The following is a 144179-nucleotide window of genomic DNA, read 5'->3' on the forward strand; positions in this document are numbered from 1 at the left end:
AATATGATTACAAACAGAAATAGAAATAAACTAGCTAGGATGATGGTAGCTTATCTCTGAGAAGAGATGTGGCAGCTATATGCTCTGAACCATGTTACAATGAGGTTCAAAGGCCTATTTATTTTTGAGAAATAATGGAAAACCCTAAACATCCAAAAACCTAACCCGAGAAGATGAAAAGCCAAACTGTGGGCCCTGTTTGGGTAAATTGGTACATCAACTTCTCGAGGTTGTAACTTTGGCATACGATCTTCGTTTGACACACACAATATCTCGTTAGAAATATCTATCTGAGAACTACAACTTTGGGAAGAGAAACGTCTCTCCATAGACCCATGCTTCTCCCAGTTTTCCCAAGAAACATCAGCTAGGGCCTCAAAACAGCTCCGGAAGATTAGGACCCAAAAAACTGCTAAAAATAGTAATGTGTGTTACAATTAGGGAAACTGAAAAGTTGAAAGAAACAATGGTCAGGGTCCAAGTGCACTTGGTGGGTGGCCACCAATATCGACCTCGATCAATTTGCGAGGAACCTGATGAAATGAATGCAAACATTGTAAGTTTCTTCCTTATCCTTGAATTAATAAAAATTAATCCTTTTTCCCATTATATTGTCTTATTGAAATGATAAATGGTTTAATATTATTTTGATATTTGGTAAGATAATATCAATTTCTAATCTCCTTGATCATTAGATTAAGCTTGTTTGAATTGTTATGATTGCATATGCCTTTGATCTCTTTTATGTCTATGATTGCAGGTCTTTTTGAGCACCGGGAAGCTTCGTCATGTTAGAGCAGAGATCTTCATTAGGAATTTCACAAATAGGTAAGAGGCTTACCCTTCTACTATTGTATTTACAATTAGAATGAAATAATATTAGGGAAAAAGTCATTTAATTGTCCGTTTGTTTCTAGTTTCCTTTAGGATCTAGGGAGATCATTCTTGTCAGCAAGAGGGTTTTATCTGCCATAACAAATTGGTGACTACAATAGGTAATGTTCTCTTTTCTCTCCTTGGTTTTGCATTCTGTTTTTTGGTGTTTATTTGGACTCGAGCCTTGGTAAATTTATGATCTTTCAGATCTTCTAGGTTGATTTCTTTCTTTTTTATTTGTTCTTGGACTTCCCAGACATGCATTGTTTTTGTTCACCCACAGAGTGCATGTATGTGCAGTGGTTGCCTCAGCAGCTAGGTGCATCCACACTAAATTAAACTATTTTCTTGCACACTTCCTAGATATTTTTGAAAAAATAGGTTTTCTCTCAACCAAAGTTTGAATTTTGGTTTCTAAAGGTGTCATCATATTTGTTTTGACTATCCAATAGCTTTTCTGAACTTTTTTGAGTGCTTTGGTGAGGTCTTTTTGGGAATTAATCCCTTTTGAAAAATTGATTAGGGTTTTGTCTCCCTTATTTACTAATTGATAAAAATATAGTAGGTTGTCTTCAACACCACTATATTCCTCTCTTTTTCTGTTATATATACAAAATCCGTTATCAATCTTGCTTATTTGTGATGAAATTCTCTGTTTAATCACAAATTAGGGTTTCTCAGAAATTGTTATGTTTTGTGAAGAATTATTTTCACTACTGCATGATAAAAGGAAATCATCCCTTTCCCATTTTGAAATCTTTCATAATTACATTTTGGCATCATTAAGTGAAAGAATTCATTATAGAAATTGCATTTTTTCAAAACTCTTGTTTGATTTCTGTGTGTTTCAAAATTTTGGGTGATAAATGATAAAAGACATTTTGGTTTTGTTTGATCTCTTAGAAAAATTTGAAATCTTAGTTTTCTTCTGCAACTAAATTACATTAAAGTGAAATTGACTATCTTATGAAAAGAATTTTGTTGAAATTGTGATTTTTACACTTTATTCAAAGAAAAGAAAAGAAACTCCTACTTTCCCTTAATTAGGATTTCGTTGAACGATAGATTACAAATTGCATGTTCAATTGCATTAGAATTTCGATTCGAGTCATAATATCATAGGCTTCACTCCCATTATCTATTGAGTAAATAAGAACTTAATAACACAATGTTAATTAAAATCAATTGGAATTTATATTTCTGGCGACTCTAACCACCTACAGTAGCTTATGTGTGGGGCTTTGGAATAGCAAAGTGAGTAAACTTTCCAAATGTACAGACAAACAATAGAATCATGCGTTAGGGAGAGAAATCCAATTATTTCAGTTTTTCTCTATAGATCTCTACTTATGCATGAGCTAAGAATGAGATCATTTCAGATTCGGTGAAGTGATCAACGATAGAGTAATTTTCACGTATTACGATGACGCCAAAAGGTACTTGGGGCCAATTGAAAGTAAACCTCCAATTAACTATGTTTAGGAGCTTTCAAGGCAATTGAGCATTGTTACTTTTCCCTTGTGTGTACATCCGATTTACGACTGTCCCCCCACGTAAAAATTTATAGTTGGTAAACTTAGTTACCATAATCTAAGGGCTCTACCTAAGGTGAAGGCAAAGGGAATGATCCAGGTGGATATCTAGACACAAATGGCATGGAGAAGGCTCAGAATTCAAAGTGGTTGAAAGTTGATTAAGTTGACATCAGACCGAATTTCTCGTCGCCCTGATTCTAATGGTGTGAACGACACTCTAATCGAAGTCCGGATGAGGAAAATAGAGGCAGTAAAAGTTTCAGTTGACTTTTGCTGACTACACAGGCTTAATGGAGACACAATTTGGAAGTTTTCACATGGATAGAATCCAGCCAGATTCTGGGGAAAATTTTTGCCTCCTTAAAATGTATCCTTTGGTCCAAATTTCGATTTTTCAAAATGGGCCATATTAATATAATAAAACAAAAATGATTAAAAAAAGGGGTGGCAGGCCATTAATCCCACCACCCCTATCCTTATCACATATAAATTATGGAGGGGCGGGCCACCACCCTCGGCCCCTCCCTCCACATTTAGTGGAACTTATGATTATGGGCAGGCCATTATAGTTTCACGTGGAGGAATCTGTGGGTCAGCCCTTAGGGCACGACCCAACCACAAACAACAACCACGTTGATAGGGATACGGACCTCGTTGGAGCCAGTGATAGGTGAGGTGGGTGGGTTTCCCAAGGTGGGCCCAATCTAACCTCCCTTTTAAAATAGTATTTCATTATGTAAAATGGTAAGGGGTAGGGTTTGACTGCTTGACCCCCTCCACAACAGTCGGATCTCTAACCACTCTACCCAACGGAGTTTTGTAAAATCTGCACCTTTTTTACATTTAAACTCAGTCATCATTGCACCCTGGCAGAAGAGGAGTGTGCACATAGTTCGAGGCACATTAATTTTGCAGATGGTGGAACCATGAGCAGTGCAGAGAGGGGGATAGAACCATGATCTAAGCAATTTCTCTAGTGGGGCATATTTTCACTTCATCATATTTTCACAAATTTTATATGGTTTCAACATTTCTCGATGCCACAAATGCAATGTTGTTGTCCATTTCTCCAACAGAGTTCTGCATTTTTTGGCCTTTTTCCATAATGGAGGTATAAGCCTCCTTTTTGTAAATGATGATTGTACTGTTCTTTCTCATGCCACTTAATGAATCAAGGCCTCTGCATTGATCGAGCAAGGCCCAGAGATGTAGTCCAAATCGGATGAACTCCGTTATCAATTCTCTTGTCTTCTTTCATGCTTTATGTGTTTCTCCTCTTCTCTCATGTGCACATTAAATTTCTATGTTTAAGCTACAATTTATGCATATAATTCTCTGATACATATATAAGAAAAAGATCTTGGATCAAGTGGTATCATAGCAAGTCTTTGTAGGTGTGAATTACATGTTTGTATGCTAATAAGAAATAGGCTTTGAAGAGGCGAAGCGGAACTAATGTCTTTTGATCCTGAAGCAGGGTATGCACATTGAAGTAGAAACATGGTAGATGAAGAGGCTCGTTATGAAGAGGAGCTCAATTTCTGCAAAACCTTCTATACAATGGCAGAAAATGTCGGTCAATTTCTTTCAAGGTTGGAGAAAGCAGAAGGGAAAAATGCAGAAGAACAAGGTTCAGTGCATGGAAATGGTGAAGAATAACCCCATCCTACTCCTTCCACAAGTGAGAGTTCTTCTTCCTCTCATCGCCATCATCATAGAAATTCACGGTATGCATCTAAGGAACCTTTCTTTAAGTTAGATGTAAAATTTGATCTTCCCATGTTTAACGATGAAAGTAATGTGGAAAAGATTAATAACTAGATTAGGCGCATCAAAATCTACTACAAGATTCAGCAGATTGAAGAGGATGAGCCAATGATTCAGCTAGCCTCTCTTCGTATGAGTAGCACAGCTATCGTCTAGTGGGAGAGAAAATTGTGAAGCAGTAAGAGTGTGGGTAATCTTCTTTCCTCATGGCCTAGTTTTATTTCTCCAATAAAGGAACAATTTTACCCCTTGGGTTATAAGCAAAAAGCCTTAATGGATTTGCAATACTTAAGGTAAGGCAGAGGTCAAGATGTTCAAAGCTTTACAAAGGAGTTTAGAAAACAAACACATAATTTGGGCATTGCACTTGACTCACTTGAAGTAGTAACTAAGTATATTGGATCATTACATAATTACCTTAGGCATTCATTATTATTATTTGAACCAACTACTATTGACTTGGCCAGTGTAAAGGCCATTCATCTTCAGAATAGAGGCAATAATGAAAGAGATGATCATTTCAAGAAACCATCTTTCAAACCACCCAATGGAAAACCCAAAGTGAAAGGAAAAGGAAAGGATAAGAGGATGAAATCAACAAAGAAAGATGAAGGAGAAAGACCTTATTGCACTCAATGCAAAAAGGAAGTTCATGACGACGATCATTGTTGGAAACTATACCCAGAAAAGAGACCAAATAATTATGGAGGAAAAGGCACACAGAAGATAGTGGCAACTGTACAACAAGACCTTGGATCCAACTCTAGAGATGAAGCATTGGTCACAATAGTAGAAACAAAACGAAATCTTAGACCTCATGGTAATTTTGAATCACATGAGGGCACTAGTTCAATAAATGATTCTCTTCCTAATGAATGAAAGAGAATTGAGCTATTTCATATTACAGTTATAATAAATCATACAAAAGTGTAAACTCTATTTGATACCGAATCCCAAGAAAATCTAATTTCAGAGTCCTTGGTAAAGAAGCTAGGCTTAGAAACCAAACCACATCCAAAACCTTACCCATTTGGATGGATACATGATAAAGCAAAATTGAATGTACCTAAGTAGTGCAAGGTTAAATTTGTGATCGCTTCTAAGTTGGTGGATGAGGTAAAACTTGATGTGATACCATTGGATACCCATGGCATTGTGTTAGCGAGCCCATACCTATATGATAGAAAGGCAATCTTCTTCCATCATGAAAACAAATACCAAATCACAAAAGATGGAGTAGAATATATTGTAAGGGCTCATCAAAATAAAATCAACGAAAACCTCGTAAGTGTAGGACAAATGATGAGTTTGGAGAATTCCAGTAAGGGTTGCATGCATATGGTTGTAAGGGGGAAAGATGCAGAATTATCTGATGCTTTCCAGGGTTGTGATCATGTGCATAAAAAGAAATTATGTGAATTAATTTCTAACTATGATGAGATGTTTAATGAACCAAGGGGATTACCTCCGAAGAGGGAAATCCAACATGAGATCCATTTGTAGCATGACGCTCCTTTTCCAAATATTGGCTTGTATAGGATGTCGACCATTGAGATGAAGAAGACCAAAAAGCAGGTGTAGGAAATATTGAACCAAGGGGTCATTAGACCAAGCACTTCTCCATGCATCTCACCAATTGTCTTAGTGCCGAAGAAAGATGGCACATGGAGGATGTGCATGGATTACTGACCAATAAACAAAATCACGATCAAAAATCGTTACCCTCTTCTGCGCATAGATGATTTATTAGATCAGTTAAGGAATGTTATCTATTTCACCAAATTGGATTTGCGTAGTGGTTATCACCAAGTCTGAATTGCAGAGCAGGATGTGTGGAAAACTACCTTCAAGGCCAAACAAGGGTTGTTTGAATGGATGGTGATTCCATTTGGACTTTGCAATGCCCCAACCACTTTCATGAGGGTCATGAATGATCTCTTTAGGCCTTTCATTGATGAATTTGTTCTTGTATATCTGGATGATATTCTTGTCTTTAGCAAAAGTTGGAATGAACATGTACGCCATGTGAAGAAAGTGCTTGATGTATTGAAAAAAAAAACTCTATTTAAAAGTGTCAAAGTGTCAGTTTGGGAAAACCACTTTAGTTTACCTAGGTAATATTGTTGGTCATGGTTAGCTTAAAATTGATCCTTCTAAAGTTGAAGCAATTGTAAATTGGCATAAGCCTACTAGTGTAACCGAGGTTCGCAGCTTTTTGGGTGCAATACAATATTGGAGGAGATTTGTTGCCAATTTCTCTATTATTGCAACACCTTTACACACACTGAAAAGTGTAACGTAGGTCTTTCAATGGGGAGGAAAGTAGTATAAGTCCTTTGAAACATTCAAAGAAAATATTAGCATCGCACCAGTCTTAGCCTTACCATATCTCCAATAGCCATTTGATATCGAGATAGATGATAGTGGATATGCCATAGGAGTCGTACTGATGCAACAAAAGAAGTTGATATGTTACCATTCAGAGAAGTTCTCTTAGGATGTGATAAACTATCCCACTTGTGACAAGGAGTTATATTCCTTGGTCTAGAGTATGAAAAATTGGAAACACTACCTGATCGGGAAGGAGACCATCATCCATACGGATCATTGGCCCTTCCAATATCTTCAGTCACAAACCAAGTTGTAGCAATATCGTCATTTCAGGTGGATGGGTTTTCTTAGTAGTTTCATCTGGTAATAAAGTATAATAAGGGCACTAGCAACAAAGTGGTCGATCTGCTATCTCGTCCTCCTATTTTGTCTTCTGTTATTTTGCATAATTATTCATTACCTGTTAAAATTTATCCTGAACAATATGCTAACTATGATGACTTTAAGGAGATTTATGCAAAACTGACCCATGGTTCACAGGTGGAAAACTATCAGTTTCAAGGGAAACTATTGTATCACCTTGGTAAATTGTGCATACCCACAGGGGAAAGGGCACATGTAATCCAGGAGACCCACACCTCCCTTGTGTCTAGTCATTTTGGTGTTGAAAAAACTTTGTGTCAAGTACAAAGATTTTGATTTTGGCCTCATAAGAAGAACATTGTGACTCAATATGTAAAGGGAAGTGTGACGTGTTCTGTTTCAAAGCCCTCTAATAGAAAAATTAGGCTTTACACACCACTCCCTCTTCCAAGTCGTCCATGGGAAAGTGTGTCGATGGATTTTATAGGAGGTTTGCCTATGTCTAGAAAAAGTCATGACTATTTTTATGTCGTCATTGACCGTTTTAGAAGGATATGTATTTTAATGCCTTGTAAAAATCAGATCATTGTAGAGCAAACTTCTTATCTTTTCTTTCAGCATGTTTGGGTCCATTTTGGAGAGCCCAAATCGATTGTGTCAGATCAGGACTCTCTTTCTCAGAGAGTTTTGGACAAGCTTGTGGAAGATGATGGACACCAAGTTTGAAAGAAGCAAGACATTTCATCCATAGACTAATGGACAGACATAGGTTGTTAACCGCACCGTGGTACACTTGTTGCGACGCTATTTTGGGAAACATCCTATGTTGTGGGATGAGCATCTTCCATATGTGTAACATTCCTACAATCGAGTAGTGTACTCATTTACACATCATTCATCATTTGAGACATGTTTTAGCTACCTACCGAAAGATCCTCTAGATATGGTCTTTGGAAGGGAAGATGACTCCAGTGGACGTGACGATAGGGACAAAGCGTAGTAGTTGATTTAGCGGATCTAGTTGATTCACCAAGTAGTACAGGAGTAGTTGGAGAAAATTCAAGCCCAGTACAAGGCTCAACATGACAAACACTAAGCCGGCCATCAATTTCATATGGGTGACAAAGTTTGGTTCCATATCAGCAAGGACGGGATGAAGGGAGAAGTGAAGAAGTTGCGACCAATCTAGTATGGTCCATTCACCATATTGGAGAAGATTGGAAGCAATGCCTTCCATCTTGATTTTCTGACATATATGCAAATGTACTCCATAGTGAATGTGGAAAACTTAAAGTAGTATGAGCTACCATTGATTATGGACACAGAAGAGGTGGGCACAGTTCCTAAAGTTGATGACTTTGCACCAGAGTATCTCAATGAGTTACCTAAAGATATCATCCTTGATAGAAGAACCAAGACTTCATGACAGGGAGATGTGGAATACATTCTAGTTGGTTTGAAGTGGATGCACCCTAGCAGGGAAAAATGGCTAGAAAAATAAAGAATGAGAGAACAATTCCCTCACTTGACAACTGACTGATAAATCTTTTGGTGGTCCAAAAGCTCCTCAATGGGGAGGATTGATCTAGGTGGATCTCTAGACACTAGTGGCATGGAAAAGGCTCAAAATTTAAAGTGGAGGAAAGTCAATTAACCTGACATTAGATCGATGTTCTCGTCGCCTTCATTCGAACGATGCAAACGGTACTATGATCCGAGTCTGGATGAGGAAGATAGAGGTACTCAAAGTTTCAGTTGACTTTTGCTAACTAGGCACACTTAATGGAGACACAATTTGGATGTTTTTAGGTGGATGGAATCTGGCCAACTCCAGTCAGATTCCAGGTGAAATTTTCACCTCGTTAAAATGTCTCCTTTGGCCCAAATTCTGAATTTTCAGAATAGGCCATATTGTTAAAATAAAACAAAATTATTAAAAATAGGGATGGCGAGCCATCAACCCCAGCACCCCAATCCTTATCACATATAAATTATGGAGGGGCAGGCCAGTACCCCTGGCCCCTCCCCCCACACTTAGCGGAACCCATGATTATGGGCGGGCCACTACAGTTGCACATGGAGGAATGTGTGGGCTAACCCTTGGGGCACAGATCCAAGCACAAACAACCACCATGTTGATATGGATATAGACCCAGTTGGAGGCAGTGACAGGTGAGCAGGGTGGGCTGCCCAAGCCAGGCCCAGCCCAACCTCCCTTTTAAAATTAATATTTGGTTATGTAAAATGGGAGGGGGTGGGGTTTGACTACCCGATCCCCTCCAAAAAAATCAGATCTCTAACCACTCCACCCACCTTTTTTATATTTAAACTCAGTCATCATTGCACCCAGGCAGAGGAGGAGTGCATACGTAGTTTGAGGCACATTAATTTTGCAGGTGGAAGAACCATGAGCAGTGTAGAGACGAGGGTGGATCCATGATCTTAGCAATTTCTCCAGGGGGCTAGACTTTCATTTTGTTAGATTTCGACAAATTTTATATTGTTTCAACATTTATTGACACCAAGAATGCAATGGTGTTGTCCATTTCTCCAACAGAGTTCTGCATTTTTCGGCCATTTTCTAGAATGGAGGTATAAGACTCCTTTTTGTAAATGATCATTGTACTATTCTTTCTCATGCCACTTAATGAATAAAGGCCTCCGCATTGATTGAGCAGGGCTCGGAGACATAGTCCAAATCGAACAACTCCGTTATCAAGTCTCTTGTCTTCTTTCATGCTTTATGTGTTTCTCCTCTTCTCCCATGTGCACATTAAATTTCTATGTTTAAGCAATTTATGAATGTAATTCTTTAATACATCTATAAGCAAAAGATCTTGGATCAGGGAAGGTCCTGTGGTACCTGGAACAAACATTGCTTGACTCACTTGGAATATTTTGAGGGTAATCATTGCTCAATATGGCATAAACAAGTCAATTTGTGTGGTTTGAAATCCTAGATTTATTAGTGTGTGTTACCTTGTTTTCTTTTTACTTTTTATAGGATTTAGGCATTATTTTGATATTGTGTGAATAATTAATCTTTAAAAGAAAAAATATTTCATTGTGGCTAAATTACCGAGACAAGAACGTAGAATGCTAGGCCAACCTCCTGAATATATGCCAAGTTAGCTAGAAAATATTAAAACTAAAAAGTCAAAGTCAAAAGGATACGGGACTGGAGATGAACCTGAGACTTCTGATGTAATAGGAACTGAAGTAAATTAATGAGAAAAATAACTATTCTAAAACCTGAGGTAACAAAACCTGAATTTGATCAACCTCAAACACTAGAATTACACTTAGAAGTAACCGATCCAAAAATTACAGAACTTATTCAAACATAATCAAATATTTGAGAGTGTTTGGATTCACAATTAACCAAACCGGATATTGAAGAACATGAGTCACCTTTAGATGCTTTAGCCCCTACTACTTCATGTTCACCGCGACTAAAACTTCTTATTAACAATGGTCTACTTCCTGGTCTTATTAGTATTGAAGAAATTACTATGATGAAGAGGAAGAATCACCACATACACCAGTTTCTACCAATGATCGAGTAGATACTCTAGAACTTCTTTTTCCTACTTTTTGACCTGACCCTTGGTATTTTATGCCCTTGAACATTTTAGTTCAAGGAAATCCATGATACACTACTCCTTATTATACTATACTAGGCATTGATATGTCTAGAATAACTTCTAGGGAAATGTCATCAGATACTTCTATGTTTTTTAATTCTCCATAATTACTTTTATATGGTGGTCCATTAGTTCCTCTTGGATATCAGTCTCTTATGAGAACCTATTTAGGAGATTCTCATTCAAATCAACCTGCAACTATGTCAATCGGTTTAACTAATTCTAATGTCCAAGGCTTGACATATGATTAATATATAAATATGATTTCCCACAATGTAGGTAATATTCAAGTTAGCCTAATAGGAGGTTATTACCCACCTTGGTTGTAACCATCTTATCCTCCTCCTGGGGGCAATCTTTAGTCAGATGTTACCCTACAATTGGAGGGAAACAATTATCTAGGTTATGGTCAAATACCTCAAGCCAGTTTAGGTCAACATGTCATATCTTAACCCATTGTTGGTACTCTGTATCCCGAGATGAACACAATCTCGAATCCTTCATATAATTAATAGCCAATACCATTTTCCCCTGAAGTGTCAATTTATTGACCTAGTCAATCTGTTGGAAAACCTATTGGACAAGCTATTTAAGGTATTCCTATTCAAGTCCAACAACATATCTAGGGTAATTCATCAACACCTATTCAACAACCACAATTCAACATGGCTCATCCTGGATACCGAGGAGTTATGGAAATTCCAACTTCTTAGGTTATTCCAAGATATATTGGGTATCCTCCCCTAGGATCAGGACTCATCCCTAAGGTTTATCAATACACACAACAAGACTATGAAAGTAGAATAGCTATGCTATTACATTTTGAACCCTAACTCTACTGGTAACATTCCTTTTGATGGAAAATCGATCATAACATATAAGGATGTTGGTGTTGGTCTTCTTAAAGACTCATCTCTTATGGGAAATTTTGTGTTCCCTCCACCAACCTTACTCATAGCATTTCCTAGGTAAATATGATTATGTCAAGTACTTTTGAATCTTTGGATCATTGGAAAGTGTCTTCAGAGTTAGAATTAACCTTGTATGGTGATCAGATACCTCTTAGTCCTTTTGAATTCGCTTATGAGGTAATTCAATATTTTTCCAACCGATCACCATTTGATCCATGTGGATATTGGTGGCCACCCACATATCCCACCTAAACCTCCAATCAAGTTCATTTGTTTCCTTGTTTATTTTAGAATTTACTGTTTTTAGCAGTTTTTCACGTCCTAATGTTCTAGAGCAGATTTGACCCCGTAAACGACATTGTTTTAGGGTCTACTATAGGCCCATAGCCATAGGTGAGGTCTTATGACAAAACCTATAGTAATAGAAGAGACCTTTCCAACAAGCTATTGTACACGAAAAACAAAAATAATGTGACCAAGTTATGACCATGGGAAGTTGGCTGCCCAACTAACCCCAACGGGGCCCACAAAGTCTTGGCATTACATATCCTGGGTTAGGGTTTTGGTCTTTTAGGGTTTTCTCATGTTTTCTAATAACAAATAGGCCCTTGTGCCTCATTGTAACATAGTTCATAGGCATGTAGCTGCCAAATCTCTTCTCAGAGATAAGCTACCTTCACCCGAGGTAGTCTTATTTCCATTATGTTTGTAATCATGTCTTTGTATTTGATACTAATGAAATGAAGTGTTATTTCTATTGGATCTTTGTATTTATGATAATATCTATAATTTTTTGTGTTCCTATTTAAATTTGGGTTAGCGGTATCAGATAGGTCTTCTCTTTCTCTCTTTCTCTTTGCATGTCCCCAGCGGGGTCAGAATATAAGGATTTATGGCTTGAACTATTCGAACCTTTGCAAGACCAGCCTCACAAATTGCGACATCCTCCCATGGTAGAAGAAAAGAGAAATGAGGAGCCACGAGATAATATCAAAATCTTGGTCGAAGAAGCCCTCGAGCAATAGAGGAATGTGATGACAGATAACTTTTCCCAGATCCTTCAACAGCTACACAGGGGTGACACATCTACTTGTAGTGGCTACTTTGAAAGTGCCACACCCTTTAAAGTACACGTTAACTTTTACATTCCCATATTTGAGGGTCAGGTAGATGATGATGTCGTAGATAAATGGTTTAATCCGCTAGAAGGATAATCTTTCGTTGACGGTTTTTCCAGCTAGGAAAAGATTAATTTTTCTTCTCAAAGCCACCTCGCACGTCAAGGATAGGTGGGAAACCTAGTGTGAGTTGAAGGATGAAATTAGGCCCACAATATTTTTGGCCACACTCACTTGGGATTCATTTCAGGACGTCATCAAGGAGCAGTATTACCTTGAAAGAAGCTACGAGGATAAATACATAAAGTGGACCATGCTATGATAGGGAAGGGACCAAGATGTGTCAAATTTTACCAATGTTTTTCATACCCTTCGCATGAAGTTGGGTGTGAAGGATTCTGAGAAACATTTAGCACTCAAGTACCACAGCTACTTACACAGGTACATCTAGGATTAGATGGAGTTTCTAGACATCTCCTCATCCCACATGACGTACCAATACGCTATCAAGAGTGAGTAGAAGCTTAAATAGAAAAAGTAAGATTTTGGATCTACGAATTCGAATCAAGGGAAAGGTGCCTCCAGATCACAAAGCAAAGGGCAGAGCCAAGGCAGGGATACCTAGGATAACCCATCGAAGCTGCAAGAAAATAAAATGACCATGAAGACAAAGAAGGACATGGAAAAGTGATGTGAGTTCCATAATAGCTCCACTCACAACACAAGTGAGTGCCAGTCGAAGTAGTCACTCGTGGTTGAGCTGAAGGCTTCTAACTCTGACACATGTTTGGACTTCGAGTCAGAACCTAACAAGGGGAATGACAAATGGAACCATATCATTTATGCAGAGCCTAGCGCCATTGTGGCCGTCACCAAGATCTAGAAAAATGAACCTGAAGATCCTGAAGAGGGGGAGCGCCTATTCCACTCATAGATGTGGGTGAAGGGTTCTCTGCTGAAGTTCATTGTCGACAACATGAGCCTAAAGAAACTCATTTCAGAAAAGGTTTTGGAGCATTTGGGCCTACTGACTACAACACATCTATAGCCATACACCATCAGATGGCTTAACCAAGGACGAGAACTCTGTGTTAGCCAATAGTGTCTCCTTCCCTAAAACATCAAGCCCTTCATGGATGAGGTACTGTGTGAGTTTTCTCCTCTTGAAGTTTGTGATGCATTATTAACACAACCATACTTATGGAAGTGACATGCTATATATGATTCTAGACCTCACTCTATTATTATTTCTTTGGGTACTAAGTTATACAAGATACCGAAGGTAGCCCCACCTACAACCATCTCTTTGATCTCTTCTAAGAAATGTAGTAAGGTCATCTCCTAGACTGGGAAATTTCTTTTCTTTCTAATTAACTCTCAAAGTAAGGGAAGGTTGTAGCCACATTCATGGACCCTGGGAAGGGTTCCTCCTAGCAGAAAAAGTAGGTGGATATAGTCATGGAAGAATACATGGATATGTTCTCCTCACCTACAGGGGTACCCTTGCATTGTCAGGTCAATCATTCAACTGGTATGACTCCTGGAGCACCTCTACCCAACGGGCTGATATATCTCCTTTCCATTATTGAAAATGAAGAGGTTAGGAGCCAAATCCAGGAGTTGTTACAAAAAGGGCACATCTGACCAAGTACCTCGCCTTGAGGGAGTCTGATTATACTTGTATAGAAGAAGGATGGGACCTGGAGGCTCTGCATTGATTAACGTGCACTAAGCAATATCACTATCAGGAATAGGTAACCAATCCCACAGATTGATGATATATCATAGAAACTCTATTGAAAATGCAAGATCATAGAGATTAGTGAAAAGAAGTCACCTTCACTAAGTGGGCCTGCACGCTATTTTTGGCGCAAAGTCTACTTTTAGACTATGTCTATTTTTAGGTTGCATTTTCATAGAGATACCATGTAGAAATTTGAATAATATAACACTTATTCATAGAGATTATCCTGATTATACACTATTTTCAAAATGCATGCATAATACATAACCTCCTCGACCATTGATCATCAATTTGCGGTATTAAAAAACAATCGCATGCACACATTGAAACATCAATCACACATATCAACACAGTATGTAATGGGGAAAGCATACAGCTGGAAACCCCCAACTATCTATATATTATAATGATAGAGAACATGTAACAATACACAGTACAATACTCCTCACAAGTACTCAGTACTATCTCCACATGCTACACACAAAACTAGCTTAGATCTGAACAAGTCATGGGTTCAAATCTCCTCCACCGTTTGCCTGCCTCTACTGCACAATCCAAGCTAAGAATAGATTAGATCCAAGTTTGGATTCCCTTGGCTTGTGCTGCGAAATCCTCATTGGCAATCTCAATCAATGATTGTGCAAATCTCATGCACAGCTATAGTCACAACTGATAGTAGTCTCACCCTTTCACCCACCTATAACACTTGTCTCCACTGAACTTTCCATGCACTTAGTTAATTGATGTATTTTTTAGTTGATTTATGAGTTAATAATGAGTGAATTAATTAATAATTAATGCATATCACTCATCACTAGTGTATTTGGTAGTTAGATTAAATACAACTAGTTCAACTAAGCCAAACTGAACACAACTCCACTAAACTCAATCACTTGAGTTCTAACTGAAGTCCATCACGCAATAGCTCAACTAACCCATAGGAAAAGCATATTTCCTTCTAGCAGTTGCATGTCCCACATCCATAGCTCAAACTGAAGTGCTGCAAGAGGATAAGATAATGTTTATAGTCCAAATACTATTAAGAGCTAATAATATTCAATTGTTCTATTTTTTGACTGGCAGTCTAAAAATAGACTCCGACCATATGTCTAAAAATAGAGGTCCATCTATTTTTACCAACATGACTAATCATCCATAAATAGCATCCTGCAACTCATAGACCATGATCCATATGTCTAAAAATAGAAATAGTCTAAAAATAGACTTTGCGCCAAAAATAGCCTGCAGGCCCACTTTGTGAAGGTGACTTCTTTTCACTAAGCTCCATCATCTTGTTGCATTTTCAACACTCCCTCTCAACAAGATATGGATTATCTACAACCCCTATCCTGCCTCTGTGGTATTCAAATTTTCTCCTGGTGAGTGCCTTCATCAACATATCAACATCCTGATCCTCCGTGGGAATGTATGAAAGTAACATGATTCTCCGCTGCACACAATCTCTTATATGATGGTACCTGATGTCAATGTGCTTGGATCTATCATGAAATACTGGATTAGCCAAGAGTTTAACGCAACTCTGGTTATCACAATAAATCACAGTATGCTCCAAGTGTGACCCGAAAAACCTGACCAGGATCTTCCTCATCCATATAGCCTCGCATGCAGCCAAACTTGCTGCCATATACTCGGCCTCTGCTGAACTAAGTGCCACGGATCTCTGCTTCCTGTTGTACCAAAAAACTGTTTTCGACTTGGTACTAAAGATCCCTCCAGATGTGCTCTTTTTTTCCATTGTGCTCCCTCCCCAATCTGCATCAGTGAAGCCACATAGCTTCACCTCGTCCTCTTGTCTCTACCACAATCCATATCCTGATGTGCCTCTGAGATAATGCAATACATGCTAGCCTGTCTTCCAGAAGAGCTTGGTTGGCTTAGCCATAGCTTGTGAAAGCTGGTTAACAGCATAGCAAATATCTGGTCGTGTATTGACCAGGTACATAAGCGACCCCACCAACTGTCGATAAACAGTGGCATCCACTACCTCCGCAGAAGTAGCATCCTCCTTCCTCCAACCTCGAGGAAGAGGAGTATCAACAGGCTTGCAGCAATGCATGTTGAACTTCTCCAGTATCTCCTGGGCATACTTACCCTGAGAAACAAATATTCCATCACTACGCTGCCAAATTTCCAATCCCAGGAAATAATGAAGGAGGCCCAAGTCCTTCATCTCAAACACTCTAGCAAGATCCTCCTTGCATGAAAGTATCAACAACTCATCTCCCATCAAAATCAAATCATCTACATAAAGTACAATGATCAGCGACATACCCTCCACCACAATCTAGTATAGGTTAGGATCCGCCTCACTCTTGGAGAATCCAAGTCCGGTGAAATAACTATCTATCCGTGTGTACCAAACACGAGGTGCTTGTTTCAACCGATACAATGCTCTCTTGAGCCTGCACACATGCAACTCGTTGTTGAAGATCTCGAAACCTTCAGGCTACTCTATGTACACCTCCTCCTCAATGACTCTGTTGAGGAACGCAGTCTTCACATCCATCTGATGGATGTGCCACCCCATTTGCGCAGAGAGAGCAAGAATCGTCCGTATGGAAGAATACCTTGCGACAGGTGCAAAGGTCTCCTCATAATCGATCCCCTCTATCTGTGAGAAGCCTCAGGCAACAAATCTTGCCTTTTACTTCTCCACACTCCCGTCAGCTACCTGCTTCACTTTGTAGATCCATCTCGAACCCACCACAGATTTCCCCTCTGGTCTTGGGACAATCTCCCATGCACTGTTTCTGAAAATCGAATCATACTCTTCCACCATGGCATCTACCCATGCGGGATCCTCCACAGCTTCCTCGAAAGAGGATGGCTCAGCCACGCCACATTTTCTCACAAGAGCCATGTATCAAGTGTATCGATCAGATGATTGTCTCTGTCTGCGCTGTGCTGTAGGTAGTCCTACAACCTTCTCTGCATCTTGGGCCAGTCGCTCAGCTTCTGTAGTGCGCTTTTGCCCTCTGATGGTTGGTGCTGCATGAGTGGTCTCTTCCACTCCATGAACTTCATCTTGTGGCTGATCCACATCCTGAAGCTCATCCTTAGGAACTAATAGCTCCTCATCTGCATGCAAGTGTGGCACCCTCTCAAGGAAACACTTCATGGCTTTCTCCTCCCAAAATTTGATATCCCGTTGCACAACAGTCTTGCGACTGTCTGGAAAATATCAGGCCTATTACCAGACTGTCTGGTAAATACACACAATAGTTGTGCGCCGTATCAGTGTACCCCACCAATATCCCAACCTCTACGGTCGGCTCCAGCTTCTTCCTGGCATCCTTCGTCACATGCATGTAAACAGGAGAACCAAAAATCCTCAAATGGGAAATATCAGGTCTCTTACTAGAATAAGCCTCCTCGGGTGTACTCATGCCAAGTATCTTGTGAGGACAACAGTTCTGCACATATACTACAGTATTGCATGCCTCTGCCCACAAGTGAAGCGGTAGGCCCTGATCATGCAACATCGCCTATGCAGCACCCACGATCTTTCTGTTCTTCCGCTCAGAAACCCCGTTCTACTGTGGGTTATGGGGAGCAATGATCTCTCTTCGAATCCCTTCTGCGCTGCAGAAGTCCTTGAACTCACCAGAGATGAATTCACCACCATTGTCGCTCCTAAGACCCTTCACCTTCTTCCCTGATTCCTTCTCGACCAATGCTTTGAACTCACAGAACTTTGAGTATGTATCACTCTTCTTCTGCATGAAGATGATCCAACACTTTCGAGAGAAATCATCAACAAAGATCACATAGTACTTGTGCTTTTCTTTCTAGGCTACTGAGAAAGGTCCACACACATCTGTGTGAATTCTCTCAAGGATCAACGTGGCATGACTACCCTTCTCGTGAAAGATGGATTTCACAAGTTTTCTGAAAGTACACCCCTTGCACTAATCTGACTGCGAAAGAGTACCTTTAGGAAGCCCAGTAGAAATCTGCTGCAGTATCTTCAAGGCTCCATGGTGAAGGTTGCCCAATCTCCGGTGCCACAGCTCACCATCATCCTAGCTCACCAATGCTTCTACCTTGCATGCCATTATTGCGCAGTCATCTACATGCAATTGATAAAGGTTCTTGACTCGAACCCCTATCTTCCGGGTTTCTCCAGTTGTTTTACTGCACAGGAAATCCTTTCCCTCACTGAAGACAACATCATATCCCTTGTCTTCTAACATTGCCACAGAGATAAGATTCTTCTTCAATCCTGGAACATCCATCACTTCCTTCAATACAAATGGTTTAACAGACTCCCTCTCAAAGGAAATGGTACTGATACCGGTCGCACTGTATCTACCATCATCTCCCATCTCGATGTGCACTCCAAGATCTTTCTCATCTAGATCAGAAAACAAATCTCGATCTCATGTCATGTGAAAAGACGCACCACTTTCGAAGAACCATACAGATCCCATCACACTTGATACCAAGCATGCGAATAGTAAAAAATCCAGCTGAAACTGCCAGGCTAAGGCCTCTCCCGCTGCAGATCCAGTAGCTTGCTTATTTTTCTTCTTCTGTGGACAATTTCTGGCATAATGTCTATGCTGGTGACAGTGAAAGCACTTCACCTTGGACATTTCCTGCTTCTTGCCTTTCGCATCAGAATGAGAAGCTTTCTTGTTCTTCCCCTTCTTTTCTTTGGCAGCCAAAGCGCAATTTTCTTCATCAAATGCCTTTGATGAAGATCCGTCCCTGGTATTCCGCCTGATCTCCTCTTTCACAAGATCAGACCAAAGTCTCTCCCATCCTGGCAATTTCTCCCGACCATTGATAGAGTCCTGATAGGAATGCCAATTGTTCGGAAGACCAAGGAGAGCCAAGCTCACCAAGTCCTCATCATCGACAGTGACCCCCACTCTTCCCAGCTCATCGTGGCATTGGGAGAACATCATGAGATACTTGGGCATACTGTCTCCTTTCTCACACTTAATGTTTCTGAGTTTATCCTTGACTGCCAACTTCCTCTAGTCACTCTTGCTTTGGAATAAATCTCTCAATGGTTTCCACATCATTTATGGAGAAGCCTTTCCATGCAGGTTGGATACAATGCGATCCTTCATGCCCTCAAATAGAATCCTTCAACACTTTGTTGTCTTCTTTTTCCAAGCCTCAACTTGAGCAGCATCAATAGGCTTTGGGACCTCAGCATCTATGAAATCCTTCAACCCATTGTCATCTAACACCGCCTCCATCCTGTCTTTCCATGTAATATAATTCGAGATGCCTTCAAGGGCATACTCCAATCATGATCCGTTGAAAGACATTTCAACTTCGACACCAAGAAAACCCTACTGCAAATTCGAATTCCACCAGCTCAAAACTCAATCGCTTCTGATCTAAAATTTGTGAGAACAAAGTATTTCTCGTACAAAGATTGACTGTATTTGAATGTACCAGATATCTCACCTTCCAAAAGAAGGATGAATCCAGAGGCTACCTGGCCTGATTACAGACTCTGCCTGAAGAAATAAAATGTAATCACTTTCTGAATAATAGATCTGATGATCAACTTCACTCCGATACCATGTAGAAATTTGAATAATATAACACTTATTCACAGAGATTATCCTGATTATACACTATTTGTGGAATGCATGCATAACACATAACCTCCTCTACCATTGATCATCAATTTGCGGAATTAAAAAAACAATCGCATGTGCACATTGAAACACCAATCACACATTTCAACAGAGTATGTAATGGGGAAAGCATACAGATGAAAACCCCCAACTATATGTATATTATAATGATAGAGAACATGTAACAATACATAGTACAATACTCCTCACAAGTACTCAGTACTATCTCCACATGCTACACATAAAACTAGCTCAGATCTGAACAAGTCACGGGTTTAAATCTCCTCCACTATTTGCTTGCCTCTACTGTGCAATCCAAGTTGAGAATAGATTAGATCCAAGTTCGAATGCCCTTGGCTTGTGCTGCGCAATCCTCTTTGGCAATCTCAATCAATGATTGTGCAAATCTCATGCACATCTATAGTCACAATTGATAGTAGTCTCACCCTTTCACCCACCTCTAACACTTGTCTCCATTGAACTATCCATGCACTGAGTTAACTTATGTATTCTTTAGTTGATTTATGAGTTAATGATTAGTGAATTAATTAATAATTAATTAACATCACTCATCACTAGTGAATTTGGCAGTTATATTTAATACAACTAGTTAAACTAAGTCAAACTGAACACAACTCCATCAACTCCTCAATCGACTCCACGAAACTCACTCACTTGAGTTCTAGCTGAAGTCCATCAAGAAATAGATCAACTAAGCCGTAGGAAAAGCGTATTTCCTTCTGGCAGTTGCATGTGCCACATCCGTAGCTCGAACCAAAGTGCTGCAAGAGGATAAGATAATGTTTATAGTCCAAATATTATTAAGAGCTAATAATATTCGACTGTTCTATTTGTTGACTGGCAGTCTAAAAATAGACTCTGAACATATGTCTAAAAATAGAGGTCCATATATTTCTACCAACATGACCAATCATCCATAAGTAGCATTCAGAAACTCATAGACCATGATCCATATGTCTAAAAATAGACATAGTCTAAAAATAGACTTTGTGCCAAAAATAGCCTGCAGGCTCACTTAGTGAAGGCGAATTCACTTCACTAAGCTCCATCATCTTGTTGCATTCTCAATAGTGCTTTGATTTGTCATAAAATAATGGATTAGTCGAGAGTTTAATGCAACTCTGGTTATCACAATAAAACATAGTAGGCTTCAAGTGTGACCCGAACAACCCGGCCAAGATCTTCCACATCCATATAGCCTCGCATGCAGTCAAACTTGTTGCCATATACTCTGCCTCCATTGAATTGAGTGCCACAGATCTCTGCTTCCTGTTGTACCAAGAAACTGTTGTCGACCCAATACTGAATATCCCTGCAGATGTGATCTTTATGTCCATTGGGCTCCCTACCCAATCTACATCCATGAAGCCACATAGCTTCACCTCATCCTCCTGTCTGTACCACAATCCATATCCCGATGTGACTTTGAGAGAATGCAATACATGCTTGCCTTCCTTCCAGAAGAGCTTGGTTGGCTAAACCATAGGTTTTGAAAGCTGGTTAACAGCATAGCAAATATTGGGTCATGTATTGACCAGACACATAAGCGACCCCACCAACTGTCGATAAACAGTGGCATCCACTACCTCCACTGAAGTAGCATCCTCCTTCCTCCAACCTCCAGGAAGAGGAGTTTCAACAGGCGTGCAGCCATGCATGTTGAACTTCTCTAGTATCTCCTGGGCATACTTACCCTGAGAAACAAATAGTCCATCACTGCGCTGCCAAATTTCCAATCCCAGGAAATAATGAAGGAGGCCCAAGTCCTTCATCTTAAACTCTCTAGCAAGATCCTCCTTGCATGAAAGTATCAACAGCTCATCTCCCATCAAAATAGAATCATCTACATAAAGTACAATGATCAGCAACTTACCCTCCACCACAATCTGGTATAGGTTAGGATCCGCCTCACTCTTGGAGAATCCAAGTCCAGTGAAATAATTGTCTATCTGTGTGTACCAAGCACGAGGTGCTTGTTTCAACCCATATAGCGCTCTCTTGAGCCTGCACACATGCGACTCGCTGCTGAAGATCTCGAAACCTTCGGGCTGCTCTATGTACACCTCCTCCTCAATGACTCTATTGAGGAACACAGTAATCACATCCATCTGATGGATGTGCCACCCCATCTACGCTGAGAGAGCAAGAATCGTCTGTATGGAAGAATACCTTGCGACAGGTGAAAAGGTCTCCTCATAATTGATCCCCTCTATCTGTGAGAAACCTTGGGCAACAAATCTTGCCTTTCACTTCTCCACACTCTCGCCAGCTGCCTGCTTCACTTTGTAGATCCATCTCGAACCCACCACTGATTTCCCCTCCGGTCTTGGGACAATCTCCCATGCACCGTTTCTGACAATCGAATCATACTCTTCCACCAAGGCATCTACCGATGCGGGATCCTCCACAACTTCCTTAAAAGAGGATGGCTCATTCATGACACATTTGCTCACAAGAGCCCTGTATCCAGTGTACCGATCACGTGACAGTCTCTGTCTGCACTATGCTGTAGGTGGTCCTATGACCTTCTCTGCATCTTGAGCCAGTCACTCGGCTTTTGTAGTGCGCTTTCGCCCTCTGATGGTTGGTGTTGCATGAGTGGTCTCTTCCACTCCATGAACTTCATCTTGTGGTTGATCCACATCTTAAAGCTCATCCTTAGGAACTAATAGCTCCTCATTTGAATGCAAGTGTGGCTCCCTCTCAAGCGAACACTTCATGGCTTTCTCCTCCTGAAATTTGATATCCCGTCACACAATGATCTTGTGACTGTCTGGAAAATACACACAATAGTTGTGGGGCGTATTAGTGTACCCCAAAAATATCCCAACCTCTGCGATCGGCTCTAGCTTCTTGTTGGCATCCTTCGTCACATGCATGTGAACAGGAGAACCAAAAATCCTCAAATGGGAAATACCAGGCCTCTTACCAGAATAAGCCTCCTCGGGTGTACTCATGCCAACTATCTTCTGAGGACAACGGTTCTACATATATACTGCAATATTGCATGCCTATACTCACAAGTGAAGGGGTAGGCCCTGACCATGCAACATCGCCCGTGTAACACCCACGATCGTTCTGTTCTTCCGCTCAGCAACCCCGTTCTGTTGTGGGTTATGGGGAGCTATTAACTCTCTTCGAATCCCTTCTACACTGCAGAAGTCCTTGAACTCGCCAGAGATCAATTCACCACCATTGTCGCTCCTAAGACCCTTCACCTTCTTCCCCGATTCCTTCTCAACCAGTGCTTTGAACTCACAGAACTTTGAGTATGTCTCGCTCTTCTTCTACATGAAGAAGATCCAACACTTTCGAGAGAAATCATCAACAAAGATCACATAGTACTTGAGCTTTGCTGTCGAAGCTACTGAGAAAGGTCCACACACATCTGTGTGAACTCTCTCAAGGATCATTGTGGTGCAACTATCCTTCTCGTGAAAGGCGGCTCTCACAAATTTTCTCAAAGTACACCCCTTGCACTGATCTGACTGCGCAAGAGTGCCTTTAGGAAGCCGAATTGAAATCCACTGCAGTACCTTCAAGGCTCCATGGTGAAGGTGGCCCAATCTCTGATGCCACAGCTCGCTGTCATCCCGACTCACCAATCCTTCTACCTTGCATGCCATTGTTGCGCAGCCATCTACATGTAATTGATAAAGGTTCTTGACTCGAAACCCTATCTTCCGGGTTTCTCCAGTTGTCTCACTGCGTAGGAAAGCCTTTCCCTCGATGAAGACAACATCATATCCCTTGTCTTCTAACATCGCCACAGAGATAAGATTCTTCTTCAATCCTGGAATATGCATCACTTCCTCTAATACGAAGTGTTTACCAGACTCCCTCTCAAAGGAAATGGTATCGATACCAGTCGCACTGTATCTACCATCATCGCCCATCTCAAATGTGCACTCCAAGATCTTTCTCATCTAGATCAGAAAACAAATCTCGATCTCCTGTCATGTGAAAAGACACACCACTATCCAAGAACCATACTGATCCCATCACACTTGATAACAAGCATGTGATCAATGAAAAATCCAACTCAAACTACAAGGCTAAGGCCTCTCCCGCTGCAGATCCAACACCTTGCTTATTTTTCTTCTTCCACGGACAATTTGTGGCATAATGTCTGTGCTGGTGACAGTGAAAGCACTTCACCTTGGACATTTCCTACTTCTTGGCTTTCACATCAGAATGAGAAGCTTTCTTTTTCTTCCCCTTCTTTGCTTTGGCAGCCAAAGCGCAATTTTCTTCATCAGATGCCTTTGAAGAAGATCCGTCCTTGGTATTCTACCTGATCTCCTCTTGCACAAGATCATACCAAAGTCTCTCCCATCCTGGCAATTTCTCCCGACCATTGAGAGAGTCCTGATAGGAATGCCAACTCTTCGAAAGACCAAGGAGAGCGAAGCTGAACAATTCCTCATCATCAACAGTCACACTCACACTTCCCAGCTCATCCCGGCATTGGGTGGACTTCGTGAGATACTTGGGCATACTGTCTCCTTTCTCATACTTAATGTTTCTGAGTTTATCCTTGAGTGCCAACTTCCTCTGGTCACTCTTGCTTTGGAATAAATCTGTCAACACTTTCCACATCATGTATGGAGAAGCCTTTCCATCCAGGCTGGATACAATGTGATCCTTCACGCCATCCAACAGAATCCTTCGACACTTTGCTATCTTCTTTTGCCAAGCCTCAACTTGAGCAGCATCAGTAGGCTTTGGGATCTCAGCATCTATGAACTCCTTCAACCCATTGTCATCTAACACCGCCTCCATCCTGTCTTTCCATAAAATATAATTCGAGTTGCATTCAAGAGCATACTCCAATCACAATCCGTTGAAAGACATTTCAACTTCGACACCAAGAAAACACTGCTGCAAATTCGAATTCCACCAGCTCAAAACTCAACCGCTTCTGATCTAAAATTCGTGAGAAAAAAGTATTTCTCGTACAGAGATTGACTGTATGGGCATTTACCAGATATCTAACCTTCCAAAAGAAGGATGAATCCAGAGGTTATCTAGCCCGATTACAGACTCTTCCTGAAGAAATAAAATGTAATCACTTTCTGAATAATAGATCTGATGATCAACTTCGCTCCGATACCATGTATAAATTTGAATAATATAACACTTATTCGCAAAGATTATCCTGATTATACACTATTTTTAGAATTCATGCATAATACATAACCTCCTATACCATTGATCATCAATTTGCGGAATTAAAAAAATAATCACATGCGCACATTGAAACATCAATCAGACATATCAATGCAGTATGTAATGGGGAAAGCATACAACTGAAAACTCCCAACTATATATATATTATAATGATAGAGAACATGTAACAATACATTGTAAAATACTCCTCACAAGTACTCAGTACTATCTCCACATGCTACACACAAAACTAGCTCAGATCTGAACAAGTCACGGGTTCCAATCTACTCCACTGTTTTCTTACCTCTACTGCACAATCCAAGTTGAGAATAGATGAGATCCAAGTTTGAATTTCATTTTGATTGTACTGCGCAATCCTCATTGGCAATCTCAATCAATGATGTGAAAATCTCATGCACAACTATAGTCACAACTGATAGTAGTCTCACCCTTTCACCCACCTTTAACACTTGTCTCCACTGAACTGTCCATGCACTGAGTTAACATATGTATTATTTAGTTGATTGATGATTTAAGAATTAATTAATAATTAATTCTCATCACTCGTCACTACTTTATTTGACAGTTAGACTAAACACAACTAGTTCAACTAAGCCAAACTGAACACAACTCCACCAAACCCAATCACTTGAGTTCTAACTGAAGTCCATCATGCAATAGCTCAACTAACCCATAGTAAAATCTTATTTCCTTCTGGAAGTTGCATGTGTGCCTAAAAATATAGGTCCGTCTATTTTTACCAACATGACCAATAATCCATAAATGGGATCCTGCAACTCATAGACCATGATCCAACAAGATGATGGAGCTTAGTGAAAAGAAGTCGCCTCCACTAAGTGGGCCTGTAGGCTATTTTTGGCGCAAAGTCTATTTTTAGACTATGTCTATTTTTAGACTATATCTATTTTTAGACATATGGATCATGGTCTATGAGTTGCAGGATGCTATTTATGGATGATTGGTCATGTTGGTAAAAGTATATGGACCTCTATTTTTAGACATATGGGTGGAGTCTATTTTTAGACTGCTAGTCAAAAAACAAAACAGTCGAATATTATTGGCTCTTAATAATATTTGGACTATAAACATTATCTTATCCTCTTGCAGCACTTCAGTTCGAGCTATGGATGTGGCACATGCAACTGCCAAAAGGAAATACATTTTTCCTATGGGTTAGTTGAGCTATTGCATGATGGACTTTAGTTAGAACTCAAGTGATTGAGTTTGTTGGAGTTGATTGAGGAGTTGATGGAGTTGTGTTCGGTTTGACTTAGTTGAAATAGTTGTATTTAGTCTAACTGCGAAATACACTAGTGATGAGTGATGAGAATTAATTATTAATTAATTCACTAATTATTAACTCATCAATCAACTAAAGAATACATCAGTTAACTGAGTGCATGGATCGTTCAGTGGAGACAAGTGTTAGAGGTGGGTGAAAGGGTGAGACTACTGTCAGTTGTGACTATAGCTGTGCATGAGATTTGCACAATCATTGATTGGGATTGCCAATGAGGATTGCATAGTAAAAGAAAAAGGGAATTCGAACTTGCATCTCATCTATTCTCAAGTTGGATTGCACAGTAGAGGCAGCTAAACAGTGCAGGAGGTTTGAACCCGTGACTTGTTCAGATCTGAGCTAGTTTTGTGTGTAGCATGTGGAGATAGTACTGAGTACTTGTGAGGAGTATTGTACTATGTATTGTTACATGTTCTCTATCATTATAATATACAGATAGTTTTGGGTTTTCAGGTGTACTCTTTCCCCATTACATACTGTGTTGATATGTGTTATTGATGTTTCAATGTGCGCATGCGATTGTTTTTTAATTCCGCAAATTGATGATCAATGGTAGAGGAGTTACATATTATGCATGCATTCTGCAAATAGTGTATAATTAGGATAATCTCTGTGAATAAGTGTTATATTATTCAAATTTCTACATGGTATCAGAGCGAATTTGATCATCATATCTATTATTCAGAAAGTGATTACATTTTATTTCTTCAGGCAGAGTCTGTAATCGGGCCAGGTACCCTCTGGATTCATCCTTCTTTTGGAAGGTGAGATATCCGGTAAATTCCCATACAGTCAATCTCTGTACGAGAAATACTTTGTTCTCACGAATTTCAGTTCATAAGCGGTTTAGTTTTGTGCTACTGGAATTCGAGTTTGCAACAGTGTTTTCTTGGTGGCGAAGTAGAAAAGTCTTTCAAAGGATTGTGATTGGAGTATGCCCTTGAAGGTAGCTCGAATTATATTGCATGGAACGACAAGATGGAGGCGGTGTTAGATGACAATGGGTTGAAGGATTTCATAGATGTTGAGGTCCCAAAGCCTATTGATGCTACTGAAGTTGAGGCTTGGCAAAAGAAGACAGCAAAGTGTCGAAAGATTCTGTTGGAGGGCATGAAGGATCACAATGTATCTAGCTTGCATGGAAAGGCTTCTCCATACTTGATGTGGAAAGCATTGACAAATTTATTCCAAAGTAGGAGCAACGAGAGGAATTTGGCGCTCAAGGATAAACTCAGAAACATTAAGTGTGAGAAAGGAGATAGTATTCCCAAGTATCTCACGAAGTTCACCCAATGTCGGGATGAGCTGGGAAGTGTGGGGGTGACTGTCAATGATGAGGACTTGGTGAGCTTGGCTCTCCTTGGTCTTCCGAAGAGTTGGCATTCCTATTAAGACTTTGTGAATGGTTGGGAGAAATTGCCAGGATGGGAGAGACTTTGGTCTGATCTTGTTTAAGAGGAGATCAGGCGGAATACCAGGGACGGATCTTCATCAAAGGCATCTGATGAAGAAAATTGCGCTTTGGCTGCTAAAGCAAAGAAGGGGAACAACAAGAAAACTTCTCATTCCGGTGCGAAAGGCAAGAAGCAGGACATGTCCAAAGTGAAGTGCTTTCATTGTCACCAGCACAGACGTTATGCCACAAATTGTCCGTAGAAGAAGAAAAATAAGCAAGCTGTTGGATCTTTAGTGGGATAGGCCTTAGCCTCATAGTTTGAGCTAGATTTTTCGCTGATCGCATGCTTGGTATCAAGTGTGATGGGATCGGTATGGTTCTTGGAAAGTGGTGTGTCTTTTCACATGACAGGAGATCAAGATTTGTTTTATGATCTGGATGAGAAAGATCTTGGAGTGCACATCAAGATAGGCGATGACGGTAGATACGGTTCCACTAATATCAGTACCATTTCCTTTGAGAGGCAGTCTGGTAAACCCTTCGTATTGAAGGAAGTGATGCATGTTCCAGGATTGAAGAAGAATGGTATCTCTGTGGCGATGTTAGAAGACAAGGGATATGATGTTGTCCTCAGTGACGGAAAGGCTTTCTTGCACAGTAAGACAACTGGAGAAACCCGAAAGATAGGGGTTCGAGTCAAGAATCTTTATCAATTGCATATAGATGGCTGCGCAACAATGGCATGCAAGGTAGAAGTATTTGTGAGCGAGGATGATGGCGAGCTATGGCAACAGAGATTGCGCCACCTTCACCATGGAGCCTTGAAGATACCGCAGCAGATTTCTACTGGGCTTCCTAAAGGTACTCTTACGAAGTCAGATAAGTGCAAGGGGTGTACTTTGGGAAAATTTGTGAAAGCCACCTTTCACGAGAAGGATAGTCGTGCCACGACGATCCTTGAGAGAATTCACACCGATGTGTGTGGACCTTTCTTAGTAGCTTCGACAGCAAAGCACAAGTACTATGTGATCTTTGTTGATGATTTCTCTCAAAAGTGCTTGATCTTCTTCATGCAGAAGAAGAGCGAGACATACTCAAAGTTTTTTGAGTTCAAAGCACTAGTCGAGAAGGAATCAGGGAAGAAGGTGAACGCTCTTAGGAGTGACAATGGTGGTGAATTCATCTCTGGTGAGTTCAAGGACTTCTGAAGTGCAGAAGGGATTCGAGGAGAGCTAATAGCTCCCCACAACCCACAACAGAACGAGGTTGCTGAGCGGAAGAACAGAACGATCGTGGGTGCTGCACGGGCGATGTGGCATGATCAGGTCCTACCCCTTCACTTGTGGGCGGAGGCATGCAATACTGCAATATATGTGCAGAACCGTTGTCGTCACAAGATACCTAGCATGAGTACACCTGAGGAGGCTTATTCTAGTAAGAGGCCTCATATTTCCCATTTGAAGATTTTTGGTTCTCCTGTTTACAATCATGTGATGAAGGATGCCAGGAAGTAGCTAGAGCCGACCGCAGATTTTGGGATATTTGTGGGGTACACTGATATGCCCCACAACAATCGTGTGTATTTATTAGATAGTCGCAAGACTGTTGTGCGACGGGATATAAAATTTTAGGAGGAGAAAGCCATGAAGTGTTTGCTTAAGAGGGAGCCACACTTGAATGCAGATGAGGAGCTATTAGTTCCTAAGGATGAGCTTCAGGATGTGTATCAGCCACAAGATGAAGTTCATGGAGTGGAAGAGACCACTCATGCAGCGCCAACCATCAGAGGGCGAAAGCGCACTACACAAGCTGAGCGACTGCCTCAAGATGCAGAGAAGGTTGTAGGACCACCTACAACAAAGCGCAGATAGAGACAGTCTCCTGATCGATACACTGGATACATGTCTCTTGTGAGAAAATGTGTCATGACTAAGCCATCCTCTTTCGAGGAAGCTGTGCAAGATCCCACATGGGCAGATTCCATGGTGAAAGAGTATGATTTGATTGTCAGAAACAGTGCATGGGAGATTGTCCCAAGACTGGAGGGGAAATCAGTGGTGTGTTCGAGATGGATCTACAAAGTGAAGTAAGCAGCTGATGGGAGTGTGGAGAAGTACAAGGCAAGATTTGCTGCCCGAGGCTTCTCACAGATAGAGGGGATCGATTATGAGGATACCTTTGCACCTGTCGCAAGGTATTCTTCCATACGGATGATTCTTGATCTCTCAACGCAGATGGGGTGGCACATCCATCAGATGGATGTGAAGACTGTGTTCCTCAATGAAGTCATTGAGGAGGAGTTGTACATAGAGCAGCCCGAAGGTTTCGAGATCTTCAGCAGCGAGTCGCATGTGTGCAGGCTCAAGAGAGTGATGTATGGGTTGAAGCAAGCACCTCGTGCTTGGTACACACGGATAGACAGTCATTTCACTAGACTTGGATTCTCCAAGAGTGAGGTGGATCCTAACCTATAATAGATTGTGGCGGAGGGTAAGTTGCTGATCATTGTACTTTATGTAGATGATTTGATTTTGACGGGAGATGAGTTGTTGATACTTTCATGCAAGGAGGATCTTGCTAGAGAGTTTGAGATGAAGGACTTGGGCCTCCTTAATTATTTCCTGCGATTGGAAATTTGGCAGCGCGGTGATGGACTATTTTTTTCTCAGGGTAAGTATGCCCGGGAGATACTGGAGAAGTTCAACATGCATTGCTCCAAGCCCGTTGATACTCCTCTTCCTGGATGTTAGAGGAAGGAGTATGCTACTTGAGCGGAGGTAGTGGATGCCACTGTTTATCGAAAGTTGGTGGGCTCGCTTATGTATCTGGTCAATACACGACCCAATATTTGCTATGTTGTTAACCAGCTTTCAAAAGCTATGGTTAAGCCAACCAAGCTCTTCTGGAAGGCAGGCAAGCATGTATTGTGTTATCTCAAAGGCAGATCGGGATATGGATTGTGGTACAGATAGGAGGATGAGGTGAAGCTATGTGGCTTGACGGATGCAGATTGGGTAGGGGGCCCAACGGACAGAAAGAGCACATCTAGAGGGATCTTCACTATCGGGTCGACAGTGGTTCCTTCGTACAATAGGAAGCAGAGATCTGTGGCACTTAGTTCAACAGAGGCTGAGTATATGGCAGTAAGTTTGGCTGCATGCGAGGCTATATGGATGAGGAAGATCCTAGTCGGGTTGTTCGGATCACTCTTGGAGCCTACTGTGATTTATTGTGATAACCAGAGTTGCATTAAACTCTCGGCTAATCCAGTATTTCATGATAGATCCAAGCACTATTGAAAATGCAACATGATGATGGAGCTTAGTGAAAAGAAGTTGCCTTCAATAAGTGGGCCCGCTGGCTATTTTTGGTGCAAAGTCTATTTTTAGACTATTTCTATTTTTAGACATATGGATCATGGTCTATGAGGTGCAGGATGCTATTTATTGATGATTGGTCATGTTGGTAAATATAGATGGACCTATATTTTTAGACATATGGGCGAAGTCTATTTTTAGACTGCCAGTCAAAAAATAGAATAGTTGAATATTATTAGCTCTTAATAATATTTGGACTATAAACATTATCTTATCGTCTTGCAGCACTTCAGTTTGAGCTACGGATGTGGCACATGCAACTGCCAGAATGAAATACGCTTTTCCTATGGGTTAGATGAGCTATTGCATGATGGACTTCAGTTAGAACTCAAGTGATTGAGTTTGGTGGAGTTGATTGAGGAGTTGATGGAGTTGTGTTCAGTTTGACTTAGTTGAACTAGTTGTATTTAGTATAACTGCCAAATACACTAGTGATGACTGATGTGAATTAATTATTAATTAATTCACTAATTATTAACTCATAAATCAACTAAAGAATACATCAGTTAACACAGTGCATGGACAGTTCAGTGGAGACAAGTGTTAGAGGTGGGTGAAAGGGTGAGACTACTATCAGTTGTGGCTATTGTTGTGCATGAGATTTGCACAATCATTGATTGAGATTTCCAATGAGGATTGTGTAGCACAAGCCAAGGGAATTCGAACTTGGACTTGATATAATCTAAACTTGGATTGCACAATAGAGGCAGGCAAACAGTGGAGGAGATTTGAACCGTGACTTGTTCAGATCTGAGCTAGTTTTGTGTGTAGCATGTGGATATAGTACTGAGTACTTGTGAGGAGTATTGTATTATGTATTGATGCATGTTCTCTATCATTATAATATACAAATGGTTGAGGGTTTTCAGCTGTATGCTTTCCCATTACATACTGTGTTGATATGTGCGATTGATGATCAATCGTAGAGGAGGTTATATATTATGCATGCATTCTGCAAATAGTGTATAATCAGGATAATCTCTGTGAATAAGTGTTATATTATTCAAATTTCTACATGTTATCGGAGCGAAGTTGATCATCAGTTCTATTATTTAGAAGGTGATTACATCTTATTTCTTCAGGCAGAGTCTGTAATCGGGCCTGGTAGCCTCTGGATTCCTCCTTATTTTGGAAGGTGAGATATCTGGTAAATTCCCATATAGTCAATCTCTGTATGAGAAATAATTTGTTCTCACGAATTTTAGGTCAGAAGCAGTTGAGTTTTGAGCTGGTGGAATTCGAATTTGCAGCAGTGTTTTCTTGGTGTCGAAGTTGAAATGTCTTTCAAAGGATTGTGATTGGAGTATGCCCTTGAAGGCAGCTCAAATTATATTGCATGGAAAGACAGGATGGAGGCGGTGTTAGATGACAATGGGTAGAAGGAGTTCATAGATGCTGAGGTCCCAAAGCCTACTGATGCTGCTCAAGTTGAGGCTTGGCAAAAGAAGATAGCAAGGTGTCGAAGGATTCTGTCGGAGGGCGTGAAGGATCACATTGCATCCAGACTACATGGCAAGGCTTCTCCATACTTGATGTGGAAAGCGTTGACAGATTTATTCCAAAGCAAGAGCAACCACAGGAATTTGGCGCTCAAGCATAAACTTAGAAACATTAAGTGTGAGAAAGGAGACAGTATGCCCAAGTATGTCACGAAGTTCACCCAATGTTGGGATGAGCTGGGATGTGTGAGGGTGAATGTCGATGATGAGGACTTGGTGAGCTTGGCTCTCCTTGGTCTTCCGAAGAGTTGGCATTCCTATCAGGACTTTGTCAATGGTCAGGAGAAATTGCCAAGATGGGAGAGACTTTGGTCCAATCTTGTGCAAGAGGAGATCAGGCGAAATACCAGGGACGAATCTTCATCAAAGGCATCTGATGAAGAAAATTTCACTTTGGATGCCAAAGCAAAGAAGGGGAAGAACAAGAAAACTTCTCATTCTGGTGCGAAAATCAAGAATCAAGATATGTCCAAGGTGAAGTGCTTTCAATCTCACCAGCACGAATGTTGTGCCACAAATTGTCCGCAGAAGAAGAAAAATAAGCAAGCTGCTGGATCTGCAGTGGGAGAGGCCTTAGCCTCGTAGTTTGAGCTGGATTTTTGTTGATCACATGCTTGGCATCAAGTGTGATGGGATTAGTATGGTTCTTGGACAGTGGTGTGTCTTTTCACATGACAGGAGATCGAGATTTGTTTTCTGATCTGGATGAGAAAGATCTTGGAGTGCACATCGAGATGGGCGATGATGGTAGATGCAGTGCAATCTGTATCGGTAGCATTTCCTTTGAGAGGGAGTCTGGTAAACCCTTCGTATTGAAGGAAGTGATGCATGTTCCAGGATTGAAGAAGAATCTTATCTCTATGGCAATGTTAGAAGACAAGGGATATGATGTTGTCTTCAGCGAGGGAAAGGCTTTTTGGCACAGTAAGACAACTGGAGAAACCCAGAAGATAGGGGTTCAAGTCAAGAACCTTTATCAATTGCATGTAGATGATTGAGCAGTAATGGCATGCAAGGTAGAAGGATTGGTGGGTTGCAATGATGACGAGTTGTGGCACCGAAGATTGGGCAACCTTCACCATGGAGCCTTGAAGATACTGCAGCAGATTTCTACTGGGCTTCCTAAAGGCACTCTTGTGCAATTAGATCAGTGCAAGGGGTGTACTTTGGTAAAATTTGTGAAAGCCACCTTTCACGAGAAGGATAGTTGCGCCACGATGATCCTTGAGAGAATACACACAGACATGTGTGGACCTTTCTCAGTAGCTTCGACATCAAAGCACAAGTACTATGTGATCTTTGTTGATGATTTCTCTCAAAATTGTGGGATCTTCTTCATGCAGAAGAAGAGCGAGACATACTCAAAGTTTTGTGAGTTCAAAGCACTGGTCGAGAAGTAATCGGGGAAGAAGGTGAAGGCTCTTAGGAGTGACAATGGTGGTGAATTCATCTCTGGCAAGTTCAAGGACTTCTGCAGTGCAGAAGGGATTCGAAGAGAGCTCATAGCTCCCCATAACCCACAGTAGAACGGGGTTGCTCAGCAGAAGAACAGAACGATCGTGGGTGTTGCATGGGTGATGTTGCATGATCACAGCCTACCCCTTCACTTGTGGGCGAAGGCATGCAATACTGCAGTATATGTGCAGAACCGTTGTCCTCACAAGATAATTTGCATGAGTACACACGAGGAGGCTTATTCTGGTAAGAGGCCTGATATTTCCCATTTTGAGGATTTTTGGTTCTCCTGTTTACATGCATGTGCCAAAGTATGCTAGGAAAAAGATGGAGCCGACCGAATGGGTTGGGATATTTGTGGGGTACACTGATATGCCCCGCAACTATTGTGTGTATTTTCCAAACAGTTCCAAGACTATTGTGCGACAGGATATCACATTTCAGGAGGAGAAAGCCATGAAGTGTTCGCTTTAGAGGAAGCCACACTTGCATGCAGATGAGGAGCTATTAGTTCCTAAAGATGAGATTCATGATGTGGATCAGCCATAAGATGAAGTTCATGGAGTGGAAGAGACCACTCATGCAGCGCCAACCATCAAAGGGCGAAAGAGCACTACAGAAGCTGAGCGACTGGCTCAAGATGCAGAGAAGGTTGTAGGACAACCTACAGCACAACATAGATAGAGACAGTCACCTGATCGGTACATTGGATACATGGCTCTTATGAGCAAATGTGTCATGACTGAGCCATCCTCTTTCGAGGAAGCATGGAGGATCCTGCATGGGTAGATGCCATGGTGGAGGAGTATGATTCAATTGTCAAAAACATTGCATGGGAGATTGTCCCAAGACCGGAGGGGAAATTAGTGGTGGGCTTGAGATGGATCTACAAAATGAATTAGGCAGCTGACAGGAGTGTGGAGAAGTACAAGGCAAGATTTGTTACCTGAGGCTTCTCACAGATAGAGGGGATCAATTATGAGGAGACCTTTGCACTTGTCTCAAGGTATTCTTCCATACAGACGATTCTTGCTCTCTTAGCGTAGATTGGGTGGCACATCCATCAGATGGATGTGAAGACTACGTTCCTCAACAGAGTCAGTGAGGAGGAGGTGTACATAGAGCAGCATGAAGGTTTCGAGATCTTCAGCACCGAGTCGCATGTGTGCAGGCTCAAGAGAGCAATGTATGGGTTGAAACAAGCACCTCGTTCTTGGTACACACAGATAGATAGTTATTTCACCGGACTTGGATTCTCCAAGAGTGAGGCGGATCCTAACCTATACCAGATTGTGGTGGAGGGTAAGTTGCTGATCATTGTACTTTATGTAGATGATTTGATTTTGACGGGAGATGTGCTATTGATACTTTCATGCAAGGAGGATCTTGCTAGAGAGTTTGAGATGAAGGACTTGGGCCTCCTTAATTATTTCCTCGGATTGGAAATTTGGTAGCGCAGTGATGGACTATTTGTTTCTCAAGGTAAGTATGCCCGGGGGATACTGGAGAAGTTCAACATGCATGGCTGCAAGCGTGTTGATACCCCTCTTCCTGGAGGTTGGAGGAAGGAGGATGTTACTTCAGCGGAGGTAGTGGATGCCACTGTTTATCGACAGTTGGTGGGGTCGCATATGTATCCGGTCAATACACGACCCGATATTTGTTATGCTGTTAACCAGCTTTCACAAGCTATGGCTAAGCCAACCAAGCTCTTCTGGAAGGCAGGCAAGCATTTATTGTGTTATCTTAGAGGCACATCGAGATATGGATTGTCGTACAGACAGGAGGATGAGGTGAAGCTATGTGGCTTCACGGATGCAGATTGGGTGGGGAGCCCAATGGACAGAAAGAGCACATCTAGAGGGATCTTCAGTATCGGGTTCACAGCAGCTTCTTGGTACAGCAGGAAGGAGAGATTCGTGGCACTCAGTTCAGCAGAGGCTGAGTATATGGCAGCAAGTTTGGCTGCATGCGAGGCTATATGGATGAGGAAGATCTTGCTCGGGTTGTTCAGGTCACACTTGGAGCCTACTGTGATTTATTGTGATAACCAGAGTTGCATTAAAATCTCAGCTAGGCCAATATTTCATGATAGATCCGAGCACATAGACATCAGGTACCATCATATCAGAGATTGTGTGCAGTGGAGAATCATGTTACTTTCATACATTCCCATCGAGGATCAAGATGTTGATATCTTGACGAAGGCGCTCACCAGTCGCAAATTCAAATACCACAAAGGCAGGATAGGGGTTGCTGATAATCCATATCTTGTTGAGAGGGAGTGTTGAAAATGCAACAAGATGATGGACCTTAGTGAAAAGAAGTTGCCTTCACTAAGTGGGCCCGTAGGCTATTTTTGGCGCAAAGTGTATTTTTAGACTATGTCTATTTTTAGACATATGGATCATGGTCTATGAGTTGCAGGATGCTATTTATGGATGATTGGTCATGTTGGTAAAAATATATGGACCTCTATTTTTAGACATATGGGCAGAGTCTATTTTTAGACTGCCAGTCAAAAAATATAACAGTCGAATATTATTAGCTCTTAATAATATTTGGACTATAAACATTACCTTATCCTCTTGCAGCACTTCAGTTTGAGTTACGAATGGGGCACATGGAACTCCTAGAAGGAATTATGCTTTTCCTATGCGTTAGTTGAGCTATTGCATGATGGAATTCAGTTACAACTCAAGTGATTGTGTTTGGTGGATTTGATTGAGGAGTTGATGGAGTTGTGTTCAATTTGACTTAGTTGAACTAGTTGTATTTAGTCTAACTGCCAAATACACTAGTGATGAGTGATGAGAATTAATTATTAATTAATTCACTAATTATTATCTCATAAATCAACTAAATAATACATCAGTTAACTTAGTGCATGGACAGTTCAGTGGAGACAAGTGTTAGAGGTGGGTGAAAGGGTGAGACTACTATCAGTTGTGACTATAGTTGTGCATGGGATTTGCACAGTCATTGATTGAGATTTCTAATGAAGATTGTGCAATACAAGAAAAACAAAATTCGAACTTGGATTTGATCTATTCTCAACTTGGATTGTGCAGTAGAGGCAGGCAAATAGTGGAGGAGATTTGAACCTGTGACTTGTTCAAATCTGAGCTAGTTTTGTGTGTAGCATGTGAAGATAGTACTGAGTAGTTGTGAGGAGTATTGTAATATGTATTGTTACATGTTCTCTATCATTATAATATACAGATAGTTGGGGGTTTTCAGCTGTATGTTTTCGCCATTACATACTGTGTCGATATGTGTGATTGATGTTTCAATGTGCGCATGCGATTGTTTTTTTAATTCCGTAAATTGATGATCAATGGTAGAGGAGGTTATGTATAACGCATGCATTTTGCAAATAGTGTATAATCATGATAATCTCTGTGAATAAGTGTTATATTATTCAAATTTCTACAAACTCAAGGGGTCAAGTATTTCAGAAAGATCGATATGAAGTATGGTTATCACCAGGTTCCAATAGAGCATACAGATGTATGGAAGACTTCCTATAAATCCAAGGAAGGCCTTTTTAAATGGTTGGTTATGCCCTTTTGGTTGAAAAATTCCCCTGGTATTTTTATGAGGCTAATGGATGACATCTTGTGGTCGTTCACCAACTCCTTCGTGGTGGTTTATCTGGATGACATCCTCATCTTCAAAAAGAGTTGGGAAGAACACTTGAAACACATTCGACAGGTCCTTCAAACCCTTCGACATCACAAACTATGTGCCAACTTGGAGAAATGCACCCTTGGCATGAGCAAGGTCAAATAATTTGGTTACATCATAGATGAGTGCATCGTGCATGTGGACCCAACCAAGATCTAATTTATTCAGGATTGGTCAACACCAACCACTCTAATGGAGCTTCGCAACTTTTTGTTCCTTGAAAATTTCTATCCGAGGTTCATGTTAGGCTTATCCCATATCACTTGGCCTTTGATTCATATTACTAAGGGTGGGGAAAAAGAAAAGTTTTCTTCGTGCGAGTCCCAACAGAAGCCAGTCATTGAGTTGAAGCATCGCCTCTGATTTGCACTGGTACTCACATTGCCAGACCTACAATAGTGATTTGAAATCGAGATAGATGCCTCAGACTATGTTATGGTGCAATCCTCACCCAACACAACCATCCAATGGCTTATCATAGTGAGACACTTTCAGATACAATTTGGAGGTACCCCACCTATGATAAAGAGATGTATTCCATCATGCAAGCTTGCTAACAATGGAAGCACTACATTTTGAGGAAGGAGATGGTCATCCATTTCGATCACCAAACTCTTGAATTTAAACAGACACAAGGGAAGTTGCAAAATCATCGCCATTAGAAGTGGTGTACATATCTACAACAATTCCACTTCAACATTAAATAAAAAAATAGAAGCACCAATCATGTTGCAGACTGCCTTACCGAGCCCCCAGTTGCAGCACTGAATACTATTCTCAACTCTCGTGGTCGCGAGACCTATGAATGGCCACAACTATAAAAAATTGATCTAGAGTTGGCCTCGACATACCAGATGCTAGTAGCTAGCAAGAAAGTTCTTGATTTCCTCTTCTAGGACACATTATTATGCTACTTATGCCAACTTTATGTTGAAAATAGCAACAAGAAATGCTAAAAATAGAAGTGGTAAAAATAGCAATGTTATAAGTAGCAGCTTGGGTACCAGTGTTGGACATAGAAACAAGGAATGAAAAATGGAAGTCCTAAAAATAGCATTGTATAAATAGCATTTTGGATTATATTCCAATTTTAGTTAGTCCCTGAACTAAAATTGAGAAGTAAAATTAAAATTTGATCTTAGCAGTTGTTTGTAAAATAATTAATTAATTTCTCTTGAGTTAATTAGTTGTAGAAAATCAAACATGAAGTTTATGTGGGGACATGCAACAGTTTCTCCATTAATTGAGAAATTTATCCATCATTTAAAGAGATAAGGATGAGTTGAAATATTGAGTTGTAATTAGTTGGCTCAGTTAACTGAGTCAAGTCCAGTTAGATTAGTTCAAATAGTTTGTTGAACTAATTGTGAGTTCAGCTAGTTAATGCTTGCATGCATGTAATTGTTTCTCTCTAGATAACTAAATATTTTCTCATAAATAACTCATGCATGTCAGTTCAGTCAGACACCCAGTTGAGATCAAAGGAGGGACAGTGCAATATCAGTTAGATGAATTTTTCCTATAAAGGAAACTCATCAATGTAGAAGGATTTATCTCCTTCAGGTTTGTGCAGTTATTTCTAAGCCAAGTGAGCGTTGTGAGGTGGGAATTCACACAAGTGAAAGAACTGGACCACAGGAAAAATTGCGCAAGGAAATAGGAGGCTTGGAGTGCATGGGAGAAGGTTATGAGAGCCTTTGACTGTCTATGAGTAGTATTGTTTGATTGCAGAGAGAGAAGGATAGCTTGAGAACTGATTCTTTTTGTAACTTGAACAAGATTTCCACTTGTATGAAAATACAGAGATTTGGGTTTTATGCTGAGGCTTTCCCTAGGTTATTTCTTTTGTGTTATGTGTGTTTGATTTCCTGTTCATAGTTATATGTGTTCTCTTGATCTTGCTCAATTCAATTAAGCTTCCGCAAACTGTTCTGGAAGTAGACCTTATATTGTGTTTTAGTATATTGCATAATCTGTTGACCTACAGTGGGAATTTATACATGGTATCAGAGCTAGGTTGATTTGTAGAGATTTCTACATGGTATCAGAGTAAAGGTGATCAGAGTTGCGAACGGTATACAAAGAAGAGAATCTGAAGTAAAACAATTTGGGCTACAAGTTTGTAGAGCAGATCTGAAAATTTTTGTGCAAAATTTTTAGAAAAAAATAGTAGATCTAGATTCCCTACGAAAAAATACCCAAATTCAAAAAAAAAATTGTATCAATCAGAGTTCGGATGATGGAGCTATCACTGATTTAAAATCACCTCTTTTTCTAGAAAATTTCATCACGGTGGAAAAGATGAAACAGATTGGTGTGCTAGCCAAAAACTTGTATGATCTTGAGGTTCAAGATGCATGCAAAGACTTGAGGAGTAAGGAAAATGTTGGAGACTTGGTGGTTGACAGGGAGAGTAAATTACCTCTCAACATGTAGCGCCAATAGATGTCTCAGACAATTGTGAAGGAGCCACAATTGGTGAAGTAGCTTCAGGAGGTTGTGGAGCAACCACAACTGGAGAAGTCGAGAGGAGACAGAGTGGAGGCATCCACTCATGGGGAGACCTCTAGTAGGGGGAATTTCAAGCCAAGTGGGAAGAGGGATCACATGCATCCATAGCTCCAAGTCGGAGGTGGGGCGATGTGGACTGACAGTCCCAAGAATGTTGGAATGGGGGCATGATCATTGAGGTACCCAACCTCTTTGATTAGACCTTGCTACGGGAGCCCCAACAAGGAGTATCAGGATTGGATGAGTGGGTAGAGGCAGATGCAGATGGAGCAGTAGAGAGAGATACAGTGCAGGAATCCCAAGACAGTGCAGAGCCAGTAGGCTGCAACAATGCGAGAGGCACAAGAGTGTTGCACACGTGCAGGATGGCGCAGTGAGGTGTGCAATAGTGCAAGATGCATGGAGTGTTGCAGTAGCTCAGAGGTCACAGAGGGAGCACCTGTCAGCAGCAAAGAAATATTAAGCATTAGAGGATGTTTCTAACCCAACAGGGAGGTTAGTTGGGAGGTTTTTTGTTTCTAGAGTCGCTGGAGCAATAACTCTTGCGAGAAGTGTTGCATGCAGAACATTGCAAAGGTTCAAGATCGGGTTTGATTTGAATTCCTTTCATGTTGAGAGGGAGTGTTGAAAATAGCAATAAGAAATACTAAAAATAGAAGTGCTAAAAATAGCATTGCTACAAATAGCAATTCGAGTACCAGTGTTGGACATAGCAACAAGGAATGAAAAATAGAAGTCCTAAAAACGGCATTGCTATAAATAGAATTTCATATTAGATTCCAATTTTAGTTAGTCCCTGAACTAAAATTGAGAAGTAATATTAGAATTTGATCTTAGCAATCGTTTGTAAAATAATTAATTAATTCATCATGAGTTAATTAGTTGTAGAAAATCAAACATGAAGTCTATGTGGGGACATGCAATAGTTTCTCCACTAGCTGAGGAATTTATCCATCAATCAAAGAGATAAGGATGAGTTGTAATATTGACTTGTAATTAGTTGGCTCAGTTAACTGAGTCAAGTCTAGTTAGATTAGTTCAAATAGTATGTTGAACTAATTGTGAGTTCAGTTAGTTAATGCTTGTATGCATGTAATTGCTGCTGTCCAGATAACTGAATATTCTCTCATAAATAAATCATGCATGTCAGTTCAGTTAGAGACCCAATTGAGATCCAAGGAGGGAAAATGTACTATTAGTTGGATGAATTTTTCCTATGAATGAAACTCATCCATATAGAAGGATTTATCTCCTTCAGGTTTGTGCAATTATTTCTAAGCCAAGTGAGCTATGTGAGATTGGAATTCACACAAGTCGAAGCACTGGACCCAGGAAAAACTATGCAAGGAAATAGGAGGTTTGGAGGGTAGACGAGAGGGTTGTGAGAGCCTTTGCCTATCTATAAGTAGTATTGTTTGATTGCAGAGAGAGTAAGATAGCTTGAGAGCTAATTCTTTTTGTAACTTGAACAAGATTTCCACTTGTATGATAATACAAAGATTGAGGTTTTAGGCTGAGGTTTTCCCCGAGTTATTTCTTCTATGTTATGTGTGTTTGATTTCTCATTCTCAGTTAAATTTGTTCTCTTGATCTTTCTTAATTCGATTAAGCTTCTGTGAAATGTTGTAGAAGTAGATCTTGTATTGTGTTTTAGTATATTGCATAATTTGTTGACCTACAATGGGAATTTCTACACTTTATGTTCCTTGAAGTGAGTGTGCCAAGATGATTTGGGAGGTGCACTATAGTTGCTCACACGATGTTGGGAAATATATTAGATCCAACACTGCCTGCACCATCACCAAGCCAATCATCAAGAAGAAAGGCTTGTCCTCTCCTCTTCCTACTCCTAGCTAGCCATGGGAATCCATCTCCATGGACCATATGTATGGCCTCCTTTATACCAAGCATGGTAATGACTATCTATTTTTGGTCAAGGACTGTTGTGGGGAAAAGTATCCGATGCGGATGACCCTATCCCTACTCTAAAGGTGACAGTCTTTAGCAACAACTGAAAGTAAAGCTTTGATGTTTTCCTTTATGAAAGTACAGAGAGAAAGAAGAAATGATTAACCAACCTGGTGTCCTTCGCTTAGTCGATCTTGATCCTCTCTCTTTGTCTCTTGTTCCCAGCTCCTTACTCTCTTTGCCGGTCCAGCTACACACAGATCCTGCACAAAACAAGAGAGGAAACTACAAGATACATGTACTCATAACTGATGCATGGATTAGAGTGAATCAAATATACATGTAAATACAATACATCAATGCAATACAAGTATATAGGAGAACATGCAAAACTTTATTGATAGAAGTAACAGGGTTCTGAGAAGGTTACAACCAATGATGGCTCCAATCCAGCAGCACCTCCCCAGCAGCAAGAACTCTCCTCTTCACCTCTAGTAAAACAATCACCCAATAGCTCTAACTGTAATCCAACAGCACCTCCTTGCTTTACACAAAATTCCAGCCTCCTTAGACCTTATAGAAGAGCTCTATATATAGGATAGAAGAAGAGAGGATGAGTCAGCTTGAGACTGACATGAAGCTGCCTTGTGTCCTCTCCCTCTTCAGTTAATCTTCAGTTCTTGAGTCCACTTGGAGATCCTTGGTTACACATGGTGATCAAGTACCTCTTACTCATCATAGGGCGAATCTTATGAACCAAGTGTCAGTTTGGAAGCTTCCTGGGCAGTTGACACCTTGCAGGATGACTGTGCCACTTGGCCAATCTCGCCCAGCGCAGGTAGCCTTCATTACTTTTGACTTCCAGCGCAGGTACAGAGTGGGACAGTTGCATTACAGCGCAGAAGCTCAGTTAAGCAGCTGACATGATCCAAAATAAGCCTGTTTTGAAGTGTTTTCAGGTGGAGAACTGATTGGAAGTGCTGTTGTTTGATGATCTTGTTCTTTTAGGGGTAAGAACAACATGTTTAGGGACTGAGGATCCCTGTAATTATTGACATTCCATGCTCCATGATGCGAGGCACAAAAATGTCTATAACAGTTGCCCCCTAAAGTATGAGGCCGTTTATCGGGTGAAATGCTTTATCTAGAGGATCCAAAGTTCGTTCCAGTGCTGAGGAGAGTGCCCTGTAATACAATACAATACAATACATTATTTTTCATTCATCATTATTCTCATGATCTAGCTGAGGCGGGCATTCCCATGCTCAGCTTTTTATAAATACATTTTGGTACATATGACAGATGATCGTCTGAAGATAGACTGATAATTTTCTGCTGAAATTATCATCCTTTGAGTAGGATGATCATCTGCTTCAATGATGTACATGGCAAATGCTTTTATATTTCCTGAATATATATCGCAGCCCGGATGGATGAAACTAGATCCGGGGTCTTCAAACTCGTTCGATCTTCACTCTAAGTACAAGTCGATCCATGTGAGAATTGCGCTGAAGTCGAACATGGAAAGACATCGCTTGATTACCGGTCAATAATGAAAACCGTTAACAAGCGCGAGAGGAATCACCAATAATGACGATGACCCTCAAGGTACTGCAGTACAATTCACGTGGCGTGAATAAAGGACTTGGCGTCGAACGCCACGCAAAATCTTCTGGTCGAAGGTCATCGATGTATACCTGTCGCCGGAAGTGAGAAACTTGCCATTGAGGCATGCAAGCTTCAAAGTACTGATGGGGGTGTTCCTAGATCAACTTCTTGGATAATGAGCTGAAGTCGACAAGAAGCGATCCGTCAAAGGAGGGCCTTAATGAATCCCACATCAATGACACGGAACGGAGCTAATGACTTTAGTGGAGGTGAAAACAAACTGTGACATATGATTCAGGGTGGCGATCATGAATGGATGAAGGATAATGTATGGCAGTGGATGGGACACGGTTGACATTTTCAGAATGACCCCTCTTGAACATATAACGACACTGATGCGATGGATCGGTAGCATTACCCCAAACGTGGATGGTGTGGCGAGGACCATGGTGATGAGACCGGTGAATGAAACAACCCAACCCGATGTGATACGGAGGAAAAGTGTCATGTTCAAGAGTGACTCGCTACCATTAAACTTTGAATGTTCTCCCAATTTTTCCCCAGTCATTTCTGACCAGTACCTCTTTATTTTTGTCAAGCTTGAGGAGGATAACATATGCTTGCTCTATAACCTGCCCTTCGGGCAAGCCTATCGCTATGATTTAACGAGCCTAGCGATAGGGAAACTCGTTCTCGTCTAAAGACAAGTTTGTCGCTATTTAATCATTTTAACGAGTCTAACGACAAAGAAAACTCGGTCCTTTTCATTTTTAGAGAGTCTGAAAAGGTACAGAAAGTTAACTCCATGATTCCTTTTTCGTCAGCAAATCCCTTAAGTCCAAAAAAGTATAAAACAATACAGAAGGGATGGCTGTTCGGTACTTTTAACGAGCCGAACAAGACAAGCGCTCGATCCTTTTGTGCAATAATCCCTCAGGTCCAAAAAGATTAAAATTTAGAGGAGGGATAGCGTTCCGGTCATTTAACGAGCTGGAAGGCCAAAACTCGGCAAACTTTTCATATTTTACGAGTCAGTGAAAAGAGCTGAAAGAAGACTCGTCTTTTGAGGAACGAGTGATAAACAGGGATAGCTACAGATTCCAGGTACAGGTTGGAATTTTCCAATCACGGCAGTGTCACAAGGATGGCTAGGTGAAATCACTCTTCGCAGCTGTTTCTCAAAAGAGGTAAACACACAAATGGAAGTGAATGATCGGCCAAATGAACAGTGGAGGTGATGGATGAAAACACGATCAAGGTTCTTATGGCTGATGAATTTACGATCTCAAAAGGTTATTTACCGGTTCATTTTTTCCATGAGCTTGAACTCTGGGGGAAACTTTTGCTCACACTTTTCTATTTTTTAACGAGCATAAATTCAGTCCTAAAACTGCTCGGATTTGCGTTTATTTTTTAACGAGCATGAACTATATGCTAAAACTACTCGATATACCAGTCATATGAAGAACGCCTCTCGCAAGGACCAATTTTTATAGAGCTTATGCCTTACCACAGCTGTGCTCACTTTTGGCAAATTTTACTTTTGCCCCACAGGCTTTCTTTCATGCAAGTTTGGAAACGGCTAATCTTAAAACCAGATAAATAACCGCCCCTAGCTTGCACTCCAGAAAGTTTGCATGCCCCCAGGTATAGGATAGAATTTCGAGGCTGCCCCTCCTCTCCCCTACTTCTGCTTTTCTTTGGGTGTTCACATTTATTTGTCATCTTGCTAATCTAATGCTAACGATACTTGTCTTCTCGTTATTTTAAGGGGTCTCGCCCACTTTTAATAAACAGCTATTTGTGACAATAGAAGAACACTACTCAAAGACAAAACATTGGTATTATTGAGGGAGGCTTGCCTCTTTCTTATTATTCCAAAGACGGTTCGATTTGCTGCCGCAGATCAATCTCTTTCTTCGGCGGTGCCTATCATTGGGTTGTCCTAAGATGGTTACCCTCTGTCACAACAATACGGTCTCCTTCTTAGTAGACTGCCCCTGCTTATCCTTCAAAACATATGTTTCGATGGGCGAGGCTTGAATTTAAAGATGGTGACTACTTGTTGTAATAAGGGAATTCCTACTTGGGCATTGCCCACTTTTTTAGACAAAGGTGAATGATTCCCAAACACATAACTTTAACAAAAGATCATTATTCCAGAACAACCCCACTTCCTACGGATGGGGTACGGACTAGTCATGTTCTCCTGCGGAAATTCTGTCTTATACCCGGAGTTTCTTCTGCCCAAAGCAGACCAGGGTGCATGTCCCCTGGGTCCTAGTCTTTCTTTCCGAATCACTCGCGCTCATCGGGAAGGAGGACCGGGGGCGGAGGCGAATCTTGAGTGAACAGACCATTTAGGATTGGTATTTGACTATTTGCGATGCGAGATCCCGGAAATGAAAGTTGGTCTACGAGCTTGACCACCCTTCCTTCATGTGGAAAACACATTACTCTAAAGAGTGAGGAGACTATCGCTCCCATGCAATAAATATAGTCGCGTCCAAGGAGTAGGTTATAATCCAAGGGTCCTTGAACTACCAACACGTTCATCCTGACGGTCTTCCCCTTTAATGTAACAGGTACATCAGGGAGGATCCCTAATGGTCGACTGGTTCCTTTATCAAAACCTGAGAGATTTCTCAACTCAGGTAAAAGCGCCGGGGAACCCAGTGCTTTCCAAGCAACAGAGGAAAGGATACTCACAGACGCCCCTTCATCAATGATAGTACCAGCCATAATCATTCTATAGATCTGGACAATGATTCTGAATGGTACACTGGCTGGTAACCGGGGTCTGCCTAGTTGATTCCAATCAAAGGATACAACCAGGTTGCTTGGCGGTGGGACCGAATATACGGCCGGATACGACTTTGATGATGTTCCTTCATGCGATAAAGGAATGGGCGCATTGCCCTGATGCTCATCGGAGTCGGTGCTGATGAAAAGAACCTGGATGGTGTCATCCTTGTTCTCATCAGTGAGGGTGTCGCATGAAGATGACTCTTCGGCGACGGTGCCATTTGAAGACGGGTCTTCAATGACGGAGTCATTGGACGATAGAACCTCTGAAGGAAGAACTGGGCCAACTGCCATATCGACCTTTAGACTTTCGTCTAGTCTACATTCAGTAGGTTCATTCTCAATGACCGACACTTCAGCTGACCACTTGAGTGGTTCAACCAGATTTTCAACTATCGAGGGATTAGGCGCGAGTTTTTGATATCCAGGTGGAAGTCGCACCGGTGACACCGGGCGATCTTCCAAAACTCTCTTGGCCTCATCTAAGAATGGACATTTGTGGATGGCATGATGACCTTCACACAATAGACAGGGTGATCTTGGTCCCCTTCTTCGTCCTTCACTCTCGCTAGTTGACGGAATGCAATCAACTTGACAACCAGAGGTTGATGCTACCGGATTGTGCAACCTTGGGGACCAGTCCCTTAGTATCCGGGGAATACAAGGACAATCACGATGGAAATGGATCCCTTTGCAAATGACACATGGCGATTTAGGCCCGGTCGGTGCAGTGTGTGGGTTTTTGTCAGCTTTCTTCTGCTTGCCCCCAGTCGCCTTCGCCAGAGGCTCCTTCTGCTTCTTTTATTTCTTCTTCTTTTCCTTCTTCTCCTTGGGAGGCTGACTTTTGCCGGCTCTACCTTGCGAAGATGAAGGATCAGAGGAAGTATCATAAGAAGTGGAAGGCTGGTGGGTAGTTCTAGATTGTTCTGACTGTTGATTCGAATGCTCAGGATTAGTGGCGATCTGGACTACATTAGTTGAAAAGAGCCATACAGGGAGGCCGATTGTCAATCCTGGAAGCGACAATGTAGCCATATGAGGCGCACCAACATCTCCCCAAGAGGAGAAGGGATTTGGACTTCCGCCAAGGTTACTTCCTTGGTTGGTGGGCTCCATACTTTTCAACTGAAAGATCAACGTGGGAATAACAGGTGATTATGTTCCGCTTTAAAATAAATTTTATTAACGACGCTTTTAGACACAAACTTGCTTTTTCATGTTTTAAGAGTCGAGAAAAAGCTAAAGATGACTCTAGTCGCCTTCGATGTATTAACGAGCCCGAAGTGACAAATGCTCGGTTGGACTTTTTCAGTTATAGAGTTTGAAAAAGGCCAAAAGAATCTGCTATGGAGATCTAGGCAGAGGGTGTGCCAAACCTTTCGCGAAACCACAGAATACGTTTTACGGTACGGGTGGTCGATCTTCGTGAATGCTGTGTTCACTGCATCGCGATCAGTAGGGCGGCCGACACGGTTTCCTAAGGATAAAGGATAAAAGCCTATAGGGGTCTCCCAATATACGCGACGGTACGCGGGAGCTCAAGTCCGTGTTAGTGCCACCGACTCTCAGGAGGAATCACCCACCTTCGTAGAGATCGACAGTCATTATGTTTAATGACGTCGGAACACGTCTCTACCTAGACCTCTAGATGTTTGCGTTAAATTCCAAAGCGTTGTTATGTAAATTGAGTTTATTTTAATGTTGATCTTTCTTAACAGTTTGCCTTTCAGGTTCGCCACGAGATGTATATATACAACTTCCTATATGCAATCTAAGAATGAGAAGCAAATCTTTTCAATCTTTCAACTTTGAAAACCTTAATCTACTTGAGGGAAAAGAAGGACACAACTTTTTCCACAGATCAAAGAACACACACTAAAATGCACATCTTCCTAAATCGTCAAGCATACAGTCAAATGCAAAATGCACAATGCATGTATTTCTTTTCGTTATCCTTAATGTTGATGCTAGACAAAAAGGAAACTGTTGTATGATTTTGAATCTAATTTCAAGTAGAAATAAACAAGCTTGTCCACAATCAAAAAGACACCTTATGATAGACTTGTTTAAAAACACAGGAAATGTATAGATTCAAACCATGAAATGCAAATCGAACAAACTCAAACAGCTATGAACAGTAATAAAACTAGCTCTTAAGATCACAAAGACACTTTTACAGTTCAGGATCTAAGAGGTCACAGCTATACTGGTTCGCTTTTCACAATGGGAAACTGTAACTGCAACAAGAAATACTGAAAGAACATTCACAGTTTCATCACACAACTGAGGCAGAATAATGTCAAGGAGAAGTGGCTTACAGCAAGTACAATAACCAGCAAGCAATCAGCCAAAAACAAGTGCAAACAGGGCCAAGACACAATAGGAAGACTGAGCAAGACAAGGGCTAACTGGACCAGCGCAGGTTCTAGTCTGCCAATTTCACTCTCAGCGCAGTTCCCGAAGGGAGTACCTGCGCTGTAATGCAGGCTGCCTGTGTACAGCCTGCACTGACTCACGAGAGTTTCGTCTACAAAGTTTTCCGGGTCATAAAAAGCTCAAAAATGCATTGTTTTTGATGAAATAAAAAGCTATAGGTCAAGTACAGGCTAAGGTATGATCAAGAGGATGAAGATCTATCACAAAGAGTAAAGAGTCTTTTGTAGATAAGCTCTTCAAATCTTGAATTTGCTCAGCAAATGAGCAAGAGTAGCAGTCCCTCTACTTCGCTTTTGATATAGTCAAAAGCTTTTCGATTTGGTACTCTTTTCTTCAAGAAATGAATAGCAAAATACTACAAACACCAACAAGATACTAGGCTCCCCAGCGGAGTCGCCAGTTTGTTGTGGGGAAAAGTATCCGATGCGGATGACCCTATCCCTACTCTAAAGGTGACAGTCTTTAGCAACAACTGAAAGTAAAGCTTTGATGTTTTCCTTTATGAAAGTACAGAGAGAAAGAAGAAATGATTAACCAACCTGGTGTCCTTCGCTTAGTCGATCTTGATCCTCTCTCTTTGTCTCTTGTTCCCAGCTCCTTACTCTCTTTGCCGGTCCAGCTACACACAGATCCTGCACAAAACAAGAGAGGAAACTACAAGATACATGTACTCATAACTGATGCATGGATTAGAGTGAATCAAATATACATGTAAATACAATACATCAATGCAATACAGGTATATAGGAGAACATGCAAAACTTTATTGATAGAAGTAACAGGGTTCTGAGAAGGTTACAACCAATGATGGCTCCAATCCAGCAGCACCTCCCCAGCAGCAAGAACTCTCCTCTTCACCTCTTGTAAAACAATCACCCAATAGCTCTAACTGTAATCCAACAACACCTCCTTGCTTTACACAAAATTCCAGCCTCCTTAGACCTCATAGAAGAGCTCTATATATAGGATAGAAGAAGAGAGGATGAGTCAGCTTGAGACTGACATGAAGCTGCCTTGTGTCCTCTCCCTCTTCAGTTAATCTTCAGTTCTTGAGTCCACTTGGAGATCCTTGGTTACACATGGTGATCAAGTACCTCTTACTCATCATAGGGCGAATCTTATGAACCAAGTGTCAGTTTGGAAGCTTCCTGGGCAGTTGACACCTTGCAGGATGACTGTGCCACTTGGCCAATCTCGCCCAGCGCAGGTAGCCTTCATTACTTTTGACTTCCAGCGCAGGTACAGAGTGGGACAGTTGCATTACAGCGCAGAAGCTCAGTTAAGCAGCTGACATGATCCAAAATAAGCCTGTTTTGAAGTGTTTTCAGGTGGAGAACTGATTGGAAGTGCTGTTGTTTGATGACCTTGTTCTTTTAGGGGTAAGAACAACATGTTTAGGGACTGAGGATCCCTGTAATTATTGACATTCCATGCTCCATGATGCGAGGCACAAAAATGTCTATAACAAGGACATATCTTTTAAGATGGATATATTGGCAGCTTTCAATAAGAGTGTCACAGTAGAGGACACTGCCAAACCCTTCATTGAATGAGTATGGGTACATTTTGGGATCGTAAAGATCATTATATCATATCAGGATAGCAGGCTCTTGAGCAGATTCTGGTCAAGCCTGTGGACATTATTAGACACCAAGCTCACCAAATTGACTACCTTCCACCCTGAGACTAATGTCCACAGGAAGGTTGTCATTAGGATGATAGTGCACATACTCCTTATGTACAACTCCAAGAATCCTCAAACCTGGTATGAGAGTCTTCCATATGTGTAGCATAGTTATAATAGAGCTCTCCATAGCTCAACTAGTCAAAGTCCCTTTCAAGTGGGTCTAGGATTTTAACCATTTTTTCTGATTGATGTTGCCATGCCTCATGCGACTATGCAGACATAATCCACACATGTACTACTCGAGGCTGATAAAGTGCCCATATTTATTGAGCGCATCCAACACATCTTCCAGTAGGTTCATGACATCCTGGAGAAGTTAAATGCCAAGTATAAGTAGCAACATGATCAACATCAGGTGCCACACAAGTTTCAGGTGGGCGACAAATTTTTCATGCATTTACAAAGAAAATTCTTTACCAGTGCCCATCGGAAGCTCTATCCACTCTGTTATGGTCCTTACACCATTACCAAGGTTGTGGGAGATAATGCCTTTGAGCTCAACACTCCCCCATTTCTTGGCCTACACCTAGTGTTCAATGTGGACCACCTTCGACCATACATCCCACCATTGTTGGACACATCAGACATTTCATAACAACTCACACCAACAGAGTTAAACCCAAACTACATGGAACATGCCACAACTAGTTGCATTATGGACACACAAGCCAAGAACACTCGCTAGCAAAATATCCAACTATATTGGGTTGTCAAAGTTGGCCAACCCCTGCACCAAGCCAAGTGGCTCACTAGGGACTAGGTTCAACAGAAATCTCCTCGCCTCAAGGAGGCTCTGCACGTAATGGTGACCATTGCTTCCTAAGGGGGGAGGAATCATCCAGGTAGTTATTGGTTTCCATCCACCTATCCCACCTAGACCTCAAGTCAGCTTCATTTATTTCCTTCCTTATTTCAGCATTTATTATTTTTAGCAGTTTTTTGGGTCCTGAAATTTTGGAGCAGTTTCGACCCCCTAAAGGACATTTTTTAAAGTCCTTTGTAGGCCCATAACCATAGGAAGGGGCCTACAGAAAATCATGTAGTACTTAGGGAGACCTTTCTAGCAAGGTATCGTACGCACGAAATAGAGATAATATGAAAAAGTTATGACCCCAAGAAGTTAATTGCCTAACTAACCCCAAGAGTGCCCACAAACTATTGGAATTACATCTCCAAGGGTGTGATGGGAAAGGATGGATAAATTTCCAGGATAGTTTGCTAAGCGGATGCTCATGGAATCTTCTAGAAACTTCTCTTGTGCCACTTGCATCTTTGAATTCGCCCAAGGATGAATAAGGGATCTAAAACCATATTTTATCCCTTCTCTTATGGAACCAATTGTAACAAGTGGAATGACATTAATCAAACCCCATGGACGACTCACACCATTGCGCACATCTATAAAAGGATCCCTCATCCAAGAGATCTAGGGGCTGAAATGTTGTGAATTGCAAGGAAGTGCTGATAGTTTGTAAGTGAGGAGAGAGCATTGTATTCTTGTTGTAGTGATGTTGCTATTTCGTGAGGTGAAGAAGGATTGATGCTGCGAGGATGATTCTCAATCAGACAACTGGGTTATAATTCTCCCTTCTATCAATAAAGCTCTTTATGTTTTCTTCCATATGATTATGCAATTGTGAATGTTATCATTTGTGAATGCTATCATTTGTTCATTATATATCTAATTCAGTAATCTTTATGTTGTAATAGATCACGATGCTTTGACGGTTCTTTGTTGTTGTACTTCTGTAGGTACTCTGCAAGCGCGTTAAGTATGGGGAGGAGTTGCAGGATCTGTTGAAGGGGAGAGAGATCAAGCAAGGGATCAAGCGAAAGTTCCAGGTTGGTTCCATTATATTTCTCTTACCTGTTACACATAGAAGAAATCATTGAATTGCTTTAAACTGTTGTTTTTAGGGTAGCTTCCAAACCTAGAGGGATAGCATTCTTTAGGATACTAGTTTTCCAAGAAACATCTGGGCAACTTCAGAGGGCATTTCCTGAGGCAGTTTGCCATTCCCTAAGGCAAATTTGAAGCAATTTCTTTCTAGGTTCCTTGGAGACAGTTTGATTTATTGGATTTGTGGCCAATTTGGAAGATATTCTGAGGAATTTGGGGTTGCAAGGCTGCAGACCCATCTGGCTGAAATCTGAGACAACTGCGAAGGAATTCTTTGTGGTTACTCGACTAGTCAGCAACACTTCTTCCCCTTGGCCTCCTTTACCTACAACGCCTGAATCGTCAGTGCCCTAGGTCCCTGCGCAACCCTCCTGGTAGAAATGGGTGGCATTCCAGTAATGGTGACTTTGACGGTCGGGCTTATGGTCTCCTACATCCTTGATTCCTTGCAGCTCAAGCAAGGCACCTTCTTCGGCATCTGGTCAACCCTGCTAGTCTGATAGTTGGCATTCATGCTTGGGGGTTCGACTCTCTTTGCCATAGATTCCTGGATAATGTACATACTTGTCATGCTCGTGTGCTGCGAGGTGAATTTTCTGATAGGTGTGTGGGCTTCACTTCAATTCTAGTGGCTCCAGCTCGAGAATCCATCCATACTCATAACCCGAGTGGCTCCTGTTCGCCTGTATTCCATTCACAATGTCAGTAATCTAGACGTGGGGGGCGGTGGCGGTCGTGGGAATGTATCACGTGCTCTATTATTTTATGATGATTCTCTGCATCTTCTATTAGATGTATTCTCTACCACGACAGTTGTCTTTGAGGACCAAGGCTGAAAAACGATATGGTGGTGAGCTTGTAGACGAAACCCTGATTCTTGGTCCACTCGAATGCACACTTCATACCCTAACTTTGTTGTTTTTGCCTCTGTTTCTTTACATCAGATCTCATCATTTCCATCACTTTTTCTTCCATGGCCACTGTCTGCGACCTCTTCCTACTTTTTTTGGTGCCCCAGTTGTTTCAATTATATGCATCGCCTTTCGGTGCATTGCGGTACATTTCAAAGGATCCTCCTTTGCTTCAGCAGATTCAAATTGCCAATGGCACAATTGCACTGTTGGTTGTGATTGTGTGTCTGGAAATCAGTGTTGTCTTTTACTCCTTCAGGCGATATTTGCACGTTGCCCTCCCTGGAATTATGTGCTGGTGACAATTATCATGTTAAGAGCAGCATTGGAAGTAGGAGGTTATGGGATTGGTCTGGTTAACGATGCTTTTGGCTTGGCTGCATTTACTGGCTTGTCAATTTCGGTGGCTTCAACCGGGTTGATTGTCATCGACATACCACTCAAGTTCTTGCCCGCACTAATTATTGTTGGTTTTTATATATCACAGTTTTTCATCAAGAAGAACCTATCATCTTATTTGATATTTGTTGTCTCAGCAAGTGTTATCGGGAAAACTAGTGTCTATGCAGAGCCGCTAGTCCCACTAAGGCTGGTAGCTACCTTAGAAACAAACAAACTAAAAACTACTTTCATTTTCCTTTATGAGAAATAGATAAGAGAAGAATAAGGAGACCAACCTTTGTCTTGCGCTTGGTTCCTTGCTCGATTCCTCTCTCTTCTGGTAGGTCTTTGCCACTCGCTTCCTTGTCTACCCAGCTTCAAAGAGTACCTGTAGAATCAAAGCAGCATAGCACTATCCAAGAACATCAATCTATCATCATAAACAATATAGGACCAGATGTATATTGACCACACAAATGCATAAATCATCAATCATACAAGAATGTGGAGGAAAACTTGAATAGCTTTATTGATAATCAAGAAAGAGAAAATAGGATTACAACCAATTGTTCTGACCCAGCATCATCCTCTCAGCAAGAAAGCCCTTCTTCACCTCATGAAAAGCTTAGATCACCCAACACTATGATGTTGCACCAAGAAACCAACAACACTTCCTTACAAGATACAAAATTCCAGCCTCTGGATCTCTGAGATGAGGGATCCATATATAGATGTTTGCAAGGGGAATGAGTCAGCTTTTGAGATTTGATTAGTGTCCTCTCTTTGATAGTTCTTGATTCCACTTGGAGATTGATGATCTCTTACTTATCCCTCGTCGAATGCAGAGAGGCAAGTGTCACAGGAGAAGTTTCTAGAAGATTCCATGCTTCTCCACCTTGCGGATTGACCCTGCCATTTGTCCACTCTCACCCATCGCACCCCATAGAAGGGTTTTCCAACATGCATCACACCTACTGTGTGTATTTAGGTGGGATGCAACGCACTTTGACCATGGAGCAGGTGAAATGGTCCAGTTTTGACTAGTTCTGAGTAGTTTTTCATGGAGAACTTCTGGGAGATGCTGTAATCAGTTGACCTTGTTCTTTTAGGGGCTGGAACGAAACCTTTAGGGACTTAGGAGCCCTTAGTTTATGGAAATTTATGATTGGGGTTGTAGTGCCCAAAAACAGTTGACCCCTAAAGCATGAGGTCGTTAATCTTTTGATGTCGGGCGAAATGCTTTATCATGAGGATCCGAAGTTTTTTCAAGCTGGAAGGCGACCTGTAATAAGATACAATACAATACATTATCTTCATAATATTTTCATGATCTAGCTGAGGCGGGCATTCCCATGCTGAGCTTTATAAATTCATTTTCATGTACATAGGACAGACAATCGTCTGAGTGTAGACTTATGATTCTGGTAGAGCCATCATCCCTTGGATTGGATGATTATCTATGCAGAAATGATGGACATTTGATGTCTTTATTTTCCTAAATATATATCGCAACTCGGATGGATGAAACTAGATCCAGGGTCTTCAATCTCGTTCTATCTTCACTCAGAGTACAAGTCGATCCATATGAGAGATGTTCTGGAGTTGAACATGGAAAGACATCACCTGATTACCAGCCAATGATGTAAGCTGTTAACAGGCGTGAGAGGAATCACCGATAATGATGATGAACCTCAAGGTACTACAGTACAATTCATGTGGTGTGAATAAGGGACTTGGCATCAAACACCACGCAAAATCTTTCGGTCGAAGGCCATTGATGTAAACCTATCGCCGGAAGTGAGAAACTTGCCATTGAGGCATGCAAGCTTCAAAGTTCTGAAAGGGTTGTTCCTAGACCAAATTCTTGGATAATGAGCTGATGTCAACAAGAAGCGATCCATCATAGGAGGGCCTTAGTGAATCCCACATCAATGACACAGAACGGAGCAAATGATTTTAATGGAGGTGAAAACGATCTAGTGATATAAGGTTCAGGGTGGCGGTCATGAAAGAATGGAGTGTAAATGTATTGCAGTGGGTGAGACATAGGTGAATTCTCTGAGCAACTTCTCTTAAACATATCGGCGACACTAACATGATGGATTGGTAGCATTAACCCCAAATGTGGATGGTTTGATGGAACCATGGTGATGTGACCAATGAATGGAACAACCCAACCCGACTTAGATGCGGTGTGAAAATATCATGTTCAAGAGCGACTTGCTACCAACAAAGCTTCTTCAAGTCTTCTTCCGAATTTTTCCCCAGTCAATGCTGACCAGTACCTCTTTATTTTTTTCAAGCTTGAGGAGGATAACATATGCTTGTTCTATAATTTTCCCTTCGGGCAAACCCATCGCTATGTTTTAACGATATTAGCGATACTGAAACTCGTTCTTGTCTGTTATGGACAAGTTTGTCGCTACTCGGTTTTAACGAGTTTAACGACAAAGATAACTCGGTCCTTTTCAATTTTAGAGAGTCTGAAAAGGAACGTAAAGGAAACTCCAAAATTCCTTTTTCGTCACATAATCCCTTGAGTCCAAAAAAGTATAAAACAATACAAAAGGGATGAATTTTCGGTAATTTTAACAAGCCGAACGAACAAGCGCTCGATATTTTTGTGTAATAATCCCTCAGGTCCAAAAATATTAAAATCTAAAGGAGGGATAGCACTTACGGTCAATTTAACGAGCTGGAGAGGCCAATGGCTCGGCAATCTTTTCATATTTTATGAGTCAGTTGAAAAGAGCTTAAAGGAGACCTGTTTTTGAGGAACGAGTGATAGATTCGGGTAGCAGCTGATTCCAGGTAAGGTTTGGAATTTTCCAATCATGGCAGTGTCACAAGGATGGCTAACAAGATCACTCTTCATAGCTGTTCCTCGAAAGGGGTAAACAATCAAGTGGAGGTGAATGATCGGCCAATACAGGGTGGAGGTGATGATGAGAACATGACCAAGGCTTCAAAGGCTGAAGTAATACATTCACGATGGTTATTTACTAGGAATTGGTTCATTTTTTAATGAGCTTAAATGCTGGGGGAAACACTTGCTCATTGCTTATGTTTATTTTTTAACGAGCTTGAATTCCGCGTTAAAACTACTCTATCCAGTCGTATAATAAAGATGTCTTATCTAAGATGCCATTTTTCGGAAGCTTGCACCTTACAAAGCTTTGCTCCGCATCCTTTCTTTATGCAAGTTAGGAAACAACCAATCCTATGAGTTTAAAGGGTTAGAGGACCTATAAATTTAAAAAATAAATGGTCACTCTTCACTTGCATGCCAAAAGGTTTGCATGCCCCCAGGTATAGCGAAAAATTTCCAGGTTACCAAAGATTGTTCCGTCTGTGTCACAGACAAAACACTTCCTCGGCGATGCCTAGCGAAATAGACAAAGGTGAGTGGCACAGATGCCTCCACTCACATAACTTTGATGAAGGAATCTTAGTCGAGCATAATCCCATTTTCCTAAACTGACGGGTGTGTCATACTAGTCATATATCCTCCGTGGAAATCTACACTATACCCAAGGTTTTCCCGCTGAAGCAGACCAGGGTGCATGCCCCCTGGGTTTCAGTCACGTCCTTTGAATCACTCATGCTCATCAGGAGGACGGACTGGGAATTGATGAGACATTCCTTGAATGAAAATACCATTTAGGGTTGCTATATGACTATTTTCTATATGTGAACCGAGGAATTAAAGCTGGTCTACGAGCCTGACCACTCTTCCTTCCTGTGGAAAACACATTACTCTAAAGAGTGAGGAGACGACTGTTATAGACATTTTTGGGCACCGCAACCCCAAGCATAAATGTCCATAAAATAAGGACTCCTAAGTCCCTAAAAGTGTTTTTCCAACCCCTAAAAGAACAAGGTCAACTGATTACATCTTCTCCCAGAAGTTCTCCATGAAAAACTGCTCAGAACTGGTCAAAACTGGACCATTTCACCTCCTCCATAGGCAAAGTGCGTTGCATCTCACCTAAGTACACACAGTAGGTGCGTTGAATTTCAAAAATCCCTTCTATGGGGTGCGATGGGAGAGAAGGGACAAATGGCAGTGGCAATCCGCAAGGTGGAGAACCATGGAATCTTCTAGAAGCTTCTCCTGTGACATTTGCCTCTCTGAATTCGACCAGGGATGAGTAAGAGATCATCAATCTCCAAGTGGAATCAAGAACTATCAGAGGAAAGACACTAATCAAATCACAAGCTGACTCATCTCCCTTGCAGACATCTATATATGGATCCCTCATCCCAGAGATCCAGAGGCTGGAATTTTGCATCTTGTAAGGAATTGTTGTTGGTTTCTTGAGGCAACATCATAGTGTTGGTTGATCTAAGCTTTTCATGAGGTGAAGAAGGGCTCACCTGCTGAGAGGATGATGTTGGGTCAAAACGATTGGTTGTAACTCTCTTGGCTATTTCTTTATTATCAATAAAGCTATTCAAGTTTTCCTCCATACTCTTGTGTGATTTATGTTTTATGCATTTGTATGGTCAATTTACATCTGATCCTAGATTGTTTATGATAATAGATCCATGTTCTCGTATAGTGTTATGCTGCTTTGATTCGATAGGTACTCTGTGAAGCTGGGTATACAAGAAAGCAAATAGAAAAGGACTATTAGAAGAGAGAGGGATCAAGCAAGGAACCAAGCGCAAGAGAGAGGTTGGTCTCCTTTATTCTTCTCTCATCTATCTTTCATAAAGGAAAATGAAAGTAGTTTTACTTTGTTTGTTTCTAAGGTAGCTACCGGCCTTAGTGGGATTAGCAGTTCTGCATAGAAACTTTTCCCTGTAACAAAATGTCGACTCCGCTGGGGAGCAAATAGATTGATTGTTTATCTACATTTGTTTACTTTATAAACATACAGACGGAGCCTGAAGTCAAGCCAGCTAGCCTTCGAACTACATTTGCTATGTAAGTGCAAAGTATATCAATGCAGCTTCAGTCAATCTTCGGGTTTTGTTTATGAATTAAACAATTGATTTACAAGATTTCTAATTGCCCTCGTGGTGGCTCTAGTAACCTCCTTAGATCTACCCTTGTGATTGATTTACTGGTTACCACTTGCTCGGCCAAAATCCCTGAACCGAACTGCAAACTGTGACCCAGAACCCAATGAAAGTCTCGTCCCTGGTCCAACGCACTGTCTGTTCTATAAATCTCAAATTCAGCGCACTTCCTGAGTGTAGTAGGTGCATTGCATTTCAGTTTCACTGTGTTACAGGTGCGCTGATCAGACTAGGTTTCTGCGTTCACTCTTTTCAGATCTATTCAAGAGTTTTGCTACCTGTAGTCCGTACACCTCTGTTTGAAACCCCTTTTCTTGTTGTTATTCCACCTCCAGTGTGCAAAGAACTGTAAATGTTTTTAGGTATTTTTTGAGTCATTTTTCAGTTCTCCTTTACAAAGAAGTAACGTAATTGTACTGTCGTTTCTTGATTTGAAAGTGTTGCAAGTGTCGTTTTCAGTCATAGAAGAGAATTTGATTGTTCTTGATAGTCGATTACCCTGTTACTATTGTATTCGATCTGAATTAGTAGTCTTTCTAGTGTCGAAAGCAAGTTTTCATTTCCAAATCACAAAGTGTTGTCATTGTCTTCATTTTGATTTTGAAAAGAAACTTGTTAGTAATTGTCGCTTTGAAAAATAATTCAGATTTGTGCATTAGCTTTCGTTTTATCATTCACATATTAAGAAGGCTAAAAACAAATACATGCATGTGCATTTTCATTTAGACTGTTTGATTGGTTTGATTTAGGACAGTGCATATAGTGTGTGCTCTATGCTCTTTGCTGAAAGAATACTATCTCTCTTTCCTTAGTAGCTAGGATTTTCATTGCACAAAGAAGATAAAACGATTGTTTATCATCTTAGATTGCATTTTAGGAATTGTACATCTACATCATGCGGTGAACCTGTAAGGCAAATTTCTTTTTCTTAAGCAAGATCAACTATAAAATAAATTTAATGAATCTAACAACGCCTTGGAACCTAACGCACAACATCTAGAAGTCTAGGCTAGAGACGTATTCTGGCGTCATAAAGCCTGGTAACTGTTGTTTTCATTGTTGGTTGGGTGATTCCTCCACTTTGAGACGATAAGTGCCAGTACGAACTTGTGCTCCCATGCACCGTCGAGTATATTTTGGAAGACCAGAATAGGCTTAATCCTTTATCCATAGAAAGCCGTGTCTGCCACCCTATCGATCGCAATGCACTGAACACAACATTTAGGAAGATTGACTGTCGTACCGTAAAAAGTATTCTACAGTTTTGCGATTGGTTTGGTAATCCCTCTGCCTAGATTTCTAGAGCAGTCCCTTTTGTTCCTTTTCAGACGCCTTAATGGAAAAGGTCCATTTGAGCACTTGTCATTTCAGGCTCATTAAAAATCGAAGGTGACTAGAGTCATCTTTTGTTTTTTCAAAACTCTTAAAAATTGAAAAAACAAGTTGTGTCAAAGCGTCTAAAATTTATTTTAAACGGAATAATCATCACCTTTACTATGTTGGTCTCAGGTTGAGGAAAATGGAGTCCACCAACCAAGGATTTCCCCTTGGAGGAAATCCTAGTCCCTTCTCCTCTTGGGGAGATGTTGGTGCACCCCATATGGCCACATTGTCGCTTCCAGGATCGACAATCGGCTTGCCCGTATGGTTTTTCTCAACCTCCGTCGTTCAGAACAACGCGATTCCTGAACAATTGAGTCAGCAGCTAGACAATTCCAGAGTTAACCGCCAACCCTCTATTTCATCCAATTCTTCCTCTCCTCCTTCCTCTTCGCCTGATGGGGCTGGTAAAGCCAAATATCAAGTACCTGAGAAGAAAAGGAAAAGAAGAAGAAAGAGAAGAAGAAGAAGGAGCCAAAGGCGAAAAGGGGTAACCAAGCATCGTTTAACGAAAATCCACACACTGCACTGACCAGGCCTAAATCGCCATGTGTCATTTGCAAGGGAGACCACTTTCATAGAGATTTTCCTTGCATCCCTCGGATCTTAAGGGACTGGTCTCCTCGTTTGCACAACCGGTGTCGTCAACCTCTGATGATCATGTTGAAAATACATCGTCCACTAGTGAAAGTGAAGACCCTGGACAAAAAGGAAAAAGAAAATTTCCTTATAAACTGTGTTAAGGTGATCACGCCATACACCGTTGTCCCTTCTTAGATGAGGCTAAAAGAGTTTTGAACGATCGTCTGATTTCACCGTTACGACTTCCTCCTAGATATAAGAAACTCTTGCCGACTTCGTCACTAGTTGAAAATCCGGCTGACACGCCCAGGTGGTCGGCCGAAATATCTATCACTGAAGAAAAACCATCTGAATCCATACCAGACGAAAGTCAAATGGTCGAGGCGGAAATTGACCCGGTCTTGCCTTCAGAGGTTCCATCTTCAGATGATACAGTCACCGAAGAGAACAAGGATGACATCGTCCAAATTCTTTTCATAAGCACAGACTCTGATGAACATGGGGGAAGTTTACCCATTCCTTTACCGTAGGAAGGAAGTTCGTCAGAGTCGTACCCGGCCGTCTATTCTTTCCCCCCTCCAAGCAACCTAGTTGTTTCCTTTGACTGGAATCTACTAGGCAGACCCCGTTTACCAGCTAGTATACCATTCCGAATCATTACTCAAATATATAGAATGGTTATGGCTGGTACCATCATAGATGAAGGGGCTTCTGTGAGTATCCTTTCCTTGACTGCTTGGAAAGCTTTTGGTTCACCATCTCTTTTGCCTAAGATGAGAAATATAATAGGCTTTGACAAAGGAACTAGTCGACCATTAGGGATCCTTCCCAATGTGCCCATAACATTGAGAGGGAAAATCGTTCACATGAATGTAATGGTAGTCCAAGGACCCCTGGATTATAATCTACTCCTTGGGAGAGACTATATTTATTGCATGGGAGCCATTCTCTCATCACTCTTTAGAGTAATGTGTTTTCCACACGAAAGAAGAGTGGTCAAGCTCGTAGACCAGCTTTCATTCCCCGGTTCACGCATAGCAAATAGTCATATACGATCCCTGAATGGTCTTTTCACGCAAGGAATATCTCATCAATCCCCAGTCCGTCCACCTAATGAGTGCGAGTAATTCGGGGGACATGACTGAAACCCAGGGGGCATGCACCCTGGTCTGCTTCGGCAGGAAAACTTCAGGTATAGCATAGGTTTCCGCGAGAGATATATGACTAGTCTGACACTCCCGTCCGAAATTGGAAAAGGGGGTTGGACTAGAACAAGATTCCCTTGTCAAAGTTATGTGAGTGGAGGCATCTACGCAATTCACCTTTGTCTATTTTGGTAGACATCGCCGAAGAAGTGTTTTGTTTGTGGTACAAATAGAACAATCTTTGGTAACCTAAAAGAGGTAGGCCTTTTGGAAAAACAAATGTTTTGTCTGCGAAATTGCGAGGTAACCTTGAAACTCTATGTCTCTATACCTGGGGGCATGCAAACCTTTTGGCATGCAAGTGAAGAGCGACCATTTATTTTTTAAATTTGTAAGTCCTCTAACCCTTTAAACTCGTAGGATTGATTGTTTCCTAACTTGCATAAAGAAAGGATTTGGGCCAAAGCTTTGAAATAATGCCATTTTAATATATGAGACATTCTTATTATACGATTGGATTAATCGAGCAGTTTTAACGCGGACTTCGTGCTCGTTAAAAAATAAACATAAGCAATGAGCAAATGTTTCCCCCAGTGTTTAAGCTCATTCAAAAATGAACCAATTTCTGGTAAATAACCATTGTGAATGTAGTACTTCAGCCTTTGAAGCCTTGGTCATGTTCTCATCATCACCTCCACTTTATATTGGCCGATCATTCACCTCCACTTGATTGTTTACCCCTTTTGAGGAACAGCTGCGAAGAGTGATTCTATTAGCCATCCTTGTAACACTGTCGTGATTGGGAAATTCCAAACCTTACCTACAATCAGCTGCTACCCAAATTTATCACTCGTTCCTCAAAAAACGAGCCTCCTTTAAGCTCTTTTCAGTTGACTCGTAAAATATGAAAAGATTGCCGAGCCATCGGCCTCTCCAGCTTTTTAAAGTGACCGGAAGTGCTATCCCTCCTCTAGATTTTAATCTTTTTGGACCTGAGGGATTATTACACAAAAAGATCGATCGGTTGTTTTGTTCGGGTCGTTAAAAGTATCGAAAATTCATCCCTTCTGTATTATTTTATACTTCTTCAGACCTAAGGGATTAGATGATGAAAAAGGGTTTTTGGAGTTTCCTTTACGTCCCTTTTCAGACTCTCTAAAATTGAAAAGGACCGAGTTATCTTTGTCGTTAAACTCGTTAAAACCTAATAGCGGCAAACTTGTCCATAACAGACAAGAACAAGTTTCACTATTGATAGGTTCGTTAAAACATAGCGATGGGTTTGCCCGAAGGGAAAATTATAGAACAAGCATATGTTATCCTCCTCAAGCTTGACAAAAATAAAGAGGTACTAGTCAACAATGACTAGGAAAAATTGGGAAGAAAACTTGAAGAAACTTTGTTGGTAGCAAGTCGCTCTTGAACATGACACTTTCACTTCGCTTCCAAGTTGGGTTGGGTTGTTTCATTCACCGGTCACATCACCATGGTCACATCACACCATCCACATTTTGGGTTAATGCTACCAATCCATCATGTCAGTGTCGCTGATATGTTTAAGAGAAGTCACTCAAAGAATTCACCTGTGTCTCACCCGCCGCAATACATTTACGCTCCATTCTTTCATGACTGCCCCCCTGAACCTTATATCACCAGATCATTTTCACCTCCATTAAAATCATTTTCTCCGTTCCATGTCATTGATGTGGGATTCATTAAGGCCCTCCTATGACGGACGGCTTCTTGTCGACATCAGCTCATTATCCAAGAAGTTTATCTAGGAACAACCCTTTCAGTACTTTGAAGCTTGCATGCCTCAATGGCAAGTTTGTCACTTCTAGGGACAGGTTCACATCAATGGCCTTTGACCGAAAGATTTTTGTGTGGTGTTCAACGCTAAGTCCCTTATTCACACCATGTGAATTGTACTACCGTACCTTGAGGATCATTATCATTATCGGTGATTCCTCTCGCGCCTGTTAACAGCTTACATCATTGGCTGGTAATCAGGCGATGTCTTTCCATGTTCGACTCTAGAACATCTATCACATGGATTGACTTCTACTTTGAGTGAAGATCGAATGAGATTGAAGAAACCAGATCTAGTTTCATCCATCCGGGCTGTGATATATATTCTGGAAAATAAATACATCAAATGTACATCATTGTTGCACAGATAATCATCCAATCTAAGCGATGATGGTGTCACACGGAATCAGTCAAGGGTGCGGACACAACTGACCTTCCTAGAAGTCTAAGACATTCTAATCACAAACAAAACAAACTGGAGCTATCCTTCTCTAAACATACATTATGATATGAGAAATCAAGTGTTTCGTTCTTACCTTTGTCCAAACGCTGTTGTAGAAGTCCAAGCTTTGTTAATCTGGATGAGCTCCTCCTTTTCTCCAAAACCTGTAATCACCAACAGTCAAACAATTAAATAGCACCTGATTATAACATAAAACAAAGCATATTCAACACATAGACCAAGGAGTACATGAAATAGCCCATTAACAACAAGTTATTGAGAGGAATGGACCAATTTGCATTAAAGGTAATCAAAAGGAACCATTACAACCTGAGCCTTGGTGTTGTGCAAGCTCCTTCCAGGGTCCACAAGGGTCTTCCTCTACTTTGAAAAAGCTCACCCACTTCCAAATAGAACAAGTAAAGATGACAATCTCTCCTCACAATCTTCTAAATGGGAGTCCTAATTCCTGCAGCATTTACCCTTAGAAATCTATAGCTTTCAACCTTCTTCCTTCTGGCTCAATGCCTCTTTTTATAGTGCTCAAGAGGAAGTTAATCAGGTCCACCATCAATGGGATAGTCCCCTCTTTGGATGGGATCACTCCCTTATTGATGGGATAAGTTCCTCTTTGATAGGAGTGCATGAACCATCTGGAGGCGCTCAATACACATCAAACAACCTTCTAGAATGCTCTAGAAATGACCACAAGTAAGTTTTTGAAGATAAAACTTGCGCATTTTAACCTTTTCAGAGGGACGCACCTGCCCCTTTAGATACAGAGCGTCCTTGGACGCAGACCTTATGAACAAAAGGTGCGTACCCGCAGGCAAGGCTTGAGAGAACCTGCGTACCCAGAGATAAACATGTTTATAAAGACTTTCTCTCTTTCTTGGAGTTTGACATGAATAGTAGAGGCATAAGACTTGCTCAAGAGGGTAGTATGACTGTTGATAGAGCCATACCAACTGTAAATAGCCATGGTGACATTTTTTAGTGTAACAGATGGCTCTACCAGAATCATCAGTCTACACTCAGACGATTGTCTGTCCTATGTACATGAAAATGAATTTATAAAGCTGAGCATGGGAATGCCCATCTCAGCTAGATCATGAAAATATTATGAAGATAATGTATTGTATTGTATCTTATTACAGGTCTCCTTCCAGCTTGAAAGAACTTCGGATCCTCATGATAAATCATTTCACCCGACATCAAAAAAAAATTAATGACCTCATGCTTTAGGGGGCAACTGTTATAGACATTTTTGGGCACTGCAACCCCAAGCATAAATGTCCATAAACTAAGGGCTCCTAAGTCCCTAAAAGTGTTTTTCCAACCCCTAAAAGAACAAGGTCAATTGATTACAACTTCTCCCAGAAGTTCTCCATGGAAAACTGCTCAGAACTAGTCAAAACTGGACCATTTCACCTGCTCCATAGGCAAAGTGTGTTGCATCTCACCTAAATACACAAAGTAGGTGCGTTACATTTCAAAAATCCCTTCTATCGGGTGTGATGGGCGAGAAGGGATAAATGGCAGTGTCAATCCACAAGGTGGTGAAGCATGGAATCTTCCATAAACTTCTCCTGTGACACTTGCGTCTCTAAATTCGACCAGGGATGAGTAAGAGATCATCAATCTCCAAGTGGAATCAAGAACTATCAGAGGGAAGACACTAATCAAATCACAAGCTGACTCATCTCCCTTGCAGACATCTATATATTGATCCCTCATCCCAGAGATCCAGAGGCTGGAATTTTGCATCTTGTAATGAATTGATATTGGTTTCTTGAGGCAACATCATAGTGTTGGGTGATCTAAGCCTTTCATGAGATGAAGAAGGGCTCACTTGCTGAGAGGATGATGCTGGGTCAGAACGATTGGTTGTAACTTTCTTGGCTCTTTCTTGATTATCAATAAAGCTATTCAAGTTTTCCTCCATACTCTTGTGTGATTTATGTTTTATGTATTTGTATGGTCAATTTACATCTGATCCTAGACTGTTCATGATAATAGATCCATGTTCTCGTATAGTGTTATGCTACTTTGATTCTACAGGTACTTTGTGAAGCTGATATACAAGAAAGCAAGTAGCAAAGGACTATCAAAAGAGACAGGGATCGATCAAGGAACCAAGTGCAAGACAGAGGTTGGTCTCCTTTATTCTTCTCTCAACTATCTTTCATAAAGGAAAACGAAAGTAGTTTTACTTTGTTTGTTTCTAAGGTAGCTACCAGCCTTAGAGGGATTAGCAGTTATGCATAGACACTTTTCCTTGTAACAATGACGGCTCCCATGCAATAAATATAGTCTCGTACAAGGAGTAGATTATAATCCAAGGGTCCTTGGACTACCATTACGTTCATGTGAACGGTTTTCCTTCTCAATGTTATCGGCACATCGAGAAGGATCCCTAACGGTCGACTGGTTCCTTTGTCAAAGCCTGTTATATTTCTCATCTCAGGCAAAAGCGATGGTGAACCAAGCGCTTTCCAAGAAGTTGAGGAAAGGATACTCACAGAAGCCCCGTCATCTATGATGGTACCAGCCATGACCATTCTATATATCTGAGCAATGATTCGAAACGGTACACTAGCCGGTAAACGGGGTCTGCCTAGTAGATTCAAGTCAAAAGCAACAACCAGGTTGCTTGGAGGTGGGACCGAATAGACGGCTGGATACGACTCTGACGAACTTCCTTCCTGCGGTAAAGGAATGGGTAGACTGCTCCCATGTTCATCAGAGTCTGTGCTTATGAAGAAAATTTGAACGGTGTCATTCTTGTTCTCTTCGATGACTGTATCCTCTGAGGATTGATCCTCTGAAGGCATGACCGGGTCAATTGCTGCCTCGACCTTTTTATTTTCATCTGCTGTGGATTCAGATGGTTTATCTTCAATGATAGATGCTTCGGCCGACCACAAGGGCGTGTCAGCTGAATTTTCAACTAGTGACGGACTCGACAAGAGTTTCTTATATCCGAGAGGAAGCTGTAATGGTGAAACCGGAAAGTCGTCCAAAACTCTTTTAGCTTCATCTAAGAAGGGACAACGGTGGACGGCATTATCGCCTTCACACAATTTACAAGGAAATTTATATTTTCATTTTTGTCTAGGGGCTTCACTTTCACTAGTTGACGGTGTATGCTCAACATGATCGTCAGAGGTTGATGACACCGGATTGTGCAAACGAGGAGACCAGTCCCTTAAGATCCGACGGATGCAAGGACAATCTCGATGATAGTGGTCTCCTTTACAAATGACACATGGCGATTTAGGCCTGGTCAGTGCATTGTGTGGATTTTCTCTAGACGATGCTCGGGTTCCCCTTTTCGCCTTTGGCTCTTTCTTCTTCTTCTCTTTCTTCTTCTTCTCCTTCTTCTCAGCTACTTGATTTTGGGCTTTACCAGCTTCATCAAGCGAAGAAGAAGGAGGAGAGGAAGAATGGGACGAAGTAGAGGGTTGGGGGGTAACTCTGGTATCGTTTAGTTGCTAACTTGATTGCTCAAGAATTGCGGTGTTCTGAATGATAGCAGTTGAGAAGAGCCATACAGGCAAGCCGATTGTCAATCCTGGGAGAGACAATGTGGCCATATGGGGTGCACCAACATCTCCCCAAGAGGAGAAAGGACTAGGATTTCCTCCAAGGGGAACTCCTTGGTTGGTGAACTCCATTTTTCTCAACGTAAGACCAACGCAGGAAAGGTGATGTTTATTCCATTTAACATAAATTTTAGAGGCTTTGACACAACTTGTTTTTCAATTTTTAAGAGTCGAGAAAAAACAAAAGATGACTCTAGTCGCCTTTGATTTTTAATGAGCCTGAAGTGACAAGTGCTCAGATGGACCTTTTCCGTTAAGGAGTCTAAAAAGGAATGAAAGGGACTACTATGGAAATCTAGACAGAGGGATTACCAAACCAATTGCAAAACTGCAGAATACTTTTTATGGTACGGCAGTCAATCTTCCCGAATGCTGTGTTCAGTGCACTGCAATCGATAGGGCGACAGACACAACTTGCTATGGATAAAGGATTAAGCCTATTGTGGTCTCCCAAAATATACTCGACGGTACGTGGGAGAACAAGTCCGTACTGGCACTTATCGTCTCAAAGTGGAGGAATCACCCAACCAACAGTGAAAACAACAGTTACCAGGCTTTACAACGCCGGAATACATCTCTAGCCTAGACTTCTAGATGTTGTGCGTTAGGTTCCAAAGCGTTTTTAGATTCATTAAATTTATTTTATAGTTGATCTTGCTTAAGAAATTTTCCTTTCAGGTTCGCCGTGTGATGTATATGTACAATTCATAAAATGCAACCTAAGATGATAAACAGTCGTTTAATCTTCTTTTTGCAATGAAAATCCTAGCTACTAAGGAAAGAGAGATGATTTTCTTTCAACAAAGAGCATAGAGAACACACTATATGCATTGTCCTAAATCAAACCAACAAACAGTCTAAATGCAAATGCACGTGAATGTATTTGTTTTTATCCTTCTTAATGTGTGAATCATAAAAAGAAATCTAAGCACAAATTTGAATTGTTTTTCAAAGTGACAATTACTAACAAGCTTCTTTTCAAAACAAAATGAGGACAATGACAACAGTTTGTTATTTGGAATTGAAAACTTGCTTTCGACACTTGAAAAACTACCAACTCAAATCAAATACAAGAGTAACAGTGTAATTGACTATCAAGAACAATCAGATTCTCTTCTATGACTGAAAACGACACTTGCAACACTTTCAATTCAAGAAATGATAGTACAATTACGCTACTCCTTTGTAAAGGAGAACTGAAAATGACTCAAAAATCATAAAAACATTTACAGTTCTTTGCACAATGGAGGCAGAATAACAACAAGGAAAGGGGTTTCAAACAGGGGTGTACTGACTACAGGCAGCAAAATTCTTGAATAGAGCTGAAAAGAGTGAACATAGAAACCAAAATTTAGGAACAAGGCCTTGTCTGATCAACGCACCTGTAACACAGTGAAACTAAAATGCAATGCACCTACTACACTCGGGAAGTGCGATGCATTTGGAGTTCACAGAATAAACAGTGCGCTAGACCAGGGATGAGACTTTGACTGGGTTCTGGGTCACAGTTTGTAGTTCAGTTCAGGGATTTAGGCCGAGCAAGTGGTAATCAGTAAATCAATCATGGGGGTAGATCTAAGGAGGTTACTAGAGCCACCACAATGGCAATTAGAGAGCTTGTAAATCAATTGTTTAATTCATAAACAAAACCCAGAGATAGACTAAAGCAGCATTGATCTACTTTGCACTTGCATAGAAAATGCAGTTCGAAGGCTAGCTGGCTTGACTTCAGGCTCCATTTGTAAGTTTATAAAGTAAACAAATGTAGATAAACAATCAATCTATTCGCTCCCCAACGGAGTTGCCATTTTGTTATCAAGAAAACTAGTGTCTATGCAGAGCTGCTAGTCCCACTAAGGCTAGTAGCTACCTTAGAAACAAACAAACTAAAAACTACTTTCGTTTTCCTTTATGAGAAATAGATTAGAGAAGAATAAGGAGACCAACCTCTGTCTTGCACTTGGTTCCTTTCTCGATTCCTCTCTGTTCTGGTAGGTTTTTGCCACTCACTTCCTTGTCTACCCAGCGTCAAAGAGTACCTGTAAAATCAAAGCAGCATAGCACTATCCAAGAGCATCAATCTATTATCATAAACAATATAGGACCAGATGTAGATTGGCCACACAAATGCATAAATCATCAATCATACAAGAATGTGGGGGAAAACTTGAATAGCTTTATTGATAATCAAGAAAGAGCAAAGAGGATTACAACCAATTGTTCTGACCCAGCATCATCCCCTCAGCAAGAAAGACCTTCTTCACCTCATGAAAAGCTTAGATAACCCAACACTATGATGTTGCACCAAGAAACCAACAACACTTACTTATAACATACAAAATTCCAACCTCTGGATCTCTGGGATGAGGGATCCGTATATAGATGTTTGCAAGGGGAATGAGTCAACTTTTGATATTTTATTAGTGTCCTCTCTCTAATAGTTCTTGATTCCACTTGGATATTGATGATCTCTTACTCATCCCTGGTCGAATGCAGAGAGGCAAGTGTCACAGGAGAAGTTTCTAGAAGATTCCATGCTTCTCCACCTTGCGGATTGACCCTGTCATTTGTCCACTCTTGCCCATCGTACCCCATAGAAGGGTTTTCGAACATGCATCGTACCCCATAGAAGGGTTTTCCAACATGCATCGCACCTACTGTGTCTATTCAGGTGGGATGCAATGTGCTTTGACCATGGAGCAGGTGAAATGGTCCAGTTTTGACCAGTTCTGAGTAGTTTTTCATGGAGAACTTCTGGGAGATGTTGTAATCAGTTGACCATGTTCTTTTAGGGGTTGGAACAACACCTTTAGGGACTTACGAGCCCTTAGTTTATGGACATTTATGATTGGGGTTGTAGTGCCAAAAAATGTCTATAACATCGAGCTTGCCAATTGTATGGTTTGTTGTGGACAACTATTAGGATCTGAATATTTGGTTAGCTAATATGGCACTCAGGTGTGTTTGCAAGTTCATCGTTGCAAGTGTTGTGCTGGCCATGGTGATTACAGGCCTAGCACTTCTTCCTCCAAAGGCTTGTGTTGTGACAGAATATGGTCTTATAATCCACACATTGCTAGTCTGCTATATTCAGAGAAATGTGCAAGTGTAATTACTATCACAAGTTTGTCGACATGAAGAAAGATTGTCGACAAAGGATTGCTTCTGAACAAAAGAAGTAGGGAGGGTCTCATCAGAAATAAAATATTGTAGAACATTCTGATCAGAAGGAATCTACCTTTTACGCCATTATGGCTAAGAGGTCCTCACATCATGCCCCTTCTTCTAACTGGTACATTGACTCTAGTGCATCACATCTTTTCTCTCACAGGCATGACTAGTTTACTGACTTCTCATCTTGTAGTGATTCTGTGGTATTGGGCGGAGGTGAGGAGTATGCAGTGGTTGGCAGAGGTACAGTTCAGATACAGTTTGATGGGTAAACACTCATCTTCCTGAATGTGTACTATGTTCCTGGTATGGAATTTAATTTGTTGTCTGTCAGCCAGATTATGAGGAACTCTCCTCAGCTTGATGTGGTGTTCAGTGCACAGAAGTGCTCCATTATTGACAAGAAAACTCGTCTTATGGTTGTTGTTGGCCTAGAGGATCATGGCCTATATAGGCTTCTTGACAATGGTGATTCTCCAGAAGTGGCTCTCGCAACTCGTGTTTGTCCCATCAGCACTCTGTGGCATTAGAGATATGGGCATCTAAACATTCACTATCTCTCTCAGCTATCTTGGGAGGGACTTGTGTCAGGGTTACCTGATATTCAAACTCAGCATTTGGGAGTGTGCGGCACCTATCAAGCTAGCAAGCAACATCGGTCTTCATCAAGGATGGAGAATCTTGGCATGCATCTAAGGTACTCTAGTTAATTCATGTTCATATTTTTGGTCCTATGAATACATCTTCAGTTACTGGTTGTGAATATGTTTTTCTTACTATGGATGATTTCAGTAGAAAGATGTGGGTGTACTTTATAAAACATAAAACTAATGTATTTAGTATCTTTCAGAAGTTTAAGTCCTTAGTTGAAAAAGAGTCTGGCTATAATATCATAACTCTTAGGACAGATAACGGGGGGGAACTTGTTCTTCTTCTTTCTCCAAATTCTGTGATACCCATGGCATAAAACGCCAGTTAACTACACCCTACACTCCTCAGCAGAACAGTGTTGTCAAATGTCGCAACTGTACAATTGTTGAAATGGCTTGTTCCATGTTACAGCATAGGAGTGTTCCGAACAAATTTTGGGCTGAAGGAGTGTTTGCTGTTGTTTATATTCTTAACCAATCACCTACTTAGACTGTTAGGGGGAAGATTCTAGAAGAGGTTTGGTCTGGTCGTAAGCCTAAGATCAGTCACCTCAAAGTGTTTGGCTTGGTTTCATATGTTTGGATTCCAGCTGCTAAGCACTCTAAGTTGGATTTCGAAAGCCAGAAACTCATGATGATAAGGTATAGTGATCACCACGAGGCTTACAGGCTGATAGATATAGACACTGATCATATTATCTTTAGTCAGGTCGTAGTATTTGATGAAGACAGAGGGTTCTTTCAGTGTACTCCTTTTGAGCAGTGTTCTAAGGATCAGTCTCACAATGTTTTTCTTCCATTAGGTCCACCTGATGGGAGGGATGATTCAGCATTAGTATTTGATGATGCACTACCTGAGTTCCATCTAGAAAATAATCCACCTCTCACTGCTCTTGTTGTTCCTGAGCCTCCTCCACCTACTCCAGATATTGTTTCTTCTACTCTCCGGCCTAAATGGTGGGCTAAAACTATTAGTTATCTCCAGGATAATGAGCTCCTTGAAGGTAGAACTTCTAGAAATAAGACCAAACAATAGACTATAGTAAATTTTTCACTAATAGATAACCTACACAGTGCTTTTAAGCCTCAAACCTATTTAGAGGATAAGGGTATATCTGAGTGGAAATAGGCTATGGAAGCTGAATTCGAGATTCTTCAAAAGAATCACACTTGGCCCCTTTCTGATCTTCCTGTAGGGAAGAAGCCCATTAGCTGCAAATGGGTGTATAAAGTGAAATACAAAGATGACAGAACCCTAGACAAGTATAAGGCTCACCTTGTTGCTCGAGGGTTCTCACAGAAGGAAGGCATAGACTATGAGGAGACCTTTGCTCCTACATGCAAGATGAGTACCATATGGCTTCTCCTTGCCTTAGTGTCTCAGTTCAGTTGGAAAGTCCATCAGATGGATGTAAAGAGTGCTTTTCTAAATGGTGACTTATAGGAAGAAGTCTACATGACGCAGCGTCCAGGATTCAGGTTGTCGGTCAAGAACATAAAGTTTGTAGATTAGTCAAAAGCACTCTACGGTCTGAAACAAGCCCCTCGGGCTTGGCACATGAAAATTGATAAGTACCTAACAGATCATGGCTTTCAATGGAGTCCATCTGATGGAAACATATATATCAAGCACATTGGTGATGATATTTTGTTTGTTGTTGTCTATGTGGAGGACCTTATCATTACTAACAGTTTAGCACATTTGATCCATGCGATCAAATAGGATTTGTGCAACACTTTTGATATGACAGATTTGGGACTTCTTGATTACTGTTTGGGGGTTGAAGTCTGGTAGACTGAGAACAACATATTTCTCTCTCAATCTAATTATGCCAGAAGTCTTGTGGATAGGTTCAGAATGCAGGATTGCAAACCTACCACAACTCCTATGGAACCAGGGCTCAAACTTTCAGCTCAGTCATCCTCACCACTTGTGGATGAATCTTTACTTAGGTAATTAGTGGGAAACCTCATCTACCTTACTGCCACTAGACCTTACATTATTTTTGCAGTGAGCTAAATTTCACGCTTCATGACAGCTCCTAAGGTTGATTATTGGACAACAGCGAAGTTTTTGTTGCGGTATATGAGTGGCACTCCTGATTATGTACTTTTGTACCCTTAGATTTCAGATCCTACACTTAGTGGTTACATATATTCTTACTGAGCAAGTTTGGTGGATGACCGTAAATCTACAGCTGGGTATGTGTTTAGCCTGGGATCTGGTGCTATCACATGGACTAGTAAGAAGTAGCAGGCAGTGGCTCTCTCCTCGACAGAAGTAGAGTATTGGGTAGTAGTTAAGGCATCTTGTGATGTAGTTTGGCTTCGACGTATGTTTGTGGATATGCATGTTTCCTAGGTAGGTCCTACTCCCTTATTCTGTGATAATCAGGGAGTGTTCAAACTCGCCAAGAATCTAGTCTTTCATGAATGAACAAAGCATGTGGAAACCCATTGTCACTACATTCGACAGCTTGTTGACGATGGATCCCTTAAGTTGTTGTATGTTCCCACAACGGAGCAGCCATAAGACATCTTCACCAAGCCCCTTAGTCTTGATAAGTTTGTAAAATTCAGAGGGTCTATAGGTGTTGTAATTAGATTGAGCATTAAGGGAGGGTACTAGAATAATGTTATTTTAGTGTTTAATGCTCATTTATCTCTTTCTGTGATCTTATTGGAAGTTTCTTATTAGAAAGTTATTGTTTCTATTTCTTAGTAGAAACTTATTGTTTCTGTAAATACAGTTGTATTATTTATTCAACTTCATTGCTCATTGTAAATCAATTCATTTTATTGATTAGAAGTTTGAAAATGCAATATCAATAATTTCATAATGCTCGAGAATATTGGATGTCGTAAGAGTCATACAACTCAATTTCTCATCATTAATTTTACAATATGTAACCATTCAATATAATATTTTTAGTTGGTTTTCGATTTATTACAACAATTTTTTATTTTATGACATTTGCTGGATGCTTAGGTGGAACAAAAAACAAAACATTTTTGTCAAATAATTTATTTGTTGCTGAAGAAATTGGTTATGTCGTTAGTCCCTAAAGGGGGAAAAGGGAAGAAACTATCAAACTATGTTAACTATTTGTCTTGTACTTTTCTAATTTAGGTTGGTTGGGAGAACACTACAATTTTCCTAGTTTATAACAACTGAAAGTAATGTCTCATATATCCATGTAACTTGATCAAGATATAAGAGGATCTTATTATCACCAAAATATGAACTTGGATAGTCAAAAAAGGAGCACAACATTTAATCATTGGTCCGAGAGAAATAAAATTTCAAACTAGTAAGAATTGAATGTAGATATGAAGATATGAATTTTATCTTGAAATAATATAAGGAAATACAAAATAATTCAAATTAATTGTAAACATGATAGTAGATTATTTATATTATCAACTTAAATAAATGATGATGTTTAATGATTTATCTAAAATAGACATGACAATAGGTTTATAGGTGCCAAAATAAAATTTTGTACCTTGTCTTCAACTATCTTGGAATATTCAATCCTCATTTTCCTTAATTTCTCATTGCCACTTAAGAAATGTCATTCAAAGTTCACACAATCAACAAGTGGAGTTTTATAAAACACTTTATTTTCAAAAAAGGATTTGACAAAAAAATGAATTATCTCATTGGGTTCAACTAATAGATCCAAAAATCGAGCATTATGTATCTCATAACTTTTCTTCTCTGCCACAAATACACTATATATTAGAGTTTTTATAACTTAATTTTTTTATTGAATTTTTTTTTAACCATTAACTATCTAAAAGTTGATGTTTTCAGAAACTAAATTTGTTTAATTTACAATCTTGAAAGATTTAGTTAATGGATCAGACTCAATGATATCAAATGGAATTAGAAGTCCACGAAGTAATGATGGTTGAAATTTCACTAGGAATAATTTGACCAGTACATTAACATTTAAATAATCGTATGAACTCTATTTAAACACTTTTGTAACTTCTATACATATTTGAACACCCACATTTCTACTGTAAAAAATTGAAAATAAATAACAACACTTAAGTTTTCATGAATTTTATCACATTGAACTGCAAGCTTTCTCATATCAAATTCAACTTTCCTAGATTTTTGAATTCTTATGGTAGGTTTGAAATCACCTTCTGCAATTCCCTCTTGTAGCTCATTTAAATATACTCTCCACAAAGAAAGGAATTAAGCATTGAGTTGATAATCTGGAATTTTATCAAAATTTTTACTTCTTTTTTGCAAATAAAAAATTATAGATGATGTTTTTTTACATCTTATAAAATGATATTTTAGAACTTTAGTGATACATTCTAAAAAAATTGTGCAACTCTTTATACCATGTTTAGTGAAGCTCTCTCAGTTATGCAACTTAAATATTGTATTCTTTATTATATCTAGTGAATCATTATTTGATGTTTCAATCAAATCTGGTCTAAATTTAGAACAAAGTTGATTGAAGAATTAAATAATGACTCATCAAATACAATAAATAATTCAATGGTTAAGATGGTTAACTATGAAAGTTTCGCTAAATTTGTTATAAAGAGTTGAACAAATCTTTTATAATCTATCACCAAAGTTTTATAATATCGTTATGTGAGATGTAAAAAAAATTTATCTATACTTATTTATTTGCAACAAAGAGGACAAAAGTTTAATAAAATATTACATGAAAGACTCGATGTTTAATTACTTGCATTGAAGAGAATATATTTAAATGATCTAAAAGAGAGAATTGCAGAAAGTGATTTCAAACCTACTCTAAAATTTCTAAAATTCATGAAAGTTAAATTTGAGACAATGAAGCTGGCAAATCAATGTGATGAAATTCATGAAAAATTCAAACATTGTTAATTATTTTCAAAAAAGTTTAGTAGAAAAGTGGAAGTTCAAAGATGTATAAAAGCCCCCAAAGTGTTTAAATTGAGGTCACAATATTATCCAAACGTTAAATTATTAGTCAAATTATTCTTATATATATTTCGAGCATCAATGCATGATGCACTTATAATGCCATTTGATATCATTGAGTCTAATTCACTAATAAACCCTTTCGAGATTGTAATTGAAATAGATTTAGATGTTGTAAACATCAATTTTTGTATAGTTGAACATCAACACACCATTCAAGAAACAAAATAATTATAACAAATACATTATATAGTATATTTGTGGAGGCAAAGAAAAAATACAAAAGGTATAATGTTCAATTATTTTATCCATTAGTTGAACCGAGTGAGGTAATTCAATTTTTTTGTCAACTCACTTCTACAAATAAAATGTTCTATAAAACCCTATTCAATGTTGATTGTGCGCACTCTGCAAGACATTTCTCAGATGCCAATGACAAATTAAAGAAGAGGATTGGATCTTCTAAGACAGTTGAAGACTAGGTATGGCATTTAAATTGTTTTTGAACATATAAACTTATTATCATGTCTCTCTTTATTTTAGATAAATGATTAAAAATCATGATTTATTTAAGTTGGTAATATAATTAATCTATTATCACATTTACAATTAATTCACATTAGTTGATATTTCCTTATTTTATTTCAAAATAGAATTCATGTTTTCATATTTAAATTAAATTCTTAATAGTTTGAATTGTTTAGTTTTATCAGATCATTGATGAAATGGTGTGTTCATTCTTCGGCTTTCCAAGTCAAAATTTTGTTGATAAAGATAATTCTATTATATCTTAATCAAGCTACTTGAGATAAATGGGACACTATTTTCAACTGTTACAAATTAGAAATATTGTAATGTTCTCCAAGCCAACCTGAATTACAAAAGTACGAGAAAAATAATCTACATAGTTTGACAGTTACTTCTCTTTGCCCTCATCAAAGGGCTAACCACAAAACCAATTTATTTAGTAAAATATGAACTATTGGATGAAACTCGTTGGTTTTCTATTCCACCTAATCATGTAAATAATTCCATAAATTAAAATATTTTGTAATAAATTAAAAACAAAAAAATAATATTAGATGAAATGGTTGCATATTGTAAAATTCATGATGAAAAATTGAGTGTTATGGCTTTTACTACATCTAATATTCTTGAACATGATCAAATTAATGATATTGAATTTTCTAGCTATTCTAGTGTAGTGGTAGGGTCTACTTATGTAAAAAGAACATGAAATACAAAAATAGAGTCCCTTTCTAAAAAAGTATGTGGAATCCTTGAAAAAAAAGTACATGAATCAACAAGCATTCAACAGTTTGACAACAATTTACAATTTGGTTGTCACTTTAAAGGGTTTAGCATGTTAAACACACATGGAAAACATAGAATAGGAAAGATAAATCAGTGAGTACATTTTTATTAACATCAGATATACATTTATAGTACAAATATGTGACTCTTGGGTTTCAGATCCCAAGGTCTCTTGGACTCCTTTTGTCCATTCGACTTCCGCACTAACCCACTTAGGATTAGGTGTCCAACATTCCCCGCCTTAATCCGAAGGGTTATGTATGAGTCCAAGAAGAGAGCTGTAATACAAAATGTGCAAAAAAATGCATGGCAGCACTAGGCTGAATGTGCTCTATGAAATGTTGGTATAAAGGGCGGTGGTTTAAGGATGACCACCAACACTGGAACGCTTAGTGTAGTTCCCGGAACTCTTCCAAAACTGGCAAGAAACTGAAGTTTTCTGCTAGAGGAAGTGATCCTATTGTTTTAAAGAGGGAAACCTTCAACCATAAAAGGGAGGTCTCACCCCACATAAAAGGTAAAACTTCAACCTGAAAAGGGAAGTCTCAACCTGTGATGGTTTAAGGATGACCAACAACTCTGGAATTCCTGGAACTCTTCCAAAACTGGCAAGAAGCTGAAGTCTTCTGCTAGAGGAAGTGTCCCACATTGCCAACTGAAGGCATGTTCAGGCATCTTTGTCTCTGGCTACAACTCTAAAACTGGTGTGGCAGGTTGTGGCTCAGGCTCGCTTGATGTGACTTTGAAGCTTGTAGATGACCATCATTTCCCCCCCTGTCAGGTACAAGGTGAGAAGATGGAGAAAACTCAACTGCAAGACTGTTCAATATTCTGGAACAAGTTCTGACATGTGTTTGGAATATCTTCTTGGCTGTTGATGCCCATTGCCAAGAAGCGATCCATCCAAGATGAATCTTTGTTCTTGCAGAACGTCTGCTTTTGAAGCATCTGTGTGAAGAATGACTAGTTTTATGACAGTGCTTACATGGATGAAGATCAAAACAGTGATCTTTCAGATGGCAAACTCGGTCACAGTGTTGGCATTTCACTATCTGTTGTTTTTGTTGTTGTTGTTGCTGTGGAAGAGGGGCGGAATCTGGAACAGCTGAAGCTGAACTGTCATGAGAAGCAGGTGAACTGTCATGAATAAATCAAACACTCTGAAACTGAATATGCTTTGAGTAGTCTGGAATATGAAAGGACAAGTCCTTGTCATATCCAAGACCAGTTCTGTGCTTGTTATGGACAAGCTGTTCCCAAGGTCTGATGATGGGCTTGGGAAGTGCAGACTGAGTTTCTGCATCTGCATTTACAACTGTTGCTTTATTGGGTATTAAATCTGCTTTATTGACTTGCTTCTGATGGGTTGCAGTCTCAATGTTCTGAACAGAAACAGGTTCAGAATGATGTCTATTTTGATGTAGCTCTTCTTGCTGTAGCTGTGATTCAAGCTGCAAAAAATCGATCTTTTCTTGTACATTTTGCAAACAACTATGAATTTCGGTGAGAAAATCCTTGTTGATTTTGACTGTATTATTCATACTAGAGAGTATTAGATTGTCCACTAACTATAATATTGCACCGGTTGGAGCCATTTCTAACCTCAAAAGATAGTAAAACAATGAGGAAAAGATGGACACCAAATAAACTTATGGCAACAACTTCAAATCAATCAGCTTGCAATACTGTGTACAAGAATACTCTCCAGCAAGTGTATGAACTTAGTTATGACAAGAATGTGCCCAGAAATCTATACGCTCAGTTACCCAGGTCACGATTTTACTGAAGGCAGCTTTTTATGGGAGAAAAACGTGTCCAACATTCAAATATAATTCATAGCCTGATGGAAATACGTTCCAGCAAGTGATGAACCCTCGACACAGACTTTCAGGAATCCACAATAAAAGCAGAAAGCGGATGCAAGAGCGTGATGCCAAAAACCAATATTTAAAAACAGCGCATATATCAGCGATGAAAACAACACATAGGTTCCCTCATAGGCAGCAGTGGCTATTTCAAGTTTCAATGATACAAATATATGGTATAATTATGAAGACAGACCTGTATATATTTTTTTTTGCTTATTTCATTGATCCGCCTAGATGCTTGTTAAAGCAAGCACGCATTACTATAGATACTACTAGTGAAACCTTCATTCCACGCTCTGATTTTTATTCACAGCCTCGGCCTTTTCAACATAAACCCCTCAAAATAGGAGTTAGGTATGACCGAACACCGTAGGCAAGCGTGCTTAGCTCATATTAAAAGGAAATAAAATCTGGACGGGCAAAATGGAAATGCGAACCAGAGGATTAGTCACTCGTTCGAATCTCATAGCGAACTAACCGGTGAACAGAGATATATATCATCAGCATTCTGATACGTTTCCACTCCCGCAGCAGCACACTCACAGCGGCACTCTCAACAGTCCTCAGCGGCAACACTTCTCAGCACCCACAACAGTCCTCAGCGGCAACACTTCAATCACTAGCGTACCTCGTATATATATATGACCAAGATACCATTGATCAATGCACCATGCAACAGGAGATACATCAACGCATGGGTTTCTCTTGGCTCAAGTGACAGTTTTACGGTCAGACAAGCGTTCATACAATCCATGCAAATACATAACAGACCACCACCTAAGGTTGTATTCTATCCCACGTTTCCGCAGCAACACCACTTGAGAAGCACTACCACACTGAGTATCCAAGTCTCAGTTCTCGGTCAGATCTATTTTCTGCTTGAGTACTAGCATAGCCCGTGATTTGATAGCGTTCTAAGAAGAACGACTCGAGTCTTCTTCAGCGGCTCTTTGTATATTTAGAGCTCCGTGTCCAATTTTGTGATATTTTCGTTAATTACATCACCTCTCTTCTTCATTTGCCCTAACTTCTCATATGCCAGGGGCTGCCTTCTTCTTCTTAACTGAATAGTCGCTTCATCATCTTTGACGGAGTCAAATTCTCATCGCTTCATCTTTTCCTGAGTCGAACTCTACAATGCACTGTCTATATCGATGATAGAGGATTAAGGCTCCCCTACTGCAGCTCTGCTATATCGTACTATTAACGGAACGATATTGGTATCTGGTTAACTCTGCCGCTCCTTTCAGAAATAAGTTACTCCAATATTATGGTAATGGCGGAAGTAAGAATGAGAACGATAATCTACTAAAACGCCTGGCAGATTTGTTCTATCTCATGCACTCCAAAAATATGCCTCAACTCTGTCCCCTACAGTTCGGAGAGCTGGTAATGAAAGGGAACGAGATATCACCTTAAACACCCGAGCACAAGGATATTTGTAGGAAATTCTCGACTCTAGAATCCGAGTTTTCACGCCAAATCAACTGAAGAATGCAGGTTAATATAATGAAAATGTACCTAGAATCCGAGTTTTCACGCGGAAAACACTAAAGAATGCAGGTTTTGCGCAGATATATGCATCAAACCGTGCGATTGCCACTCCACACGTATATCGATACCATCTGATATACATACGCCCAGAAGACTTTCTACACCCAGCCAATTTGCTGCATCTGAACCGGAATCACTAGATCAGTCGGCGCTTGAGCAGTTACAAGTTTTTTTTTTCTTTCGCAGGCTCTGCAATATCATAGACTTCCTCTACAATTCTTTGTCAGGCAGCGTTCAACAAATCATCAATGCTTGCACTGATACACTTTGCTGGAGCTGTATGGCCGTCCAAAACCGCTACACACTGATTCAAATGAGAAATTATTCAGAATGCAGGTAATGTCAGACGCAGGTCTGATAAATGGAATATGACAGACCCCACACACTGTAACACAAGCGTCCACGGTTCAAACGTATGTCAGGTTTTAAGCAACAGCAGTTTCAAGGGAATATGGCAGACAAAATTCGAATGTAACTGATGAACATCATTCCGAGAATATGAAACGTTTATGATCAGAGAAGCGCAGGAATCATAAATGGAATATGTCAGGGCAGCGCAGGTGTGGACAATCAATGGAGGCCAGTGGCGTATATGGAAGCCCAACAGTTTAAAATCACAGTTTTGTCAGGGAAATAGGCCGCAGGTAATGAAGACTAGGCCAGCATTATTCAAGGCAACTCAGACCAGTTGCTAAACCGTGAGAAAACTACACAGGCCACACATCATGGCTCTGATACCATGTTAAACACACATGGAAAACATAGAATAGGAAAGATAAATCAGTGAGTACATTTTTATTAACATCAGATATACATTTATAGTACAAATATGTGACTCTTGGGTTTCAGATCCCAAGGTCTCTTGGACTCCTTTTGTCCATTCGACTTCCACACTAACCCACTTAGGATTAGGTGTCCAACATAGCCTTTGATGAAAACTTTTGCAGTCTTTTCCTTGTCAGTTGGAATCAGTGTTATTCATTTTCCTTGTTGCCTTGAGTACATTCGATTTGAAAGAAAATCCATTCCATAAGGGATATTATACTAAATTTATTTGATTTTTTATAAATAAAAAAAAATGAATTGGGTGACTTTACTATAGTTCTCTAAGTAGACCTTTGGTCTTGTCATGAAGAGCATGAGACTTTGGAAATGTCATAAGGAACTTCAGGTTCAAATATAGAATGACTAATGACATTTACAAGTATAAGTCCCAAAATAGGCATAGTTATGATATAGATTTAACTCTACATTTCTATATTTCACAATTGAAAAATTTTGAGACTTCAAACACTCACACTTTTGAACACAATTGATAAAAATAAGAGAGATTATGATTTCTGGATGGATTCTTTCAAGAAACACCAACAATGATCTGTATTGTAGATATTCCACTGGATAGTTCATCACAAGAAACGAGATATTATACTTAAAAATAAAAAATCTACACTATACTGATTTTTTTCTCTTTAGATGTTTTGATATGTAAATTATTGTTTATTGCATATGCATTCAAAATATTATTATGCAAAAAATGGAGAACAATGAAATAAAAAATCACAAACCATGATTTGACACAAAATATAACTTGAGAACCCATTTCTAGAGAAAACCCAGCTTAAAGGTGAAGGTCTTTTTCTCTCTTTCTCTAAATAGAAAATGGTTGAGTACATAGATGTAACACTTCTAACCCATGGACTATTATAGCACATAAATCCCCTTTGTGTTCCCTCTCCCAATATATCTCGGCTACTCTACTCATCTATGGAAAAATGCACTCAAAAAATATTCATGTCTCCTTCAATTTGTATGGTAGTTTTATATGTTATTTATACTCCCTTAGGAATGGTTAGAATAATTAGTTCTATAATATTTTAATAGATCACTATATGATAATTTGTGAAACTAGAATTTTGTTTTGATGCATGCTAATAGTTTATTATTATTGTTTTTGGAATCACTTCGCCCAAAGCAAGAAAAATATTACAACCACCATCTAAGGAACAAAAAAAAGTCTTTCAGCTCAAATTGCAGTGCCAACAACACCTTTTACTTTACTTATGAGGGGACCATTTAATCTAACCATTTCTAAGGGAGTATAAATAATATATAAAATCACCATACCAATTAAATGACACATTAGTTCTTTGTGAGTGAATTTACCAAAGCATGTTTGTGTTAGAAAGAAATCTAGCAGGTGCTAGATTTGTTTTACACTATAGTGCTTGAGATTGTGCTAGAAACAAATATAGTGGAAATTAGATTTGTTTTACCCCCTATTGTCTATGTTCCTGCAGGATCAAATCTATTGCATACAAGATTTTTTTTTCACTGCACTATTTCTATTTGTGTTAGAAATAAATCTAGTACGTGCTAGAATTGTTTTACCAAGCAATGATTTCATTGTTATGCTAGAAACAAATCTAATGCATGTGATATTTACTTTATCTTACAATGATTGTGTTTTTGCTGGAAAGAAATCTAGCACATGTTAGATTTTTTTACCTTGTGATGTTTGTGTTTGTACTAGAAACAGATCTACAAATCTTGCATGTGCTAGTTTTGTTTTACACACCAATGCTTTTGTTTGTGCTAGAAACAGATTTAGCATATGTTAGATTTGTTTTACTCTCCAATGTTTGTGTTTGTGCTTTTGTTTTAGCTTGAAATGCTTTTGTATATTTCCTTACACTATATTTTTATTACCTTACAATACTTATGTTTGTGCTTATAAACAAATCTACCATGGGGTAGATTTGTTTTACCTTAAAATTCTTTTATTTGTGCTATAAATAAATCTAACACATTGTAGATTTGCTTTACTCTACAATTATTTTGTTTGTGCTTTTGCTTTACTGTGCAATACTTTTGTATTTTTCCTAACACTAGATTTGTTTTACCTCACAAAGCTTGTGTCTGTTTTATAAACAAATATCGCATGCGCTAGAAAGAAATCTATAAACAAATATAGATTTATTTTATGTTGTAACCAATTTATTTATGCTAGAAACAAATTTAGGTTGTAATGCATTTTTTTATGTTTTTCCTTTCATTAAATTTGTTTTACCTTATAACCGATGTGTTTGTGCTAGAAACAAATCTAGCATGCACTAGATTTTTTTCACTCTACAATGCTTTTGTTTGTGCTAGAAACAAATCTAGGGTGCTAGATTTATTTTACCCTACAATGCTAGAAAGAAATGTATTGTGCATTAGATTTGTTTTACCTAGCAATGCTTATTTTTGTGTTGGAAACAAATCTAAAATGTTAGATTTATTTTACCTCACAATGATTATTTTTGTGCTGGAAACCAATCTAACATAGTAGATTTATTTTTCCTTCCAATATCTTTTTATTGTGCTAGAAGAAAATCTAGTGCATTCTATATTTGTTTTCCCTATAGTTGTGTTCGTGCTAGAAAGAAATCAAATGGGCAAGGAATTCCTTTGAGTATGTGGCCTCACATGTTAATCACCATATAGGAACATGAATCTAATTCTTCCCTTTTGCATGGGATATGGCTCGAAGGGTCGAACTTAAAGTAAATTTCAAATGCCCATTTTCCCAAAGAGTAGATAAGCATCGACGTTTAGGTATCTATCGTGCAAGCATTTTTTCTATTACAAAAAAAACCATAAATTCTTGTCTAGTTCTTGGCACAACATTAATAGAGTTTCAATGTGCGTTAAAATAATTGTTGCTAGTGAAATGGTGAGCATTTTAGGTGCAATCAATTTGTATCTTTCAAATTATAATTAACCAGTTCATGTTTAAATTTAAATGCATATGATATTTAAAGCTTAAACATTAAATTCACATAATATGATACGTGGTTTAAATCATTTTTCAGGTCTAGTCAACGTGAATTTTAGGCATACACAAAAGGTATTTGATTCGTAAGCCTGAGTAGATATCAGGAAATGAGGTCATAACAAAAGAAACGATATGAGGACAAAAATATTATTTAAACCTATAAAATTTTCAAAGTCTAGAAAGAAGCATTGATGTTAAAGAATACGACTTCTAACACTAGCTTACCTACTAAATTCTATGAGGAGAACCTGCTGCTACTGAGTTTTGTTTGTAATTAAATCGAGCTCACTTGCAACACAGCTGCAAAAAATGTCCCCACAGATGAAAAATTAAGAAACAATCAAAAGCAGAACCATATAAAATAAGAAAAACCCGATGCTTGAAAAATATTCACACTATAAAATTTCCTTTGTCGGCAGAAAACTTCAAATTAGCATAATTATGGAAAAGCTAAACCAAGAAACAATGTATCGATTTCAAAAAGGAACATGGTATGACGTTGCTAACAACATATACAATGTAGGAAATTAAGAAACAACATTAGACTACATGGAGAAACCAACTCTAGTACAGTTAATAATCTCCGTGAAGGAAAACCCGCTTCGGGAACAAAAGATGTATCAGCTGTCCCAACTCTCAAGTTCAACGGCAAGCCGTTGGGCTTCCTGAAACTCCTTTAGAACAACTTCTAAATCTTTTGTGAGTTTTGCATTTTCTATCTTCTTCTTATCCTATAATTTATCATAAACTTTAAGTGATATATTTCTATAACTGATTTAACAAACAAGACACAATCTATAAGGAATATAGACAAAGAGGGAAGTAAACCACTAGGAAAATTATATATGTATTTTGCACAATTATGTTAAAATCCAAAATGTCCAAATAGAAATCGATATAATCAACGAGTACATAAGGATTGATATTTAGGTCTCTGTGTACAGTTAATCAAAAACAAAATAGTGCTATTTTTCAAGATAAAAATCAGATGATAAATCCAAAACGAAACTGGGAGAAAGCAACCCTTGGAAATGAAAATGACATCAAAAAGAAATTATGAAAAATGGATAGAATTTCTAACCAACACTATTATGGATAATGGGTAGAATTTCAGACCAACACTATTATGCATAGATTGGGAGAACTTTAAATGCAAATAAAAAAAATGTTGATAAGACTTCATACTATCAATTGTATTTGCCAGGAGAAAGAGAATATAAAAAGGACAACGTCATAGAAAGTGCAGCACTTCGATAAGGGTTTTATATAAAATGATTATCACAAGTTTTCTTTTAAAGCCATAATTAATAGAATTAGTGAAAATATACTGTCAAACCAGTGAAAGTAAAGAGTCATTTTCTGCATTTGATAATGAGATTAATTTTTGACTAACAAATATGACGCTTACGCTGACTTCTGTATGCTGATTAGTTTCACGGGCAGCTTTGAGTTTAGCAGATGTGATGTGTCCTTTACTAGCTGTCCAATGTGCTCTGTAGTCTTATTCTTGCAAAACATAAGTTCATAACAAGGTTGTTTGAATGGAAGCTAGTAATCAATTATGGTAGCTCTAGAGCACACGAAAATTGTAATAACTACACAACAAACTTGAAAACTGTACCTGAGAATAACTAATTGGAAGTGAACATATAGTATTCCAAACTTGAGTTTAACCCGAGACCAAGAGATCTCCACTTTATTTACCTACTCCAGTAATATCCAAAATAACGAGAAACACACCCACAAGTTCTCACCATAACCTATCTAAATAGCATAATAAAGCATATTCAGTTTGGTTTGTGAAAATAACATATTAGAAAAATGCCTAAGTAGCTGGCTTCCATGCTTGTTTAGTCACAGGAAGTGCTCAGTAGATTTTAGAATAGATGAAAGGACCTCTGAAACAGTTTCAGAAACTTGTTTCTTGATGGTAGAATTATAGAAATATGGTTATAATAATTACTTTTTATTGCCATTCAAGTGAAAGGTAAACCGTGGAATCGACCTTAAAGGTGGGCTTCCAAATGGTAAAACAGGACTTTAGACAAGCTAAAAGAAACCAACTTGTCCTCACAACCACCAGCTGTGCAGATGAGGATGATAGAAGAAAACTTGGAAGTAATTGAGAAAGGACTGATAGTGACCATACCTGTGAGATTAAGGCTGTGAGATTAAGGCAGGTAGGGATGAAAAACATAACTTAAGGAAATGTTTCAAAATGTTGGTTAAGCAAATCCCTCGTATAGACAAGGAAAAATAGATTTGGGCCGTGTGAGTAGAGACATCAGAAGAAACTTTCTAACTTCATTAATAACGAATATGATTATCATATATTTGGCAGAAGGTAACCCGACCCAACCCATGCAATATATTGCATCAATATGACAATGCTGTTAAATATTGCATCAATTTAGAGATAATGAAGTAACGCCTTTCGGACAATTGTAGCTTTTCGTAGACTTTTCATATCTCTACAGGCTATTACATCAACCAATACATGCAGATGCCCTAAAACACGAATGCGATAGCTGAGTAAATAGATTTGGGAACTGGAAACAGGGAATAAAAGCAGGACCATAATCTATTAAAATCGAGGCAAAAGTTTGAGGAAGAATACATCAATTTAACCTTAGCAATGCCGATCCGATCTAATCTCCATATCTGTTAGGAGTTTGGCATCATTAGCGCAACATGCAAGCCAATGCATGCGAAAGCCTTTACATTAAAACACTCAACCAAACCAATTTATTTAATATATTAATGAAAGTTAATCAGTAAACGCCAAAAAGAAGAAGGGATATACACTGATTAGAAACTAATTGGCATAAGTCCAAACCTTTCGATTGGTCATGTTCTTATCACTAAAGCTTTTCACATACTGGAGATTACCAAATTATTAGGTTAATTTTCTTCGATACCCTAGCAGTGAAGATTTTCTTCGATACCCTAGATTTGCTAATAAGCCAGTAATATGCGAAGGGATTTGCTAATAAACCAACAAAATATGATACCTTCCCTATATATCCTAAAAATTAAGATTAGCTAATAAACCCACAATATGCGAAGAGATTTGCTAATAAACCAACCAGATATGATCCCTTCAGATAGATGTACTTAAATAAATAAAAAAACAAACGAACAAGAAAACAAAAAACCAACCTACTTGGCAGCAATCAATGCCGACAACCCCTTTATGCAGCTTGTTCGTTAATGCAGTCAGATTAAATCATTCTTTTCAATATTGAACTTCCAACTTATAATCGCTCTGAGTTCTGGAGTACCCTTAGGCGTTCCGAGGTTATTGACAAACCTCTGAAACATCGAAACAGCAGTACTGATTTGGGAATAGCCAACAACCATGGCCTGAGATGGGTTTTTCTTCCTATTTATGGCGTGTATCCTTACAGGATACGGCAAAGCGGCGGCCGGATTCAAAGCCGTGAAAGGTCATCTTCCCGCAATTGTTCAAAACTACGTGATCCCTTTTATACCCTCTTTATGAAAACCTAAAAAAAATCACGCAGCCGAACTCCACACCAGTTGTTGGAGCCAGCTCAAAGAGGCTAAAAGCTCTATAAATGATGAGAAAACTCAACTGGAACTAATACGGGTCAGAAATTACCGAAAATCTTTTTCGTTGTGGTTGAATTGAGAGAGGAGCGGAAAATATAAAGAACCCATAGGGCTGTATCGATGCAACCTGGGCCATCAGAGATAGAATTACAGAGAAATTGAAAGGACGCTGATGGCAATTATTTATGACGAGGAGAGAGTTGGCTCTTTGGTATTCGGTACAGTACCCGCGGTTTGACTCGGACCGTCGCCCTACTTCGTTTGTTAACGAGGGGTTATTTATATCTTGACTCCAGTTTAAGAAAATGTTATAACCAAAGTCTAACTGCGAACTTAACTTATTGAGTTTTTAACTCAACGTAAGTTATAGTCGTCCGGGGTTGGGTTGGGGTACTGGTTAAGGTGACAAGGTGACTTGTGGAACAATCTATTTCTACAATTCGCTATAGGGAATATGGGTCGTCGTTACGCTAAAGTAGAAAAGGTTTAATGTGAAATATTTTTTAAATATTTTATTTTATAATATTTTTTGATTTAAGTTTAAAAGTAAAATGTATAAAACTTTAAAATGATGATTTTTTAATTATATTTAAATTTAATTAATAAATATATAAAATATTAATATAATAAAATTAATTATAATATTCATATTATTTTACTTTGTATATTATTAGGTTGTAAATAATTTTTTTTATTGATCTATGTATATTATTAAGTTGTACATAAATCTTTTACCCGGTTAATATTATGACTTATCAACACCATATACCTAAAAATTATATTTAATTTCAATATCAAAATAATTTATAAATATGTTATTTTAATTTTATTATAATTTTAATTTTGGAGTTGTCTATCCAGTAGCAGTATTTGAATCATGTTTTTGATGGTGGAAATGGATTCAGCACTACCAAAAACCTATAGGACACCCAAAATATTGAAGTTTAATAGTTATCACTTGGATTTAGAAAAATTCCTTCAGGATTTTATTAAAATATGGTGGTAATTTCCATGATTTTTAGGGCAAAAAAGAAGCCTTGTTAGAGCTTCAATTTTTGTTATTTATTTTATTGTTTAAATTTTTTTATTTATAAGGTGATTTGTTGAGGCTTTATTATAGGTTGTTTGGTAATTTCCATTTTTGTTAGTTATTACTTTTTCATTTTAATTTTATTTCCTTTTTATTTAACTTTCTTATTTTATTATTTGTTTTCTTTATTATCTCCATTTTCATGACTTGTAATTTTTGGAGTTGTCTTTAGTGCAACGTTTTGGAAGCTTTTCCGCTGATCTAATTTATCTTAAATCCTCTAGGAACTTATTGAAATCACAAGCTTGATGGTAATACTTTCACAATTGATGTTCCCTATGGGTTTTCAACTGTGATGAATCCATATATACACTCAAAAAACTGGTTTAAATAACATAAATTAAGATTTCACCTCAAATTTTTCCGCCGAATTCTGGCACCTGAAAGTCCAAAAAATCGCACTAAAGATGACCCCATAATTTTTTCTCAATAACTTATTATTATATTAAAAACATATTTTAATAAACTTAATTATAAAAAAAGTATGTATATTAATAAAAATAAAAAACACACATACATAATAAACATATATTAAAGTGTATATATGTTAATATAAACAATATTGGTTAATCATGTTTTCTATTTTTTCGTGATGATTTTCAACAATAAATTGTTTTATTTTCGTGTTTATTGTTTTTCAGTTTAATTAAACTATATTTAAACTAAGAAATAGGTTCTATGACTAAAAGCTTTCTACGATGTATCTATAATTTAATATTGTCCAAACATTTTTTGTTATTTTTTATTATTATTTAAATTTATTTATTTATTAAATGATTAGCTGAGGTATTATTATAAACTATTTAATAACTTCCATTTTTCTACTTCTTATTTTTTGTTTTTTAGTTTTTCTTTTATTTAATTTTTCCTAAATTTTTATTTTCATTACATTTAGATTTTGCAATGGCTAATACTCAAAAGAGAAGAAAGTTTCCTTCTTGGGAACTGATCAAAAAGATATGTGCCTTATGCAAAATCAAATTAACAATGTCTTCAATCAACTAAGTTCTCATTTATAAGTTCTTATTATCTTTTATTTGAAAAAACAAAAACAAAAAACTCCAAACTAAACCCATTAACATATTATTTCAATTTTGGCCTTTTATTTTTAAAAGTCTGCTGCTCATATTTGTGTTTGCAGTACGCAATATCCATGATGCAAAAGTTATAATATTTTCGATAGTACCAATCAAAATTGGAGAGATTTGTGGACAAAGCCAATGTTTCTTCCATTGTGTTGAAATCTCTTTACGTTGTCAGTGTTGGTGCCAGCGATTTCGTACATAATTACTACTTAAGTCCTGAGCTTATGATGCAGTTCACTGTGGGAAAGTGTTTCTTTACTTAGGCAGGAAAATGAACTCCGCCTTTTTGTGCATTTAGATATGTGATTTATAAATGTTTTTTCGGTTGTTCGTTTGAATATTATTAAGAAGATTTATGTTTTCAAATTTTGTCTCGACAACATCTACTAATTGAGGTAAAGACTAGTGATTCACAAGATAAAATGTGAACAGAATTGAAAAGAAAGAGGTGTAGCTCTCAGGTGTGGCCTGCACCTAGGGACTACACTCACAAAACTTGAGAGATCACTCTCGTCCACTCTATTCATTAATCAATCAAAGATTACATCATTAAATACAATACTAGGAAATAGGAAGTTGCACCCAAATCCCATAACTATAGGAACTAATCCTAAACTAGGGAGAAAGTTACAACAACGTAACTATTTTCTCCATTAACATCAAAATAATATTAATTATTCTCAATTCCCCCCCTTAATGGAGAACGGGTTCTCCTGGACTCCTAGCATCTTTCTAAACAATTCAAATTTCACTCGTGCAAGAGGCTTTGTAAAAATATCAGCCACATTGTCACAAGTTTTACAATATTCAACAACAATTTCTTTTGACTGTATTTTCTCTCTAACAAAATGGAACTGAGTGTCTACATGTTTGGTGTTTTTGTGAAACACTGGATTGTATGCTAATTTGATGGTGCTCTGGTTGTCGCTTTTGATAGAAGTGGGTTGTTTCTGTTCTTTTCCTGCATCTTTGAGAAGTCTCCTCAACCAGATCGCTTCACATGTTGCTGCACACAATGCTTGATACTCAGCTTCACATGATGACAAAGCTACAGTACTCTGTTTCTTGCTACTCCATGCTATGACCCCGGAACCTATGTTAAATGCATAACCTGTGATGGATCTCCGATCATCCAGGTTACCTGCCCAGTCTGAGTCTGAAAATCCTGCTAGAGTAACATCAGATACATCAGTGTATAAAATACCAAAATGAATAGTACCACAAAGATACCTCAACATGCTTTTTGTTGCTGTCTAGTGACTTTCACGCGGTTTCGACATGAATTGGCTCAACACACTAACTGAGTATGCCAAGTCAGGTCTGGTTGTTGTAAGATATATCAGGCTACCAACCAGTTGTTTGTACATTGCGGCATCTACCTCCTTAGTGCCATTGTCACTGCTCAATTTCAGATTTTGCTACAAAGGTGTCGCTGCTGATCTACACTAATCCATCCCAAACATTTCCAACAGATTTCTAACATACTTCCCTTGGGTAAGAAAAGTTTTCCCAGTATCTCTGAATACTTCTAATCCCATACAATAGTTAAGGCTTCCGAGATTTTTCATCTCAAAGACTTGTGCCATGAGCCTTTTGATTCCTCTGATTAAGTCATCTGCATTTCCTGTTAGAATCATATCATCCACATATAGAGAAATCAAAATAATTTGCCCCTGATTGTTGTACTTGGTATACAAATTTGGGTCATTTAAGCTTCTATGGAAACCATGCTCTATAAAGAAAGAATCAACCTTTTCATACCAAGACCTGGGAGCTTGCTTTAAACCATATAAAGCCGTTTTCAACCTACAAACAAGTTGTTCCTGCCCCTGCTTTACAAATCCTTCTGGCTGTACTAAGTAAATTTCTTCTTTTAAATCACCATTTAAAAATGCAGATTTAACATCTAGTTGGTGTAATTCTCAATTACATTTAGTAGCTAAAGCAATAAGTAATCTAATTGTATTTAGCTTTGCTACAGGTGCAAAAGTATCATCAAAATCAATACCTTCCTGCTGTGAGTATCCTTTTGCAACCAACCTAGCTTTTAACTTATCTATACTTCCATCCGCATTAATTTTGGGTTTAAACAGCCGTTTACTTCCTACAGGTGTTTTGTTTTTAGGCAGCTCTACTAATTCCCAAGTATTATTTTTAAGAATTGATTCCATCTCCTCATTCATTGCAGCTCTCCATTCCTCAAATTGACTAGCTTCTTTATAATTAGAGTGCTCTATAATGTTCAAAAACTTTGACATCAACGCATAGTTTCTCAACTTCAATGGTAATTGAGTCTTCCTACCTGACCTCCTTGGTAGGGGACTTACCTAAAATTTGTTTTCCTCTGCAATAACTGGGCCTGCTTTTTCATCTTCTTGTTGTTCTTCTTCATTCTCTTCTTTCTGCTCCTGTTCCTGCTCCCTTTCATCCTCGCTGCTTTCCTCCAACAGCAATGGAATGTGCCAATCATCTCCAACATCAGCTTTCCTTTCTTGTACATGTTCATGAAAGACTACATCTCTACTTGAAAATGTCTTACGAGACTTAGGATTGAACAGTTTGTATGCTTTAAACTCTGTACCATAACCAACAAGGATGCATTTCACTGCCTTAGGGTCTAGTTTCTTTCTATCAGCTTTGGGTACATGTGCAAATGCCTTTGACCCAAAGACTCTTAAATGGTTTACTGTTGGTTTAAATCCATATAAGGCTTCAAAAGGGGTTTTGAAGCCAAGAAACCTAGTAGGACTTCTATTTTTCAAATATACAGCAGTATTTATCGCTTCTGCCCAAAAAATATTAGATAGACCTTTACCTTGCAGCATGCTCCTTGCGCATTCCACCAAGGTTCTGTTTTTATGCTCTGCAACTCCGTTTTGCTGTGGTGTGTGCGGTACTATATACTGCTGAACAATCCCATGAGATTTGCAGTATTTCATGAATTCTTTTAATTTGTATTCTCCTCCTTGATCAGATCGGAGAATTTTAATACTTTTTCCAAACTGTTTTTCCACCAGGGTTTTGAAATCTATAAAACATTGGAAATTCTGACTTTTCTTGTTTAAAAAATAAACCCATGAATACCTAGTGCAGTCATCAGTAAACAACAAAAAATAGTATGCTCCCCCTAGTGACCTTGTCTGCATGGGACCACATACATCAGTGTGCACTAGCTCTAAGATTTTTGTTCTCCTCCTCCTGTCATGCACAGGGAAATGTTCTCTGTGCATCTTTCCTAAGGCACAACCATCACAGTTTAACTGAATATTACGAAAGATGAGGAGACCTTCGACCATACCTTTCTTTTGTAACAACATGAGATCCTGCAGATTCAGATGACCAAACCTCTGATGCCAGAGTTGTTCAGCTGTCGACTCTCCTGCAACCATGCCTTGCTTTGATATACTTTTTGCATCCAGTCTGTATAGGCTTCCAACTCGCATGCCTGTTGCAACAATTTCATTCCTGCAATCCTTTATCACACGGTGAGTCTTGAAGAATTCGACATGCATATCTTGATCAGACATCATGGATACAGATATCAGGTTTTTCTTTATTCCAGGTACATATAAAACATTTGAAAGGTGACTAATCTTTCCATTTGGTAACTTAACTGAAATCACCCCATGACCTTTAATCTGATATCTATTGTCATCTCCTAGATATATTTTTGATCCATTTATAATTTCTTCAAGACTATCAAAAAATTCCTTATTACCTGTCATGTGAGAGGATGCTCCGGAATCGACATACCAGATGTCATCTTCATTCGATGCTGAAAGGGCACAGTCGACTGTGAATAGTTGAAATTCATGACTGAAGTCTTCTTCTTCAACAAAATATCCTCTGTGTTTTGGATTTACCTGTCTCCTCCTTGCCTCATCAGCCTGCTTCTTATAATAACAATCTCTCTGTATATGACCCTTCTTTCCACAATAAAAGCATTTCTTTTCAGAATGATTTGTAAGCATACCTTTATGACAATGATGTTTATGTGTTGTTCCTCCTTTCCGGACTGATTGCTGCTGTGACTGCTTCCCTTTAGATAGTCATAGTTTTGCCACCAGCGCAAGATCGTCACTTTGGGGGTTCAGATTCAGGTTATGTCGTTGCTCTTCCTCTTACTACAAGATCGCAGTGAGATCATCAAACGTGGGTGTTTTCTCCCTTGCCGAGACTCCAGTGATGAAGGTTTGGAAATCATCACGCATCCCATTCATTGTAATTGCAACAAGATCTTCATCAACCACCGCCACTCCAATGGCCCTCAATCCGTCTTTAACATCCTTAATTCGCGCGAAAAATGTAGTAGCAGACTCCCTTTCGTCCATCCTCATTGAAAATAGCTTGCTTTTCAGAGCCAAAACTCTGTTTGCATTCTGGGTCTCATACAGACTTTTGATTTTCGTCCAAATCTCTGCGGACGTTTTACAGTCTCTGATGTGTGCAATGACATTGTCTTTCACAGACATTTTCAACAGGACTTTGGCCTTGTTTTCTCGTTTTTCCCAGTCTTCCTTCTGTGTGGTTGCAGTCGGTTTCTTCTCATCGCCTGTCACTATAGTCCAAGCATTCGCACCTTCGAGTATGGTCTGGATCTTAAACTTCCAATTCGTGAAGTTAGACCCGTTGAGTTTACCAGATTCGTTAAGCTAAGATTCCATCATATTACTCTTTGTGAATCTACTTGAAAACAACAAAAACAATACCTGTCAGATGGATCTGTCACCTCTGCCACCAGTACACAATGTCTGGCACTCCCGCTCCAAAGAGCAAATTCAGCGTTTTCAACACAGCCGAAACAATGATCTGATCACAATTGATCCGATCCACCTCTCCCGGATTGATCTGCCACTTCGCCAATCCTGCTCTCCCTGCAGATCGCCAAACGAAGTCGAGGTTTCCCGCAGATCTCCTCTGGCGCTTTCCCGATCTGTCTCTCCCAGATGAATCTGCAACTCTGCCGATCTGCACCGTTTGCAAACTGCCAAACGAAGTTCACACTATTCGCAGATCCCCTTGGCGCTACCCCGAGCAAAAAATCCGCGCTAATTAAAAAACGGTGCGAGTATTTTAATTGGCGCGACTTTCCCGGTAAAATCCCATGCTAATCGGGCTTCCTGGCGCTTTAGCGTGATTTATCCCTTAAAATCCATGCTAATTCCTCTTCTGGCGCGACTGTCAGTGCAAAATCCGCGCTAATCGACCTTTCCACTCAGAAAAAAATTCTGAGTCCGAGCCAAGTGTTCTGCAGTCCACCTGCTCAATTGAGCATAGAGCTCTCGTGTACACACAGCCACAAAGGCACTTCAAGCAACACAGGCTATTCCAGCCACACAGACAATACCGCCACACAGGTGACAAAAGATCAGGCTCACTCAATTTGAGCTCTGATACCAAGATAAAATGTGAATAGAATTGAAAAGAAAGAGATGTAGCTCTCAGGTGTGGCCTACACCTGGGGACTACACTCACAAAACTTGAGAGATCACTCTCGTCCACTCTATTCATTAATCAATCAAAGATTACATCATTAAATAAAATACTAGGAAATAGGAAATTGCACCCAAATCCCATAACTATAGGAACTAATCCTAAACTAGGGAGAAAGTTACAACAACGTAACTATTTTCTCCATTAATATCAAAATAATATTAATTATTCTCAACTTCACAAGCAAGTTATCTGCTAGTATTTGATTGAGATGGAAAATATAACATATACACACTTTAACCACCGTTGATTTAGCTAATGTCAAACATGTTTTAATATATTTTAGAATTTTTAATCAACAAGAAGATGACCATCTATTGCATTGTATATTTTAGTGAAATCTACAATCATCATAAGGATAGCTTAGAATATTTTAGAATTTTTAATAAACAAGAAGATGACCATCTATTGCATTGTATATTTTAGTGAAATCTACAATCATCATAAGGATAGCTTAGAATTCAACACTTTTTAAAAGTATCTTGAAATTGACATAACGGTGGCTAATTGTGGCTAGTTAGCTATTATAAATTTTAGAATATTTTAGAAATCTAAATTATGAATATCTTTTACAGTTCCAAATGTCATTCTTAATTTTCTTTGCTTCCAAAACTTTTTTTAACTATTTTAGAATGTGGAGTCAACAAAATGATGACAGCCATTAAAATTTCAGAGTATTTCGGAATTTAATTTGGATATAAAAGCATATCTACATCTACTGCAAATTTTAGACTAATTTAAAAATTCCATAGAGGATTTCATTCATGTCCATGTCGGAATTTTCAAAATATATAAAAGTATGCAATCAAATGGACATAAATATGGCTCATTAGGTTAAAACTACATTACTCCCTTAACAATGATTTATAAATTAAAATTTTTATCATTTTCCACTGTTGTTTTCTGACACCATAATTGTTGATTCATAAAGTTGGAATTGTTGATTATCTTTCTCAGAGGTTGTATTGGTTAAAGGATCACACAGTTAGTGTGACTAAGCTTCTTTCATTATGGTGCCTTCCAGGTGCGATCACTCTATTTGGCCACAATGAAAATTTATTTTAATCACAAGATTAACACAATTCTCAAGACTATAACAATCTCCTGAAAGCTACATTAAACAATCTCGAAAAAAACATATGAGGGATGAAAATTGAAGTATTTGAAAATTATATATCATTATATAACTTCGTTCAGCATCCTTCAGTAAGACCACCATTGTAATTGTGTTGGTGATGTAACTGTATTGGTTGTGTTTGAGTTTTAATATTTATGAGTGGGTTCATTACTACAAGGATTACAGAGGCCAGGAGAGCGTGTTGTGAGATTGGAATCACAATTGCAATTCGGGTAATTGCATTGGTGATGTAACTGTATTAGCTGTGTTTGAGTTTTAATGTTTATGACTAGATTCATTACTGCAGAGGCCAAGAAAACGTGTTGTGGGACTGGAGTTATTGAGACCACTATATTGTGCAACCCTTGGTCACTAGGGACGTGCTCCAATGCTTCCCAATTCACTCATTCTTCCCAGAATCTCTTATTTCTTAAACCCAGACGAGATGAATTTTATTTTCAATATACTTGTTTTAGGTGCGCGAGAGATGTCATGCGATGAAGCTAGATGATATAGTTGTTTTATGTGCACGAGATCTTAAATTTCGTGTTATGAAGCTAAATGCTTGAGTTTTTTTTTTCATTACAATTTAATGTAATTATGTGTATTGCTTTGGAATTTTTACAATTAAGCATTTATCTTTTGTTTCAATACTTATTATTTATATTTAAATTAAAAATATTTACATGATGTTTATAGTTTAACATTAAAAATTAGATTTTATTATTTTTTAATATTATTTATCTTAACTTTGATTGGTTAATATTTTTATATTGATCTTTTCCCTTCCTTATTTTGCACTAGCTAATCCTTTACAAAAGTGAGAGTTACAAAGGGGAAAGTACATGACTATTACTTTCCAATATTAGTTTGAATGGAGAAATATAGAATTTTTTTCTTTAAAATGCATGGAGGGTTTACATAGAATCTATTTTTTAGTAATTTATGACACAACAGCGTTTATGTATATTGACTGTATTTCTTTTAAGTTTGTTTTCTTCTATATAACATAAATATTATTAGTTTGATCTAATATTAATTTATTAGATTAAATATTTCTAAAATGTAATTTCAAAATTTAAATATTTTTAATTTTTATATCAAAGTCATATATAAATTTATATAATGTTAAGTTTCATTCCATTTAGTTCATCTTTAGATTTATTATCTCAATAATGGATTATATAAAATTGAGTTTTTATAAAAGAATATTTAACTATATAAAATTTTCAATGTCATTTAAAAAATTATAAAAGATTCTGTGTATAAAATTTTGCTTGTAAACCTTAATATTTTACTAATGATTTACATAAATTTCATGAATATAAAAAAATCTAGTTAACTCTATTTTAACCCTTAAGTGTCACAATCCTACCATAGACATAAAAAAAGAATTTCTTTATCTTTACCATATCCTTAATTAACCGCACACACACTGCCACATCATATTGCCTACTCGGCACTACATCATTCCACAACTTTAAGTTTAATCAAATGTTACCTTTTTGATTGTATGCATTGGATGTATTTCTTGGCAACCGGATAAATGTGCTGGATGTTTTGCATGGTAACCAGAGTCATATTCCGGCGTTGGGTTGTTGAACTGCATTGAATTTAAGGGACAACTGTTTTATTACTATACAGTACATTTGGCCTACTCCGTCTGCCTTTTCTGCTCGGCCATGTGATCGGGCAGGGCCTCGTACCCTCATTCTCCGCGCCTTTGGTTCCCGCTCTAATTCGATGGTGCGGATCATCAGATCTGGATCTGAGGGTGGAGGTTTGCCGGAGGGTTTTGGGGTTCATATTAAGTTGTTCAGAGTCCTCATTCGACTCATTTGGACCTGGCGCCGCTTCCAAGTTTGGCTTGTCTCTCTGCGCACAGGGGATTCTCCCGTTAACTCTTCCACCGAGACTCTATCCGTTGTACAGGAGTTATTCAACCGTTCTCCGGAGTTTGCCTATGCAAGTGATGGCATTCTCACACAGACAATTTCACTGTTTACTACTCTTCTCCTTACAGGTCACACCGATGAATTTGTAAGTGTTAATGGTTTCATGTTTCTTTGTTTGTGTGAAGGAGGACGCTACAGTCATGGAATTTTCTGATATGAAGAACGACAGGTCCTTGGCAACCTGGCCTACCACGCCGCAGATTAGGTAGGCATCCATGCTCGGATGATTTCTGGGTGAGGGTTTGGGATTTTCCTAATTGACGGTTGCTGCTACAGGATTTATACATACTTGTTTTTTTTTTTTGCTTGCTTTCAGATTTCCATAATTTGGCAGAAGTACCCAGGACAGGGTCCTTGGGGTTTGCCTCTGAGGCTAACGTGGTTTTCATACTCTCAGGCTTTGTTGCCTCAACTTGCCCCGTTTGGGTTGTGAAGAAATAGTCAGTCCTTTGTCGAAACGGGAGGTGCCCACGGCAGTCCCCAGTAGTTTAAGTTATCTCATTTTCCTTTCCTGCGTCTCATATATCATTTATCTATTTGTAATCATGTAAGAATTAAAGTAGTAAAGACTACTAGCATGGAACAGGGTCGAGGATTATGAGACCTCTCTGTTTTTCCAGTGTATGTTATTGTTTATTTCGGGTTCGCAGCTCCTTGGAATTGATACTTAGCTCTGTATATGTAAATTTGTTTCTTGGGTTCTTCAGGAAAGTTTAATTAACAGGTTAATCTTTGCTCTTGAGAGCCTTGGCTCCGGAACTTTGTGAGTTCGACTTTTTTGCAAATCATTGTGTATATATAATATCATTACAGTCACTTATATTCTCATAGCTCTATGTTGTTCTTACTTTATTACGGCGGAACTGCCATTGTTTTCATAAACGTAGGAATTTCTGTTCTGTTTACGACTTAATGTTTTCTTCGAACTTCTAGAGTTCCTTACTGCTTGAGATGTAATGGTTATGATATAATGGTTATGATTATCGTAGAAAGTAGTTGTTCAGTTGACTTCTAATAGTAGATTCGCAATACTGCTGTCGCATTTTTGCTACTGTGATTATGGAGGTAACATACAGTTTGCAACTCCGTGATGAATTATATGATGTTACAGTTAAAGTTTGGTACATTGCATTTTCGAACCTCCTCCTTTTGTTATACATACAGCTGAAACTCAGGGTTGCTCATCCCTTCGCCGTCTACCAGTTTACCTCTGTCTAGCTGTATGTTTATTTTTTTTTGTTTATGTTATATAGCTACTCTACTGTTTTCTCTTTCCGTGAATACTCCCATACATAGTAAGAATTTCGTATGGTCTCACGATCTCTTATTTAATGAGCATCCACTCTATGGTCGTTAGGGTTATCAGACCCGATGAGCTTTCTACCAGTTCTGGGTAATCCCGGCTCGGGACCCGCTACCTTACCCTCTGCTACGGTTAACAGACTTATCTTCATCGAAACTTGCTTATTTGTTTTCTTTATATGTGTAAATTAACACACTAGTATACTATACAGTGATGATTGATCTCTGTTTTTTTTTGAAGTACCAAGAACTGTAACAGAATTAGGCCCTTCTTAACAGTCATTTACTGGCACCTCTGTAATATTTGGTTTTAAGCAGATAGCATCACAGCATGCATAATAACGATAAGAAGATTGTATATTCTTAAATAACTTCACTGTTATTCTACTGTATTTTTGGCTACTGTAATTTTTCAGTTGACAAATAATATCATGGAAATATATTCACTATTGAGAATAATTTCATGAGAAGCTTTTACTTACCTAGTCCGCCTGGGTTTGTGGATGCGCTACAGAAGTTCACCCGTATCCTTTGTTTTCTCTTGACCACCCAACCATGAGATCCGTCACCAGGACTGGGATCTCCCCCTGAGCTATCTTGCAGGCCCACAGCCCTCAACAAGATGCATGCAACTTGTGCCTGGTTATCTGGTCCTTACCAGACTTAACCAATTTCCTTTTTTTCTTTCTTCTCTGCCTGTCCTTACAGCACAGATTTTTGCCTCTCCCTTCCCTTTTTCCCTGGAAGCCTTTCCAGTTAGGGAAGGTAGTTTTTGTGCAGTTTCCACAACTGATTTCCTTTTCCAACTCCCTTTCAGAAGTTGCCAGCATTTCAAGAAGTATTTTTTTTAATATATATTTTAATACACAAAATAAAATAAAATAAAATACTATTAAAGTTTTTTAAAACAGTCTTCCAAATTCTGTCTTTTACCACAGTAAAATTCAAATATTTACATTCTCCGGGGTCATCACATTAAGTAAATTAATATTCATGAGAACTACTCCAATAACCACGTTTTCAATCTAATTTTAGCTTTATTATTTAAATAATGCCGGAGATAAAATTTATTTAACCATATAAAATTTTCAATCAGTCATTTAAAAATCTATAAAAGATTGTGTATATAAAAATTTTCTTGTGAATATTAATGCTCTGCATATAATTTACATAAACTTGGATGTATATACATAAATTTATTTGACTCTATTTAACCCTTCAGTAACTTAATATTCATGAGAACTACTCCAATAACCACATATTCAATCAAAATTTTAAACTTTATGGAAAACAAGAAAGTTTTCCTTCCCCACGGCACACATGGTTAATTGGTGAATTGTCCCTGTGGATTGAACATCTTTGTTAGCCTCTATGTTTCACTCCTATTACTTTATTTAGCTTGCAATTTTGATGTGAAATGTGTTTTACACTTGTGAGCAGTCCACACTTCAATTTAGCTATTATTAAGCTAAGCAATAGGTACTAGCTACTACTTAACATTTGTTTTATTACATTTAAAAAAATAAATCTAAAAGAAAAAATATATGGGAGATTTATGTTGGATTTATTATAATTATAAATTTTTTTATCTTTTATTTTATTTTATTTTTAGATTTAGTTGTATGTAATTTGTCAATGTCAAAATTTTTTACTCATAGTATCATTATTAGATATTTTTTGATTTAAATTTTATTTGGACTGGTCAAAATGGTTTTTCAAGAGGTGAAGAGGGCTTTCATGCTGGGAGGATGATGCTAGATCAGACAACTGGGTTGTAATCCTCTCTTCTACTACTTCTATCAATAAAGCTCTTTGAGTTTTCCTCCATATACTTGTATATTTTTGAATCTTGTATTTGTGTATGCATTTGTATGGTTAATGTACATCTGATTCTACATTGTTTATGCTTATATATCTCTATGATTTGATGTTATTTGTCTGCTTTGACTATACAGGTGTTATTTGAAGTGAGACAAGTGAGAAAGGAGTGGTGAAGCTCTATCAAAGGAGAGAGGAAAAAATCAAGGAGCAAAGCGAAAGACTGAGGTTGGTACTCTCTGCTTCTTTCTGATCTATCTCTCATAAAGGAAAACACAAGTTACTTTGAATTGTTTTTTCTAAGATAGATACCCATCTTAGTGGGTCTAGTAGCTCTGAATGGACACTAGTTTTCCTGGAAACACAGGTGCTGTAGAAATCATCATAGGAACGAATTTCCATTGCACTCTATAGAAGGGTGTTTAGTCTGTGAAGAAGACCATCCTATGAATCACTGCCCTTCCTTGCCCAAAATTAAAGCTGCATATCACGGGGTTGAAGGAGCCACTAAACCATTTTATTTCATGAAGAAAAGGAGGCCACATGGACCCAAACCTTACCAGCAGGGAATGCAAGGAACATCCCAGACCTATTACAACCCTAATCAAGCCACTTCCATGCCTTCTTGGGGTCCCCCTGCTCATCCTTCCTAGTCCACACCCCCTCCTTGGTTGTATCCTCCTCAATACCAGGCTCCGCCAGTTGCTCATTTGTTTCACTCTTATGTTTAGCCACAGCCTCAGTGGAATGCACCTCATCATGGGCGAAGGCCCCAGTACAACTCTCCTCCTGCTCTTTTTCCTCCACCACCTACTCAACCACAACCATTACCTCCTGCTCCTCCAAGACAACCCCAAATACTTGCTCAACCAAACCCGAACCCTAATAACAGATAGGCCCAGTAGGTATATACTGGAGAAATGTCATGCCTGACCTATGCTGTGGCGATTCAGTAGATTATCGTATTATCTGGGAAGGTCCTCCCAGATAGCCAACCTCTTCCTAAGGAGGATGTGGAAGAAAAACAGGAAAGTGAACCAAAAGTCATTCCACCCTTTCCTGAGAGACTAACTGGAACCACACAACCGACCCGATAAGAAACTAAACTTCTGGGAGAATTGAAATAGTTATGTGTAAAGATACCACTTCTCCTAGCCATAAAGGATGTGCCTATATACAACAAGATGATCAAGGAGAAGTTCTTTAGGCACCCAGGCAGGCACGAGAGAGATGCCCCAACTATCAATGTCATAGGAAAATTGTCCGACTTGATGTCGGGGTAGGTGATCTTTCTAAAATATCTAGACCCTAGGAGTCTTGTAGTCAATGTCCACATCAACGACACCATAATCCTGATACCTTGATTGATCTAGGGGCTACCATTAATGTGATGACCAAGGACACTAAGCTGAAGCTCAACCTTCAGGGTTCCCTGAGAAAGATCTCAATAGTATTGTAGTTATTAGACCGTTCCACCGTGACCCCCAAGGGGATTGTGGAAGATGTAATGGTCTCTATTGATTCTTGTGAGTACCTTGCTAGTTTCCTGGCTCTCCAGCCAAAGGAAAATCTCACTGGGTTTCCTCTCATCCTGGGAAGGCCTTGGTTGGCTACTGCAGATGCCTACATTAGTTGTCGAGCTGAGAAGATGACGATCAACAATGGGCATATGTCCAAGAAGCTGGTCCTATATCCTCCTACCCAACCTATGCTAGAACATGATTTACCTCTCTGGTTGGAGGATGAAGATGAGGATGAAGTCTATTCCACACCATTGTGTACAGTAGAGGCTACCATGGGGGGTCCATAAACTGAGGATGATCTTATTTAGAACTTGATTCAGAGTCTACCCCCCAGTGGGTTGCCATTAAAAGAGCTGGTGGAAGAAACCCAAGAAAATCGTTTAGTTGATCTCTACGTGGCTGATCCAACCTCTCTCCGAGTTAAGGATGTGGAATTCGGCCCAAAAATAACCTTGAAGATCAACTCATCCCTATCCACCTCTTAGGAGAAAGAACTATGTAGCTTTTTTAAAAATCACTTGGATGCTTTTGCTTGGAGCTATAAGGAGATGAAGGGAGTCCACCCTTCAGTCTATACTCATCAAATTTACATTAAAGAAGATTGTAAACCAGTTAGCAAACCTCAAAGGAGGATGAATCCAACCCTTAAGAACATTGTCAAAGAAGAACTACAAAAATTGTTGGATGCAAGATTCATCTACCTCATCTATGACAGTGAATGGGTTTCTTCTTGGGTGCTAGTGCCAAAGAAAAATGGGAAGTGGAGAATCTGTGTAGATTATCGCGAACTAAACAAGGCCACCAAGAAGGACCATTTCCCTTTGCCTTTCATACAACAAGTGTTAGATGGCCTAGTGTTATAGACATATTTTGGCACTGCAACCCCAATATTATATGTAAATAAACCAAGGGTTCTTTAACCCCTAAAAGTGTTGTTTCATACCCTAAAGGATCATAGTAAACTGATTACATCATTCCCCAAAAGCTCCACCTGAAAAACCACATAGAACTAGACAAAAATGGACCGTACTGATTGCCCCACTGTCAAGGTGCAATGCATAATGACTTCTACACTAGCTAGGTGCGATGCATACTGAAGAGGCCTTCTATAGGGTGCGATAAGCAAGTATGGACAAATGTTTGAGATAGTTTGCTAAGTGGATGCTCATGGAATCTTCCAGAAACTTCTCCAATCACACTTGCCTCTTTGAATTCGCCAAGGGATGAGTAAGAGATCCAAGAAATCTCCAAGTGGAACCAAGAACAACAAGTGGAATGACACTAATAAAAAACCCAAAGATGACTCACACCCTTGCAGACATTTATAAATGGATCCCTCATTTGAGAGAAATAGAGGCTGGAATTTTGTAATTTGTAAGGAAGTGTTGATAGTTTGTCTTTGAGAAAGAGCATTATATGGTTGGGCGATCTTGCTTTTCATGAGGTGAAGAGGGCTTTGGTGCTGGGAGGATGATGCTAGATCAGACTGCTGGGTTGTAATTCTCCCTTCTATTATTAATAAAGTTCTTTGAGTTTTCCTCCATACAATCGTGTATTTGTGAATGTTGTAGTTTGTAAATGCCATTATATGATCAATGTATTTCTGATTCTGCATTGTTTATGATACAATAGATCGAGATGCTTTGATGGTGTTTTATTACTTTGTCTCTATAGGTATTCATTGAGCGAGATAAGTGGGAGAAGAGGTGCAAACTCTATCAAGGGAGAGAAATCAAGCAAGGAGTCAAGTGGAAGATCTAGGTTGGTCCCGTTTCTCCTCTCTTATCTAAAATACATAAAGGAAATTGCAAATTACTTTGATTGTTTGCTTCTAGGATAGCTGCCAATCCTAGTGGGACTAGCATATCAAAAAGACACTAGTTTTCCCGGAAACAAAATGGCGAATCCATTGGGTAGTGAATAGTTTGTTTGTTTGTTATTGATTATTTGTTTTATAAACTATAGACAGAGCCTGAAGTTAGCCAGATAGCCTTCGAGCTGCTCTTGCTCTGCAATTGCAAAGTAGATGAATGCTGCTTCAGTCAATCTCTGGTTTAGTTTATGATTTGAGCATTTGACTTACAAGCATTCTAGATGCCTTGTTGGTAGCTCAATAACCTCCCAAGATCATACCCGTGTACTTTGTTCTTTACTGTCCATAATAGCTTAGCTTAACTCATTGAATTCAGCTGCAAATTTGAGCCAAAATCCATCTGAGTTGCGCACCATGGCCCATCGCACTGTCTATCACTTGAAGCCAATATGCATCTCACTTCTTGAGTGTAGTAGGTGAGATGCATCTCTGTTTTTGTGAAGCACAGGTGCGATGACTGAATAATCCTATTTCTTTCCTTGAAATTTGGCTTTTTTGTCCTTGTTTTCAGCTCTATTTAGTTGTTTTTCTCCTTATGAACAGTATCTCAACGCTGAAGCCTCCTTGCATTACATAGACCGGCCTCCATTTATTAGGATTAGTAAAAGTTTTTATGTATTTTTCCATTATTTGCAATCCTTTGTCGAAAATTTGTGTAAATCGATCTGTCGTTTTGGTGCAAAAAGTGTCGTAGTTGTCGTTTTGTGTCAAAGAGAAGAGTGTCATAAAGTCTTCCTTCTCTAGATAGTCGATTGAAATTTTTGTCATGTATTTGATTTGATTTGTTGATATTTGAAGTGTCAAAAGAATTTTCTATTCGAAAATGAAAAGTTTCGCTTTAGTCTTCCTTTCATTTTGAAAAAGAAATTCTTGAAATGTTACTTTGAAGAAAATATTTCAGATCTATACTTAGTTTTCCTTTTTGGCATTTATCACATTAAGGAAATGAAAAACAAATACATCCATTTGCATTTGAATTTAGACTGTGTGCGAAAAATGATTTAGGAAAAGTGCATTTAGTGTGTGCTCTTTGCTCTTTATTTGAAAGAATCGTAATCTTCTTTCCTTAGTAGCTAGGATTTTCATTACTAAAAATAAACAACGATTGTTTATCATTTTATATTGCATATTTAAGAATTTTACATCTACATCATGTGGTGAACCATTGAAAGGAAAACTTCTAAGCAAGATCAATCCTAAAATAAATTTCAATGAACTTAACAATGCTATGGAACCTAACACAACACACCTAGAGGTCTAGGCTAGAGACGTGTTTCGGCGTTGTAAAATCTAGTAACTATCATTTTCATCGAAGGTTGGGTGATTCCTCCTCTTTGATACAACAAGTGCTAGCACGGAATTGTTCTCCCCATACCGTAAAGTATATATTGGGAGACCACAATAGGCTTATAACCTTTATCCATAGGAAGCCATCTCTTCCATCCTATTGATCACAATGCACTAAACATAGCATTCGAGAAGATTGACTGTCATACATAAGTCCTTGGTAGTTTCTCTTTAATTTATCACCAAGGTGTATTTTGTAATTTTGCGATTGGTTTGGTAATCCCTCTCTCTAGTTCTCTAGAGTAGTCACTTTCATTCCTTTTTGACTCCTTAAAAGAAAAGGTCCATCTGAGCACTTGTCATTTCAGGCTCATTAAAAATCGAAGGGGACTAGAGTCATCTTTAGCTTTTTCTTGACTCTTAAAAATTGAAAAAGCAAAGCTGTGTCAAAGTATCATTAAAATTTATTTAAATTCGGAATAACATCCCTATTCCTTCATTGATCTTAGGTTGAGTTAATGGAGTCTACCAATCATGGAATACCTCTCGAGGGAAATCCTAATCCATTTTCTTCTTTGGGAAATATTGGTGCTTCTCATATGGCCACATTGTCTCCGTTGGGACTTACTATTGGCTTGATAGATGGTTATTCTCAACCTCCATGGTTCAAAATAACGTGATTCCTCAACAATCGAATCAGTGTCCAGTTGATGTTAAAATTGACCCCTAGCCTTCTTTCTCGTTTGTTTCTCCCTCCCTTTCTTCATCTTCGCTTGGTGAAAATAAAAATGCTAGTAATCAAGTGCCTGAGAAGAAAAACAAAGGGAATGAGAAGAAGGAGAAGTCGGTTAAGCAAGTAGGAAACCATGCATCATTTGGTAAAAATACGCACACTAAGCTTTTCAAACCTAAATATCCATGCATAATTTGTAGAGGAGACCATTTACATCAAGAATGTCCATGCATTCCTTGGATATTGAGAGAATGGTCCCCCTGTTCACACCAAGTAGTGTCGTCAACCTCTGGTGATAAAGTTGACAACACACCATCAACTAGTAATAATGGGCAGAGAAGAAAGGTCCAATTTCCATGTAAGTTTTGTGAAGGGGACCATACTCTTCCCCATTGTCCCTTTTTGGATGAGGCCAAAAGAGTCTTGCATAATCGTCCTGCTTCACCGCAGCAACTTCCACCTGGATACAAGAAACTCTCCTCTAGTCCTTTACCAGTTGATAATCCAACTGACTTAACTGAACCGTTGGTCGAAACACCTATTGTTGAAAGTGAACCTTCTGATTACACATTAGACAAAAGTCAATAGGTCGAAATGGCAGTTGACCCATTTTTTCCTTCAGAAGGTCCACCTTTAGATGACATCATTCCCAAAGAGAGTGAGAACGATACTGTTCAAATTCTTTTTGTCACTTCAGAGTCCTATGAACTTGGGGGAAATCCACTCATTCCTTCACAACAGGAAGAGAGTCCCCCAGTTCCCACTACTCAAGGGGTTATTTCACCCGTTTATTTGATACCCCGTCCAAGCAGTCTAATCGCTTCCTTTGATTGGAATTGACTAGCAAGATCTTGCCTTCCTTATAATGTACCATTCTGGATCATAGTACAAGTTTACAAAATGATCATGTCTGGAACTCTCATAGATGAAGGGGCTTTAGTGAGTATCCTTTCCTCAACTTCTTGGAAAGTGCTTGGTTCACCATCGCTTATGCATGTTACATAGAATTTGTCAGGCTTTAACAAAGGAACCACTCGACCGTTAGGGATCCTTCCTAGGTTGCCGATAACTTTGAGAAGGAAAACCATTCACTTGAACGTGATGGTAGTCCAAGGACCATTATATTACAATCTACTCTTTGGAAATGACTATGTTTATAGCACGGAAGCTATTGTTTCCACACTCTTTCGAGTGATGTGTTTACCACATGAGGGCAAAGTTGTCACCGTTGACTAGCTTTCATTTCCCAGTTCAAACACAGCTTCAATTCAATCATCATCCCTAAATGGTATTTTTGCATCAAGAGTGTCTCTTCAACCTTCATTCCATTCACCTAATTACCACGAGTAGTCTGGTGAATGTAACGAAGCCTAGGGTGCATGCATCCTCATCCATTTGGTGGATGAACCCAGCTGAAAAGATAAGGTTTCCTTGTAGGTTATGTGGTTGGTCTGAAACTCATTCACTTTTGTCCATGCTATGGACAAAGCCAAGGAAGTGTTTTGTCTATTCTGTGGATGAAACCATCCCACCATATGAATTTCCCTATAAGTTAAGTGATTGGTCTGACACACCACTCACCTTTTTCTAATTGGAAGATAAATCCAAAAAAGTGTTTTTGTCTAACCACTGACAAAGACAATCTTGCTTAACTACAGTGATTCCCATATAGTTATAGACTCCCCTTTTCTCGACGTCTGGGGGCATGCAAACATTTAAATGGGTTCGTCCATTTCGCAGATGAACCCAACTGAAAAGATAAGGTTTCCCTGTAAGTTATGTCATTGGTCTAAAACACCATTCACTTTTTTCCATGCTATGGATGAAACCAAGGAAGTATTTTGTCTATACTATGGATGAAACCATCCTACCATATGAATTTCCTTGTAAGTTAAGTGATTGGTCTGGCACACCACTCGCCTTTGTCTAATTGGTGGACAAAGCCAAGGAAGTGTTTTTGTCGAACCGCTGACAAAAATAATCCTGCTTAACTACAGTGATTCCCATATGGTTACTGGAGACTCTCCTTTTCTTGATGCCTGGGGGCATGTAAACCTTTTTATGCAAGCGAAAAATGACCAATTTCATTTTTTAGCTTTTTAGTTTTTTTAGCATTTTATTTTTTACTCCTGAGGTCAGGCGATTGGTCCAACACACCATTCACCTTCGTCTATTCTGTAGATGAAGCAAAGGAAGGGGTTTTTCTAAATAAGTTGAGGAAACCATCCTACCTATCCTCAACAGTTCCTTAGCTTTAATAGTTTTTTTTTAGCTTTGTAGTTTGGTCATTGCTAGCCTACATAAAAAGGCACTAAGCATACTTTCCGCAAGGTTTGAGCTCACTAAAAAATGAACCCGCACTCTCCTGACCATACTTTCTGCAAGGTTCAAGCTCGTTAAAAAATGAACCAACCTTCATGAGCAATGTTATCGTATGGTTCAAGCTTGTTAAAAAATAAATCTACTATTGAGCGTATGTTCCCCCGGAGTTCAAGCTCATTAAAAAATGAACCCACCTTCGGTAAATAACCCTTGTGATCATAATTATATCAACCCTTTTGAACCTTGGTTGTGTTTCCTCCATCAGCTCCATCCATTTGGCCAATCATACGCTTCCACTTGATTGTTTACCATTTTGAGGAACATTTATGACGAGTGGTCTTGTTAGCCATCCTCTTCACGCCACCAAGTTTTTAGAAGTTCCAAGATTACCCAGAACCAATTGCTACCCCGGATACCACTTGTTCCTCAAGAAACAAGTCCACTTTAAACCCTTTTCAGACTCGCTAAATATGAAAATATTGTCAACAAATTTGCCTCTCTAGCTCGCTAAAGTGATTGGAAGTGCCATCCCTCCTGTGTATTTTAAAATTTTCAGACCTAAGGGATTATCTCATGAAAAATTTCGAGCGCTTGTCTTTTTCGGCTCGCTAAAGTGATCGAAAATTCATCCCTTTTGTATTATTTTAATCTTTTTTCGGACTTAAGGGATTATGCTACGAAAAATAACTACTAGAGTTCTCTTTTAGTCCCTTTTCAAACTCTCGAAACATGAAAAGGACCGAGTTGTCTTTTTCATTAAACTCGTTAAAACAATAGCAACAAACTTGTCCACCCAGACAAGAACGACTTTCATTGTCGCTAGACTCGCTAAAACATAGCAACAGGTTTTCCCGAAGGGCAAATTATATAATAAGCATATGCTATGCTCCTCAAGCTTGACAAAAAATAAAGAGGTACTAGTCAGAAATGTCTGGGAAAAAGGGAAGAAAACTTGAAGAATTTTATGGTAGCGGGTCTCTCTTGAACAAGACACTTTCACTCCATCACCATGATTGAGTCAGGTTGGGTTATTCCGTTCACTGGTCATATTGCCATTGGTCCTCCATACCATCCATATTTTGGGGTTAACGCTACCAATCCATCTCAGTGTCATTGATATGTTCAAGTGAAGTCATTCAGAGAATTCACCACCTAGTCAATGCCTCATCCACTACACTACCTTTAACCTCCATTTTTCATGACTGCCATTCCTGAACCTTGTGTCGTCGATCGTTTTCATCTCCAGAAAATCATTTGCTTCATTTCGTTTCGTAGATGTGAGATACATTAAGACCCTCCTATGAAGAGTCACTTCTTATCGACATCAACTCATTTACCAAGAAGTTGATTTAGAAACAACCCTTTCAGTACTTTGAAGCTTACATGCCTCAATGGAAAGTTTCTCACATCCGACGATAGGTTTACATCATTGGCCTTCGACCGAAAGATTTTGTGTGGTGTTCGACATCAGATCATATATTCACACCACGTGAATTGCACTATAGTACCTTGTGGGTCATTATCATTATCGATGATTCCTCTCATGCCTGTTAACAGCTTACATCATTGATTGGTAATCAAGCGATGTCTTTCCATGTTCAACTTCAAGACATCTTTTCACATGGATCAAATTTTACATTGAGCAAACATTGAATGAGTTTGAAGACCCCAGATCCAGTTTCATCCATCCAAGTTGCGATATATTTAGGGATATAAAGACATCAAATGTACACATAAGTTGCACAGATAGTTATCTAAGCCAGGGAATATGACTCTTCATATGAAGAACCAGTCTATGATAGCAGACAATTATCTGTCCTATGTACATGAAAATGAATTTATAAAACTAAGCATGGGAATTCACGCCTCAGCTACATCATGAAAATAATATGATGATGATGTACTATATTGTATATTATATAGGTCACCTTCCAGTTTGAACACCTCGGATCCTCATGATAAAGCATTTCACCTGACATCAAAAGGTTTATGACTTCATGCTTTAGGGGGCAACTATTATAGACATATTTGGGCACTGCAACACCAATATTATATGTCGATAAACCAAGGGCTCTTTAACCCCTAAAAGTTTTGTTTCATACTCTAAAGGATCATAGTCAACTGATTACATCATCCCCCAAAAGGTCCACCTGAAAAACCACTCAGAATTGACCAAAGCAAGACAATATTGACTACCCCACTATCAAGGTGTGGTCCATACTGACTTCTACACTAGCCAGGTACGATCCATCCTGAAGAGGACTTCTGTAGGGTGCAATGAGCGATGATGGACAAACGTCTGAGACAGTTTTCTAAGTGGATTCTCATGGAATCTTCCAGAAACTTCTCCTATGACACTTGCCTCTCTCAATTCGCACAGGGATGAGTAAGAGATCCAAGAAATCTCTAAGTGGAACCAAGAACAACAAGTGGAATGACACTAATAAAAAACCTAGAGATGATTCACACCCTTGCAGACATCTATAAATGGATCCCTCATTAGAGAGATCTAGAGGCCCAGAAATTTTGTAATTTGTAAGGAAGTGTTGATAGTTTGTCTTTGAGAAAGAGCATTGTATTGTTGAGCGATCTTACTTTTCTTGAGGTGAAGAGGGCTTTGATGCTAGGAGGATGATGCTGGATCAGACAGCTGGATTGTAATTCTCCCTTCTATTATTAATAAAGTTCTTTGATTTTTCCTCCATACAATTGTGTATTTGTTAATGTTGTATTTTTTATATGAAATTGAATGATCAATTTATTTCTGATTATGCATTGCTTATGATATAATAGATCGAGATGATTTGATGGTGTTTTATTAATTGATCTGTACAGGTATTCATTGAGTAGGATAAGTGGGAGAAGAGGTGAAAACACTATCAAGGGAGAGAGAAATCAAGCAAGGATTCAAGAAAAATATCGAGGTTGGTCCCTTTTCTCCTCTCTTATCTATCATACATAAAGGAAATCACAAATTACTTTGATTGTTTGTTTCTAGCATAGCTGCCAATCCTAGTGGGACTAGAAAATCGAAAAGACACTAGTTTTCCCAGAAATACCTGGTAGGGAAGAAGTTCTTATCCTTCTCAGATGGGTTTAGTGGGTAAAACCAGATCCAAATCAACCCGGAAGACCAAGATAAGGCCACTTTCACTTGTTCTTGGGGTACTTTTGCATACCATTTCCTTCATTTTTGGTTGTGCAATGCTCCCGCCACTTTCCAGAGAGCAGTATTGAGCATATTTGCTGAAATGGCTCATGATTTAGTGGAAATCTATATGGTTGACTTTACCCCTTATGGTTCTAACTTCCAGGAAGCTTTGACTAACCTAAGGAAAGTTCTAGCCAAGTGTAATGAAATGAACCTATACCTCAATCCTGAAAAATGTGAATTCCTGATGACTGAAGGAACTGTGCTAGGTCATACGGTTTCTCAGCAAGTATTACAGGTGGATCCCAACAAGATTGCTATCATCCAAAGGGTCCCACCTCCTCAAAAGGTAAGAGATGTTCGGAGTTTTCTAGGCTTAGCAGGGTATTATCGAAGATTCATTAAGGATTTTAGTAAGCTAGCCTCTCTATTTTTTGGTCTTTTGGGAAAAGATGTTGAGTTCATATGGACTGACAAATGTCAAGAGGCTCTAGATGCCTTGAAAAGTAAACTAGTAATTGCCCCGATTTTGACAGGTCCAAACTGGGCCCTACCTTTCCACAGTCACACATATGCCTCAAACAAAGCGATAGGAGTAGCCTTAGGGCAAGTTGATGAGACATTGCCTTATGCTATATAGTTTGTAAGTAAAAATTTGTCCAAGGTAGAACTAAACTACACTGTAACCGGAAAGGAGCTCCTAGTTGTAGTCCATTCCCTAAATAAGCCGGGTAAGGAAAATGTCGTTGCTAATTTTCTATTTAGACTAGATCTGCCTACAGGTGAAGAAGGAATGATGGATGATCAAATGCTAGATGAACACCTATTTTCTATTTCAGTACTCTCTCCATCGCTTGTTGATATAGCAAATTATTTGGTTTCAGCACAGCTTCTGCCACACCTGTCCTCAAAAGAGAAGAGCAAGATTGTGAGGAAAAGTGCCCCATTCACCTAGGTTGGGGGCAATGTTTTTAAACTTGGCCCAGATCAGATTTTCAGGCAATGTGTTAGGGAGGAGGAAGTTTTTGACATCCTCCTAACCTATCATGATGGGCCTTGTGGGGGCCATTTTACAGCAAAGAGGATTGCCTTCAAAATTCTTCAAGCAAGTTACTATTGGCCCACCCTTCATCAAGATGTTAGTAGATATATCAGCCAATGTGACCGATGTCAAAGGATGGGGAAACCTACTCCAACGAATGAGATGCCCCTGCAGCCTCAAGAGACTTTTGAGCCATTTGAGAAGTGGGGCATGGACTTTGTGGGTCCTATCAACCCTCCTTCAAAATAGAAATCTTACATCATTGTGTGTACTGATTATCTGACAAAATGGGTAGAAACAAAGGTGATCAAGGAAGAAATAGAAGAAAAAGTAGCTGAGTTTTTGAGGGAAGATATCTTCTACAAGTTTAGTTATCCAAGAGAGTTAGTCACAGTTCAAGGGAGTCAGTTTACCTCCAATTTGGTTGAAGACTTGCTCACACATCACAAGATTAATCATAGAACTTCCACCCCTTATCATGCACAAGAAAATGGACAGGTGGAAGTCACTAGCAGAGCTTTAGAAGGGATTTTGACTAAGGTAGTGAGCAGCAGCAAAAAATATTGGGTAGATTGATTGGTTGAGGCCACCTGGACCTATAACACCACCTGGAAAACCACCACAAGGTTGACACCCTATGAGCTGGTCTATGGGAAGAAGGCTCTGCTATCAATAGAATTTGAATATAACACATTAAGGATGGCAGCTCAGCCGGACCTAGATATTAGCCATGCACAAAAGGAAATATTGCTTTAGCTAAATGGATTGGATGAACGGAGATTACAAGCCTTTCTCCACTCAGAGGTAGTCCAACTTCAAAGAAAAATACGGCATGAAAAACATCTCAAAGAAAAAAAAAATCCAGCAAGGAGATTGGGCGCTGCTGTATGATTCAAGATATAAAGATTTCAAGGGAAAACTGAGGACAGTATGGATGGGACCATACACAGTAGAAAAATGCAATGACAATGGTTCAGTGCTGATATGGACCACTGACAAAGAAGCCATCCCCATGCTCGTCAATGGGAATAGGTTTAAGATCTATAGGAATCCCCTTTCCAAACAGGAATTCATTAAGAATCTGGCTAAAATAGTGTTAGTAGTGGAGCAGGTCTATGTCTCCACTCCACCCACATCCTGAGCTAATATATATATATATATATATATATATATATATATATATATATATATATATATATATATATATAAAGAAAAAGAAAAAAATAGAAAAATGAATCAAAGATCCCTGGGTGAAAACCTCTTGGAGGCGCCCCAGCTGTCTCAAAAAAAAAAGGAAAAAAAACTAACTTCTTTTGAATGCATTACAAATTGCAGGAGGTTCATAGAGGGAAAAAGGACATGGCTAGGCTACATACACCCTTCATAGTCCATTCCTCCATCACCATTACCTTTTCCCAGGCCTTGGTCTCACTTATCCTTAAGATTTCGCATCCTACAGGAAACTCCGTGCATTCTACAGGAGGCTCCTGTAGAAATCACAGAGAGCTCAAAATCAAGTTTAGAAAAGAATCTGAGGGCTAGATGGCTAGGCTGCATACACCCTTCATAGTCCATTCCTCCATCACCATTATCTTTTCCCAGGCCTTGGTCTCACTTGTCCTGAAGATTTCGCATCCTACAGGAAACTCTGTGCATTCTATAGGAGGCTCCTGTAGAAATCACAGAGAGCTCAAAATCAAGTTTAGAAAAGAATCTGAGGGCTAGAAATTTGTTCAGAAGGCCTGTGGACCTCCCTACCACCATTCACCCTCCTGATTCTCTATTCCATCCCTGCACACTAACATTTCCACTCGCTTTTTCTTCTCTACACACACAAAAAAAAAACACAGAATTTTGTTTCTTTTGTTTTTTAAAAAGAAAAAAAATAAAATAATGAATAAAATAGCAGCATTCTTCACTTGTTCTTACCTGATGCCTTCCAGTTTTTATTCCTTTTATTTAGGACCTCCTTCAGCTGTCTTTTTAGCCCCTGCTCAGGCATCAGCTTGAAATTTCAGAGGGAGAAGCAGCTACAGGAAATCCTGCAGGATTCCTGTAGCAACTGATCCCTCTAAAAAACAAGCTCCAGAGGCAGGGTCAGCACAACCAATATGTATGCAACATGCAAGGAGCAGAGCCTGATCGAAAAATCACCAACATAATCCACCGGTTCAGAGGCCATGAAAACCAACAGTAGCAGCAATGATAAAATGAAGTGCCAAAGTCTAAGCATGAAAAGCACTAGCAACAACACCAATGAGAAAAAGAAGTGCCAAAGTCGAAGCTTGCAGAGCACAACAATGACTAACAGGTAAGTGGCTAAACCTGCTCCTCTATTGAATGAATATTATTTAGAAACTGCATGAACTATTGGGATGGTCACGATTAAATGAAATTGGAGGCCAGCTAACTGGCCACCCTCATTCAGTTCAAATCACCCTTGTTTAGTTAAAACAATCCTTGCCCCATTCAAACAGCAGTTCAGATATGTAGTCAGCACGTGTGGCCCGTCAACTAGGGAAGAAAAAAGCTCAGAACTGGTAGCGGTGGCGACATATAACGGAATAATTGAAGTGATGGCTTTTAGGTGACATGAAGTACCATAATGACACTGGAGTAGGACCAACGGTACGGATGGGGATAACGTACCCATCCTTCCACCTCACCTCGTCACCATAGATCACGCCATCAGCTTAAGTACAGTGCGGTCTAAGCCTCCACCACCTTTTTCTTTCATTTGCATCGATGAGTTCTTGACTGCAACACTCACCTACCACCTTTAGAACATCGAACTAGTCATTCTCTGCCAGTTTTCAAAACCCTCCTACTTATCGATCTCTATAGGAGCATTATTGCAGTCTATAGGAGTAGGAATACTTTCTACAGGAGGCTTTCTACAGGAAGGCCAGAGAGCAGCTCTACAGAGGAAAAATTCAGAATTCTTGTCAAATTCAAGCTTGAAAAGAGGTATGCTCAAAAACCCACTCTGCATGTGATATATCTATACAAGGTGGTGGATTAAAAGTAAATTATTGGGTTGAAAAAAAGAAAGGAAAGAGAGCTCAAAAGTCTGCCTGTGTTTTCCTAAATTCCATACAGTCTCTCAATTTTCTTCTCTACACTCAAAAACATGTTTTTTTCCCTTTCCCGTACTCTCCTGTATGAAAAAAAAAAGAGGGATGCAACCATAGAAGCCAAGCTTGGAAAAAACGAAGTTGCAAGTCTATCTACTCTGTGAAAAAACATTGTTTTATATATTCTCTATTTTGTCAAAATATTTATTTCCTCCAAAAGCTGAGAAGTAAATTCTAGTTGATAACCAGGTTGAAGGGAGGGAAAAATTGCAAATTGATGTTGTGAAAAAAGAATAACATGAGAAATTCCCTCTATGGTTTTAGAAAGATAAACGTCAGCTATTCCTCTGATTTCGGTCTTGAATTTTATTGCCTTCCTCCTCACCTGAACATTTCCAGTGGTCACTAAACACCATGCCAGGAGGTTTTATGAGAAAGGAGCCTTTGAACTCCAAAAAATTGCATGAACACCCAGAACTGGTAGCCCTCTTCACCAGGGAAACTTGGATGCCTTTATTTGAGAAAATTCATGGATATGATGAGGAGGTGACAGAGGAATTTTTAATGTCCTTAAGACCACATTCAGAAACCCATGCTACAGTAAGTTTCAGGGGTTTGACCATAGAGCTTACACTAGAATTCATCAGCAAAGCCACAGATCTTCCACTTTGGCTCCCCTGGAGCAAAGAACAAAAACCATTAGGATAGGTTGGTAAAAATCCATTTTTCAGCCTCATGAACATGCTGTAGAGGATAAGAATGGGGTCAAAAGGACAAGTTTACCTCATCCATGGGGTGAGATTAGCTACCAGATCATGAAATATATCTCTTGTGAAGGAAGGTTCAGTATAATTTATGGTTATCACTTCAGATTATTGCATGAATTAAGATATGGAATGGACTTACTTGCAGCTAGAAAACTCAGTCTGCCATATTTTCTCCTCTAGTCTTTGATAGAGTGTGGCACCAAATTGAATGCAGGGATCCAGACCAACTGGCCCACCAGGGGCTCATCAAATTGTTGGTAGAGGATGCCCTACACACATACACCATTCCTATAGCCTGGGAAATTTTCAGGAACATGTCTAGAGAAGATCACATCAAAACTCTTATTGATGACCTTAGCCCATCTAGTAGTGAAGAGGAGGAGTAGACAGAGGAACTTGGAAAGGAACTTCATGAGGAAGCACAAAATATTCAAATAAAAGAAGAAAAAGAGGAAAAATAGAAAGAAGAAGGGAAACTCAGCAAAACCACAGTTGAACCTAAGGCAGAAAAGAAAACAACATCAAAAGCAGAGAAGAGGAAGAGGACAAAAGATGAGAAGAAGAAGCCCAAGAAAGGTCAAAAAAAGACTGCGATAGGAAAGGTAGAGACTTAGCAAGAAAAGGAGAAGACACCACCAGAGATGACAGAAACAAAAACAGAAACAACAGACACAGGAAAAAATGCAAAGGATGAAGAAGAAGAACAACAAGAAGAAGTGTCCCTTGATACACTAGCAAGGGAAGCAACAACTATCCTTGTTGCATTGAGCACTCCAGCTAAGAAAAAGGGGAAAGAAAAAGACAGACATATATGTATTTCAAAGCCTGGAGGAGCACTAGAATTAAGGTAGGTAAGCCACAACCACCATCAAAAGAACCCATTACCATTGAGGATGCACCTACTGTGACAAAAGAGGAATCTCCCTCCAAAATCTCTATCACCTACGAGAGAGGGAGTCCTAAGACCTCCACCTGGAAGAAAGGATCAAATTGATGTACTCTAAAGCAGTCCTATAGGAGGCACAAACCTCTCTACAGGAGACACTGGCCAAGCTCAAAGAAACTGAAAAATTGGAAAAGAAGGCAGAAGAGTGGTCCCAAGAGGAAGGTAAGGCCAAAGAAATACCTAAGCCGAGCCCTCAACCTAATTTAGGCTCCTATTACAATCTTCTAGAAGGTGGGAAGATCATCCCACAAAAATTATCAGTGCCTCTTTTCTTCGAACTAGAAATGGAACGAGTCAGGACCCACACTTGGATGTAGATTGCCAAATCTAAAGGGGTTGAAGATATAGGGCATATGGAAAATAGGTTGACAGAGATGACCAGAGAATTGGGCATGGTAAGGCACGCAAAGAGCATTAGAAGAGCTCAACTATAGGAAGAAAATGAACTGTTGAAAAAGCAGCTATAGGAAAGGGGACCTCAAGGAGGAGATAAGCTGCCAATCTTGGAAGGACAACAACAAAAAGAGGGACCCCAGGTAGATAGTGAAGCAGCAGAGAAACAACAGCAAGAAGAAGAACTACAGATAGATAGTTAGACACTGATGAAACAGAAGCAAGAAAAATAATCTCAGGCAGCAACTGAAGTGCTAATTTTGAAAAGGCAGCTGCAAGAAAAGGATGCCCAGATGACCTGCATGGCCAACTAGGAAATGGATGCCTTACAGTGTAGAAAGGAAGCTAGATCATATGCACTGTATCTCAAAGATCAATGGCTCTAATTCCATATTAACACATTGGCCCAGAGGGGCATAACAACATTTCAAGACTATGAACAATTTATGCATTTATGTGATAATAGTTCAACTGAGGATAAAGCCAAGCTAGCAGAATTTTACCTTCACAACATGGCACTTTCCTGACATGAATTTATAGGATCCAAATGTTGCATTGGAAGACCTACAGCTCATGGCTATGGCTTCTTGGCTAAACCACGAAGAAAAGAGGGCAATGGAAATTCATAAAATCATGGCAAAGGAGCTAAGTGAGCCCTTGATGATAAGGGAAGAACCAAAAGAACCATTAGATCTCATTTATGCCCACCAACACCTGGCAGCCAATCTTCAAGTTCTTTCTGACTATGTTGACAAGAAAGCACGAACTATTGCTCATTTTGAAGATATGGAGAGATTATTTGGCGATGATTGCCTTCATGCCTGCATGAGAAGGTGGAATACATTATCACATAGCCTAAAGATTAGGGAGTATCACTCCCCAACTAGAATGAGGGAAGCTATGAGGAGAGTGCCCCTATATAAAAAATCAATGCAAAACTTTAAAGCCAACTAGATTGGTCTTAAATTCAGTCCGCCAGTGTTGCTAGGACTGTTGGAAGGACTTAAGGAGGAGGAAGAATAGAAACGATGGGAGGAAGTGGATAGGAAATCAGGTTTCCATGAAAAAGAGGAATACATCACATCAAAGGCTTGGGATGTCAGGGAATCTGTTAGAACTATTAAATATGAAGAACTAGATTAGTTGCTCAGAGAATGAGCAACCCATTCAGCAGGGGGGTGATTATGAGCCCCAGAAATGGTTAATTATATGGGCTCATTCTGCCTATTATTGTCATTTAATCCACAATTCTCAATAGTTTTGTGCATTTTTTTGAATATATTTATGTTAATAGAGTGAATGGGGATAGTCACTTTGCCATGTACTCTAATGAGTGTTTATTCCAGATTTTTTGGACAATTTTGGACAAGGACTAGGAATTTATGAGAAAAATGGCAACTAAACTCCAGGAAATAGGGATAAGGACTTGTAGGAGTGTCTCCTTCATTAATGACGCCTTCCTTGAATTCCCCATCAACAGCTCGGAGTACAAAGGCCCACATTGATGATTCCAAGGGGTAGCAGAGCAAGTCAAGTAGGGTTGTTGTTATCTTAAATTCTAGACCGCTGGGTTCCTTAAGTTTAGGAGGACTATTGGGACCCCCTTGTATAAATAAGAAGGTTTCAAGCCTTAGTAGGTTAGCCAGTTCTTAGTATATTTTCGCACTTTTGTGCAGCATTGTACTCGGCTCATTTTCAAGTTCTTTTTGAAGACTCTTTTGTGATCTAACTGCTATTTTTTTATAAATGAAGATGAACCAAGTTTTGAACCAGCACTGATATTTTCTAGAGGGCTAAAGCTTTTGGGTTAGGGCCCAACCCAAGCTGCACAACACCTCCTTTGTGTATTTATATGCTTTTTCTTTCATTCATGAGATAATTTCTATTGTTTAGGTTCATTTTACTTTATTAGATTAGTTTGTGTTTGATGCCAGGTTAGAATAGTTGTTTTTGCTTCAAGTTGCTTAAGTAGTTTGTTGCAATGAAAAAAAAAGATCCAAAAAGGTCAAAAATAGGTCTTGATCTACTTTCTCCCTCATCGGGACCATGATTTGTGGTCGAGGCACTACTACTGCCACCAAAAACATAGTTTTTGCTCTTTCAATGCAACTGCTAGTGTGATATTTTGAGTTGGAGAAGTTGACATTAGTTTAGATTCACATGCTTAGATTGTTTCCTATTTATTTACCATGGTTTTCTCACATGCTTTCCTATTCATAAGATATTGTTCAACATTTCTCTGGTTTTAGATCAGAAATTAGGTAGTTAGACAAAACTCTATTTTTTTGTTCTTGCTATGGTCATTTTTGCTAAGTGAATGTGTGGATCTACCAACTCACTTCTCCAATATTTCCCCACTCATTCTCCACATTTCACCAATCTGCCCTAATTTATGCAGTTTTTCACAAAGTTGCTTCCTTGCCCTTTGAACAAATCCAACCATCTCTTTCGTTTCTGATCTTCCTTGACAAGTTCTAGACACCTCAAGAGTTTCATCTAGCCTTCATTTCCCTTTTCCCATCATTTTTCAACCTTCAAAACTCCAAAAACAGCCTTCGGCCTCCTCATGTAGATCCTCCTATAGAACCTCCTATAGATCCCCTGCAGCCTCCTGTAGAAATTCCTATGAATGATTTTTCGAAGTCTAATCGCAATGGAATTCTTCATAAGGGTACCAGGGGCTTCTCAAGACCCCTCCACACCTTCCTCACCTTCTACAAAAGCCAAATCCATCTTCCTTTGCCACCAAACCTTTGCACATTCACAACCAATCAAATCACAAGCATAATAGTTCCACATAAAAATACACAAAATTACAAAAAGATTATTTATTCTCATTTCTCTTCAGAAGTAGCTTGAATAAATGCAATTTACCTTTCCAATAGTCAATAGCACCCATTTCAGTAGTTTCCATCTCATTTCTTGCAAAGGTAGGGTTAGTGGGTAAACTAGGGTTTGCTAAGGTTTGCTAGGGTTTGCATTTCATTTTAGTTTTCCTTGTCTTTCTGCAACTAGAATAGCCTCGGTACAGTTAGTTTCCTTTCATCACAGTTGAAGCTTCTTTTGAGAACTCATAGAGGTTGGCTTAAGCTCCTAGCGAACTTGTGCCAGCTGATCAAGTGACAACCTGCAGTAAGAGCTAGTACTTGTGCATACAACACCGTCACTTCCAAGTTTGTTATGAACTAACGGGTTGATAAAAGTAAAGAAGGAAGCCCCAAGAGTTGCACCATTATTGCTGCAATACTGGAGCTCACCACATGCCAAGGAATGCATTTGGACACATATCAGCCAATCTATTACACAGGTATGGCCATCCATACAAATTATTTTTGAGCAATAAGAACTCATCACCAGATGCAGAGCATTTATAGAAGAACCAAAAGAAGACTTGAAGACGAAGCCAATAGAAGCCACAAATATGATCAAAGTGTTAAATTCAAAAAGCAGAGAAGAGCTAGAAGGAATAAACACTTTTGACAGAACAACTACCATCTTAGAGATTAAGAAGGTGTTACAAAAGTGGAATTTGACTAACCAATTAGAGACACAATTTCAAACCGTAGATATTGTTGTCCAAATGTTTCATTCAAAGTTTAATGTTTAAAATCAAAAGGGACTACTGGGATTAGTAGGTCTAAATCATAATTTGATAAAATTAGAATATTTTTTTTTTTACAAGGTCGTCTACTCATATATTATAAAAACTGCAGTAAGCAGGAGATGATACATAAGATGCTAGAAGAGGGAATAAAGAAGAAGTCCAAAAAAGGGGCGCAGCCCTTGACTTCTGAGAGTTTAGCTTGAGAAGAAGGTGCTGAAAAAGATATCTACTATACTGTCTAACAAAAAGGCCATCTATAAGGCAGACTTTACTTTCCATGAGATTAACACCAGAATTGGTTCACTGTGTCCTCCATTTGATCTTCTTTCTGCTGCTCCTTTTGACTGTCCTTTGTAGAAGCCTCTGCCTGCATGCTCTCCGTGAGGTTTTTAATGTGGTTGATTGCCTCCTCCAAATGCTCGCACTTGTCCTTGAGGCTCTCAATCTCCTTCTTCTGTTTTTCCAGCTTTTTGCGCTTGGATCTGCTGTCTGCAATGAAGTCCTCACGGAGTTCGTTGTGATGCTTCACAAAGCGAGCAATCATGAAACAATGCTCTTTGCAAAGGGTGCAGGTGTCGTTGCCCAATACTCTGTCAAGCGGATTCGCACGAGGCGCGCCTCCCCTCTGAGCCTCAGGCTGTTGTCTTTCTGCCATGACTGTGAGCAAGCTAATTAGTAAACAAATGACTTGCAGGAAACTTGTTTTATACCTGAGCACTGAGTGAAAGGCCGGAGGGTCGATGATGCTTTGATGGCTTGCTCGCTGATTGCTGGTGGGATGATCGAGCACGGGGAGCAACTGATTACTGCCGCTGAGAGAGCTGCCTTGCTCAAGAAACTCCACTAGCCCAAACTGATACAGATAAAGCAGGGAAGTTCTGGGGAAAGAAGGGGCAGGAGGAGGGATATAAAGGAGCGGGAGAGGTCTGTCATGATGAGGGTGATGGAGATTTTTTACTTGGGAAGCTGAGATCAGATCCATCTGCGGATTTAGGAGGCAGACTTCAAGGGTGTGGAAGGGACGGTTACCTGAAAAGTCGAAGGGAAAGTCACGAGGAGAATGGGGGAGAGATGTTCTGAGATCAAGGAGGGAGGGAGACGCCGGCGGAATGAGAGAAAAAGGAGAATCGAGGGAAGGAGAACCCGAGGTGTGATTGATGTACTGACAAATTCTGCGGGAGCTTGTCTTATGTTCTGTCTGACAACTGGGATTCTTATGGGATTGCTCTTGCATAGTTTCTGCCATTCTCACTGACTTGTCCTTGTTGCCGATTGACCGCTTTGCTTGCTAAAGAATCTGCCTCTACATTGTTCTCTCTTAACACGTGCATAAAGGTGACTTCCCCCAAATGTCTGAGATTGTCTGTTATCCGCGCCTTGATGTTATTTATACTTGCTTTATTGAAATCTTTGCCTGCGTTCATGGCTGCTATAATGATTGCCGAGTCCCCAAGGATTATGGCATTCCGGAGACCTAACCTGTGAAGAATCGAGGAACCCAGTAACAAGCTATAAGCTTCGGCGACGTTATTGCTGGCGATCCCGAGCCCCCATTCGTAGCTGCAAATGAGGTTCCCCTTCTGATCTTTGATTATACCTCCAGCACCGGCTCTCCCGGGGTTGCTCTTTGATGCTCCATCAAAAAGAAGAAGGGGACGATTCTGAGCGAGGATCCATTTGTTTATTTCTTCTTTGTCTCCCCTGAGTTTCCAATTGTGTTTCTTCTGCGGAGCTTTCGGCTGAGGGGAGGGACTTTGAGAGTGGCTAATGTTAAAACTGTTATACCAATCTCTCTCATCTTTTGTCCAACTTTGTTGATCTGGGAGTGCTATATAGTTAGTACTGATAGCTTCTGAGATCCCTGCAATTGTCTTGGCGATGATCCTGTCTATTTTAGGCTGTCCATTTTTGAAGACATAATTATTCCTAGCTAACCAGATGTTCCAACACAGCGTAGCTGGAATGCATTTCCAAATTCTTATGAGATTATTCTTGCCTTTCCTGCTCAAAGGGTATTCTTTGTTCCAATTTCTCTGTAGGTTGTTCACCTGATCAAAGCTTCTTGTAACTTCCAGAGGGCTAACTAACTGTTTCCAACAGCTTTGTGCGAAGGGGCAACTAAGGAAGGAGTGATGAATGGACTCTTCTTCAGCTCGACAAAAACAACAGATCGAGGGGCCTTGTATTCCTTTCTTTCTCAAGTTCTCTGCTGTTAGAATTTTCCCTTTTAAGAGGGCCCAGTTGAAGTGTTTCACCTTTGGGATGCATTCAGTCTTCCAGGCTGCCTTGTGAAGATTCCAATTTACTGTGGGAGTCATGTTTTGCAGAGATTTATAGCCTTCTTTCACTGTGAAGCTTCCGCCACAGGTATCCCATATGTATCTATCATCCATCTCCTTGTTAATTGGAGCAGAGCCAGAGAGAGAGAGTCTCAAGTTGTGCCAAAGATCTCTGAGCTCCAGAGGGAGATTTAAGTCCTTCCAATCGAGCCACCTATTTTGGGACCAAGAGGATATGTCAAACAGAGTGGATATGTTTCGCTCCTCCATCCAAGCTTGAAGAGGTCTTAATTCTTGAAGCGAATTTCTTGGATTGGATCCCATAATTCTGTCAAGCCAAATTTTAACATTCTTTCCGCTGCCTGGGACTTTAGAGGCATTTCCTCTGAAGTGGGGTAAGACTTTTTTAATCAATCTCCACATTGGAGTACAAGGCCTGTCCATAATTGGTTCATGGAGAATGTTGGAGTTCGGACCGCTGAGGTATTTTCTTTTTATTGTCTCCACCCACCACGAGCCATTTCCTGAAAGAATCTTCCAAATCAGCTTGAGCCCCAGGGCCTGATTGGAAAGACTAGGGATTTTTATGGATAAGCCACCTTTTTCATACGGTAGAGTGACTTGGTCCCAATTAACAAGACTGAATTTCTTTGTGTCCTGTTTTCCCCCTTGCCAGAGAAAACTTCTCATAATGAGTTCCATATGCTTATGAGTGCTAGCGGGGGCCATGATTACCGCATACTGATAAATAGGGAGGCCTGAAAGGACAACCTTTATGAGAATGGTTCTGCCAGCAAGGTTCAGCCAGGAGGCACCCCAGCTCTGGAGGAGGCCTCTCATCTTCTCGATATGTTTTGTCCATACTTCTGCTTTAATGTGATCTTTTGCCAAAGGTAGACCCAAATAAGAGAAGGAGCTCCAGCTTCTTTGCAGAGGAATGTCTAGAATCTGAGAAATTCTTTGTTGAATCTGAAGGGGAACATTCCAAGTGTAAATTTTGCATTTTCTATTGTTTAATTTGCCCCCAGAAGCAATGAGGAAGGCATCCAGAACTCTTTTGAACCTCCTGGCCATCAGACTAGATGCTCCCCCAATTAGCAGAGTGTCATCCGCGAAGAGCGAGTGATTGATCTCCTTAATTCCTCTTTCAATGCGTATGCCCGTGATTTCTTTTTTGCTGCGAAGGTTTTCTAGATGAGCACTCAGTGTCTCGGCCATGAGAATGTAGAGGAAGGGGGAGAGGGGACAGCCCTGCCTTAGTCCCCTCGAACTTCTAAAATAATTGCTGGGGCGACCATTGATCAGAGGGGCGGTCCAGGGGTTAGAGATACACCCATTGATGATGCTGACAAAATTGGAGGAGAAGCCAAATTTTTTAAGAACTGCTCTTAAGAATGTGTGGTCCACCCGGTCGAATGCGTTTGCCATATCCAATTTGATGATCATTCCCCGCTCTCCTCTATTGAGGCTGCTGTGAATGGCTTCCTGAACTAGAATGACGTTGTCGATGATCTGCCTACTTGGGACAAAGCCGCCCTGGTTCTCAGAGATTAGAAGGGGAAGGAATTTCTTTAATCTGTTGGCGAGAATTTTTGTAATAATCTTGTATGAGACATTGCAAAGCGATATGGGGCGAAATCTGTCGAAGGTTTTTGGATTTGCTTCCTTAGGGATCAAAGCTATGTGTGATGACTTTGTGTTTTCCCCCACCTTGTGATTTCTAAAGACGTTCTTTATCATTCTCACAAAGTCCTTCTTTATAGTTTCCCAATGTTGCCTGTAGAAAGCAACCGTGAAGCCATCCGGCCCCGGGGCCTTGTCTTGTTGCATGGTGAAGGTGGCTTCTCTGATTTCTTCTTCTGTAGGGTCTTGCTCAAGCTCATTGTTGTGGTTTTCTTTTATTTTGCTCTCTATTATACTAAGGAAAGCCTCGCTGTTATGTTGTTGGCGATCTGCTGTAAGAAGATCCTTAAAATGATTAAAGGCTGCGCTTTTTATTTCTTCTTGTTCCTTCAGCTCACTCCCTGCAACTTCAATTTTGTCTATTTGGTTGCTGGCTCTTCTGATCTTGATATTATTGTGGAAAAAAGAAGTGTTTTTATCCCCAGCCTTCAGCCATAGGCAGCGGGATCTTATTCTTTGTTCCTCTTCCTCCACACGATTTTGCCGGTAAAGCTCCTTGTACAAAGTTTTTTCCCTCTCGAGGTCCTCAGCTGTGTATTGAGCTTGCTCTTTTTCTTTGTGCCAGCGTTCCATCTCTGCTAGCAGTTCAGATTTCTTTTTCCTGTCAAGTTTTGCCTGCTCCCTCGCCCACTGTTTTATTACTGTCCGAAGCTGTTTCAGCTTTGTTTCCCAAACGAAATAAGGCGACCCTATGACTTCTTTAGCCCACTGCTTTTGTATTAGGGTGCGGAAATCTTCATGGAGGTCCCAGTTTTTGTTATATTTGAAAGGGAGGGGGCCAAGATTTGGACCTTTATCCAATGTGAGGACCACCGGTTTGTGGTCCGAAGCTGAGCCGTGGATTATTTTACTCTTGATTGACTGAAAGTTGCCTGCTATACCTTCCTGAATTAGGAACCTGTCCAGCCTCTCCTTGATGTTGTGTGTGCCTGATCTTTTGTTGGACCAAGTGTATTTTCCATTTGACAGAGGGGTGTCTATCAAGTTGAAGAGCTGAATAATAGATTCTAACTTGTCTCTTGAGGGATCTGCATGGTAACTGCCACCATACTTTTCTTCCACTTGCCTTATCAGATTCATGTCTCCCCCGAGAATTAGCCTGCTGCTTTGGAGAACGGAGATGTCCTCTTCTATGGTGTTCCAGCAACTAGCTTTGTCCCTGTAATGATTGGGTGCATATATATTGAATATGTGATAAATTTCCTGCGAGCTTTTGTGCTTTAGGTCTGTTCTGATCCACCAAGAGCATTGGTGTGAGTTGGTGATTTCCCACTTGTTTTTGTTCCATAATGTTCCTATTCCTCCTGATGCCCCGTCTGAACCCTTGGAGAGACCTGAGAAATTTTTAAATCGTTGAGTTTGGTGAAGAAAGTCCTGCTCGGTTATTTTGGTCTCCTGGATTAGAAGAATGTCTGGCTGTTCCTGATTTAGTAGATCCTTGATTGCTTTCAGCTTTAGGGAGGAGCCCATTCCCCTACAATTCCAAGAGACCAAATTCATTATTTACCGGCTGTGGGGTGGGGTCCGGATTTCTCCTTTGTTTTTTCGCCACTTCCTTTTAACTTGCCTAGATATGAGTCCATGGGTTGCTGTGTTCCAGTTGCCATCTCCTTTGCTGCTGTTTCATCCCTGAGTTCTTTATTCGTTTTCCTGCCTACTTTTCTCGGGGGATCAGAAGGTTGATTGGCTTCTTTGGCTTTGTTTCTTGTGAGGATTCTTTCAATGGTGGGGGGGGGAGAGGGAGGGGGATTTGAACAGGGGGAAGCTGGGCGAGGGGATTGAGGGGGGGAGAGAGGGGTTTCAGCCGCTAAAGATTCGAAGGGATTAGAGGATGAAGGGAAGGTTGAGGTAGGAGGAGGGGGGGGAGGGGGGGGGAGGCTTGAGGCCGGAGGGGCTGTGGAACTGGGGCCCTGATTAGAGGAGGACTTTTTCCTTTTAACTTGTTCCCATGTTCCCTCTGTGGTTTCCTCGTTATTTTCTATTTCTTTTGCTTTTAACTTGCTACATCTATTTGCAAAATGACCATACTCATGACATACCTTGCATTTGAAGGGGAGCTGTTCATAGTCCAGCTGCTGGATGTGCGTCCACTGGTCCACCTTAATCTTAATGGCTTCAGGCAGTCCTTTCCCTAGGTCGACTTCCACACAGATCCTTGCGCATGCGTGCATGTTCTCTCTTGGTTCTGATCTGTCAATGTATTTTCCAACTGCATTGCCGATGGCTTTTACCGATTCGTCCCCCCAACAGTGAAGCGGTAAGTGAGGGAGGCGCACCCAAACAGGAACTGCATTAGGTATATCCATTTCCGGATCGAAGTCCGGGGTCCATCTGTTCAGATAGAGGCCTCTTGTGTCCATGAAGTAGGGGCCATTGCGGAAGATGAGATTCTTGTCTTCTTTTGACTCAAACAGAAAGGTGTAATACCCGCGGCCACAAAATCTGATGGCGATCTTCCCTTGAATCATTGTGCTCCAGTTGCGTTCCACCCATTTTTGAACCGTTCTTGGGGATGGCCAGAGCCCAGTAAACTGACCTACGAGTCCTCTTTCTGATAGAGCTATTGCCGATTTCCTTGGTAGAGAAGGAGGGAGATTCACCTCGGGTATTTCATCCAGCTTTTTAATGAACTTTGTTTGAGAGGGGCGCGGTCTAGCATCTGATGGTTCGGACAAAAGGGAGGCGAAAATTTCTTCTTGGTTCTCTGAAGCAGGAGGGGGGAAGCGGATCCTGCCATTGCAGGCCCGCTGAAAGCGTGAGGGATCAGACCGACGGGCAGCAGGCCCCGTGAGGGTCCGCGCTGTAAGACACAGAGGAGGTCGGGGCGCGAGGGCCCGACCAGGCAGAGCCTGGGGGCGAGGGCAGAGGCGCACAGGGAGTTCAGGCGGGAGCAGGGCCTTCAGCGGGCATCGTCTCCGATAAAATTAGAATATTATTGCAAGAAATTATATACTATTACAATAGACAAAGCCAAGTTTGTAGGAATCAAAGGAAAAATAACAAGGAAGGCCTTTTTGGAAGCCTTGAAGTTTGATTTAACCATCATGCATGAGATTAGACATATATTTCTCACCAAGACAATTTCGAGAGGTATACAGAAGTGGATGAAACATTTAAAAAGATGGTGAATTTGGGAAGCCCGGGTGAACAAAGATGGAATCAATTGTGTGAAACAATTTAGTAATTTATGATCCTAACAGTATGGCAACTCATTAGCTTTTTCAGGCCAGATCATCAACAGATTCCCAAAAGATAGCTCCACCTTTTCAACAATTTTTTAGTTCCTACAATATTGTCCTATTTTTTAATTTTTCCTATTACGGTATGTTGTTCCAATAGAACATAGATCTTTTTCAAATTTTTGTATAAGTAATTCCTTGTTTGATTTATTATGGGTTGAACCCTTGAACAAGCTATCAAGCATATTTGTACTAAGCTGGAGGATTTTTTTGGAATAATAAAGGATTCTGGATTTATCTCATATGGTCTGTTTCTTAGTCAGTTATATTTCATGTTGTTTATTCATTATGTTTTCTTCATGTAAATGAAGTCTTTTACAGTTTTTTTATCCAAAATTTAACTAAGTTTTCAGACTCATTTTGAATCCTCTTTGAAATTTTTTTTATAAAAAGAGAATAAATTACAAAGATGTTTGTTATTGTAAGTTTCTTTTTTATTATAAATTACATTAGATATCTGTAACAATTTAATTAGATATTGTTGATTAAGAAAACACTATTTTCATAATTTCTTCTTATAATTGGTTAAGTATTCAGTTTGAATATTAAATGAATTATACTTCTTCATGTTATACCTTTCCACCCCATTAAAATCAAATTATGTGCAATTAAGGAACAACCTTTTATTTTACCTGGAAATCTATCTAATTTTGAAGCACCTGTTTATAAATTGTTCACTGGTCATCCCACCATTAACACCAAAACATTATAGATTCTTTAGCACAACTAATTGAACTAGATTTATATCAAAGGAAAACACCACCTTGACATGGTGAGCAGTCCTTCTGGAGATGATCCTTGCTACATATTTAACACTACAGTTCTCTCTTACCATCACCTTTATTTTGCTTGTCTCTAGGACTAGGTCCATGCCCCTTCTCTACTAAATTAAACTTCTTGTATAGTGCAACATTTTCATTCTCATTTACATCCTTAGGTCTTGTTCACTTCAATGACCATTTATCTTTATTATCTTCATTCCCTTTCCAACACTACTTTGACTTAGTCTGACTCTTAGATTTATCTTAGCAATGCTTCAATTTTTCAATGACTTCTTCCAGCAATTGATGCTCATCGTACTCAATCTGATCCTTCAATGTTAATGGGAATGTAATGATAAATATATGAAATTTTGTCTTTACATTCTTAAGATATGTCACACACCCCAACAACTACAGGAACTTAGTCGTCTACTCCTAATTTTTCATAGATCTGATCTTTAGCTCATAAAACACATAGAATTTATCATCATAGTACCTCTCTAATAAGTACTTTTGGAAACTCCTTTTGAATTCATGCCAACTCTGCTCCTCTATCTAGACGTGTCTGACACGCCTCACATCTTTACACCGTATTTCTTATTTCCCTTCAAGACTGAAAATAACTCTTTTAGACTTCATGTTCTCTGTGTAATCATGCACTTCAAAGAACTTCTTCATCCCAAGCAACCATGCCTCTGCATCCTCTAGCTTCTTCACTCTCCATCAAATTTAGGTGGCTTGGCTTTCTTCAACTCATCTAAAAAATATCCCTATCACTCCACCTATAAGGATGATAGCAATGATGATCATGATACTTGTTTGAACCAAAACTAGAGTAGATTCCATATCTACTATTGTTAATTTTTTAAAATGCAATAAAATTCCATATTGGACAACTCAAATTACCGAGATAATTATTGCATCAGATTCCTCTTTTTGGGAGGACCAAAATTGACCTAAATATCACTTCATTTGGTCAAGCAGAAGTTAAGTTATGAATAATTTTATTCACACATGTATTATGGAGTGGGTCGGCCCTAACCACATGAGTAACTACTTGGGTCAGTCTTAACCCCAAGTGAACCCTCACAAAAGCCTATAAAAGGAATTGGCCTCAAGCACATTTTGACATACTCAAGTAATGTTTCTATTCTTCTAGTTCTTCTTTGCTCGCACAGGTTCATCGATGAAATTCCTCAATGGATTCGACATCACAAGCGAAGGGTTCACTCTAAGTTAGAGTATTCGAGATCTCAGTCACTTGCACAGAACTGAGGATGTTTTACCACATTCATTGGCACAAAGTGGGAATGAGAGTGATTATGCACCTATATTCTCTTAAAGGTAGTTAAGAGGGAGCAACTCTTGGTTCAAAAGCTTCTAGTCCTTGGTCATTCGCACCAAGAAGCCCAGAGAGCGCCCCTGTTGGAATAGTCAATTGAATCACCACTATGAGAGTAAGACTGTGGCTCAGGGCCATAGTTACAGATGCAAAGACCCCCATGGAGTGACTGCGAAGTTATATTCGCTCAGATACTGTCTATATGAGTGCAACTCAGAGGTTTTCAGTCGCTCAAAGATAGTGGTGATGTCAGTGACCTAGCTTTGGATCTGGGGTCTTTGGCATCTTGACATCAGCTAACTTCACATATCAGTGGATCTAGCTCTCTCTATTACAGGTCATTGGACATGGTTCTCTCTATTACGGATTAGTGTATTTGGGTTTCTCTGCTATAGATCAAGTAAATTTCAGTCTTGCTCTTCTGTTATACAGATCTGTAGATCTAATTTGTTAGTTTCCACTATAATTATATGTAATAGGCTCAATGCAATGATAATATTACTCAGCAGTGATTTGACATAGTGACAACAACACTCTGTAGTGATCAACACAGTGACAACAACATGCTTCAGTTGACCTTAGTTTATGATAGCTCATTACTTCCATCAATATAAGGGTTCTACTTTCTAACATGATTAACATATGTTTCATAGATATCGTTATTGTTTTGCTGCATATATAAAGTGATAAATCAGTATACTCTATGTTGTAACTTTTGATGATGATCTAAGAAGACGAATATTTCCAAAGGTTTTCCCCATAGTGGGGCTTTTGCTAGTCTCAGACCAATCATGGTGTCTCTATGCATGCATGCTTTCTTCTACTGTTCCTTTTTATGTTCAGCTAAATTTATGATGATGATGGTATTGTTGGTTTCTTCTATGTTATTGCATATGATAATTTATAATGGTGTAGGTCTAAATAATATGAGGTAAACTTAATGTATTTATGATTATATGAAACTATCATAGTAAAGAATAATGTTGCCCTAGCAAAATTAACATGGTATCACAACTGGGCTGAAGAAATGTCATGAAGATCACCCCATGGAGAAACTTTTGGCGGAAGCAAGAAGAGGATGATGGAGACCTAAAATAATTATAGGGTTTGAAGAAAACCCTAGGCAACTTGATGATTAGGGTTTGATGGATTATATGATGTCAGTGTTAGAGAGAAAACCTTGGTTTTTGGAAACTTCATGAGGTATAGTATGTTCAAGGCTTAAGCACTTGTGGGATATTTAATGAAGTCCTACATGGGACAATCCTTAGCAAATCTAGTTGGATACCTAAAGACAACATTGTTATATGTACCATGGACGTTGATGGCTCTTAAATATTGGTTCAAGGGGGAGAGGATCAACTCTCATTGAAGATAAGTATTTCTTGACTTATGATGCCTCTTATTTGATAGATTCATGGATAGGGTGAATTTTTTTAATGCTTGTACTTGCTATACATGTATTTGAATATATGGATGTCTTTAACCTCCTTGACTAGATCATTCTTGAGGAGAATCTTGAGTTGGATATCTGCAAAGAGATAATGAAGTACTTGATGGAAAAGATGATGAAGCGCTTCAAGCGGCCTATGCCTAATGAGAAGGTGCTAAGGTATTTGAATACCTAAAGGTATGAATGATATGATATTCTTTAGTTATTGGCTTAGTAAGCCCTAAAGTATGATGAGGATGTCCCTTTATTTATTTCCTCTTACATGCGTATGAAAGTGACTTGGATCTATGTTTCCTGTGATGAAAAGATGCACTCGGTGTTGAACATTTTTGTTCCTATTGAATTTTATGAGTCTATCTAATACACTTGGATAATATCTATTATCTATCCATTAGAAATTTTGATCTTAAAGAAGGTTAACTCCTTAGCTCTAGACAATGATACTCTTGATACTTTTCATGATGAATTTCATATAGAAGGATAGTTTATTGACTCTTAAACATGAGCCTGCTGGTAATGCTTGTGATAAGCATGGGGAAAGAATGATTAACACTCCTTTGGTTTTGATAAATTTTTATTGAATTACCTAATATGATCTCATTGGTCATGAAGTGCACGAGAGAGCTATGAGTGTAAGAGTGCTATTCCAAATCTCTTACTACCTTGTCTTGATGGAATATGGTTAAAATAGATGTAGTAACTTGATGGACTGACATGACAGAAAATGCGATTTTTGTTATATGTTGCAAAAATATGATTTATGTGCATGTGACAATATTTATCTGCAATAGGGTCTTAGATCTGAAGCCCATTCGGAAATTAGTTTTTTTTCTCCTGTCACAGTCATAGATATAGGAGACTTCATGCCTAGCCACACGCATGCCAAGTCCTAGACAACAACCATGCAACTAAAGCTCCCCCCATGCCAACTTGAGGAGAGAGATCAGAGCTTTGACTATGGTTGACCACCATATGAACCTTTATGAAGCTTTCCAAACTCTGAATGATGACGTCTTTGACATATTCTGCCACTATTAACTAATTTCTAAAGTTGTTGAGTTAAATTGTTGATCATATAATCAAGTTTTGTGCATGAAATCGAATGGTCACTTGGAAGATGTCAATACTACAAATTTATTGCAAATAATAACAATATATGTTAGCTGGAAAAGGTTGATAACATGAATATGTAGACTGAACTTATGTTTGTAGGTGATCGGGACATACTTATAGATATGTCTTTATGTTTGTGCTACAAGAGGTCGGCATAATTTTGCTTACTGATATATATGAACATTTTTTTGTCATAATGTTTGACAATAACTGATAATTGAGAATGCTTTGATTATATATTTATATATGATAGCATTTTGAATTGACATTATATCTAGAGATCTAATTTGATAATTAGTGATTTTCCATGATATCGATACTATGTGGGCATGATGACTTATTTGGAAATTGGCCTCCTTTTCTTTTAGCACATTGGTTGAAAGTGGAATTTATATGAGTCATCGCTGGTGTATGCATATTCACCTAGAGACATAAATGACTTATGTTATGATCATAAGAATGACCTGATTTGCATGGTTGATTGCAACTTGTTGGCTTGATGAAGTTGTGATTTGATATGAGCTTGATATGAACTCCACCTATCTCCTAGTTGAAAGTATTAATACTATGATAATGATGGATTTCATAATGGTCATGATTTGGCTTCTAAAATATGATGATATGACTTTGTTGTTGATGGTAAACATTGATTTATGATTCTGTTGTCTTAGTAAGGCATTATTCTTAGAACATTACAATCCAAATATGTCTAGTTACCTGATGAAGTCAGAATGACAAGTTCCATGATGTGACTTTGATATTGATCATATTTTTTCTTTTCATATCATGATGATCTACTTGTGATAGGTGATGAGCCTCTGATGATGAAAACTAGAGGGAGATGGCTTATGAGGCTCAAAATAATGTTTCATGGTATGATGAATCAGTTTCTGGAATTTGGGAAATAAATTCCATATTGCAAAGCTATATAAAATTTTTGTGAAGCTGAAGATGTTGTTGAACTTGAGGTGGCATCCAATGATAGAAGGATTTATGTTTCGTTTTGAACATCCATGCATGCCTTAGAACCTTAATGAACTCATGAGTGAGTTTCTTCATAATGTTGCCACTGACCATACTTTGAAATATTAGCACAAAGCATTCTATTTTTGAGAATGTGATATTTCTCCTATGATATGTGTTTGCACATACATACTATTGATATTTGATAAGAACATTTGGATGTTGATTTAGTATTTGATCTTCCATGATATCTTGGATGACAGATCCATAGCATGACCGAGGTTGAACATGATGTTGCTAGCATAGCTAGCTGGGAGGTAGGGTATGCAAGCTCTTTACAGAGTTGTTCGAGCATGATATCTATATGACATGGCCACCATAGATACTTTGTGATTACCCGATTGGTTGCAAGTCTAATATTACACATGGGACTAAGATAGTCTCACATATTGATAGTGTTGTTGTGTGAGACAAGCTTAGGCTTGTGGTTGGTACCTACTTGAGAGTGAAGATGATTATGGTATCCTCTTATGATTCATATGATTATACATCATCTGAAATGATATTTGGTTTGTTGTTTTGTGTGAACAAGAAACAATTGTTGATGATGAGAGTGGCATTGATTGAGGACACTGAGCCAACTCTTCCTACCCTGTTTGAGCTCCCATGGTGAGGAATTGTGGGATAATGGCTCCTGGGGTTGAGGGAAATATGAACAATAGGGCATTACCCTAGCTATTACCCAGGGTTGAATAATGTTGCTCCCTTATCTTCATAGGGTTGGAGAATGTTTCTCCCCTCTTGGTCATTGCACAATATACCCCAGTTGTCATCATATGCACAAGCAGGGCTGTTACACTAAAAAATGTCACCTTGACTACTTACAGTTAGTATGGCTCAAATCAACAGTCATGCTACCCTCTTAGGCAAGTCTTATGCCTCCGTTATCCATCTCAAACTCAAAGAAGAGAGAAAGTCTTGTAAAAATTATGTTTATCTCTGGGGTCGCAGGTTCTCTCTAGCCTTACCTGCGGGGACGCTGACCATGTTCACAAAATTTGCGTCCATGGACGCTCTGTATGTTAAGGGACAGGTGCGTCCCTCTGTAAAAGGCAAAATGCACGAGTTTTATCTTGAAAAAGTTACTTGTGGTTACTTCTAGAACATTCTAGAGGTCGGTTTGATGAAATGGATGCGCCTCCAGTTGGTTCATGTATCTCTATTAAGGGGGAACTTATCCCATCAATAAGGGAGCTATCCCACCCATAGAGGGGGATGATCCCATTGATAGTGGACCTGAATAACCTCTTTACAGCACTATAAATAAAGGCATTGAGCCAGAAGGAGAAGAGGTTGGAGCTATACATTTTCTTTGGGTAAATGCTGCAGGATTTAGGTCTTCCATTAGAGCCTTTGTGAGGAGAGATTGTCTTCACTTGATTCTACTTGGGAGAGGGTGAGCTTTGTCAAAGTAGAGGAAAACCCTTGATGGACCCTGGGAGGAACTTGCACAACACCAAGGCCAGGTTGTAAGAGTTTCTTTGTTTCGTTATTAATACAAACTGGTTTATTTTTCTCAATAGCTTGTGTTAATGAGTTATTTCATGTGTTCCTTGGTCTGCATGTTGAATATATGTTTTATTATATGAAATGCAAGTGCTTGGTAATTGTTTGATTGTTTGTGGTTGCAGGAATTGACTTGAAGGAGGAGCTCATCCGGATCGTCAAGAACGGACTTCAACAACAGCGTTTTGGAATAAGGTAAGCCTAAACACTTGTAGTTTTCATGTTGTAAAAGGTGTATTTAGAGAAAGATCACTCCATTTTGTCTTGTTTGTCATTAGAATGTCTTAGACTTCTAGGAAGGTCAGTCGTGTCCGCACCCTTGACAGATTCCGTGTGACAAATTGGCGACTCCACTGGGGAATCCATTAATGAGAGAGTCTTTTCCTTTATATGAACTTTGCTTTGAGAAAATCATTTTTATTTTCTGGTTTTTGACTGTGAGAATTAGTATTTGGGTGGCTTAGCTTTAGATTTAGTTAGATTTGGTTTTTCTTCATTTTTCCAGACGGACGCACCCTCTTAGTACTGCACAGTGCGTCTTTGGACGCGCTGTTGCCGTCTGCACAGAGCGGGGCCGCACCTGTGACAACGGGTTGCCTGCGTCTTCCTGTAAAACTTAAGAAAATTCCATTTTTGCTTCAAATTGCTTTTAGATTTTGTTTTTCCTTAGTGTTTTCTGCCCAGATCCTTTAGTACCCTGTCAAGAATTTTCACCTAAACTTGTTTTGTGAGCTTTGAGTGTTTTAGTGGTTTTCAACGAAGTTTAGACCTAGGGTTTGATTTTTGGAAAGGCTTTGTAGTGACTTTGATAGTAGAAAGTTGTCCAGCCTTAGATCTCTCTGGTTAGTCAACCTTCTTAGAAGTCGGGCCTGTCGTAAAGTCTCCTTTTGTGAGCAACTTGCCATTTGAGTTGTTTTGGGTCAAATTTCGAATTACTTGTTTATAAAGTATTGATTTCCATTTTACAAAAAGAACAAAAAGATTAGAGTTTTGTTTTGGCTAGTTTTTGATTCTGCAATAAGCTAGTCCTTGATTTGATTGTGATCAAGTAAAACACCTTAGAAATAATCATTGTTAGTTTTGGCCTCGTTAAGATTGCTTAGAGTAAATTTGCCTTTAGTTTGCTTATGAGTGCATTTTCATAGATTTTAAGAGTTGTTAAGATTGATTTTTTGGTTACATTAGATTTACTTGCTTTATTAAAAGAAAAATACAAAAACATCTTCTTAAAAAGTCTTGTTTCAAGTAGCTTTTTGTTTTCAAAAGAAGAAAAGAGTTTTTTCGTGCATGTAAAGAGAAGTTATGTTTTTATGCTTGGAAAAGAAAAACGAATTGTTTCTTTGATTGTCTTCAATTAAGAAGTTGCTTTTATAAAGATTGCATTCTCTCAACTTTTTAGTTAAGCAATTCATCGAAAAAGTAAAGTAGTGGATAAATCATTCTAGGTGCATTTTGTAGTGGTTTCGAGTCGAGTCAACACACCACTAGTTTCACTTCCATCACCTTTTGACTTAAGAAACAACCTTAAAAGTAACGCTTAAATTAAAATCAATCTAGTAATCTTTATTTTTCTAGGGCTCTGAAGCACCAACATAGCTTAGGCTAGGGTCTTGGAGTAGGTGAGTACTTAACTCTCCAAGACTACAAAACCAAACAGATAGTCTATCTTGAGTAGAACAAATCCAATTGTTTCAGTTACATTCTGGGAAAGCTCCTCTTAAAGGAGAAGCACGAGCTCGTGTCCGAACCAGTGAGGGGATCATTCCTCCCTCGTTGGGAACGACGCCAGGCAGTACGTATTACAAACGGTAAACCTCGGATTAACCATTGTCGAGGAGCCAGGGGTCACTTATCGGTAAACCTTGGATTGTTGTCAAGGAGCCGGTAAGGGGATTGGAGCTTGCTACTCTGCCCTTGCGTGCTGTCGGAGTTTAGACTGTTCCCCCAGGTGTAATTGTTGTGATTGGTAACCTTAGTGGCCATAATATCTAGGATTCTACCCAAGGTGACGGTGGAGGGAAGGTCCCACTGTACCTGGAGCAGACGTCGGTTATACTCACTTGGATTTTCTGGGGGGTTCGCTTCACTTCGAGACGGTTAAAGTGGAGGAACTTGGTCCAGTCTATTCATTAAGCAGGTTGCCGGGGTAACTGTTCCACCCACTATTTCTGTACTGAATCCTGCGAGGTTGGGCCTAATCACCAACTAGCGTTTTTGGTCCGGAAGACTACTGTTTGTGTGTGGTTTGACGCTCTAGATTATTTAGGCGTGTGCTTCAAATTTGATTGGTTCTTTAGAAGACTTTAGGTGGTTTGATTTGAAATTTTTTACTTTGTTTTCGTGTGTTGTAGTTAAAAATCTTTAATTGTGGCGGAATTACCGAGAAGGTCCCGTCGAATTGCGGGCCAGTCTCCTGAAGTTGTTTCTGTGGCCGAATTGTTGAGAAGATCCCGTAGACTTAGGGGATCCCCTCCTCGAGACGACCCAGGTAATTTAGAAGGGTTAAAGGTCCTTGTAACTCCTCCTAGTGGCAGTAGAGTAGGATCACCTGAAGAAGGAGAATTTCCTTGGTAGTCCATCCAGATTACCAAAGTTTAGAAACAGGTTACAATCCCGAAGCTGTTACAGTTTCCGAGCTTGCTGGTAGTTTTTCATCTGCCAGTGAAACAGGCGAAGAACCTGAAATTTCAGAACCTGTTACTCCAACTCCTAGTGTTCCTGATTCACCAAGAATAGAAAGAATTATCACCGAAAATCTTCCTGTTGGATTAATTGCTATAGAAGAACTTGTTCCAGAGGAAGAAATAGGCGTTTCTGATTCTGAAGATCTAATTACCCTTGATCTAAGGGAGCGTGAATCCATCTTTTACAGTCCTCCTAGAAGTGAATCTTGGTACCTTGCATTAACCAATTTTTTAGACAACTCAGTAGGTTTTTCTACACCTCGTACTCCGGTTCCACCTAGAGGAATTCATTCTCCTGTAAATATGTCTGGTCAGTCATCTGTGTTTTCACAAAGTCCTGAATCATTTTTACATGGCGGTCCTTCTGTTCCTACTGGGTATCAATCACTTTCTGGTACCTTTGCGGGAGCATCTCCTCAACCCATTGATCATGGGTTATTAGTTGGAAACAGTGGTAATGTACCATTGAGTATAGGTGAAGTTTATATGATGTCAGGTTCAACTCCCATTAACCAACCTCAAGGTGGCCAATTACCCCCTGGGGGGCAACCTTCGTTAATGCCTGGGGGGCAACCTCAAGGTACTTCATTTGTGACTGGGGGGCAACCTCAAGGGTATCAACCCCAAGGGTATCAACCCCAGCCTCAATATGTACCCCAAAGTCAACCTCAGTATCAGTATCAACCTCAAGGATGGCAACCTCAAGGATGGCAACCCCAAGGGTATCAACCCCAAGGGTATCAACCTCAAGGATACCAACCTCAAGGTCAAGGTCAACCCCAGTATTCGTATTTACCTCAAGGTTATCAACCTACGGGTCAATACCCTGGTCAAGGTTATCAACCACCTCAAGGGCAATCATATGGGACTGCACCTTACAGTTATCAACCCTATCCTCAATACGGCTATGGATCTCAGTATCCTCAACCTGTTACGAGTCAATACCCTGGAATGTTAACATGGGATCCGTCACAGGGTCAACAGATGTCGCAACCAAGTATACAGTCGGTACCTCAAGCAGGACAACCTGCAGTTCCTGGTCCACCCCAGCAACCGCAACCTGTCCAGTCAAGTGTTCAGACCCCTGTAACTTCTGTAGTTACTCAGCCGCCAATTGCACCTGGTACTCCACCTCACACGGCTGCAGCAACTACCGCTTCATCTACCATGCTTACTTCTGGAGTATCGGCAGCTCCGGTTTCTACTGTCCCTGTAACCACTCCTCAGACATCTGTACCGTTGTCTGGACCCACGGTTCAAACCACAGTCCAGATGCCTGCAGGCCAACCTGGTACAAGTACGGTTGTTACTACTCAACCTCAATTTGTTCAACCTCCGTACCAGGGACAGTATCAACCTGGGCAAGCTGCCCAACAACCGGTTTACCAGTATCAACCGTATCCTGGGTACACTTATCAACCACCTCAGCAACCCCAGTACGGTCCGGTTAATCCTGGTTTTCCAGGAGGATATAATATCCCAAATGCGACTCCTGTTCCTAGTTATCCTGGATATCCTCCTCCTGGGGCTGGTATTGTGACTCAGAGTTTTAGAGATCCTAACCGGCAGTTACCGTTTATTGCAACTTTAGATTTACCCGACTTGACGCGCCTAACGAACGATCCAATTCAATATCTTCCGTTCTGGCCGCCAATGCCAAATAAGTTGCCCAGCGATATACCCAAGTTCGAAGGTAAGTCTGGAGAGGATCCGTCTAATCACGTGATGACTTACCACCTCTGGTGTGCATCAAATTCCATCTCAGATGATTCCATCCGCTTACGTCTTTTCCAGCGTACACTCATTGGTCTCGCAGCCAAGTGGTACATTGAGTTACCACGGGCCTCTTTTTACAACTTTAGCCAGTTAGCTACCTCGTTCTTAACTCATTTTCAGTTACCAGTCAGATACGATAATGGTACAGAATTATTAACTTCGCTAAAACAATCGACATCCACGTACATTTCTGATCACATCCATGAGTGGAGACGTCGAAGAAGATTAGTGAAAGTTTTTATCCCGGACCAAATCTTAGCTGAATGGTTTGTCAAATCATTATTACCAAGAATTACTGAAGATGTAGCTAAGGCCGGAGTAGTTACTGAGGAGCAAGTCATTGCTCAGGCACAATACCTTGACTTAGTTTACACTCAGTCGGGTACGTTACACGAGAAAATTCCGGATCTTCCAAAGTCAAACCAAATCGCTGCTGCTCCTTCGGGATCTCATGCCGCTGATGGTATGATCGGTATCGTGACTACGAAGAGTAAGAAGAAGTCTTCCAAGACCTCCAATACTCCAATTATCACTTTGCCTGATTCTCCGACAGGAGAGTCTTCTCCTCCTGAACTTACCGCCGACATTCACGCTGTAGAGTCATCTACGGCCAAATCCAAAAACGGTGGAAAGAAGAAAGGAAAGAAGAAGGCTAAAGCAGACAAGGCTCCAAAGGAGAAAACGGAAAAGTCGGAAACCAATGACGAAAAGCGCAAACCTCGCTATCCTTGTCTTATTTGTGAAGAAGATCATTTTACGAGAGACTGCCCTCATCGGGCCGAGGTAGTGAAAATAGTCAAAGGTTCTCCCACTCCTGCTGTGTTAAAAAATCCATTTCCAGAGCAGGAGAATAAGATGATAGGTTCTTCTTCGAATGCCAGTGAAGAACCCATTTTGATGATGTCTCATGTCAGGATTGCGACTCGATCGCAAGATTATGGTAGTAAGGCTCCTGTTGATGGTAAAGAAGCAGAATCTTCTCACTCTAACCCATCAACCTCAGCTCCTGGTTCCGATCCACTACAGATCGAAAAACCTAACCCAGACTTAGTGATTAAGCCGCCCGCCAAGGGTGTACTTCGAAGGTCTGCTTTCAATCCACATGCGAGAGCAGCCCAGAATTACAACATTGTTGAAGACTTAGCTGTTTCACCTTCAGCAATGTCGGCACTCGAAGTGCTGCAATCATGTCCAGCGCAACGAAAATTGCTTTTGTCGGCTATTGGAGCTGTCGATGTTCAGGACCCGAACCTAATGATCTTTGATCTAGAAAGTAGTACACCGCGTCTCCCCCATCAAATGGCTTTCCAAATTCCAGTGATAGTCAAAAACAGGCCTATTCATCGGACTGTGATTGATGAGGGAGCTTCTACGTGTATTATGTCGATTCAATGTTGGAGATCGCTTGGTTCTCCTTCGTTGAACCAATCCCCCACCATCCTTAAGGCCTTTGATGGCCGTGGGTTCCGTCCGTTTGGTATTCTACAAGAATTGCCTATAGGGGTCGAAGGTAAAACCGTTAGTCTGGATGTGGAAGTGGTTGATGCCCCTCTAGACTACAACCTTCTTTTGGGTCGAAGTTGGTCATATGCTATGACAGCGGTCGTTTCATCGGTCTTCAGAGTCATTAAGTTTCCACATAACGGTAAGATCGTGACTATTGATCAGCTGACATACTTTTCATCCGACCCAACCTCTTTAGAAACTATCCAGCATGTTGGTAAAACGACAATCCCTTATAGGGACATTGGTGTAGGTTTAGTTAAGGATTCCGGTTTACTGGGAACTTTTCCTCTCCCTCCACTCAATGCAGACCCTTCGTTCGCAACAATTCATATGATCACGTCAGAAAACATTATTTATGATGATCCTTGGTATGTTCCCTCTGACTCTGA

At 39.5% G+C, this 144179-nt stretch overlaps 1 pseudogene; it reads left to right on the plus strand.

The window, feature by feature from the left end:
* The first annotated feature begins 424 nt into the window (after window positions 1–424).
* Window positions 425–72827, plus strand: LOC149144952 (uncharacterized; annotated as a pseudogene).
* The last annotated feature ends 71352 nt before the right edge of the window (window positions 72828–144179 follow it).

The sequence above is a fragment of the Pinus tabuliformis genome, chromosome X, assembly GCF_031772625.1.
Source record: "Pinus tabuliformis cultivar Carrire ecotype Pingquan chromosome X, CPIR1, whole genome shotgun sequence".
NCBI lineage: Eukaryota > Viridiplantae > Streptophyta > Pinopsida > Pinales > Pinaceae > Pinus > Pinus tabuliformis.